This window comes from Orussus abietinus, unplaced genomic scaffold (genome assembly GCF_000612105.2).
Source record: "Orussus abietinus isolate OABI.00-Male unplaced genomic scaffold, Oabi_2.0 scaffold157, whole genome shotgun sequence".
Taxonomy (NCBI): domain Eukaryota; kingdom Metazoa; phylum Arthropoda; class Insecta; order Hymenoptera; family Orussidae; genus Orussus; species Orussus abietinus.
The window spans coordinates 46,138-190,316 of NW_019394318.1; the positions used below are offsets into that span (position 1 = coordinate 46,138).

At 45.9% G+C, this 144,179-nt stretch overlaps 2 protein-coding genes across 5 annotated transcripts; both read right to left on the reverse strand.

Moving 5' to 3' along the window:
• Positions 1-9,412: 9,412 nt before the first annotated feature.
• Positions 9,413-97,694, reverse strand: LOC105702672 (carbonic anhydrase-related protein 10). Of its 4 annotated transcripts, none has more exons than XM_012430398.1 (11): positions 95,598-97,694; positions 52,832-52,879; positions 41,639-41,775; positions 35,262-35,453; positions 21,348-21,443; positions 17,770-17,836; positions 11,190-11,344; positions 10,807-10,932; positions 10,614-10,662; positions 10,432-10,512; positions 9,413-10,346 (listed from the first exon to the last, which is right to left on the reverse strand). In XM_012430398.1, exons 1-10 carry the CDS (start codon positions 95,650-95,652, stop codon positions 10,466-10,468), a joined length of 972 nt encoding a protein of 323 aa, XP_012285821.1. In that variant the 5' UTR covers positions 95,653-97,694; the 3' UTR covers positions 9,413-10,346; positions 10,432-10,465. The 4 variants fall into 4 exon arrangements, with proteins under 4 accessions (XP_012285821.1, XP_012285819.1, XP_012285820.1 ...); XM_012430396.1 differs by having other exon boundaries at positions 10,432-10,530; XM_012430397.1 differs by having other exon boundaries at positions 9,413-10,512.
• Positions 97,695-120,539: 22,845 nt separating this feature from the next.
• Positions 120,540-125,655, reverse strand: LOC105702671. Its single transcript, XM_012430393.1, has 15 exons — positions 125,622-125,655; positions 124,907-124,970; positions 124,714-124,819; positions 124,543-124,641; positions 124,193-124,376; positions 123,623-123,809; positions 123,471-123,559; positions 123,122-123,395; positions 122,941-123,022; positions 122,709-122,861; positions 122,437-122,632; positions 121,722-122,273; positions 120,921-121,552; positions 120,731-120,838; positions 120,540-120,671 (listed from the first exon to the last, which is right to left on the reverse strand). The coding sequence occupies exons 1-15, from the start codon at positions 125,653-125,655 to the stop codon at positions 120,540-120,542; spliced, it is 2,892 nt and encodes a 963-aa protein (XP_012285816.1).
• Between the last annotated feature and the right edge of the window lie 18,524 nt (positions 125,656-144,179).

Here is a 144,179-nt window from a genome sequence, read left to right on the forward strand (position 1 = left end):
TAAAAAGTAAAACCTACCGTATGGTGATGTTCCCCCTATGACGTGTGGGCCCGTAGTGAGGTCCCGGTTGGCAAAGCTCTTTATATACCCCTCGCGAGGCGCGGAGTGGGGGGGTCCCCCACCCTACCCAGATGCACCAATCAGCGCTCGTCTTTCTCTGGGCCTTACTTGACGGCGTACGCATCATTGCAATTCTTAAAATGCATATATTTTCATTACATATATACATATAATTCTACTATATTCCTATTTAAGAGTAAGTAATCATAGTAATTATTGGTCATGATTAGTTTTTAGGTTGTAAAAAATTATTGGAATGTAGTAGCTATATAAGGGGCGAGTATGAATCGAGTGCCCATAAAGTCGGTGCCAAAACTAGGAGGAGTCGATCCTTACCAGAGGGGACGCTCATACGAGTACTTTCCTGGTCGACGTTCCGTGTAATCCCAAAGATCCACGGATGAGTCGTCAAAGGATAATAAGGGCGAGCTGGACCCCCGTTGGAACTGCCAAACGCGCGGGATGCTGCGGTGGGGATAATCCGGGATCATCTCGGAAAGGGAGTCGAAGTCACCAGGGCTTGGCCGTTCATTTCCCTCGGATGGATCCGCCATATCTTACTTCGCAAGGCTAGCGAGTCAAAGAAATGTCGAAAGCCCTGTCGAAGTCTGATAGTGCTCGGCGACGTCTAATCAAAAAGCTATCGGTTTAAAAATTGCTATACTGTTTAAATAATAAAACTTATCAATCCGGCCGTCAGTGTAAATGTAGAATTTATTTTAAAATTGAGATAACTCAGAAAAATGATCGGATCGATTTTATTGTAAATTGAAATTAATAAATCGCGCAGAGTCTCATGGAGGAAATATTGCAAAATGTCATTTCAAGTGCAAAACTTGACTAGCTTCATTCGACATTTTCAGAGATTCCGTGGTATACGATCGACGAGTACTGTGGAAATGTTCCGTTCAGACCTATGTAAATGTTACCATTTTCTCCCGGGTGGAATGACTTTCGTGGGAACTGGTACTGCCGATACAACCGAGTTTGGTGGATTTTCGAAATTTTCACCCCGGAGAGGAACAATGCCGAGTGTGCTCGAGCTAAGAGTACTCGTCAAATATAAAACGTTTACTCTTCGGGTTAGCCTCCGCTCCATTAGGGGAAGTACGTGCGGGAAATATCGCGAATTACTTTGCACCTTGGTCACAGAAATGCAAAAATGCAACCAGTTGCTAGTTACGGGAACGGCTCCGAGTCGCTCCCTGAGTGACGGGGATGCATTACGAAAATGAAAAGGGATTTCGACCTTTTAAGAATATTTTGTGAAAAACAAATCAAACACGAGTCGCAGAAATAATTCCTGTGACATGTGGAAATCAATACCGTATATCAATTACCGATAAAACACCCTCCTGCATCGAAAAATGATTTTCTGTTAAAGGTGTAATTTCCCCTCTTTCGTTTACAATACATTTTCGCGTCACTAATGAGCGCCAATTCAGAGTTATTAGCAACAGGATTGAAAAAGCGGCGTGCAAATGAAAATCCCTGCAATGTATGGAAATCAATACTGTATATCAATTGCCGCTGAAACACCCTCATACATCGAAAAATGATTTTCTGTTACAGGTGTAATTTCCCCTCTTTCGTTTACAATACATTTTTCGCGTCACTAATGAGCGCCAATTCAGGGTTATTAGCAATAGGATTGAAAAAGCGGCGTGCAAATGAAAATCCCTGCAATGTGTGAAAATCAATACCGTATATCAATTACCGATGAAACACCCTCGTGCATCGAAAAATGATTTTCTGTTAAAGGTGTAATTTCCCCTCTTTCGTTTACAATACATTTTTCGCGTCACTAATGAGCGCCAATTCAGAGTTATTGGCAATAGGATTGAAAAAGCGGCGTGCAAATGAAAATCCCTGCAATGTGTGGAAATCAATACCGTATATCAATTACCGATGAAACACCCTCGTCCATCGGAAAATGATTTTGTGTTAAAGGTGTAATTTCCCCTCTTTCGTTTACAATACATTCTCGTGTCACTAATGAGCGCCAATTCAGAGTTATTAGCAACAGGATTGAAAAAGCGGCGTGCAAATGAAAACGATGGCCTTCATTGCCATTTATCGTCGAGGAGGCCCTTCCACGGGATACTTTCGATGTCCGATATTTTCCTCGGTGTAATATACTTTCGATGTCTGCCATTCTCGATGGCACGATAAGCTCTGCTCTTTTCGCATCGACTTTTCCCGGGGGCGGGTCGGCGATCATTTTCGGGAAGATGGCGCATCCTGCGGTGGGGTCGGTACATCGACACACAATAAAATCCTATCGATTTTCACTTAGAGAAAAGCTCCCCGGCCTTGCTTCCTTGCTTTTATATTTATTCGAGTTATCTCGGTTTCTCATTTGGGTTTCCACCCCCTGGTCGTTGCCTAACCTAACATTCGACTTCTCGGCACCTTTATCACTGCCCTCGTCGTGCCCGGTTATTTATGAATGCAGACTCCAAGAGGAGCATTAAATATCCATTACTTAGACATCGACGAGATAACGGATAAGAGACTCCGCAGAAGTGCCGGACGTATCGCCTTTTAAGTAAGTTTCGGTCTAAGTTGTCACTTTGTCGGCTTTTCAACCCCTGGAATTGCGAGGTCCTACCCAGTCCCATATGCGAAACGTTATGCGGGGAATTCTGCAAGCTCGCGTTGTTGGAGAATTATTCTAATTGCGAAAACGAGCGAAAACCTGATAGGCATTGTTAGCCTGGGGTGGGGGGTGGTCACGTGGATTAACCGCTTCGCGTGAAACCGTCAGTCGGCACCCCGCCTCATTCGCTCTTTGACCGTCAAGCACTGCACATCGCGCGCGCCCTCGAAACCCCGCAAATTTGACAACCGATAATTCGTCGTCACACTGTTATAAAGCCATTAATGACAAACCCGTCGCGCCGAATTATTAACATCGGATAAACGCATTTTAATCAGTGCCAATAGACTTATTGACTTAATCCTCCCTCGCCCCGAGAAAAAAATTAATTGAACCAAAGAAATATTTTGTCAATTAAAAGAATTATTAATCTTCGAATAATTATTCTTCGAATTAACCAAACATTTTTTTTGGTAATATTCGAAGAAATATTTCTTTGATTGAATGACATTTCTTCATGTAAATCAAACAAGTCCTCGATAAATGATATTTCGTACCCTTCTCTGCAACTAATGAAACTGATAACCATTCGATCTGTCATTAGTTTACAATTAAGTTTTTTTACAATTTGCAGATATCGGTTTTCCCACCCTCGGCAGGAGTCCAGGAAACGAAAAGATCCGCAGAATGCGAAGTAAAGGGGTCACGCAGGCTTCCGAATTCAGAAATGTCGTGCAAACACGCCCGGGTTGTTCGGGCCGAAGGGGTTGGCGTGCAGCGCCACCCCCGGCGGGAACAAACTGAGTAAATTCAATAGAATTAGAATATTTCTGGTTATTTAGATTGGATCCAGCTTGGCGAGGGCCAGGGGCGAGGGAGACGGTGGGATGGCACGCATTATTTTGTTTTGCTGAAACGGAATATACTCACTTTAACGCGGTTATGCAAATGAGGTCCCCTGGCTTGGCGCGCACCTAGGGAAGGATATAAACCGCCTCTGAGCAGAAGTAAGCGTTTCCCTTTTCCTCGAAACTCGGTTATGCAAATCGACATACGTCCACTGGTACCACCATTTAACATGAAATGAAAAGGGGAAAAATTGCGCCCCTTTTCCCTGACAATGACGGAGAAAGAAAATCACTAAGCAGGGTAAGTTAAGTAAACAAAAATTGAACGATTTAAATCGATTCCTTCTACAATGCAATGCCAACGACGACGAGTGGGGTAAATATCGTTTTGTGGAAGAGGGAAATGATTTCTGTTTTACCAGTGAAAAAACTTATTGCAGCCAACAGTATTTTCCCTAAACTTGTAAAAGATGGCGCGTTTCGCGCGGAAATTACTGTTTCCGTTGCCCCGTGTATAAGGATATATATTTTTTTACGATTCGAAGCGGGCAGTGGACAACTGCGTGTAAACTATGTACCCTCCCCGGAAGTTCTCCGGACGAAAAAGGCCCCGTGGAAATTCGTGCTGGAGGTCGGTCCACCGGAAGCTGCGAAGTGGGATGCGAGATTCTCTCATTTCCTTTTTTTTTTTTACCACCGGGGCCGAATCTGTGATAGCTTTTCACAATGATATACCTTATCCACTGCGGGTACTCGACCGCGAATTGCGCGTTTTGTCGTATACCTTCGCCATAATAATATACTCTCTATCATGGCCCAATAAAGTATGACGAGAAACTGAAAAACATTACTCCGCACATGCAATTGCAGATTATTGAACCTCTTCTTTTCTAAACTCATGAAAAATGTTGAATTTGTCTATACTCTTGAATCTTCCTCCTGTAGCGTACACCGAGGAAAAGAAATATCTAATTGAACGGTACCAAAGAAATATTTCATTAATTCAAAGAATAATTATTTGACTTGAAAAAAAAAACTCACATAAATTGTCACAATTCCGTAGAGATGTTGCATCCGATTTATTCGAGTTCATTCGAGTCGAATAATTGTTCCGTGCATTAAGAAAATATTCCCTCGGTTAAATGAAATTCTTTTCTCAGGGTAGCAGTAGGTGAGAGATTTCGACGGGGTCGGAAAAGGAGAGTGAAAATTTCCCGTACAAGGACACCCCGGGGGTGGACTTTTCGATATTCGGTACGAAAATATTGAGGTCCCAAATCGTTTTCATTCATGGCCGGATCCTCGGTGTCGAGGGAATCGGCTTAAGTCTGACAATGGTCGGAAAGGTTTTCCGAGCTCGTGCTGGGAACTGCCCTTCGATTTTCCCCACCCCCGCCCGTTTGCGACTTACCATATACTGGGCTGGAATCGGGTTTGAATCTTTTATTTGACCCCTCGAATCTGCATCGGCGAACCAGGACTTCCTTTAGGGGTCCTTCCAAAGGGGGTTGAGCAAACTCCTCAAGGGTGGGGGACGAAAAATTACGAAATACCCGGCGAGAGTTAGAGCGGAATGTCCTGAAGGGGTGCAAAAAGAGTACAAACAAAATCCAAGCTCGACTCTCTTCTTCGTTCACTTGCAAGGGTAAGGAAATACTCGGTAAAAAAGTGGGGTGAGGGGGTCCATAATATTCTAATATTTCGAGGAATCTAAATTTCTGACAGCCTGCAGTTGCAGCTGCCGGCCCAGCGGTCTGAAAAGGTCTACAGCGGTCGGAGGGGAGGTGCAAAGTAGAGGGCTGCCAACCCCCTTGTCTGAGGAAAATGAAAACAAATGACGGGCCTACTTCCCGTGGGCAGGGCGCCGGAAGTAACCAGACGGATCCCCGCGAAGTGTTTCCCCCAGACCCGTGAGGCAATATCCCTAAATCGGCCTGGGAGCGGCGCGGTGGCCGAACCCTAGGCCGCGAATTCCCTAGGGAACTCCTCCTTCCATCTCCTAGGGGAAACCGGGAAAGAACGACGCGAACCCCTCGGAAGGCCGGAAAAGATCCCTTTCGGAGGTTTCCGCGGAAAACGAGCAAACGCTTTTCTGGAGAGCTTCTTATGTACAAACATACCTTCTGGTAAAAAACTAATTGTCCAGGCAGGTAATACCGACGCACTAAGAACTCCCCTTAAAAAATAATCCCCCTCGTAACGTTTCATCCCCGCAGTCTGAAAAGGTCCCTACGTTTGCACACAGGGGTGGGTTGCAATTTTCAAGGTTTTAGCACCCTCCTGTAAGAGGTTCTATTCGCGCCGAGGGTGGATAAGGATCCCCGTGGATTACGCGGACAACTGATAAAAACGTTCTCGGTACTTCTTGTTCCATATACGCGACGCTTATTGTTTCAATTTTCACGATATAATGGTATAATTTAATTTTCAGGGGGTGTGGTATTTTAATTAATTCTTATTTGCAATGGATCTAGGGGGAGGAAATCACTTTGGTCATCAGGATGAGGCTATTAAGGGTGGCGGAAAAAGCCGACCCAAAAGTAAGGTCTAGAGGTCTCCCATTTCCGTTCGGCGGAGCAGGGTTGCAGTTTCCGTGGTTTTAGCACCCGCGAATAAGGGGTGGATGCGGGGGTTGCCCGGGGTTCCCTGGGATGAGGTAATAAAAATATTATGAGGACCTCTAATCTTTCTCGTATAATGGTATCCATAATTCCTCGGCGCGTTGTGGAGTCATGATCGGCTCCGCACCAAGTTCATCCCCGTTTCTGATCTCCAGCCCCACCGCCCCCGAGTATAAAGGATGTGACGATAAGTTTTAACGCCTCCGAACTCTCCCCCGGAGATTCCGGGAACGCGCGTCGTCTCTTCGGGAAAATTAAAACTCCCTTTACGACGAATCGATCCGAACGGGTCTGCCAACTTCCCGAACTTGCGCCCCCGTTAAGTCCGCCGAATATCTCGCTCTCCCGACGACTTGGGGGTGGGATTTTCGAAAGCAAAAGGAGAACTCGAAACGGCGGAAGATCCTAGTTTTGCTCATCATCCAAAATCCCCGTTTCCGACCAAAAGTCCCTAAAAGAGCTGCTTGAGTATCTTTCGCCAAGAAAAAATCAGTTTTAATGGGGTGTTCATTGCCAACCGCGGAATTATTTACCTGCGTTTGTAATCAAGGTACTTGAAGATACCGCATCTCGGAAAAAAGAAGAAAAATTCGGTGGAACGAAGATCGGACGTCCATCCCCTAAGTTCGGCCCTAAGTTCCAGACTTGAAGTCCCTCCAAGAGGCGAGCACTAAATAGCGGCCTCATCGGTTAAAAAATGGCCGCCATGAAGGGCCGGAAGTGGGACTCGAAGGGTTCTCGAAGAGAGCTTACGGTGTGAAGGTGAAGGAGGGGGCTCGCACCCCTAAACCCACCCCCTCGAAATCACTTCCTTAATTTCCATAGAGGAGTGCGAGAACCGACTCTCGAGTTAAGGACACTGGGGGGCTTTCGACTCGCGCTCTTTCCGCCCCTTTTCACCCTTTCCGTCCGTTTTTACCCTTTTCCCCCTTTCTTCTCCCCGCCTCCTTTCTATTCTTCCGGTCCTTCATCCCGCGGCGAGCTTTAAGCTTTAAACTTCGGGCTTTAAGCTTCGTAAGCATATCTCCGGCCCCCTTCCTCCTCCCACTTTCGCCACCTCTGCCCCCCACTCTTCTGCTCCCCCTGCTACTCAGCACATGCTTCTCCCGTACGTAAGCACACGTAAGCACACACGTGTAAGCTCTTCACACGGCCTCGGCTCTCTCGTGTGCGTAACGACGAAATTTACAGCTCGCCACCGGCAAGCTTTTCATTATGTCTTTTACGGTTACGATGTTTATAAAAAATTGCTTTACTGCTTATTATCAGGCGAAATCCCTCGACTCAAGCTGGGGATATCCCTAGGAGCTACGACCCCGCGTTGTTACCAGGTTTCGGGATAAAAAGCTCCGGAAGGCTTTTCGTACATGCTTGACTGAGAAGCTTTCCTTGCTCAATCAAATCCAAGCGACGTTAGAAGGCTGGAAACGCCTTCACAAGCTTTTGTCTAAAGAACTAATAGTGAAAAAAAAGAAAGCTTTTTCAAACTTGATTTCGAGGGGAAGAATTTGCAGACATGTTTTTGGCTGATTGTGACATTGTTGAAGCCTCTGTTGCTCCATTAGATGCTCACGTTGGATCCGCTAAACTTTCCACCGGTATTGGCTATTTGGTTTTTGCGGAATTTATATTGAATGTCCTAGGATGACTTTGCTCTTTTTAAGAAATTACTTGGGGGGCTTTTCGGTTTTTTGATGATCCCAGGAAATGAAAAGTTTATTACGAAAAAGGAAGATCGCGCACGATAACTCCTGTGAAGCGTTTTTCTGAAAATTTGATTCGCTTTTTATTACTCGGCATGTCGGTCGTGCCCAACCTTTGGCTGAGCTTTATGAGCTTTCAGATAAATTGCGTTCTTGCTCTTGCATCGATTTTGCGAATTTTATTTGTATACTCTCGTAATTATTTTCGAAATGCCATTGATGTACAAAATTGAAGAGTTTCTCGACACGGGCTTTGTCTGTCGGATTTGGTAACGAAAAATAAATTCGCTGCAGGGTTTTGGACACATTACAGTAATGACGGTATTTTCCAGAACATTTTTTTGAACGGTAAAAATTTTCCTCCGGGTCTTTCCGAATTTTCATTTACCGGAGCTATATGCGCTTCGCGATATCATTGCGCGTCTGTTTTTTTTTTTAGACGCGTAAATACGCAATGATGCTTCCGAATTGTGGCGGGAATTTTGGGACATGCAACGAGAGTGGTTTTGTTACACCCGGATAATTATTTCGTAAAGGTTTTCACGGAATTTTTCTTTGATGTTTATCCCCGACCACGTCTCATTCAACTGCCTGTGAATGAAAAATCTCCGGGAAGCTTTTTACTTACTCATTCGGCGATTTTCTCTTTTTTTTGTAATTATGCAACGTGATTTTTCTGCGTTTTTTACGTATCTCGCGATCATTGAAGCTGTCAAAGGACGCTGCAATTTACAAATCCCAAATAAGACTCTTTGGTCGCACCTTTCCTCTTTGTCTTTTTTCTTTTTCTTTCAAAATTGTTTTCGCGAGGATGGATTTTTCGTCAACGCCGCGGGTCTCGTAGAAGCTCGTATTTTTACTCATCGAGATGTAATTGCGTCACTCTAGTTTGCGACACCTTTGAAAAAATTTAACCAATATTGAAACGAACGCTTCAAAGAGCTTTTTATATGCAAATGAGGAAAGTGAGGTATTTTTACCGCGGCTATGAAAAAAGTATGTACTACTTATTTTCGGGCAAAATCCAGGACGTCAGCCCCGCTAAAGCTTCGACATCGCGTTACACATTTCGAAGTAAAAAGCTCCGTATGACAGCTTTTCGCGCTTTTTTTAGTTGCCGGAACTTTTGACATTTCGGAATATGATTGGGCTGTTTTTTCCCCAGAACGTAACCGCCGTTTCAGCTTTTCCGTTAAAGCTGCGAAATTACGGCGGACTTTTAAACGGAAAAAACCGGAGAAGCATTTTGGCATACCACGCGAAAGATAAAAATCTTTCCTATCCGTGGAAATCCTTCGTTGCACTCCATCGAATAAAACTCCGTCAAATCTCTTTCGTTACGAAATAATATTGCGGAATTTTTCACTTACCTCGGAAACGCTGCTATCCGCTAATTAGGAATCAAGGAAAGGGATCCTCTTCTCAGGGATAAAGCTTGAGCTTTTCTACCGTCCACCATTTCTATAAACTCTTAAATTCCAAATTGAACATCACTAAAAGGAACTAATTAAAATGACATTTCTTAATGTTCTCGGAGAAACTCAAACTTTAACCTGTCATATCTAAAATGAAAGATAGATCTGATAGAATATAACGTGTTGTGTTTATTGTTGTTATTATCATTATTATTCGTTAACCACAATCGCCGTTATTCGCCCCGGCCACTCTTACTTTATACAACGCCGCCATCTTTGCTCCTCTCGTTACATAATAATTCCTTTAGTCTCTATACATGTTCCTCTCTAAGTTTACACGACTATTGGCCGTATATGTATATACAAAAGCGTTGGGTTATTCATCCAATAGCTATAGCTACAGGTCTTTCCAAAACGTAGTCGCTTGGTCTAGGTCCACCCGTGGTGTTGCGAAGTTCCTCGCGAAAAGTCACTAGCCTCGCGCCCGATAAATCCCTAGTCAGGATTCCCTAGTTCTTCGGGCCCCCCGAAGGGGTGCGAAGCTCGTGAGACATTTTCCTGTTTTTTTCGAAAATCGCGCGCTGGGACATTACGTATGTGTCTTGGCTAGAAAATAATTGACAAAAATCTGTGGTGGTCGTTCTTTGAAATTTGCGCGTTTGGATTCCGACCTCGGAGTTCGTTCAATTTGTTTGTTCTGTATCAGCCGCGAAGAACCCTCGCCTCGTATCTCGGAAATTTCAAAATATCAACTGAGTTGAGTTTTGACAAGCTTAAGTACGTATTTTGGAGTTTGGAGGACGAGCCACGAGCTCAGGAGGGCGTGCCGGTCGCGATTCAAAATTCAAAATTCCCGCTCCTTCTCGCGTAAGTCGGACGCAACCTTGTATACATTTCGAAACATGTAAAGCTCTGTCGATTATTGATTTCAGTTATTGTATATATCTCTTCGTTTGGTACAGCTGCTTCTTGTCGATTGTGTCAACTGATTCGCCTGGAGCTAATTCGACGCAACGTCCAAGTCGGATTTTGAACTCTGCATCCGCCATCTTGGAATCGAAGTGTCGCGGACATTTCCCGGCGACTCCGTCCAGGGAAAGCTGAGGCGCACATTTTCGTCTTACAGGATATCCCTTGAACTTCTTCGGTTGGAAGAGAAAATGATAAGAAAAATAAGGAAATTACGTGCGATTTTCTCTCGGCCGCCATCTTGGAAAGCTCACACGACGTTGTGCGACAGGGATCCGTCGTCCCTCCACGTGTTCGCTGGAAAGAAAAAGTCATCTTTTCAGATTCTCACCGAAAAGCCTCCGAATTTGGACGAGGCGTGAATTCTAGGGGGAATTTCGGAAAAGCTCTTGTGTTACCTTTGTAGTGCACGTCGTGCGCCATAGACGGACACTTTGCGTCCGGTCGCTGAAAAATCAAGAAGAAATCGCTATAAGGATTTGTCCATAATTTCTATACATAAATCTCATGTTTTATTAAAAGCACTCAATAAATTTGCATCAATGCTACACCAGGTTCGGCCCAATCGCCTCAAGAGTCAGGGCGGCCTACCTTGCGGAAATCGATGTTCGTCCTGACGGTCCGGTGGTGGAGGCCCTGGAGCGGCCTAGTGTTATTCCCTAGGGGTGCTTTCGGGACGTCCTTCGTTCCCTGCTGCAGCTTCCTCATGACGTAGAGCTTAAACATCAAGAGGAACAGATGAGCGCTCGGCATTTTCTCGGATGCGTAAATAAAACATTTATACCCGTCGGGGGTTTTTTTCGGAGGCTTTAAAGATGGCGGAGTGGGACGCACCCTGCGAGGGACGAAGGGAAATAACAGATCGCTCGACTGTCGAGGGAGGAAGGAAGGAGAGAGAGGAAGACGCGGGGGTAAAAAATGGCGAAGATGGGACCAAAATGGCGGAGGTGGGCACACGATGGCGGGGAACCCACCTCCTGCGCCGTGATGTAGATGGGCTTGTTCAGAATCACCCAGACCGCGGTTTCCCAGCATCCGGGGTGCGTGGTGCTGCCCTCGTAGGTCATGTATCCGGTCGTGTCCGGAAGAAGTGCTTTCAGGGATAAATGTCGAACTTGAGTACTGTTACCTGGAACCAAAGAAGAACGTCCATCAAGAGCGACCCCGTGGGTATAGTCGATTCTACGCGGGATTCAGTGGGGGAGGGTTTTTATCAGTAATGTCATTTTGAAAATCCTTTCGCTAACGACCGTCATCAGACATCTCAGGGTGCCCCACATCTCTGTGCATTATGTAAACGAGAGTATAAGACCGTCTGACAGACTCCAAGGAAGTACACGGGGGTTCCTCTTCTTACGAACGCGTCCCTAAGAGCCGGGAGATTCCACCTGCCGTTTGGAATAATTTTCCTCTCGTTTTTTGCCTGGTTACCACCCCCGAATTCACATGCAAATTCCCAGTAGAATGCGCCATTTCTAGCTCTGATAAATGGGCTCCGAAGTTCTGCCCTAATTCCTGTACAGAGTGAGCAAACCACTTTAAGTGGGTGCTAACTCGACGGGTCTGATAGACCAGGGCGGCGTCGCTGCTGGTTAGCCAAAGCGATTGCCAAATGTGTCTGATAGGTGTCCCAGGAAGAGCCAGGGCTCCCAGAATGTAACCAATTACCCATACGAGCCAAACGTGTCTAATTAACTTTGACTTCTTCCGGGCGCCGACGAACTTCAACCCGTCTTCTATGATTAGTCTAAGCACCCCCTTAACGTGTCAACGATCTCATTAATTTGGCGGCGTTCAGGTGACAACTGGAGATTTAATTCTCGGATTCTGAATCCGATGTGGATTTAAGACTCTTTTGTTCCATCTAACAATTTCAAGGGATTATTCGGCACCCCTAATCAGACCATCAGGGGAGCGTCCATAATCCTAAAATTCGAATAAGCACATTTTCCCCTTTTCCACTTTTCAAGTTATTTCTCACCGATCGTCCTTTTTCACAGCCAGCCTTTTTTTCATAAAAATAATTCTCAGATATAAATTCATTCCGCAAATCCGGCGGTTCCGAGTCGCGATATAAACGCGGAACCTTTGCCGGACATCGAGTTCATTTATTTTTTGTGCGCTTTGCAGGTGATTTCCCCTAGTATGTGGTTATGCGCAGTATTTCAAAACTCATTGGCAGTCCAATCGACCGTCCTGAAAATTTAAAGCACCACCTTGGGGTATAAAAATTACTCTCCCCCTCCGAGCCGCCGCACCCATTGGAAAAGGCAAAAAGACCAGAAACCCGATGATTGGTACTATACAAATACATGTCTGTATATTCCTGCGCGTACATAAGTACCATATATATTCCGGTAGACGGCACAGCAGGTATGTACGTCGGTTTCCCCATACCTGCCACTCCACCAAACGCATATAATCCGCCAATTTCTACATACGTCATGCGTTTATATTAACATTCACGTGGCTAGAGTTTTGAGGCCTTTCTCGGAGATGTTTGTCCGCGGTCCAAAAATACGGGAAGTGAAAAATCACGAGGTGGAAGAGCTTAATATACAAGAGAAATTTAATTCATTGCTTTATTAAGGTGAAGTGACACACGTCGAGGAGCTTGATCGACGTCGATGAAAAAGATTTTTCTAAATATCTACGGTCTCGACGTTCGTTTTTATATCGACAGCTGCGTCAAATTATATTGGGTATTGTACCAAATGGCATCCTCCACCTGTCGTTCCCGTAGAATAATTAGAATGAAATCGAAGTAAAAGTCGAGAAATCCTCTGGATTCATGATTTCTGAGGCCCTAATTGACTGCAGAGGGACCCCCTGCGCCATCTGTGATTTCCGTGTCAACTACATTTTCACGCCGAGACTTCGTATTACCATCGTTGTAGCATAACAAGAAAATATCGGACGGTTCGATCCAATACCCTTAAAAAAAAGTGTTTTATTCGAATCGATTGATTTGAGGGAGGTTTTCACCTTAGTGGTATTGTATATGTGGAAGTATATATTACCACGAATACGTAAAAGAGTATTTTGGTGGTATGTACGCCTCGAGTCGGGTAACAAGCCGAATACTTTAATTACATGTTAGACCCGGCATTGCTCATATTTGCAAGTAGCAGAGTACGTAATCTAGCAACATAACCTCCTCGGTCCTTATGTGCGGAAGTCTTCGCGTTTGTGTGTCTAGTCTGACGCTGTTTGTCGCCTGTACATGGACATATATGTTCGCGTTCTATTTCTCACATTGAGTCCGTGACATTAGGGATACGAATGTGTACGTCTCCGCAAAATGGCGTCGGCACACAGGACGGAGAATTTCCGACCCTCTTCCGGTTTCAGGAGTTTCTCAGGTTGGCACTTCTGCCACCGAACGCGCCAAATAGACGTCGCGAGCGAATGGTTGCATTCATTCGCGTATTTTTCGCATCCATCGATTGTATGCACTTGGAGAGCGTTTAAAGAACGTCGAATTTACTTAACTTGCTGGATCTGCTTGCCGCGGTACTTAGAAAATGCCGGGTTAAGTCATACTTCTAACCTCTAACTCTTAAGGCCATTACGTAAGTGGAAACGAAAAGGTGAAACCTCTCTCCGAATTGGATGTACCGTTTCAAATTTTACCACGTGAATATGGGGACTCTAAGGAAGCTTCCGACACCCATGAGATTTCAATTTTCATTAAAAAAATGTCTATAAAGAAATTTAATAAAGACGAAACTTCGTGCATTTTCTACATCCAGGTCGGAGAAAAGTTTCACAAACGAGACATCTTTGACGCCACTTTCGTATCACCTTAACCTCAGGTTGGCCGGCTGTCTCTAAGGCGAGAGTGTAATTTCGTAATGAAATAACGCTTTCACCGAGTAATCGATAGCCCTGATTCGCGTTACCGCAGAAAGGGGCGAGGGGAGAGAAAGGATTCTGGCTGGCGGAAAATGCCGAAGAGCAGAGTTGGCAGCAATGACAAATAATAACGAGAGCGGGCCGAGGAGAAAAATATCAACGGGGAGGCGCCGAGCGGGAAAGATGGCCGCATGATTAATGAAATGCATTAACTCTTTCGAAAGTGGAAGAAAGGGCCTTGGTAAAAAGGGGTGAGCCCTCGAGGAGGGGACAAAAACTGGGATAAAAAATGCACGGTATCAGACCGAGCGGCTCCGTCGATAATGGAGAGCGCCGAGTGCGTTGTCCTGTTTTTTGGGGAATTCCCCTAGTTTCCCTTTTTTTCCTTACTTCTCTTTTTCTACGGAATCCATTATTTCTGCGGTCCTCCGCCCCGGGTTTCGTTCGCGATGAGATTTGGCCAGGACATTTATATAATCAGGGCGCAACGGTAGCGCGCCAATTTCAAATGCACAATTTGTCAGGATTCCCGCAGGTGATTCCCAGACTCGGGTAAATGCGATTCGATACTCGAAAGTAATGATCGCGAAATCGTGGAATAATCGGCGAAAGGTCTCTGGAAGTAGTCGGGCGAGGGTAAATGTGGATTTTTCTACGCCAAGTTTAAACGAGACGATCCAAGAAATCGTTCCATTTGACGCGGAAGTTCGACGGGAATTATCGTGAACGTATTCCAGCCATAACGGAGGGCGTTTTAGAGGCTCTTAGGGAAATTGATCGAGTGTAATGTCTGAAGCAATGGCGTTAATGGCGATAGTTGTAATTGTAACCGTAACAATCGTAACGAGGTCGCGGAATGACGTAACGACAGCCGAGCGAGGCTGTCGGTGAGGTTATGTTCGAGTCGCTCGCGCCGACGCGAGAATCGAGGGGAATCCTGGGGTGGCTAAATTGAAAGGCGAGACAATCTGGCCCTCCCTTCAAATAATAGATCCATCAGAATTCCGAACCGCCTCGAGGATGACAAAATGACGACTCCAGATAAGCGTAAAATTAACAATTATTTATTTGCAATATTAATCGACGACTTGAGGAACTTTCTCAACAACTTTTCTGTCTATGGTCGAAACAAGCCTAGCGTTCCTCTCGGGGCCACTCAATTGCCTCGTGTATCGCCTATATACGTATTCCTTTATCGATGGAATCGACTCGTCGAAAAAGTCGAGCATGACGAGGATAATTCCCCAGACGCGACGTTGTCAACGGAACATGGTTGGCTTTTTTTCCCTAGTTATTTTTCACGGGGCTTCCGGTGGACGGGGTAGTTACATGGGGCGGGGGCGTTTAGAGTTAGGTATGGATGTATTTTAATCAATACCCTGTTGACACCGAGGCGACCAGAGCACATAAATCATAAGACAATGGAGGAAAATGGCGGCGGGCGTGGAAGGCTGCCACCAAGGAATCCAAGTATTCCATTGTTGCTCACGTTACGTACATAATGCCCGCTTATATGTATATAGACACTCGAGCGTATACACGCGGTGTCTGAATATATGTATTGCCCGCCTATGGGCGCGCCTTGATGGGGAAATTCGAATTTGTATGCGCAGTCATATTGTACCAGGCGAGGCGGTACCAATGGCAGCCATCTTTGTGCAGAAGACAATTAGCGCTTCAAGGGAAAACGTGATTGCCGATGTTCAGGAACAATACACGTATCCGTTTAATATAAATATCTACTGATAATACATGAATACTGGGAAAAGGAAATATTCATGCAAAATTAACAGTTGGCTAGTGTTTGCTTATAGCTCGACGATGTTCGAATAATTCGTAGTTTCTGACATTCCGAAAGGATACTCGGCCGAAATTCCCACAGTAGTAAGATGCAGTTGAGCGAAATGGATCTACTAATATCCAGAAATAATAACAATTCCACTGGCTTTGATTTCGCGCTTTCCAGCCGAAGGGAGAGAAATCGAGCGAGATTTTCGAGAGCGAATCGCCCGAAATTTCGGAAACAGGGGAGGAACGGATATCACGGGTTTCCGAGTGGTTCTGTCATTTTAAGTCCTTCGACAAACAGAAATCCGCCGAACTAATATAGGAATAATTGAAGGTCGGCAAACGCTTCGCGAAAGAGGTCCTACCCGTGATCCGGTGGAAATCTCTGGCCGGATATGCTCCATTCCGAAAACGCGGCGTGTACCTAGGAAAACGTAGATAATAGGTGAAATATTCCCGAGGTATGCGGAGTATTAAACCGACACCCTGGAATTGTATTTTATTGCGCGATCCAGCCGCGTCCCGACAACTTCCGGTAAACTCCAGACGAGGCCGCGAGATGTCAGAATTCCCTGCTGGGATTCCCAGTTTACTTCAGTCCTTCCCAGGACGCTGCCAAGGGAGGACTACTTGTCAAAATAATATCACAAAAATCCAATGAAATTACGATAAGTATCATAAACACACGAAAATAATTTAACTTCCGCTTCATTACTTTCCCAGAATGATCACACCGAAGTTGGATGCTCTCTGTCGAAAATGGAGGCAGAAATATCGAAACAAGGGGAACGAAACCTGTCGACTTTCCTCGCGGTTTATATTTACTTTAGGTCCGTACACCTTGAATTCAGTTGTAGGGAGTTTTCAAAGAACCAGGAAGAACAAAGATGGCGTCCCCGCGTCTTTGAGTTGATTTATCCCGAGGTCCCTCTATCTCGGTTGCAGGGCCGCTACTTAAAAGGTATATCTTCTTTACCATTAATTCCCGACTTGACGGACTTAGACATTCCCCGTCACAAGTCCGGGTCGATTCGTAACGAGATTTTCGCGGCGATGAAAGCGTTTCATTAGCGGCCCTCAAAAACCGTTCGTCCCCGCAAAGTGCTCGGGGCACGGGGTGCATTGACTAAGGAAATAAGAGAAACGCGATAAAAAATCGAGAGGCACCTTTTCAGAAGATTGTAACGAGTGGCTTCGAGCCGCCCTCTACCCCCGCTGATTCTTTTTTCCCACGTTTTTCCCATTCCCAGATACGTCGAGAGAAAATCGAATCACGTCGCGCAGGGGTCGAGGGGTGGCTCTCGGTATAGAGACAGAGGCGACTCGTTACCTTAAAAAAGCATTTTCTTCAACCCTCTCCCGGGGGCGGATACGCCGGGGTTATTTTTCACATGGCGTTTTATTTATTATCCACCCCTCGTTGACACTTCCCGCCGCGGTGGGAAGCCTCCACGAGATATTTGGTGCGTGTACCTCGTATTCATCTAATGCGCCGTTAGGGGCGGTTTCCACCCCTCGGCGAGCTCCGTGAGGTCGCTACTAATTGCTACCAGAGGCCCCTTTCAACCCCCATGGATGTCGCCGCGAGTCACTCCCCGGGGAGGGATTCCGCATTTTCGAAAATTAGATCTCAATTAGACTCCCAGCGCGTCAAATGCTCGCGAGACCCGCCACTCGAAACGTCCCCCTTTTCGAATCGAATTTCTCAAAAATACCGAAGCCTCGCGCACCCTCGAGTGCGCCGCGCGAATTTAACGAGGTGACTGGTTTTTCGCTATTTCACTTTTCAGATATCCGGGGACAAATTTTACCGATCGTTCGAGAGCTCTAGGAAAGAGGGGTGGTCTCTGATTTTCCCGATTTACTTTTCCTCCTGATAAAAGAGATAATGAACAGCTTCCGTCTACTCACCTCGATAGGCTACCTTGTTGAACGCGCTGGTGATTATTCGAAGTTCTGGATTTGGCGTGTCACCCAACTGCAACAAAAGATACGATCTACGTGAATACTTTATGTCTTTGCTTTCGAAGGACTGACAAGGAAGGTATCCCGGGTCGATCTCTCCGATTTCATTTCTTTTATAATATGTTATAGTAGACTAAAAACTAAGCGACGCGTATTTTTATTATCTGCCATTAAACACTTTAAGGGGATGAAACCACGATCCAAAGTAAAGTCTGTGAGGGGTGGCTCATCCCTTAATTTTTTTTTTAATTGAAAAAATTATATTTTTCATTTCTCGTTATGAGAAAGCTTTTCCAGGTGGATTGGTTAGAAAAATATTCTGAAAAATGTTCTTGTGGANCTGTGAGGGGTGGCTCACCCCTTCATTTCTTTTTTTTTAATTGAGAAAATTATATTTTTCATTTCTCGTTATGAGAAAGCTTTTCCAGGTGGATTGGTTAGAAAAATATTCTGAAAAATGTTCTTGTGGATGAAACTGCCAAATCGCCTCTTGACATGTCTTACTGTAGAGGGTGGTTTCACCCCCTTAAAGTGTTTGGCAGATAAAAAAAAATACGTGTCACTTAGTTTTTAGTCTACTATAACATATTATAAAAGATATCAAATCGGAGAGATCGGCCTGGGATACCTTCCTTGTGAGTCATGAGATATGTCGTCATTCAATCCCGAAATTTCGGTTTTCCTCGATTTCCTGCCACTTTAGGAGGCCCTCCGTTGAACGCCTAAGTGCTGGGTGTAAAAGGGGCAAAATCGCTAAGACGTTTCGAAGTTCCGCGCCATCTTCGGTAATGTCCCATCGTAAAAGATAATAACCACGTCATAATGCAGCATTAATAAACAATGCGGTAATAGTAAAGTAACCCGGCCAATGGGGCCGTCTCGATGGGGGAAATTCGTGCGTCTCGAGAGAGCCAATAAAAAGGCTCTCGTCATAAGACGCGCATCTATATCGATTGTACTAACCCATGCCGTATTCACATAACCTCAAAGAGTTCGACACTTCACAGGATTTTATTCTTTCCAAACGATCAAACGGTAATTCGAGACCCGAGGAAATTTAGTCGAAACGAATGAACGTAGAAATTAATATGAACTTTTTCTTTTTTTTTTTTTTCGTTGTAAAATGCGATTAATTACGCATATTTTATACGTTTAAATTAGATTAAGCGGTTCTGGGGGATTTGTGAATTCCGAAATCGGTACGCGTTAACCATACGAGGATTGGCTGCTCGGGGGAATCGAAAAAGTTTCTATGGCCGAGATAGATCGGATCCAGGGGAAACGATGCACCAATGGGAGTACTCGCTCATTTAGTATCTCTCCCTGCCAGACCCCAGGGCATAATGTGTTTGGATTAGAGTCGCAACTCTTGCATCCAATCCGTTGGTCCAGAGATCGAGTATCACTTACATTGCTGCATAGCGAACAAACACTTTAGTGACATCCGTATCACACTTTTTTCTTTCCTAGCGACAGAGATTATGCCCGAGAGAGACTGGGACACGTCGGACGGGTCACGTGGGTTGACCAAAGATGGCCGACCGCTGAAAGTCCACCTCGAGACTTTGAATATTTCTCAGGTCCTTCAGAAGACGTTTTAAGCCGCGGGGAAGGGTTAAAAAGGTGACGGAGGAGTGAACGTTTTATTCTATATCCTTTCCAGTGCTTATATCATGGGACAGAATCGAGGAAGTGGTAACGAAAGGAGTGATATGAAATTATATGGCCACGAGTGTTAATAAATAAAGCCGACAAGTGAATTATTCATTTAGTAAGCCCGAGTTTCGAATTGGAGGCTTCTAAATAGATTCCAAGAGAGGATCTCCTCGTGAATTTCGACGTCTATTCTCGGAAGAGAAACTCTGCTTAGAGCTCTTATTACGGAACAACTTCTAAACAGAAGCACACCCTCTCTCGTCATGCAATATTTCGTCTCCGGGACTTGAAGGAATTTCCGAAACATCCTAAGAAGCTCCTTTATGGAGCTTCGTGATCTTCGTGAAGTTTATCAACATTCTTGGAAGTCTACGGTCGGACTCCTTGCTTCAAACGTTAAAGAAGAATTGCCTGGACTTCTTAGAAAGCCGCTAACCGCGACATTCACAATTTCAGCCTGATTATAAATGTTTGAAAGAAATCTTACGATCTCCCTAGTGAAATATCTATCTCATTAATTTTGTAAAATGTTTCTTATTGTTGAAACTAGTCCTCGTCAAAAATCGCGGTTCCCTATTTGAAGATAGGAATCCCAGAGGAGGGAACGCGGTGGTTCCTTCGGGAAAGTTGAGAATTTATTCGGGTATTCCAGGTCCGGAGGGCAGGGTGGGAAATCCGGCAGTTGTCGGGGGTGGTTTCTGCTTTTCCGAAGTAATTATTCCGTAATAATTGTCTCAGGCGCCGAGGCCCCCGGAATATTCATCTGAGAAATATTCGACACTCGGCTCTTCTCTGTTGCCTTTTCCCTCTTTCCTCGGCCTCCCTTGAATTCCCCTTTCGGCCGATCCTCCTATTCCCGACTCGTCGGAGATTTATTCGACTTCGTCTATCCGCTTGTAAGCGTCTTCTCGCCTCGGGAACTCGAATATAAACAGCCCCTTAAGTACTTTCCAGGGATTTTGAGTCGCGTTACTTCTTCCTCGCTGACCAAGAATTTCAGACTGTCTGATGAGACCGGAAACATCGTCGGGATAAAAAAGGCGAGTTTGATGGAAATTTCAGCATATATTTACTATTTTTTTAACTATTTTCAGCACTTGGTATTCACTCGTAAATTAACTATCCATCTCGTGTAACGTCGTCAAACTTTTCGGGCATAAGGAAGCGAAAGCGTGCCAGTTTTGGGAGAATTTAGGGGCCCCTTTGAAATCCCAACTATCGTTGGAAGCTGCCGGAAGTGTCAACGATTGTTACGAACTCTAGGTGTTTGAAACTCGAGATGACGTCGAGGATCATCAAGGATCGAGGCCGGTGCTTGGGTACCAAGATGGCGGGGCGGGTGAGGTCCTTAACTGCCAACATAATTGACAATTTAGACGCTTCCCAGGACTGATTAAACCCTGAGGTACCAGCCCCCACCTAGATGCGACATCCACAGCTTCCCTGCTACTTGCTGGTCCAGGTGCTCTTCCCGTCCGCGGCCCAGGACTCTCTGGGATCCCGGATATATCCTTGACCCACCCGTGGCCATCTTACCCCTTGTTAATAGCCGTGATTAGATTCGTCTCCATCAGGCTCGGATTCGGATTCAATCTACCGGCTTTATTAATCGTCTTCTTCATTAAGTCCTGCGTATTTTATCTCAATCCCACAATGGCGATTTCTATAGTTTTTCTTACCATTTACATAATTAATCGCTCCGCGTTTCGTTTCCTTCTTGCATTGAGTAGAACAGGTATAGGTATAAAATTTGGTGTAAAGTTCTGAATTTCATATCTAATTTTTCCTGTCTGATTAATATGCTTTTTCTTTAGCTTTCAATTTAAATAGTAGGAAATTATTGTTTTTATTAAAACATAATGACTTGCCTGAACCATCAGCGAAATGGCGACTAGTCCTTGGCTCTTATGTTGCGCTTCACTCATGTTGTGATACAGGTCCGCGTTGAATCCGTAGACTTGTATCTGAAACAATGAAGAAAAAACAGGTTAAAGTTAAAAAGTTTTTGATAAAAATGCGTATTAACTGATTTTCTGTCGTCAAAGTTCCAGGGAACATTATCATACCGGAGGGCGAAGTTATTCTAGGAAGATTAAACCGCCATTATCGAAGCGGCTACCAGGACGCTCAATATTTAATGTACTTGTGATCAAACGATCATTATTAAATATGAAATATTAAATACTAAATGGGCCTCGCCCATGTTACGTCACAACTTCGCCCCGAAACGCGAAGTTATATTCCGAAATAATTTCCCAAAGTGTCCAATTTATCGATCACGACCGGGAATCCATAATCGTTTTTGTTTATCAAATGCCTATTCAACGATTACCGTGCCTGGGAATTGCGTAGTTATTTCGTGGAAATTGGAACGCTACATTCGATTCCGTTTAGTATGTAATACCTATCCTTATGATCCAATGATGAATATTAAATCCCGTCGATTTCCCAGGAAACAATGGGACCGCAGAAATTATTGCTCCGAGAATTAACATTATATATCGCAGAAATAAATACATACTCATATATAGACATTAATAACTTAAGACTTTCCTAGGAACATTCACTATGGGAAGATATTTCGAAACGACCGGAAATGTCCTCGAAATTCGAGGTGAGTAAATGTGGGCGCGAAATATGAACTCCCCAAGAAAGTTTCCCGGATATTAAATATGAATCTTTCAAGGAACTTTTTGATTCACGCTCTCGTAACTTTTTCGATAGACTTGAAAATCAGAAAAGAACGGAGTGAAAAAAAGGAATTATTCTACGCAGGGCTCATGATTTGCAATAACTAAAAACTTGTGTTTCTTTTTAAATTCCTGCCTTTCTCAAAAACTCTTCCGAAAATTGTTCGAGTGAATTCAAACAATGTCGAACAAATTCTCGAGTGATGCTGCCCTTGTTACCTTTGTATCTACGGTCCATTCTCATCCCCCTTGTTTTTTAATTTCCCGCCGCGTTTAACGCTCGAATTTAATTGAAATATGAATGAAGTAGATAATTAAAATTAAATTGGAATACCGCCCTTTCAGCGGCATCAACCGGCCAGACGGTAAAACAGTGGAATAATTCAATGCAGAAACTACGTCTCTCCAGAACATCGAAATAACTACAATTAAAATCCGGGACATCCTGGGTTACACTGTCAAACAGAAAAGGAGGTTTCGATTTTCTAAAATTATCTCCTATTTGATTAGGTTCTTTGTTCCCGGTGAATGTCCCTTCCCCTTCCAGCGATCCATTCCTCGGATGTCCCTGTTTTATATTCGAGTTCGGTCGCAGTGGAAACGGGGAAAGTGGTCGGAATTAATTTGGAATGCCACCGAATACACCATTTCCGGAGCGCGAAACATCCGGGGATGATAAAAGGGAACTATTCGTTGTCAGAGATCGCATTTTTCTGGCATTTCGTCGGAGCTAGGATACCGAGGGTGCGTCGGTGCCCGCTTCAAAGGGGGTGCGCTCTGAGGGTTGGGTGAAGGGGTAAATCCACCGGGTCTGATCAAAGTATGACGAGTACTACTGGGATAGGGGATTTCTCCTGTTCCTTTTTCCCCTAGTCGCCTCCTAGGTCCTTACGCGAGGTTCCTTTTCACTAGTTTTAAAGGGTGGGAATTTCGTACCCCGACGAAATACGGGCAATGTAGGGATGCGGTGGGCGGTGGGAACGGTGGGTGGTGGGTGGCGGTGGGCGGAAAGCCAGCCACGGCTTTCTTCGCCCCCCCAAGACCACCTTTCCCCTAATTTCTGTGTTCCACCCCTCTCGTTGGCTCGTTTTCTCCGTTTCTGAATTTCTGATCAAAGGACATTCCACGGGGGTGGGTCTTTCCCCTGGAGCCAGCGATAATAACGCGATTTTACGGCCAACGGCCGACTGCGATACGGCCAAGGCCATCCCCCTATATCGGGGGAGGGCGGAAACCATCTCTTTTCCGAATTTTCACCCCGGAATGGGATATCGCTGTCCGTCGAGGTTTCCTATTTGCCTGACTTAAGGGCTTTTAAGAAAATATATGCCGTTGATGTTCTCATGACAGTATCGTGGAAAGGGAGGTACCACGGTTCAAAAGATCTTTGTTACGGAAATATGGGTTCCAGCCGGGAAAAAATACTCTCGCGGAGAGTTAGAAATCATCCGGCGAGTCAAAAAGTAGTTCCGAAAGTTCGGAATTTCATATCCCGATGAAATACGAGCACTATCGGTACATAGTGGGAGGCGCCCGCCACCCACTTTTCGCCCTCTGCTCGCCCTCTTTCCGCCCACTTCCACCCCGGCTTTCTTCAACTCCCTAGGACCAACATTCTTCGCTTTTCTATGTTCTAGCCCTCTCAGGAGCTCGGTTTCTCCTTTTCTGAATATTTGATCAAAGGACATCCTACGACGGTGGCTCGGGCTCGCATATTTCTTTTGAAGTCGGCGATAATAATAATTTTACAGCCTGTCGATGACTACGATAAGGCAGGTGATCTTTGCACGACCGATAGGCCAGGTTTATCTTTAATTCATGCCTGGAATAAGAAATACAAAAGTAATATCTATTACCCTTCTAAGTCGTCACTTATTCTCTTCTCTTAAAAGCTGCGACTGGAAATAATAATTTCTTCCTCGTAATTCTTCCGTTCGAAAAATGTCCGTTTAAAGGACTTCCGAACGTCATAAAGTGAACTTGTCTTTCTTTAATCTTCTCTTTTTAGTCAAGTGGGAATTTCGTGGTTAAATTTTGGAGGTCTCCGATGGATCTCAAGTCCAAATACTTCGAGATTCTTTTCGCCCTCTCGCCATCATATTGCCTCCAACTTCCGGTCTTGCAACAGTTCCGGAATTCGTCCTTTATTGAAAACGCTGCCTCCCTTCTACATAACCATCCGTTTCCGCGAAATCGAGTTTCTGTTTGATAATTACGTTTTTACGTTACTACTGAATATCTATTCCTATTTTCCACATTTCTAATTATCCATACAGAAAATAATAATTTAACTGTAGTCAAGCTAAAGGTGGACTAAATTCCAGGTTAGCGGAAACTGTCAAAAGGGAAACGTCGAAATTCGCCGACCCAGAACAAGTTCGACTCTAAATATCTCGGAACCTATTTTCCACACTTAGCCGCCATCTTGGAAACAGGTTCCGGTCTTCCACCTCTTCGGAAACTCCGCTCTTTACTCCGCACTTTGCCGCAGAAACATAATCACTCCCTTCTGGATATAGAAGGGAGTCCATCATTGTACTCTTTCAAGGATTAAGTGTCTAGAAAAGTCGATTCGATCGTCACTTTTTCCATTTGATCTATCTCGTCGAATGAAGTCACCTTTGACCATTTCTTCCCAACCCTATCGAATTTAAGACGATAGTTCTCACGGTAAATAAAATAATTTTAGGTTTTCATTTATACTTCGAGCGCACATTCTTTATCGATTATGACGCTTTAGATATCTCGAAAATAGTTCTTCGTGGTGTCCGCCATCTTGAAGGACGCTCTTGGTCTTTCACCCTCTCCAGTAACAGCCACTTTAGCTTTACTAAAGTATAATCTCTTGACTAAAGTACAGTCTCCAAGTGCAGTTTATCTTCCGCTGATTTATTATTTACTAACACGTGCACTAACGGACGGATCCCCTTTTTATTCATAATTTATTAATGAGACGTCGAACGGCCACATTTCAGCGCGGGGTATTTCCACGTATTTAGGGTGGAATCTGTCGAATTCGGTGACGGACTTCGGGCTCGAAATACCTCGAAAACCGTTTTCTGCCCCCGGCTGCCATCTTGGAGCGAGCTTCCGGTCTTCTACCGCCTCAGGAACCCGGTCTTTACTCGGCACTTTGCCGTCACTGGAGCATAATCACCCCCGTATACTGGAAGAGGGCCCTGCGCAAAAGGTGATACGCTTTCGCCGGAAGCGATTTCGGGCTTAGGGTTGATTCTCCTGCAAGAGGGACCAAAGCCAAAACGGGAAGGGTGTAAGGGAACTTTCAAGTATTCTGGGTCAGCGGTAATTCCCCTCGGGAACCCCTAAACCGAGGGATTCCATACTTGAGGTCTGGCTATCAGCTTTCGGAAAATGCAAATCCACGACCAAACGGGCCCCTCCTTCGCTCGATTCCTTTCGGCCAAAAAAAAAAAGAAGAAAAATGTCAAAAGAACCTCCATCGTCGCACTTCGACAAGTGTTTCTTCTGAAATAAATGAAGGAAGGGTGGAAAAATATCCCTGGATTTTCTATATGCGCAGTGTTCATCTCGAGGCGGGCGTCGCGGCCGATAGTTCGCGGCGGCGCCGCGGTGGCGACACCTCCGCGGTGTTTCCGTTGGCGCCAAATGAAATTTCCCTGTCGCGAATTCCGGGGCGGCCCACTTTCGCGGGGACTAATGAAAATATCGATTGATATTGAGATCTCCCGCTCTCGTTTTGTTTCCTTCCGGCCAAAGCCGGCGGCAATTTTCGAAAGTGGACAATTTTCGGGCCGGCGCATAGCTTGAGAACCACTGGCTCAGATGGATTCGCCGGCTGTCAGAGCCGGTATCGTTTTTCGTCTCGTTGAATATCGACGGCTTGCCACGAGTACGGGCGACCTCGCCATTTTCGAAAGGATCGATACTCGGAGCTTTAACTCACCCGAAGCCAGCCCGCTCCTTCATGCGCCGATCTACCCACCTAATTTTCCCGATGGGGAATTCCCTAGAAATTTCGCAAGGTTTACTGGCTGCGACGACGTGCAGCCCGCCGGATCCAACGGAAAGTACCTAGGTCTTGACGCCACCGCGCAGAGGCTCCGCGCGCTGCGAAACTTCCACATTACGTCTAATCGCAATTCCAAAGACATTCGTGCGCCGTCGAAACCACAAATCATCTCTCGCCCCGCGCGTTACTATCTTCTTTTTCTTTTTTTTTCCCCCCTTTTTTTCAATCCGCGGCTTTCATTCAATCGACGTTTGCTTTTTGGATTCCCCGACCGCGAATATGGAAAAAAGAATTCAGAGGAAACATTTCCGAGCCGTTCAATACCGATGGAGCGTTTCCGCGTCACGCAAAGTGCATCGGTACGTCCTAGGAGTTTGATTTAAAAAATGTCGGCTGGTCGGCGCCATAGAACGGGAGTCCAAGATTGTAGTTTACTGTTCCGCATTGCGGAACGCATGCGGGGCCAACGGCGAGTCCTCTTGGAGCCGGCTAGTCTTTTGGACCGAAATCAAGAGACGCGGCGGAGTTGGCGAAAATTTCGGCAAAATTTCTGCGGCACTCTTCTACTCGAATTATGCATTGGTGAAATGTATATATGTAGTGTATCGTACAGGTACATATTTTCCCCCTTACCCCATTGACTACAAAAGGCGGATATATACGTCCAACATTTGATCCATTATTGTCTGAACGTGGTCATGACTTTCGTCCATACGTCGAAAGGGCTTGTCAGTCAAAGAGTTAATGCCTTATGCTTGTCATTTGACAACTCTTCAAACTGCTCGTAGTAAAAGTCAGTCGACTAACATACGTGGTTCTGTATTTTTAATAGAGTTTAGATGCATAATTCCTATCTTCATCTCTTGGTCACAATATTCTTACCCTTGCTCGAAAATATATATATAGGATAGAGATCCATCGGAAGGACCCCATTAGGCATAATTGGCACGACGGAAGCCTTGCTCATGACGCCCCATAGCGTATGGGCATGCCATCCTCGATTTCTGGCACAATGCACCATTCACCTATGAGAGATGTACGGCCACAATACTACTCCCCTTGTTGGCAGCCAACTATATTATCCCAGAAACGTGTCAGATGTAAACGAACGAATAAGCACGGCTCATAACACGTCTGAAAACAGCTCCAACTAGGTTATGTATCCTTCACCGAAGCACCGGATTTAACCTAGACAAATTCATAAGGTCGATCTAATTAATTGATTAAAACTACGGAGATGATAAATTGTAATCGCAGGAGTTAAATCCACATAACAATATTTACTACGATACTTGACAAACTCCTACAATTGTCCAAGGGGAAGAAGAGTGAAACCATTACTATCCGTCGCAAATATTAATGCCGGGAATTGTGGTTAGCTATTTAAACGATTACGGTTCGGGCCGTAAGGATTGCCGCAAGGCTGGATCCATTCCCCTAGGCGTGAATAATTTCCCCAGACTCCGACCGCCCTCGAGTGAAATTTTCAAATGGCTTCGCCTCGTTTTCCTAACCTCAACCAGAAGTTAGAGGTGCTCGGGACAACAGACAGAGACAGTGCGACAAGGGTCGTTCAACTATAAACGACCACTACAATTACGGGAAGCTGCCATCGGGCTCCTCGACGTTAACGCCGACCTCGAATAATTAAGCAAATTTGCACGAGCGTGTTTCGCGGGTTTTGGGCTTTTTCCCCTAGCGCCATCCTTGGATTGGTGCAAGCGCGGCGCCAGGGGAAATCCCGCTTGATTATTTCCAAGCGAGGCACCTTCGGGACCGCCACGTGAAGAGGAGCACTTCGACATGCATGTCCTCGAATAAATGTTAACAATGCTTTCGATATACGGAAAAAGTCTGCCGTTACGAGGTAAAACTATGCACGTTTAAAATTAAGTACAAATGATAAAACCTCGTGGGTGGGTCGCAAGGCAGAGGTACATGTAATGCCGCATCTCCCGAAGATGCACCCCAGACGATACGTCTCTTTTGACATAATCGAAGCAAATGCGTACCCGACTGCAGCAGATACTCAGCCAGCCCCAACCTTGTCCAAAACTTGTTAGGCAACTCGATCCGAGACGCTGAAATGGGACCGTAGTGAGCCATATTGGGTAAATAATGATCCCTACCTGCAATGTTCAAAGGTGCCTAGCAATTAAGGGAATTTAGCGCGATACCGGTATTGCTCGGTTAACCTCGAAATATCCTTTACGTCCTGCGCAGTTAGAAGGTACTATTTGAATTAAAATTAAGAGGTACCGGATAATTAACCGAGAGTAACATAACCTGACTAAACTAACTTGCCGAGAGTGAAGCGTAAGAAGTTCAGGGAGAAAAGCATGTACTGCATGTATAATACGCAATGTAAGACAGAATTCCCGCCCACGATTTACTCATCGCTATCCTTCTTGAAAATAGGGGCGAAAAGTCCTGTACAATTTTTGTCTACGACTTGTAACCTAACCGTAATAATGAATTAAAAAAGCCAATCAGGCGCGCGTGCGACTAGTCGACGTGCTTAGTTAGCTATTTCTTAATGAATTATTACATGTAAAACTTAAACAACAATTCAACAGGACTTCTCGACTCCATTTTCAACGCTGGTTCATTGTCACGCGATGTGTAAATCATAAACAGGAATTTTCTTACACCGGTTGCTGATGTACATTAAGAGTCGCGGTTGCGTCTCGGACAAGATCATGGCCGAGCGTCTCGACCGAGCGCTGCGTCTCTTTACTACATTGATTCTCCCTCATTGATTCAAACCGTTAAGATCGACGGGGGATAGGCCTATGGTGTTTGGTCTACGAGCCAATAGGAATTCGGTCCAGAGAATGGAACCAAGTGCAATCCCGAGCACCAGGGTCAGCGGCGACAATCCGGGACACACTTAATGGCGTCGCGTGGCTAACATCCCCGTATTTGTCCGGCCGGTGACTACAGGCGACCGCTAATGGTCAAACAACGTCCGTGATACGAGTGTGGCGATTATTATAGCGCGGAGCGTGCCGGGCACAAATTGACAGGCATAATTGGTCCAATTTGCCCGAGTGCCGGGCGAGCCGCGCTTTCATGGTCTTAATCCGCCCGGCGACAAACCGAGCTTCCTCCTGGCCGCTTTTCACCCAAACGCGGTAAGCCCGGCTTCGGCCGGCGGCAGTCTCGACTCCGCTGATTGAATTGCCAATTGGAAAGAAGCCCCTGTCGGTTCCAAACTTGTTGGGCAATGCCCCTTTTAAACGCCGATTCCGGCCCCTTGTTCGCAGCGCGGCCTGGCGGCGCCGCCGCGAACTAAGAGGCCGTTCTCAGACTAGCCGAATTTCGTAACCCTTTCAGACGAGTCGCTCGGTACTCGAATTTTGATGTAAGGTGCAATTAGTTTACGTACCCTCTCGTTACTGGTGTATAGACCAGTTGACTTACAGAAGCCTTGGAAACTAAGGATACGCTTTATATTTTTATGAATTTTTATAGTTTCCTGTTACACTGGGTGGAGTTTATGCAAAGTAGTGACACTCGAACTCCGATGTAAGGTGAAACTAATTTAAGCGGCTCTTGTTCCTGGGGTGTAGGATAGTTGCCACGTAAAAGTTTTGGAAATCAAGGATATGTTTCATACATTTAAGAATGTTTATAGTTTGCCGCTATAGTGGATGAAATTTATGAAAGTAGGGATACTTGAACTTCGATATAGGGTGCAACTAGTTTGCGTTGCCGTCGTCATTACCGATGTATAGGATAGTTGTCTCGTAGAAGCCTTGGAAACAAGGCGTAGGCATCATATTTTTAAGAATTTTTATGGTTTCCTGTTATACCGAGTGGAGTTTATGGGAAATAGTGATATGGCCTTCGATAAAACGATGAAGTGCCGAGAACACCACTAATACACCCGGGGTAAATGCATATCTCAAGATGGCCCGCCACGCATCCCTGGTCCATGGTCGACCTAATCCGTTTCGTGCTTAATTCCTATTGGGTGATCGATCCAGTACCCTATGCATCACGGGATGCATCTACAGAATACCCTACATGACATCATTAGTCGAGCACGTTATGCCTGCGATGTGCGAAACCTAAATAGAAGTCCCCCTGATTTAGGAGTTGCCAGAGATCGAATTTATCCCAAGCTGTTCTATTTCCGATTGGTGCGGGAAAATGAGTTGACTATCTTCCGCATCGGACTCAAAAACCGAAATTTAGATTTTCATGGGATTTGATCTTTATCACTCTCCTCGAGGAATCCCGAACAAAATGATCAGTGTTATGTCTGCACTCCACGGTATCTAAATTTACTTTTCATCCGCAATCGGATGTTGGAACGCGAAGAAGCAACGTCTTCGACGTCCTCGCTAGGGAATTTATCGTAGGGAGGTTCTGGGGAGATCTAGCTACTTTGCATTTCCGCGCCCGGATCTGGGGTCAAAATCGGAAAATTGATTTTCCCTGCAGGGCTCGCCCTCGGACAATGGTGGTTGTATAGGAGGGTCATCGATCCCGAAACCAATGGTTGGATAGTGTCCAGGCAGTCCGAACGAAAGACGAATCGATTGGTGGTCCCGCTCGGATTTCCCTGCGGGAATAAAGCCGATTGTCCACGGGTGATTCCCTAGATGGAACAGCCCAAGTGTCTTTGCGTTTGTCTTGATACCAAGACAAGGATGGATCGCTAGGGCCGCGCCTTTCCCCGCAACTGCGGCTCGAATAAGCAACAGCGTTTCTTTCCGAGCGGTACCCCCCAATACCCTCCAAACTCCCTAAAAATGTCCAAACCTCCAGCTCCATAAACTCGTGAATTACCCGCAACCAGGATAAAGGGTAACATTTGATGCTCCATCATCCGGCGCGTCAACTCCAACTTTTAAAAGGGAGTTCCAAATGTTCCGAAATTGATTACGAGGTTAATTATAAATAATGGAGGTTCGCGAGTACCTACTCTGCAGGAGTCAGCACCAGCTGGAATTATTTCCGACCCTTCTGGTAATAGTCACAGGTTAATAACAATGCCTAACAATATCCAGGAGGTGTCGTCGAAATAGTACGACGCCCATCCGCAATTAAGTCGATCGGAATACTTGGACGGATTTAGAATTCATGTACTTCCCCTCGCTACGACCATGTCTAATTCAAGGAAGCGAAGCTTTGGTTGTAGCGTCCCAGGAGGTCGGTGTTCCTGTATGAATTTATGTATAGGGATAAAGCAGGCTTCCCCTGTATGATTCAATAGGCGGATCGATCGATCGTCCTCCCAGCATCCCAGGTCTACCAAGTGCGGGAGGGCAAGAATGGTCCATCGGAACATCGCACATGGAACGTCATCTCTTTCCTGCAAGTAGACACAAGCCGAGTTCAAGCTTGGCGTGCCGCGTTAAATAAATTGTGGGAATCCTCGCATCGGAAAGTGAAATCGTGCCCGGCATCCTGGCGTCGGGATTCCAAGGTTTCGTTCCGGGATTCCCAGAGATGGAGTCCCATGGGATGTCTTCTCTGAAATACGACTAGTTGTTCTCAGGGCATTCTCGGGTAAAAGCCAGGTTCAGAGACCCGAGGCTACGCTGGATGATCGTCTCCCATCCCTAGTCACTTTCGACGCTGGGAAACGAAGCCTCCACCAGATTTCCCCAGATTTCCACAAATTCCCCGAAATTCTCCCAGATTTGCGGTACCGTTTTGATTTCTCTGCGGGAATGGACCCGACTCTAGAAATCCATGTCTATTCCCATTCTCCATGGTATAGAATAGACATGGACGTGTAGTACCCATCAGGCGACGCTCAACAGTAAAAAGCTCATGCGACTTGTTTAAAGTACCCGCGGAAAAATATTTCCTTGAATGAGTAACATATTTATTGGTTCAACCGTGGTCATTATATGTACAGACAAATACTCGGTTGACGTGACTAACTGGTCAAGTGAAATAAAATTCAGTTCACGCAATTGAAATGAACCGGACGCGACCAAACGATCTGTTTAAATTATTATTTTACCTCTGCGTGTACTTCTGCGATGCAAAGTAAACCGTGTTTGTAGGTTTCGTTGGTGCGTCAAATCAGAGAAGGAGGTTCTTCCCTTAGGAAATCCAGATTGGAAGATTTCAAGCTTCTAATTGTTCGATTTGGTTGGGGTCATGTCCGACACCCGAGGATGGAGCTTCCGTTGAAGTCCCCTAGATTTCTGGTTTTCTTTCCACTTCTGGACGAGAATGAAACTGCTTATCCCCCATTGACTGCCGGTCTGGATCGGGTGATGGGTCCTTGCGTTTGCCTTGGTGCAGGGACAAGCACGGACCCCTGGAGGAGCACTCGTGGTGCTCCATATCACCTGGGCTCGAGTAGGCTCCGGCATCAAAGCGGCCTCTGCTCAAACACTTCAGTAATGGCGCGGATTCTCTCAAGTGTCCCATCCTATGCCTTGCCCTTCACTCCTCCGGCACCAGGTGCTCAAAGCAACGTCGGGGACATCATACAAAATGGATTATCCCGTCTCAAATCCCGGCCGATCCGAACTTTCTGTTTGCCCTGGACCGAATTCCGGCCAGCCTGGACTACTCAAATAGACTTTGCAAATCGGGTCCAACTAAGACAACCCAAGACGGGATGTTCTTCGCTCTCGTTTCTTGGCGATCTGATCGCAATATCCGAAAGGTAATCCTTCCTTCAACGAGGCTTTCGCTTGTTGGATCTCCCGGCTCGCCTCCGACAATAGCGCTCGATTGGGCGGATTGAAAAAGAAAGTATCCGGAATTATCCCGATGCTCAGGACCTCGCGGATCCTTGTTGAGGAACCCGAATGGAAACCAAATACGATCATCGCGACCAGCTCTTTTTGGTTTCGGTTCGGGTTCATCGATACGGAGATCCCTTCCGGCCGGAATAATCCGGGATTTAATCCTTTTTCCCGAATGGCCGGTCAGTGGGTTCATTCTTCCAACTACTGTTCCACGTCGGCGATCAATTCGAGCGTTGTTTTATTTTTATATATTTTTTCAAATTGTTTATCCCGTCTTCAGGGCGGTTAACCATTTGTGTATGTAGGCGGAAGCGTTTATAGATCCTTTCGGTTTGTCTTCCTAAATCCAGACGTGGTTGTGGGTAATTTCCATGAAATTCAGAATAAGCTTCAAAGTGTATCGCGCTACTCTAATGACGCAAATAAAATGATGCTTCAGTATAGTATGTTCTATGGAGTTCATTCTATACCCAATTGTTCCACGGTGGCGATCAATTCGGACGTTGTTATAATGTCATATGTTTTTTTTAAATTGTTTATCCCGTCTTCAGGGCGTCTAACCTATTATAGATTTAGGAGGAAGCGTACATAGGTCCTTTTGGTTCACCCTGTTCGGTTTGTCTTGCTAAATCCAAACGTGGCCGCAGGTAATTTCCATGAAATTCAGGGTGAGCTCCAAGGTGTATCGAGCTATTCTGGTAGGGCAAATAAAATATTGCTCCGATATGGTACGTTCTATATCAGCATGGTATGACCCTGGTTGCGGAGACCGGAATGGACCCCTGAGGATATGGCAAGATTGGTCAAGCTGGTATTTAGGTTGGAAGGGGAGGTGGAATGTGGGTGGTGGTCCATTGGCGACCATCGACTTTGATCCATCCTCGGGTTTGAGTCTCCTCTAGAAGATACCTCGCGTAATTACCGAAACCACCTAAAACTGGTTAACAAGTCTTTCTCGTTATCAAATCCAGTTAATGCCACGTTCTCTTTCTTTTTTTACCCAGAATATTTGCGAAGGCGTGTGTAGATAATTAGACATTTCCTTCACTTCGGGGTTCAATTGGACCTGTTCGTGCAATTATTGGGGATATTTCCTTCTAGTGGATTCTCCTTCTAAGGCAATCTTAAACGTGCAATACTCGGCCATTGCGGTTTATCGAACCACCCCATGTCCACGGAAAATTTGCTGGTGTCTCTGGGCGGCTCGAATATGCAGCCGATTGACTACCAATCGATTTATCGACTGCCAAGGAAATAATATACGTGATCCGTTGTTTGAACTGACGTATTATTCCTGTCCCCGCACAATCAGTTCCCAGTCCAGGGGTGCCAACCGCACAATGGTAAAAGAATACCTTTGTTGGCAGAACGCAATGCAGTCTTCGGAATTACAAAATTCTTTGTATAGCTTTTCATTTGATCTAATGGACATCTGGTTTTTCTAATTAATTAGGCGTCTTTGTATATCTTAAGTCATCCTTCTGGTGTCTGGAGTGCTTGAACGTTTGGACATTTTCTAGACATCTCCTTGTCGAAATGGCCTTCGGCGAACAATGGATGCCATTGGGGTTTATTGGACCACCCGATGTCGGTGCAGAATTTGCGGGATGTCTCACCATGGCTGAGTTCTATAGACGATTGACTGCCAATCGATTAATCGACTGCCAAGGAAATAATAAGCACTATCCATTCAATGAGCCTCGTATTATCCCGACTGCTGCCGAGTGATCCATTTCGTTATTAATAAGCATTTATTAATAATTTCATTCCGACGCTTTTAAGCTCCGCGCTACATTGAAATTTCAGCTTCTCGTAAACGATATCATATTTTATACTCGCTAATTAATGGAGCATTAAAAGAAGCACCAAAATGGCCGCTTTCCGTTTCGCTCACGGTCATATATAATTGTCAGCTTAAACGGAATGCGTAATGAGCGGGAATTGGGGCTAGCATTAATACGTAATTGCAGCTTAATCATTCCATCCTCTTGTCACAGTCTATAATATCGGTAAGCCGCTTAAAACTCAATAAACAGGTCGTAAAAAATTCATTGCCCGATCGGAAGACTCATTTCGTGCCTTCGACCGTAAATCGGAGCGCCGCCATATTGTTATTCCGATGTCCAATAATTTCCAACATTTTCGATGACCCGTTTTACATTAATATAAAATAAAGGCGTACACACTTGCAACTGCCCGAATACTTCGTCTTTTCATCTTGGAAAGAATAGAAATATTTTGACCAGTATTATTTGGGAAATTCTGTGGAAATAATAATAATGTTAATGAAATGTCTGGAAATAATCGGTGATTTTTCAGGTGATCAGTCGCAAGTGTGTCGCTTTCAAGGAAAGTGTTTGAAGAATAGGTACTCACCTCAGCAGGAAAGGCATAATTGTTTATGTGATGTTCAGAGCCGCAACAATTGTCCAAGCCGTAGTGGATATAAATCTCTTCGAACTGATAATGATAAGCGAGTGGACCACCTGTTATATTGACTTGTACCTTGGCCTCTTTATCCGCCCGAAATACCAAAAATTGACCAGTATTGTGCAAATGCCCGGACATCTGAAACAATTAATTAAAATTCTCAGTACCCTCTATGAGCATACATACCGCATCGATTTGACAGGTTTTACATGTCGCTAAATTTAATTAACATTCGCCGTCTCGAAATTCCTGGCGTAGTATGATCAATTAATTTTCAAACATTTTCCCGCCCCAGAATTCGCGTAGATAGGTTCAATATATTATTATAATTAATTTAAATATCTATGAAAGCGCTCGAGAGGGGCGACCTATCGTTAATGTAATTAATTAAATACACGGGGCTTTTGCCTTTAACTATAAACGACTACTTTCCCTGAATGCAACGCAATTACACGTATAATGCACAAACTCCTGAAGTTTGCTATTAATTTATAAACGTTCTCCGAGTACTTTGTTAGTATAACGTAATACTATAGCTGAATTAACGTTGTGATTTAATTGGAGGTAATGATAACTGACGAGGTTTCGAGTTGTTATGGTATACAAATTCTTGGAGAATGGTTGCTAATTTGCGGAGGTTTTTCGGGTATGCGGAGCTCGTCGTCTATTTTCAGGCACTTAGTCGTCTCGGGCAAACTTGTACAGTAAATATCGCGAGTAAATAGAATTTGCCAAAGGCGAGGTTGGGATTTGTTAAGGACAGTCGAACACCTCCCTTCGCGTCGTATCTAACCCGTTCTGTCGTCGTCTCGCACCGGCAAGACAATCGGATTGCCGCAGTTGCAGCTGCACCTGGTTTGGCGCAATACAAGGAGTTCCTCTTAGAGCTCCCCAACGACCTTCCCAGAAATTTAGAAAATCCCTTCGCCTCAAACTTTTCCCTCTCTCGACCCTTCTCCATCTCCGCAGGAGATTCTCCTCGCGGGAATTCCAAATGAAATTTTCAGGGATTTCGAATTTTCTATTTTCCACTCCGCAGCGCTACTCGCCGTGAAAAATCGAATAGAAAATCTCTCTTGCGAAATTTTCTTACGCCAACGGTTGTCGAGATATTTCGAATCTAAGTCGACCATATAGTTAGCGTGACGGAGCCGTCCCCTGATTGGCCGATTCTATTTCTGTACATCTCGGGAATTATTCTCTAAAAAAAGTCGGAGGAGTCCGACATTTTTTTCAGGTAATACTACCTCACGGTATTTTTTATCCTAAATCTCCGGTTAGTCCTTCGTTTCTTGAAAGGGGGTGAGATGTAATCTCTACAAAACATTAGCAGGAAATAAACGTCTCCCCCGCCATCTTTTGTCGGTCAGACGGCAGGCGGTTCGGCTCGGTGACTCCATTTTCTCGTACGTCGGACGAACCTGAAATATGGCGTCATCAGTAAGAAATAATGAGTTGAGCCCGGTGGTAACCAGCCAGAATAAGACGCGTCAGCAAAAGTCGGCTGGGCTAACTTATTATTTCGCAATAGATATCCGTTTCCATTAACTTAGCCGTGCGGCCTAACCTGCGCCATATTTCAATTAGTTCCGGCCGATGAGAGGTTAGCTGAAACCCGGTCGGTCGGCCATATTGAAAATATGCATCAGCTCTTCCGACTGAGTTCTTCCCCGTTTTTTCGCGCGTTTCAATAAAACATATTCCATTTTTTTGCGCAGTGATTTGTATTAAATACGTGAAATCCGTATATCAGCGATGAAATATGAATATATATGAGGTCCACAATATTCAAACAATCGACTATTTCCATATTTCACCTCGGTCTTATCGTTTCAATATTCCATTTTTTGCCCACAAATTTGTATTAAATACGTGAAATCCGTTTATCAGCGATGAAATATGAGTATATATATGAAGTGCACGATTTTCAAACAATGGACTTTTTTCATACCCCACCTCGGTCTTACCAACCGCAGTTCCTCAACCTAACCCAACCTAAACCCGTCCAAACCTAACCTCCAACGAACGGCGGGAAAAGGCGAGGTCCTCCCTGCTTGTACTGAGTTCACCGCTCTTAACTCACCCCTACCCCTTGCCCGATGAAAAGCGCCACCCTGGTACTTTCGAACTCCAGTTTTAGGCACTAGGAACATCCCTTTTCCCCTAGAATCGCCCAGCGAAGTCGGTCGAAGAACAATCGTTCTTCGATCCGCTCGCGTCCCTCCATTTCGCAGGGAACTTGGGCCACGGTCGCGGTGGGCGGAATTTCCACTAAATGTGCCCACGGTTCGGTGAGTACTTCGCAGGGGGCGCCACTAGCGGCTCTAGTTTTCCTCATAAGTCCCTAGAAAAGCCTTTTCATCTGCTTCTCGAGCAACTGAACGAGGTGTTAGTCTAGCGCTCTCTCTCTCTCTCTTATTTTGTCATGAAAACTCTCTTTGTACACCTTAGCTAATTTCCATAATCTTTGTTGCTTGTTTCCGTATGCGTCGTACACGATTTTCCTAGGCGCTCAACATTGCTTAACTTTAGTGACCGAACGAGAACTGGTGTTTTTAACCTGGACTAAGAGTTGGCATGAGCTTTTTAGATTATCCTTGCCAAAACATATTTACCAAAACGTATTTACAAAAGTATATTTACCAAAGCATGTTCACCAAAGATAAAGAGCAAAGTCCAAGTCTGTGCAGATTTCAATTTGTTCGATCTGAGAGGAGCTGCAATCTAATCCGAATGTTAATGAGATATAACCTCCTTCCTCTCATGCGGTACAGTTTTCCCAGAACGGGGAATTACAGAGGTCGCTGCGGGTGCCATTCCCACCTAGGGGAATCCTCTTAAGCGGTCTGATTTCCCCGGAACATCGCTCGATAATTAATACGAATCCGCGGGGTGTCGATACCGAAATCGGAATGCGCATCACGTTTTCAATCCCTGTTCAACCCTTTCCCGCTGGGGCACAATAGGGTGCGCTGGATAACTACTGTAGTAATGGTCGATATTTATGCCCTCCACGGTTGTGCACCGTGGGACAGTTACATTGGCCGAATTACGCGCCGAGGACGGACAGCATTATCAAATGAACGTGTTTACGCGGAAATTAGAGACTTTCCTAAATACGTATTTATTAAAGATTCCGGAATAAGATAAATATAATTTTATTATACATTTTTTAACCCTAAAGATGATACGCCCCCTCTACGTTGTCTCTTTCAACCTAACCTCAACCACAAATTATACGAAAATGTTTGCCAACCACGTAAAGTTAACATGTTGTTACGCAGCGATAAGTGTCCAACTCGTGGAGAGGATGACTTTAGATAATTTCGTTTAACGATTAACTTCGGTATACGAAAACTGATTACGCTTTCAATCCCTCTTCCATGCTTTGCCCGTGAACAATGGAGAGCCCCGGTTAACGACTGCAGTAATGTACGATGTTTGCGCCCCTCTAGTAGTTTACCGTAGAACAGCGGTGTTCCCCGAAATATGGAATTCGAACCGGAAGTGTCGCGCGATTGTCACGCACGTGTCATCTTTAAACCGGAAGGTTAACATATGTCGGCAGCGGGGCATGAAAAGTAGACGTATGAATGCCCGCCGATTGATATTGAAATCGCAACCCGGTCACCTCTTCAGCCCCTAATAAACCGTTATTCCTACAACGATACAGGACCAGCTTCATTGGATCTCAAAAACCGATACCAATCGATTATTTTTCCGCGAGATCGTTAATTAAAGCAAAAATTATACTGCGGTTTTACGTTCAAGTTTCAAACGCGAACGTCGAAGCATGCCGGTATACATTGTTTCGTTTGCGTCGTCTATCCGCCAATAGCCCTGATTTTTAATTATTTTTTTTTCTCCTATCGATTTGTTGACAATTTTTATAAAACTCAAGGGGTGTCAAGAATCAGTCGCGGAAAAGTGCGTCTAGATTGGTTAGGAGGTACGGCGGTAGAGCGCGCCACCATCGGTCGGAAACGGACGGAAACGGGCGGAATCTGCCGAGCCGAGACGTACGTTCGAGGGTGGCGCTCGTTCTATTGTTTAATTCAAGTGCCGAAGTTTTAACCGGGTTAAACGGGGTATAAATTCGCGGCGATTAAGCCCGCGACGTCAGCTTTCCGCAGGCGGTTTCAGCCCCGGCCGGAGGAATTCCGCGGGCTGACGGCGCGCTTCGGAACACTTTTTCAAGCGGCCCGCGCCGCTAAACAATGGCGGCCGCGAAGGTGGCGCCACCGCAGCGGGAAGTGCCGCGGAATGGATACGACGGCATTCATGCCGGGCGAGGCCGACAACGGAAAGCGTGAAGGAAAGAAAGACTTTCTATGCCTTTCATTCCACGACACCTTTCATGCCGCAGAGGCGTTTTCACGGAAACCGCGCTCCTTGTCCCTCGATAAGCGATACGTTTCCCCCACGGATTTGTTAATTGCATGAAACCTGCGCCCCTTGAAGTCTCTGCAGAGGTAATGTGTGAATTCCTTTTCATTAAGATTTTCCGTCCTCGATTTTTTTGGTTAGGTATGTCGGCAGTAGAGGGTGTCGCCATCACGTTCCTTGTTTCTAGGGACTTTCTTCTTTACGCGTATGGCCGCGATGGGGCGCCACTCCCGCCGAGAGAGCCTCTCAATGGCGTCCCCGGTACGCGTGACCTCGAAAACGACGAGAGCGAAGTTTTCTCTTTGTGATTCCGAGCGGGCCGCCCTCTCCTGGGAGCATTCCCGGTGAATGACGTACTTTAGAACTTTTGTTTCGAGATCAGCAATTTGTATCGCGCGTCTCCGGTTCCACGCCGCTCCTCTTGCATACCGTCTTACTCCGCGGCGCTTCCCTCACTGACGCCCCCGACTCTCCTCGAATCAGCTTTCAATCCTCCCTTATGGCCCATGGTTCGCTGCCATTTTATGACACCTTTTCAACGAAAGTCCGAGGAACTTCCGAGCGAGAAGAGGTCGTCGGAAAAACTCGATTTCGCGAGGCTGAAGGAAGCGTGCTCCGGCCGAGAAAAAAAAGTAGATCCCATTCACGGTAAAATCTCCATAACCTTTAAGGCCTTCGGAAAAGCACTGTTTTTAAGTTTCGTGGAAAACACATTTCTTCTTTTCATAAGCATTCGTTTTAGGCATCACCCCTCGATGACTTTTTATATTCCAGGATGTCGGGCTCTTTTACAACTGTCTCGGTAATGTGCAAACCGATGCCACTATTCACCTCTGTATATCTGAGTATTCTATGGCCCAAGCGGTTCCTTTGTTACGTCTCGGACGTGGTCACGTGACCCGTCGCGCATCGAGAGTGGGGGGTGACCGGCTGGGTATAAAAGCCAGCGCAGCGCGCCGGATTAACAGAGCCCAATCGACCGGGCTTGAAGAAAGGTGAGTTAACGTCCTATCTTTTTCCAGGACAACCTGCTTATTCGATGCGACGGAACAGAAGGCGGACCTGGATTAACTGGAAGTAGTTTTATCTTTCTACGTATTTATGTAAACAATTTTGAAATAAATTGTTTTACACGTTTTGACAAAACTTGTTATGTACTTAACCGAAGAACTATTCGAAACGCGAGGAGCACCAGGGAGTCAAAGTTTATATCGGATCTTCTTAAATTCGATTCATTCGCGAGTAACCTAAAGGGGACTTCGGAAACTGAATAATCAACCCCAAAGAGGTATTCCCGTAAAGGGGTGAAACTAGATGAGAGGCGCAAAGGACGAAACTCCCCGAGCTGTCACTCGCGTTAACGAATTTCTAACTTCCTTACGGTAGGTCGGCCATTTTTCACCCCAGAGTTTGTTAATTCGATAATTAAGTTATTAATAACAGAGAGCGGGGCGCCGGCTAACCAAACCGCGGGACGACCGGTTACATTTACAGCTATGTAAAAAGGAAACAATTTGTCAAAACTTTGGACAGGTATTATTCCACTGCCGGAACGGAATCCCCTCCCCCGCGGAGTTCGTGATCTGATATAATTAATAACTGCCCATGAACCATTTTCCCGAAACTTTTGTATCTACGAGTGACGTATGATATGTGGGAAAAATCACCCGCTGAAGTCTTCTGTCTTTTTCCATTCTTTTTTTTCCTTGGCGAAAGAGATTTTCTAAATTTAATCGTGGTCAGTAAAGCGAATAATGGCTTTTTAAACTGCAACGAAGTTCTGGCAAATTTGTCCTCTCCTCGGGGCGCGGTAGGGTGCGTTTGAAAAGGGCGATCAATCTTTTCGAATTTCGATTTTGAACGAGGGTCGATGCTCCCCCTTGTGATGGACGCCGCTATGGTCAAATTAATTAGTCAAAGAACAGCTGATAAATTACCTTGTGCTTGTCCACGTGTACCGGCCTCAAATGGGGGTCGAAAAGCAACTTGTCAGGCTCGACGTTGATGGGACTCTGTCGTCTACCCTTGCTGCAGAGGTACCACTCGGGGTTTATGAGACCCCAGAACGATGGACCTGCAAAAGAGAAATGATGTTTTCTTTCACAACTGCGACTCAGCGGCAATTAAAATTTGTCAAACATTTCCATCGCCAGCGCTTTCACGGTGGACGTGCATTTAATCCGAATACCCGGAGGGAGGTAATATATGCGACGTTACATTCGGCAGGGTTTCCGCATCGATGCGAAATCCGCATTATCGTCAGCATCCTTCCCAACGAGAGAGGGGGGGAAAACTACGGACTTTTCTGTTCTTCGAATTGAAAATTTGTATAATTCCAACTTTTCGCGTCTCACAGGGCCGCCGCTCCGTTGATCCCCGACAAGTTTTACTCGCGAAAAGAATTTTCAACTCGTTCCACGTTTCGGACACAAGGGACGTTCGCCACCCCCGAACTACCTCGACCCGCCTCACATCTCGGGTGCCCAACTCCTTGGAGAAATTTAACTTTTCCTACGTCAGCGGAAATCGATATCGAGAATGCCCGGTTAACGAGGCTGAGTCCTCGCACGGGATATCCATTTTTCCCTCCGAGAGCTGACGAGGAGTCGCGGAGGAATTGTTGGGAAGGCTAGGAGAAACGGAGATCTTGGAAATCCCGTTTAAAGAAATAAAAAGAACGATGTTTTGAGCACCATTGGTTTATCCCAGGAGAGGGGAGAGAGCTGAACGCTGATTGGCTGCGCCACTCCCCCTGAGCGACGCTATTGGTCGTCGATGCGATTCATCAGGGGTACTCATCTTAATTCTATTTTCATTGTGAAATAACAACATTTGATGTCTCTATCGTTAGTTCGATTGCGTATAAAATGGAAAGGACCTCGTGGACCGAAATTCACCCTATTCTAAATAATCACGTCGGCGATATTACGGTTAGAGCCAAACGTTAATTAACCCATTTCGCCGGGATTCGAAAATTGTCGTCAAAGCGACGTTTTTCGATGCTTTTGAAAGGAATGTTCGCTACGCGTCGCGCCGTTAACGAAGTGACGGCCGCGCGGTCGTTAATTTACCTTTTCTTTTTTTTCCGACACCTTCCGCGCCGCGAAGACTCCACTTGGGATAACTATCTTCAATGTCGAGAACCTCGACTTGCGCGCGTGCGTGATATTACGCGTGTCTTCTCCATTTATGCCTCGAGCATGACGGAGGACGCTGGAGTGGCACGCAGGCCTAATTAAAAATTATCGGACGACAAACGGGCACGTAACCTCCGCATCAGCTGGTCAGTCGTTGTCGCTTAATTACCCCGACACGATGGACACGAAATCCATCCTACTGCGGCAAAGCGGAAATCCTTTTCAAGGACTCGGTACGAAGTTTCTTTTGCGAGTCCGTCAAATTGCACGGAGTCGGCCGGTATTTCCATAATGGCGGAAAATAAAACGCATTCCGCCGTTCCCGAGGGCAGGGGCAATTTTAAATCGGACGGAACCTCCAATTTCTGCCGCTAAGTCGCACGTTCGGGCCATTCCGCGACGTTCCGTGATCCTACGTGGTGAAATGACCAGTTGCGACTCCTAACCTCAATCTCGACCGAGTCGGCACGCAACGCGGAGGCGCACGCACGCGCATGATTGGTTCACGCGTGTCTTCCGCGTTTCAGCCAGAAGCGTGACGTAGTAACGCTCGAGTGGCACGCTAGCATAATTAAAAATTACCAGGCGATAAACGTATACCTAGCCGCCATGCACGCCGGTCAATGGCGGGCGTAATATGGCGGCGCAATATGGCAGCCGCTTAATTACCGCAATTCGAATGGAATTAGGTTTGTCCTATTAGCATTTTCATGGGACGGCTCGAGAGCGGCACGACCGGCGCGAAATGGCCGCTTCGCAAACGGACACTAATTGCTTCGCCCTCGTCCTCCGCGATTTCACTTGCCGTCAATCTTTCTCCCTAGGGAGTCACTCTAACGAGGGAGACTTTTTTACTCGACTGCCAATCCTAGGGAATTCCCGCGACGTCGACGCGCCACGTCTCGGTGACTCGAACCCGTCCGACCCATGCAAATGCCTCCTTTTTTTTCGACCAGGGTCCAACTTCAGAATGCAAAACTGCACAAGAAAAAAACTGGCAAATTTGACTACCCGAATCAAAGATATGACATACCCAGATATTTACTATCATTTTGTATGTTTAACGGAAACTTAAATCCGCCCCTCATCCTGATCACTCGATCCCTTTCAGCCCATGTAAATGCTTCCTTTTTTTGGAACAGGGTCCAAATTCAAAATGCAAAATTCTGCCACTGAGTCAACGGGAAGACGACCAGATTATTTATTAATTTAATAATTTCTGCAAAAATGTTCAAAGTAGAATATTTTACGAGCGAATTGAGAATTTCCAATCGGCTCTCAATTTTGACCGATTATACGTTAATTCACCTCCGAGCAACTTTTTAACTCGAATTCTGATGGAAATAGTTGCGCGAGAAGTGACGTCATCAATTTTCCTCCCCGGCCAGGGAGCTCAAACGACTGGATCTTTTTATACGTCTGCCATCGGGGGAAAGAAACTTTGGTCGCCATCTATTTCCCCCGCAGTCCCGAAGAGTCACGGTGATAAACACAACCCCCGGGAATTCCTGTATCAATGTCGCGACATTTTTCGCTGGTTAAAGATCATCCGTGAATTAATGTCAAATCCGTTGTTCAAAGTGTTTGAAATCATTCTAGGGTAACTAGTGCCGAGAAAACGGAGAGGAAGTTTTAAGGGGATTTTTTTAATCCCTCGAGGACTCGATCCATCCGATTGTCACCAGACAGTCAGGAGATTCCAATATTTCCCCAGTTAGAGACTTAATCATCTCGATTTCCAGATTCAAGGCGCTCAAAGCTTCCCGACATCGGGATCCATCTTTAATTAGGTTCCCGACTAATCTAGGAATTACTTTGATGTCAGAATTAACATCCCTGCAGAATCTCTGCAGGAAGGACAACTTTCAAATTAGCAGGATTCCAGCAAAAATTGCTAATTTTACGTTACACCCCGCCGCCGGAATAATCACGGCTAAAGATCTCATCCTAACGAAATGATTAATCACGAGAACTTAATATCGCCAGGCGAGGGAAGGAACGGCCTCCGAGGATGACGTTACAAAAGGTCGTAATAAAAACGCCGGCCAAATTTTCAATTACTAAACCCGTAACCCAGAACATCTACCCTAATTTAATCGGCATCCATCTAATGGCGAGACTTAACGTAACTCGCAAAAGATTTCTAATCTTCGCTTTTGTTTGCCGCCGCCATTTTGAATTTCCCGCCTCGTCCGATGCCGCGACGAGATTTATCCGTTTGGCGAATAATTGCTTAATTAGCGGGTACCGGGGGCAGGAGACGGCGGGAAACGGGAAAACAGCCGGTAGAAGGTGAGATAGGTAATGGAATAATGTGGCCAGATGGAGTGATTACTTTCTTATAACCTAGAGAGGCAGCAAAGCCGTTATAGCATTCATCACGCCTTCCCTTCCCTGCCCCTCGACGCCTCCTGCAGCCTGCAAGGGCCGGAGGCGCCGGCCGGGGGCTGTAACAACCCTATTATTGAAACTTCAAGCGCGGAGCAATCATTCTGCAATTAGCAAAAGTGATTAAGTGTAGAAGCCAACAGCCTCGGCGGCCCACTCGCGCCATAACCTCCGCCTCACGCGCCGCCATTATGTCTGACGTGCGAAGCATCGAGCCCGTCGTTATTTCTTAAACTACGATCATCGTCCATGACTACTTCGGTCAAACGCGTTCGTCGAATGCCCGTTCCATTTGCTTTCTCCTGAATTTCTCCATTTTGTACGTAATCTCGGCTGACTTCCAAATTTTGTACCTTTCGCCCCGACTTCCACATATTTTTTTAAAGAAACTCCTCATTATGCGTATAAATTTGCCTGCTGCAACGGAGGTCCAATTTGTAAAATGAAATGCTTCTTTCTTTATCATATGCAATTACTATTTACATTCGTTACCGTCAATACGCCGTCCTCTCAGTTAATAATTAATATTAAATGTGAAATAACAACAGTACGACAAACAAAAATATCGAAATAGTCACGGCGAAAACAACCGACCCCGACCAGATGAGCTGTCATTTCGCGAATGAATAATTGAGAATAATTAATAATACATAATACATTGTCTTTGACTTAGAAGTTTCACATCCAATGTTTCGTCGTTCCGCCAAGATTTCGACATTGGATGCAAGAAGCAAATAATTAAAATCAAACCGAATTACGTTCAGTCATAATTATCCCCCTTCACCGGGCGTCAAGAAAAGCCCTTCGTGGAACGTCTTCCAGTTTCCCGAAGAGTAGATGGAAAGAAATAGGGAAGAGAGAAATGGGTGGCCGCGATCGGGGTGGTCGTTTCTTTTAGTTAGATGGAAATAAATAAGAAAAACACGGAGAGAGAGAGCGGAGGGGTGCCAAGTCGCAACCACGTGCCCGTGGATTTCCGCGTCTTTGCACCCCGGATGCATTTTACTCGGCGGTTATCGACGACCCCTAACCTCGAAAGCCGGATCGGAGGTAGGGGCGTCTGCGGAACCCGAGTGAAGTTGCTCCGAGGCCCCCGTGGGGGTGTGAAGTCCAATTAAGATGTTTTTCAACGGCGGGGCTTAGCCCGCAGACATCTCCGTATCTAGGTGGCGCTGCGCCCCGGCCTACCGGTGAATTCATATGCATACATGAATACATTTCTCTGTTCTCCAATCAACCCACGGCGTCGCCGCGCTGTTTCCTAGGGAATCTTTTGTCCCCGTCGCTCCGCCCGGATATTTTCGCCCGCGAAAATATACACCCTAATGAAGAACGGCCTCGTCATTACGCCGAGCCTTCTCCGGTCTTCCGGTTTTGTTCGACGCGCCTCCCGTTTTGTCATCCGAAAACCAGCCACTTTTTCACGTATCCTCATCCCATCTTCTCGAGGGGCCATTCACTCAGAAATCAGTGAAAACGATCTCCATCTTTTAGATTGCCTTTGATTTCGTATGACGGACTACAATGCGATGAGGTAACAAGGAACGTTCGGTCTTAACCCTTTCATTACGATTGCCGACTATAACCGGCACACAAACGATGATTTTTGCGGACGAGCTCCGACTTTAGTCGGTAACAATTTCTGCCATATCTGTGGAGTATCTTTTGATTGTATTGGCTCGTATTGGATTGATTATCCTAAACGTACATTTTGAACGTACGTAACACATTTTGCCTGTCGAGACGAGACGAGATGACCGGCTATTGGTATAACTTTTAATTTCTTAAAAATTTAAGGTTAGACTTTCATTTGGATATTTAATACACGTCTCCAGACAATGTCTAAGGTAATAACAGTAATTAAACGGCGATTTTTGTAGTCCGATTGTCGTTAAATGATTGCACAGTTTTTAATTTTTATTTATGATGCCTCTATGTTATTATTTTATTAACGTGGGGTGAGAAAGAGTGGCCTGGCAGGAATGGGATTCCTTGTATGTCCTTTTTGTCCAGGTGATATGTTTGCAATAATTGTTCAATCGATTAACCGGGTCGACCTTTTTGAGTTCAATAAATCGACACCACCAATTTCTCCCCCTCACCTCAGCCCTTCGAATCGGCTGGGGTTATTGCAATCGATTGATTTGTTTCGACAGGGCACCAACCCCTAGACCACTCTAGAACTTTTTCGATGCCGTCCAATTGGGCCAACCTCGAAATTTGGTAACCGGGGATGAAAGGGCGATTTTCCCTCGCCCTTAACGAAGCAATTTCGATCCTAGGCCATTATTCTGCGCCGAGGGGCCAGTTTTTCTTCTGCCCTGACGAAGGAGTTTCCGAAAAAGCCCTTTAATCATTTTCCCGACCATCGGACTTCGATAGTTCCAAGTGAGCTTAGCAAAATCGACGACGCTTTCGAAACTTGCGATATTATAGAAAAAAGAGTGTATTGAAAAAAGGAGACAGCTGATTTTAATGAGATATCGAGATCGGTTAAATTATTCCGAAGGGACAATATTTCCTACTCCTGTACCCTTATCGTCATTATTTTTTAACGCAAAGGGGAATCAAATGAAAGTTTAAACGTCGGCTTCGCAAAGTATCTCTAGCCAGCGAAGGAAAAGAAAAATCAAACAGAAATTCAAATTTCGACGTCGCAAAATGGTGCCAATTGACAAGAAGGGTAGAAATCAACTGAAAGTTCGAATTTGACGTCGCAAAATGGCGCCAGTCGCCAAGGAAGGAATTACATGAAAATTCAAATTACAATCCCACAAAGTATCGTCGGTCGTCGAAAGAAAAAAAAAAATCAAACGGGAGGTCAAATTCCATCATCGCAAAATGGTGCCAATTGACAAGGAGGGTAGAAATCAACCGAAAGTTCGAATTTGACGTCGCAAAATGGCGCCGGTCGGCGAAGAAGTTTTCGCAAGGAGGCGCGCGTCGTTTCGAGCCGATCGCTCGACAAATTTACGGGTGCAATCCGCAAGGCGTCGCCGTTATCGATTGCGATAACGACGTTGTCGACGCCCTCGTCCCAGGTTGCCAACCGTGGGCAATCCGAGCGGATTCGCCGGAACCGCCCTCAGATTTACGCGCGACCAGGCCGGATGTCGCAGTTGTAAATTCGTTAATTAACTAAGGTAATTGCTTCTGTAGTCCAGTAATGCGCTCGACCTCGAATAGCGCAACGCACATCATACGGTTGCACCGCGAGCAACGAAATCGAATCACGTCCAAATGTGAGTAAAATCTCGACGGTGCCGTCGCGACGTCCACCCCGGAAAATAAACATGCCAACCCTGAAACTAGTGACAAAAGTTAGCGAGCCTTGAATCAGTATGCAGCGCCGAATATCTCGAAATTTCCCCCCCGATATCCCTCGCCCGATCAAATTGTTTAATTTGAAAAATTGCATCTGGCCGAGATAATGGGTTTGTAGGCCAGCGTGACGAATAGCGAATACACTTTACGGAATGAAATGGGATCGCGCCTGAACGCGAACAAACTCCGAAATGTCCAGTGACATTTTCAGCAAAATCAAATTTGATATATCTATATCCCTTTTTTTTTCAATTTTCATCACGCGGCAACGAATATTGAAGTACTGGCCGAGGGGCTTTTTCAGGTGGTTTTAAAGAACCTTTCTTTTCGCCGCCACTCACGAATCGTTATTATAAATAATGTTTATTAAAAAGTTATTACACAAATGTTTCGGCACGTTTAAATAATTTCACCAATTGCTCCGTGGAAGGTGGCAGGTTTCCACAGTTGGAAATGCGTTTATCGCAGCGAATAATACAACACGTATTGCCGTGATTCTCTAGGAGCGACGGAAACTAACCGCGCTCGAGCGTGAACAAATCCATAATTATCGCAAATAAAACCCCGCTTGCAAGCGATTACAACTCATCCAAACCAGAGCTACTAATCGGGTAAAATTGAAGAAATTTTAAAAATTCAACGTTATCTCTTTTTTTTTATTCTATCTATCCATTTGTCTACCCTTTGGCGTAAAATATTTCGGACGATTTCAAACGTTACGTTTATTAGTCAAAGACCTGGAACGGGCTAAATCACAACGGTTGGCTGGAATTCGGGAGAAATGTCCATGTTGATTTCCGGGAGTGGGTGTACAGGGAGATTTGGTTGTTTGAGCGGGATTCGGCTTGTTTGCTCGCGGCCATCCGTAGGTGCGTTTGCACGAGTCCGCGGAGGATGGTTTTCCGGAAACATATTCTATGCATACATGCATGTCCGACACCTGGAAAGCACTGACCGTCGCCCGGCCACCGGCAGGCAGGATGTTAAATTACAGCATTTAAATAATTTCATTTAATCTCCGCGCCCCGCGCCCCGACCGACACTCGCCTCTCTTCCTGCGCCCGTTCGCCAATTCTGTTACGGCCCTGTACTAGCTAACCGGACCGTACGGTTATTCTAGGGGAAATAACACGAGACTTGGAATTTCTAGGGGGATTTTTAATGCCCTAACGAAGGCGAAGTACATTCCGCTGGTGCAGCCAACCTGCGTTATTTCTACGCGCGTTATGAGGTTATTTTACGCCCGATTAATCTCCGCGCGAGATAACCCAGACCGCGTTATGTTAACAAGCATAATACATAAAATAAACATTGACATCGAAATATATCATTCCTTTACTATTTAGCCCGTTTTAAACATGAAAAAGATGTAAATTAACGTTGAAAAGTGTTTCACTACTCCCAGGATATATGTAGGAGAGAAAAAAGAGAATGGTAAACTTGGAAATATATGAGTTACGTATGGACAGGTAAAGAAGGGGTTGACTCGGAGTGGAACGGGTGGGGTGGGAGTGGGGGTAAAGGTATAAAAGGAGGCGCCAAATGTCGCGTTGCTCATTTGCCCGCTAGCGGTTCAGCAGTGTGGATCTCCCGGAGGTATCGTATTTTCTTGTATGGTTTATATCGAGAAACTCGGCAGAGTTTCGCGCCAAATACATTAAGGAGTGAACGGCACCGATTGCTTAATATGCATATACGTTCTATATTTGTAATATGCCTTGTACTATCAAATAAATCATATCTCATACCATTTACGTCTTTATTTCCTCAACTCTGAACGCGTTGTAATGGAAATACCGATCGATTTATTCGAATCGATGCTCGGAAGTGGCGCTCCTCGAAAATTGCAATTTTTCAGTTCCCGTTTAATTCCATTTACAGAAGAAATGAGAAGGTATAAATAGAAACAAATTGTACGTTTAACTGAGGAAATACCGTCTGTCCAAAATCAATTCAGCGGTTCTCTGTTGAGCATTGTGCTTGCAACGTTCGTTTAAAATTGATAAGCCGCTATATCGGTTGTCGGATACGATTGGGATTTAATTCCGTACATACGGAAAAAAAAAAAAAAAATTGGAGCGATGAACTCTCGCTGCCCGCCATTTTCCCCACCGCCGGTAAGATAATATTGCTGCCGTCGGTATTATTCGTTATGACAAATAAATTGAAATAAAATGGCTTTCCTTTGCCTCTTTGCGGCCCAATTAATCGGCCATCTTCATCCCCCACATTTCGGGCGTCAAATTCCATTATTAATATCCGATATGAACACCTGTATAAAAGCGAGATAATTGGACGCCTCCCGGCCGCTGCTTTATCAGGGAACCCGCGGACAATATTCCTTCTGTTGTTATTAGCCGCCATGGCAGACAAATTAGAATAACACCAACATGGTTCTAGGCGAGCTCAACAAGTAACCAATATGGCGGATCCTGCGCATCGCCGTGTTTCGATTCATTTCAACTATTTACGAAAATGTAGCTTTTCCCAACGACTACGTAAATTAAAGAGGTTAATTTTAGTAACTGCCTAAAAAATAATTCGACCGCCATTTTCTAACTGTTTACGCAATTCTAGAATTCAATGTCCCGTATAGTCAGAGTTCTTTGGATACTTTCCGGCGTCCATTTTTGCGACGAGCGCTGGGACAATATTCCTTCCGTCCTTATTAGCCGTCGCGGCGGACAAATTAGAATAAAATGGCTGCTCGGCGTCTATTCGTTCAGCAATTTGTCGGGCGCCATTTTCCCCGGAATCTCGAGAGCGCGGCTCTCGGTGAGTTTGGTAATTAGGTCAAGATGGCGACGGGAGTGCCGGGATTCGAAATTGCCCCCCCTCCAACCCTGCCCTCCCCCCTCCGTCCGCGGTCCGAGTGGCGGGACTTAAAAAATCCAGTCGGACCGTTTCAGCTGGGCGCCTTAAGTTGGCACACTTGTATTCAGCGCGAAGTGATAAAGATGGAAAGTGACCCCGGCCATTTGCATGTTTATTCCGCTTCTTTAATTCCGCGGACTTCCCGACGGGTGAGTTTAACTACGGCCGTCCCACTTCACCCTAGTTCCTTCGGGGCTGCCAACCCCCGAGACCGCTAAACCAGGGGAACCATATCCTCCCTGTATTTTTACCACCCTCCGCAATTGCCGAGATATTCTTAATGACGGCTCCCGAAGCCCGTAGTTGAATTAATACGGTCCCTTCGGCGCCCATCTTCATTTTAATCCCGAGCCGTGAGTCACGCTCCTTCGAAATCCCGCGGAATTCCTCAGCGGTGATTCGCCTGGAGTTCGGTAACTTTCCTAGTGACAAACAGTGGAGCCAACGAAATAAAAGTCGGGGAGGTTTCTCCGGCGGAAAAGTTTGCGCCGCCCTCCTGGGGGACTTTTAACGCTAAAGGGGGACGCTCGAAACGGCGTTATCTCCCTCGTCAGTGCTGCCACCTCCCGGATATGTCCCTAGACAATGAACTAACAGGGTCGGCGGGTTATAATCCGGGTTACACGGCAAACTCTCGGACTCGCGCTCAGCCGACAACTTCCCTTTTTCCCCGGGTTCCCGGGGCGATATCCGCTGACAGGCGCGCCAACCTGACCGGGGCGCCGAAAATTCCCTAGGGCCGGCGGAGCGGCAGTTCCCGATACGGCGACCCGATCCTCGAGGACCCGGTTTCGCCGCTTATTGGTTGTAAAACGAATCGGGCCATCTGCCCGCGATATGAAACCCAGCGAACCCTAAAAATCCGACCCTGGCGAAACCTCCCTCGTAATAAGCAGCGACTCCCAATCCCCGGCGAAAAGTCGGTACACGTCGCCCCTTTCGCCCCAAGGCCCGTTCCGAACTATCCGCATTTATTGTCCCTACGAATGAGCGATCGAGAAAATGCCGAGAGCCTCTCCCTCAAAAGTAAGAATTGAGGAACTCCTAAAGGAAATTTGGAGGGCCGGTGAGGCAACTCCGAGAACTAAGCACGAGGGTGTCAGCTGCTTCGCATGGCTCGGCATAACTATACTAAACTTCAAACCTGGAGCCACTCGGGCTCGGGCTTGGATTTTTTTTTTCTTTGTTTAGCGAAAACTACGGAGATACGTAAAATTAAGAAATTCATCTAAGCCAGGCGGCCTCGTAACTTTAGATTAAGGGTATTCGGGGGAAAAGGCGACCTCGATACTTATTCCGGCGTCGACGAATGAGAAGGTTACGTGCATCTCTTATGTGGAAATTATGATTAAAGAAAAAGAAGAAAAAAGAAAGAAAAGAAGAAAGAAAGAACGGTTCATCGCTCACCGGAGATTCCGTCGTAGGTCCACCATTCCTCCCAGCTGGCCTCGGACTCTGCAAGAGAAAAAGCGGGATTATGAATTTTCCGAAAAACGTGGATATTTCTCGAGGGCGGGGGGGGACGTGTCGCATTTCTCGTCGCTTTTCCGGCTGAGTTATTAACTTCTTCCTTGGTGGGAAGGGGAAGTACGCAGTTGCGTCTCGCGGGTCGCTTCGATGGCAAAAACCTTCGGGGCTGCAGCTGCAGCTGCAGCTACCCCGAGTGCAGCTACAGTGCCGGCTTGCGAACGAATAAATCCAGGCGGCGACGTTGCGGTCGTCGAGTGAGCCCGGCAAATGAACGGCCCTTAATAATTTACTCGAGATGCATAATTTAAGGAACGGGACACCACCTGATTCCTAACCGGGAATCTCGGCCCTGGGAATTGCTTCCGGTCCGACCCCTGGTTACTTTTTACAACCCCTTCGCGGAAAATCAAAACGAACTTGCTCTCCGAGCTCAAAGTCGAATTCTTCCCGACTAAAACGCCAACCTCGCTCTTTTTCACCCAAACCCTACATTTTTCCAGCTTCATTTAATTTCCCTCAAGGGGGCTAATCATATATTTAAAAAAGGTCCAAATACCGCAGACAGTAAAATATATAATCATCAAGAGATTGCCAGTTTTTCGGGAAATGCACCCATTCGTTGATCCCCATCCAAAACCCCGCCGAGCCGGGTTTAAGAAAATTTTCCGGGACTTTCCAAGGAAATGGAGTCGTTTACAATTTTTCACCCAAACCCTACATTTTTCCAGCTTCATTTAATTTCCCTCAAGGAGGCTAATCGTATATTTAAAAAAGGTCCAAATGCCGCAGACAATAAAATATATAATCATCAAGAGATTGCCAGTTTTTCGGGAAATGCACCCAAACGAACCTCTTCGTTCGTTGATCCCCATCCAAAACCCCGCCGAGCCGGGTTTAAGAAAATTTTCCGGGACTTTCCAAGGAAATGGAGTCGTTTACAATTGGACGGATAAGCGAGCGTATCCGAGAAATGAAATTCTTCCTGGAGAGATTAACGTTCTCGAGACCTTTTTTCTCCCTACCCTGGGGAAACTGAAAAGCAGTACTCAGAGCCCGGTAATTTTTCTTTTTCTCCACTTCCTTTATTATTTTTTCTTTTTCTTCTTCAATCAAAGCTCACCCGGAGAGATTAGCCCTTCAGAAAGCACAGCCGAAACCCCTTTAAGCTGGATTCGGTAATCGTCTTTCCCTAGGGAATTCAATCGGTTAGAACTAGGGAAAAAGGGTCGGGAATGTGTACCGGGGTGGCGAGAACAGCCCTCTTAACGAATCGTCGACGAGGGTGAGTTCCCGGGCGAGGGGCGGCGGGGTGGTCGGCTGCGGAATAAATTTACGTACATTTTGCGAAAATGACCGGTGCCAGGAACATCTAAATACATATTTATGTATCACCCCATAGCCCCATGTCGGCGGCGACCCTTGACACAGTGTTGGATTCGAAGTCGCGATAGACGGCGTGAATTTCAAAAGAAAAATAAAAAATATGAGAAGATAGGGAAAAAATTCCCCCAGGAAAGCGTTTCCCTCGTTTCCTCGAGATCGCGATAGACATGATTCGTCATGAATAATACATTCGAATTCGCTAAAACCCGACATTTTAAAATAAATGAAAAGAAATAAAAATTCAAATCAAGGTAAAAATTGAAATACATTCTTCTTTTTTTTTTCGTACTACGGTGAAGTACAGTTCTAATGTCACAATTGGGTGTGAAGTTGGAAAGTATATGCCGAAAATTTTCGAACAGCTTAAGACGAGCGCAGTCGAACTTCCGTCCTAGGGACTTTTAGTATGACGACGATTGGCAGCGTGCTTCTTGTCGGCGCGACGCACGTTCCGAATGCGTCCCACGGACAATCCGACGATTCCGATCGATCTATCCACGATACGTCGATATATCGATCGACTGGTCTCCCAGGAATTCGAGTTACCAGCCGCAGGCCGCCTCAGAATCCGAGCGATTCGCGCGTCCCATTCCTAGGGACATTGGTTCCCCCAGACACGCGAGCAACCCCCGCGACCTATTGGCGCCTCTTCGCTTCGACCTGACCTACATAGTCAATTGTGTGTCCGGGGTTCCCAGGAGTTTAAAATTGAAAAATCAAATCGGCGAACTTTGCCCAGACCCAAAATTCCCCTAGGCAACCCTACCGACCCCGCGTCCCGTTTTGATCCGCGGTTCGGCCCTGATCGAATATATCTAATTATTCCCTAAGTAATTAGAAAGTCATCTCGGGAGAATTCACACTTTTTCCCAAAAAACCACACTCCAATTTCAGCCATCCAGCGGTCTTCCTGGAACTTTTAATCCCACGAGTGATATCGAAATTCAGAACTTCGATATATTTAACATCCATCGTCGTCTTTCTCCTACGTCGCGACTTCAATTAATTCTATGGATTTGCGATTTTTAATTAACAATATGTACAATATTCATTTAGTTCGGGATTGAAAAGCGCTTTTCTCGGGGGGGTTTGAAAATGGATCGAAGTCGCTGTGTGTGGGAATTTTCCGAAATTTTTTGATTTTTGGGGGTCGCGCCATGGGGTGTGCGGGAAGGGGCGAGAACTTCCGGGGATCGCGGTGGCAGCCACCGTACCGGAAGTGCGCGCAAGGCCTGCATGTGCAGCGTTCCAAGTGCACCCCGTGACACATCCACCATGGCTGACCTGTTTTTCGCGAACTACTTTGCATTAAGTAGTTGCGCGGAAACAGTCGAAGCGGCGGCCCGCGAATCGCGGAACGAGGGATCCGTATCTCTGGGCTTGCAGCTGCAGCTGCAACGGCAAAGTCGACGGTCGGCTCGACGCAGCTTCGCCTTAGGAGAGACTCTCGCGGTACTTTAACGCGTCGCCGAGTCGCAGCCCAGCTGGGGGCTGCTGCAACTGCGATTGCAGCGGACCTGCAGTCGAGGCTGCAAAAGCTTTCCCTTAGGACTCAAAGACTTAACTAGCGATAATCGAACGATCAAACCCCCAAATAAACGAAATTTAACGAAGAAAATCATCGGTAATTTCGCTTGATACTCTGGAAAAAAAATAAGTTGGTTGACTCAATGAAGTATGTACTACGACAAGAAAATCCTGCAATCAAGTACATCCGAAGAAATGTCAGATTGAGTAAAAAAAAAATGATTACATCGAATCAAATGAAAGGAAAAAAAGAAAAAAGAAAACGGTGGTAGACATTTCGTTCAACGTACCATAGGAAAATGTGATAAGAAATAAATAAGATGTTCCCCACCATGAAATACGCCATTGTTTCAACACCGGCACAGAGAAGAATAGTGAGAAAAACTGAGAAAAAAAAGAAACGTCATTGAGCTGAAGAAATATTTCTTTGAACGACACCAGAGAGATATTCTGTTAATTATTTTACTAAACTGGAATAAATTGGATGTTTCTTCGGAATTGTCACTATCTATTTGAGCTTGCTCGAGTCAAATAATTATTCTCAGAATTGCCAATGTATTTCTTTGGTTCAATGGACTTTTTCTTTTTCAGGGTATAAGTAGAGGTGAAAGGAGGCGTATGTTAACCAGGAAATGCCCGATAGAGAATCTAAATGAGGAATTTAATGAACAATTCTTTAGACTACCAAGTGCTCAACCAGTTCCTAGTTGTATACCACTTCCCGTTTACATGGCGCCCCGGGGAGAGAAAAATGGACGACGCATTTCTCCCTTAAGCTTGTTAGAATCTCTCGACACTTTAAAGCATCGCCGTGTCGCGCCGGACTAAGCTGTCCGCAAGTGCACAGTTGCAACTGGCCCGTAGCCGGGGGATCGCTTCGCTCCAAATGGGGATCGCTTTAACGCCTCGTCGTTTATCGGATCATCGACCGACGACGGAAAGCTTGCAACTGCATTGCCCGACTCTCCGGAGAAAGAAATTAACCGAGCCGCGTTTATACGTGTCATTTGCGATATTAAACCCTCTTAAAAATAAGAATTTCATTTTTAAAAAAAGAAATAGCTAAAAATTTGTAGATTACAGAACGTGACCTGAAGTATTTTCGACGATAAGTTAGATCTACGAGGCAAGCTCCATAGTTAATAGTAACAAGGTAATAGTCACGAGGCGACATCTACAAGTGCCAGGTTGGGTTTCGAGTTCGAGGAGCCTGAAATTTCATTTGCGATATTGAACCCTCTTAAAAATAAGAATTTTATTTAAAAAAAAGGAATAGCTAAAAATTTGTAGATTGCAGAACGTGACATGAAGTAATTTCGACGATAAGTTAGATCTACGAGGCAAGCTCCATAGTTAATAGTCACAAGGTAATAGTCACGAGGCGACATCTACAAGTGCCAGGTTGGGTTTCGAGTTCGAGGAGCCTGAAAGAGGAGTTTGAGTGCTCCTTTTCTTTTTCCTTTTTCCCCTCCTTCTCCGTCCTTAGAGTTCTCCTCGCGTCTCTTTGCAGAAAAAGCTGTTCGCCCAGGCGGAGCCGTATCTATAGAGTTCGAGCTAAGGCCGACGTACTTAAAGAAAGAAAAAGGGATTCCGCCGATGAACAAAGGCTCTTCTCACGGTCGAGCAGACGAAGCTTTTACAGGCGAACGAGCAGACGTCATTGTCGAGGGCTCCGCGGATTGGTCCTCGCGAAATTGTTTACACCCCTCCATAACGATAAATCCGAGCCTCGAGCACTTTGTTCATTTTCAAAAGGCGGATTCCTTCCCCCTTCGATTCCTTTTTTCCATCCCCTCGCGGCTCGTTTCGGGATTTCATGCCCACTTTATCGCTCCCTGAAACGTCGCCCTTATCGGCAAGTTAGATAGCGCGGCCACCGATCGAGTGCGCGGAATTGTTCTCCTCTTTTTATTCACGTAATCTTCATTTCTTGTCTCATTGAAGAGTCGGTAGTTGTAAACATTTCCTCAGGGCTAAAGTAGGATCTGGAAAGGCTTTCCTGCTCGGTATTGCATGTTCCTCGAGGCCCGGAAATTGCGCGAATTATTCCAACATGGCAGACTTGTGTCTGCAGATACAATCTCCCTACAAACAGATCGACTCATGTCGGTCCGACTCCGGCTGGCATCGGGCATTTCATATTCTGGAAGGGGAGCAAGAAAATAATGCGAAGGCGGACGCGAGAAAAGGGCTGCAATCTTCTCACTCGATCCTAGTTTCACCCTTTTCCCCTGAAAATTGTTGCTCTTGTTACGCGAATCGATGTAACCCTATTCCGTATCCCCGAGTATTATCCCGGCTTCCGTGAAAGCCTCCCGCAGGGAGTTCTCCCGCAGCGGCCACTCCACCTCGCGACTTTAACAATGATTTCCGGCACTATGCTCAGTGGCAACCCCGTCAAAACGGTATAGTTCCTTTAAAGGGAATTGAACATTCATGAAAAGTCATGCGAAGAGCTCCGCATTGCCTTGTAAACGGAATTATGACGGCCTGCCAAATTATTGACGCCGCCATTACGAGCGGTCTGCTTCGGACGCCATTTTATGTGTTTACTGTCGCCGTCCGAGACTCCCTATGATTGTTTATTTACCTCCTGCCTTTTATTTTCCCTCTGGTGGAATCCCGTCGGATTCCTCTGGGAGAGTGTAATGCAGAAATTGAAGTGGACTCTGTTATGCCGGAATTGTTGTTTCAACAATGCCGGACACTGATTTAGTTAGAATCGGGGATTGCTCGTTGAACTACCCAAGGCTTCGTGTGTTTTTTCTAGAACCCTTTATCACATCAATGGAACTATTTCTCCGTCCATGGACATACTGTCCGATTCAACAATTTCGAAATAACAACACGTGGTGAATAATGGATCAAGTATCGCAAACAATTTGCCCGATTCTGTCATGTCTCGCAGATAGAAATACTGCGAGGAAACAATTATTCCGCATTTTGTTGTAACTTCATGAATCGCAAAACGCGATTAACTACATTCGTCCACTTCCTCTCATACCGTGAAAGAATTCTATCCGCGGTATGTCTTTCGGAAAATAAAAGAAGTATTGACCTCTTTTTCTTCCCCTTTACGTCACGAATCCCACGGGATTCACCCCTGAAAGCATAGCCCGGAAATTAAATGAGTCCGCCTTATTTCGGGATTTCCATTTGCCATACCCAAAGCGACCGTACAAATTACATTACTTAATTAGATCAACAACTACAATTTTCTAACCTTCAAATCTCCCCGATCTTTAAACAATTTAGCGCACCAATGCCCTACACATAAGCGAAGAAATATGCTCTCCCTTTTTTTCCCTCGCCTATCCCGATTCCCTCAGGATTTTCCCCGTGAAGGTTTAATCCCGAAATTGCACGGAACAGAGCCAGACTATGAATTTTTGTCTGCAGGCCAAATTTCGAATTTCCCACCCAGAAAAGTAAACAAAAAGAAAAAAAAAATAATAAAAATTCAACCTGCCTCAAAATAGATTTTTCTATAAGTAGAATTTTCTAAATACTCTATGTACGATTTAATAAATAAAGGAACCGCCACTTTCGGGCGATATAGAGAAACGTGATATTTATCAAAGTTGAGAGGAAATGTCGAAATTAAAATCCTTTTCCGCTTCGTTCGATATGTGGCTTTTTACTTGGACATTCATGTTCCCAAAGAGGAGCTCTGGCTGATAAATAAAATATCGCCGTAGAATATGTTTATGCAGAGGAAAGTTGGGTCCCTTTTTCCACCGGTAGTGAATAATCCCTCGGGATCCTCGTCGAAAGAGTGTAATCCAGGAATTGAACGGGACTACTTTACGCCGGAATTGTTAAGCGATAAGCCGTGAATCGATCGGGGATGGAATCATTGTGTAACGAATCCGAGGGTTCCATGGGATTAATTTTCGGGTGGGTGCGTTTCCGAAATCCGCCGATTTGGCCACGCAGCGGAAATAAATACCGCGCCAGGAGAAGGTAGAATTAATAAAACCGATCTCCCCCGGGAGATCCTTTCGTCAGATAGTCTCCCGCCCGCAAAGTGAATTCCATTTCGAGCACTTGTCAGATTTTCCGCTGAATGAGTTATTTCCAGTGGAACGGGATCTCCCTCAAAAGAAACGCGTGAGAATCCCGGAACGAAAGGGAGTTAAGAAAAGCGACTCCACTTGGCGGAACCTTCCAGGGATCTAAATTATCAAATTTTCAAATTTCAGCCATATTTACCATCCTTATAAACCCACGCCGCGGGAAAATACGTCACTCGTTCGGGAAACATTTTCGACATACCTTCGTGAAGTGGATATCGAGTACCCCCCGCAAGTGATCCCTATCACTCGAGGAAGTTTCATCCAAGAAGCCAGAAGTGCCGGGCACCAGTTCCCGCGGGAAGAACGCCCGGAATTAATGGGAAAAGATGGATAAGACGTCGTTTCTAGTAAGCGAATCCACCCTTCCCCCACCCCCACGGCGAAGAGAAAGAAAGGGCGGGTTAGAGAGCGGAGATACCGGAAAGAGAGCGAGGGCCGATGGAGAAGAGGGTAAGGGAGAGAAGAAGACAGAGGGAAAGAGAGTGGAGGGTCGCCAAACGAGTGGCCAAATGTAATTTAAAGAAGGAACGAACTTGCCCCCTCCGTTCGCCCGCCGCCCACTTTCCGCCCACTTTCCGCCTCTTCTCACCTTCTCCCGTCCACCCTGTCTTCCTCACTCGGCCAACGACCAGAAAAGAAGGCGGAAAGTTCAGCCGGTTTACAATTCAGCCCGCATAGAACCAACCACCCACTCCCACCCACTCCCACCCCTTTTCTGACTTCCATCTCCCTCCCTTCCTTCTTTCGTTTTCTTCGAAGCTCTTATTTGACTTTCTCGACTTAGAAGTACGCGTCTATTCCCGACCCCCTCCGAACCCCTTCGACTCCCCTTCGACCCGACTTCTTCCACCGTCGACTGCACCCCTCCCCGGGAAGTAAAAAATTCCTCACCTCACGGTTCCTGTGGCCCTAGTGCGCCTGCTAGGGTTTTTTGGTCCCTAGCGTTGCGCCGCCTGCTTCGACTCGGAAGTCGCGGGGAAGATCGATCAGCTATGCAACCGTTCTCTGTTTCAACTCCTGCGTGAAATATCCTCAGAAGGGGGAGATATATCGACGGAAGAGGGGTAACATTTCTTTCCAATATGTTTGAAGGATTAAACGTTTCTAAAATTAGCAGGTAAAATACCGCGATGATAATTCGATTCGTCGATTTTAAAAAAGCATTTGGCATCTCTCGTTTATTGGGTAATTTTAAAAATCCTCGAATAAAATATGTCTTATATTATAATTATTTACACCCGCCGATTGGACGACCGTCTGTGCAGGATTGGTCCTTGCGCCTCTTTTCGCAGAGAAATATTTCTCCCTCCGAATGGAAAGTCTCGATTCGCTTGATTAGTCGATTTTAAAGAAACATTTGGTTCCACTCGTTTATTGGGTAATTTTAACAAACCTTGAATAAGATAGATGTTATATTATAATTATTTATACCCGCCGATTTGACGATCGTCTGTGCAGGATTGGTCCTTACGCCTCTTTTCGCAGAGAAATATTTCTCCTTCTGAATGGAATGCCTCGGTTCGCTCGGCAGGGATTTTTAGTAACCTGCTTTACGTAACACGCTCCGATTCGAGAACTCCTTGCGCAACTAAGATCGATCAGCTATGCAACCGTGTGCGCGCCATTTTGACTCTGAGCTGAAATAACTCCATTTCTCGAATCGGCCCAGCAATGCTCCCAGCACTTCCTTTTCATCCCAGTATATAGGGCGTCTCTTCTTGCGATCGATCTCTACTACTAGCGAGCAGCCTCTACTACTCCATGGCGAACGGATTCATTTTGGAAATCCATTAGATGCATTGAAGGCTTCTCCGAGATGGAGGCAGGGATAGAAGAGGGTGCCTGTAGCTTTAGAGACGATTGGAATTCCCCTTTAATATTCTTTGGCCCGTAATTATGCCGAATTTCGATAATTGAAGCCCCGCGGTTGACCTGCACTCCTGCAAGTCAGACAGATTCATCTAGGAGGCTCACTTTACTTTTTCGATTCCGCATTTCTTCCCTCCCTTTTCCAACCGTCAGGAAAGGCAGGTCGACTAGTCCCACCGCAATTCCGAGATATTTATTTCACACTCCTCCGATGCTCTTTGCGAATCCAATCGATCTCGGTAACGGACATATATATTTCCGGATCAATCCACTGAGAAAACAGATAATTTAACTAAGAAAAATATATACATTGTCGCCCGAATTATACATAATTCCAAGAATGAATTATTATTCTTGAAAAAAGGAATTGACGTTCATTTAAACGAAATTCCTTTACTCAATCTGGAATTTCTTGGGATCTATTTTATCAGAGGATTTGCTTGTCGCGATGCATATTTCTTTGAGTTGACCAATTTTTGCTTTCTTCTTTTCCTTGTTTCCTCGTTTTCAATGAAGTTTTTAGATTTCCAATTCCTCGAAGAACTGCGCGAACTGCTTTCCTGGGCCCTTTTAAATTCTTCCTTGATTTTTGCATCCAATCAAATCGGGGTTGAAAAGAACATTTTCTATTCTTCTACTCCGATCGTCTCGAAAATTGGCACGATTCGTTTTCCGAAAGGGGAAGGGAAACACGCTTTGGTCGGACTCCTTCGTTCATTTCTCCCCGATTATTCCTGAGTTGCGTTTCTCCTGCAAGTGAGGCATTACTATTCTCCCGGGGTCCCTTCAGGCAATTCAAATCGTTCGAAACACACCTAGGGAGAAGTTGAAACCTCTTCCTTGGATTCCACACGTGTTACTCCTCGACGAGTTACGGAACGGTGATCGATCTCTGGTTACCTCCATCCTTTTCCTGGGAGTAGTTTACGAAGACCGACCAATCCCGAAGTCTTATATACCGCTTCGGTGGTTTCGCAACCCCCCCCCCCCTCTTTTTTTTTTCAATTCCGCTCCCGTTTCTCTTTGTGAAGTCGCTAACCAATGATCGATCCCCGCGAACGGTGGCTTCCGACATTTTATTCCCGATACGTGAGCGGGATGGCCGATCGTTCGTTGATACATTCCACTGCGGCTGGGACCACCTATTCGAATTCATTTTCCCTCCTTCTCATCCTGGCGTAATACGACGTTTTATCCATGTCACATTTCCAAAAACGGCAAGTGGAAGATAAATGATTATTACCTCATCCCATACGCGTCGACCCTTCCGGTGTTTTCACACGATCGAAGGGGAGATTTTCACGGCCATTTCAGAAACGATGCCAATGGTTACAGGTTCTTAGGGGTTAATGTGGGATTTAACCATTTGGACATGGAAAATGGACACTTATAAGAGTTTGAAGATTTTATGGCGAATTTTCCTTGACGAGCAAACGTCACGTCAGCCATCAGCAATTCAGATTGCCTACTTATACCGGGAACCCTGATTCGGGAACACTTCCGAAAATATTTTCCTTCCGGGTGGGGCTATCGTCTGTCATTCCGAGGTTCGCCTCCAAGTTCTTCCGTTTCCTCGATTTCACCGCTTTTTACCCTGACCTATCGTTAGCAAGGCAAATGTCTGACCAGCGATCGATGCCTACTACTGCGGCCGCAGGAGTTACTCGCTCCACCTCTACTCTTTTTAAAAGGTGAAGGAAAGTGCGAATGATCCCGTCCAACGATGAAGCCCTTACCCGGTATATTTACACATCCCTAGGGAGGGAATAAATCCAACAAAACACCCTAGGAAGATCGGGAAGGAGATAAAGCTTCCCTCTACAGATTTCTCCCACATAACCGCCTAAATCCATCGAAAAGACTTAACCATTGCATAATTTAAATTCCCTGTTTCCTTAGAGAAGAAGCTCTACACCGTTTATATACTTATACACGGAGGCAAAGGGAAGGGAAAGTGGAAGAGCTCGCGAAAATCGAAAAGGAAATGAGAAGACGCAATCCGATTCGCGGATTAAGCCGAGCCAATCGGGTTGTTCCTCGCGGCGCCATTATCGTCGCCCGCCGGAGTCTAGGAAAACATTTTAAGCTAGGGATCTGGGGATTTTTTCCGGCCCGCTCGGCCGCCACCCCCGACGTCATCAACGTAATTGTGGGGAGGAAATAAACAAAACTATAAAGCTCGCCGACCGGATTACTTTTCCTCAAGTTCTTTACTTCCTTTCTTTCCCGTGGCTTCTTTGCCCCTACTTCGCGGCCGCTTTCCGGCGTGCACCTTCCGCCACCCTATATACCGAGAGTGTACATAGCCTCATGCAACCCTCGACACGAAGCGGCGCCAGATTTTGCATTTCCCTCCCTCCTCACAATTGTCGAATTAAATATCTCAGCGGCACAAGGATGTATAACATAATTAATTAACAGTTTTTAGGAGCTAACTCTCGACTTCCTTCATCCCTCTTGAAAGAAATTCATCCAGGCGTGCGAGTAGAAGTAAGACGAAAAAAAAGGAAGAAAGAAAGAAAGAAAAAGAGTATCTGGTTTTGTTGCTTCAAAATGAAAAATAAAAATCCTTATTTTTATTACCGCGCAGTTCTTGTTTCGAGCGCCACCCCCGTCTCGGCGTCCGAAAATTGTCAACCCTTAGTGTTACGGTCCCTGCGCTATATATATTGGCTGCGAACGTGGGAGGAATTGTGTACACCCTTATATATGTCTGCCCCGTATATACAGGTGTGCGTGTCGTATAGGTGTATGTGAGGTCCCATGCACATACACGCGAGCCTTGAAATCTCACTCCTCGTGGACGATGTCGACTCTTGCACTTTTATTTACTCCATTTCCCCTTTTGTTTACTCGAGGGCTCTCCTAGCCCAGGGGAACTCTGGACCGAGTGTGAGGCTGCGGATGTGGACGACCCCTTTCGGCCGTCCAACGGGGAGCGGAATTAAGGGATGATTGGAGACCTTCGGGGTCGCTCCTAGAATTTCATCAATAGCGAACGCGGAGGGTGGAGAATCTTACCCGAGAATAAAGAGAAAAGCGCTTAAAAATCGCTCCTTCGAAATCCCGAAAACCCCGAAAAAAATTCCCAAGTAAACTTACACCCTAGATCCATGGATCATTGGTTATTTTGATGCCACTATTAATGACGTAAAATGACATTGTCTGGGTAATATCACATTCAGGATCTAAATTTACACAAAGAATGTATTGCAGGCGTACATTTGATATGTAAACATAAAGGGTAATATATACATACAGAGGGTAATTTTACGTGTAAAATGTATAACTGGTCTACATTATATGTGTAAATTTGGGGTGTAATCTTCCAATCGGTGATAATATTGACGGGCCTTATATGATAACCCAGACGAAAACTTATTCAAACATATTCTACATGAAAACGTAATCGCGTGATTGAATTTAGACGATTGGATTGGCTAAGTTTAGATACTAATATGTATTTCTACGCATTTACATACATCTTTCATTTACATACATGGCGAAGGTCTTACATGCCACTAGAAAAATTACAAGGTAATGTTACATTTAATTAAAGTAAAAATTCAGTGATGCAGTAAATGTACAATGTCACGGGCATTTATACATTCGCTGATTTGTAATTTTTCCATTTCACGTTTCTCTATGTAGAACTTCAGTTATGTAGGGTGTAGAAATGTATGTAAATTTCCATCGATTTTTCACAGTGCAACGAAATTTTGGCGGAAAATTCGTCGCGCGTTTTGTCTCTCCTTTTTCCCCCTGAGATCGGCCTCAAAAAGCTCGGATTAAGCGACGCTTTAATTTATTTGCGACTCACATTTTAATCCGCCTCGCCGCTACTGACCTTCCACAATGCACATACAAGCCTCCGCCTTTCGCAGCTGCAGCCCGGGATTTAATTTAATTGGATTACAATCTCATTTTCCGCGGTTTTCCCGCCCTCGAATCTGACCCCGTTCTCGACGACATGATTTGCCCCCTGCGCTCCCTCGAAATCTCCGATTTTCAGGGCGAACCGAGAAAATTTTCTGTCATTTTGTATGATATCCACCCTTTTCCCCTAGATAAGTTGTCGAGAGGGAGCTGGCGGAACATCGAACACAATTCCCTAGACCGCCGGGTCTCCGAGTAGGGAAGTGGGAAAGCAAGGTCGGCCGGCATGTCGAACTACCGCCGGACATGTTGGGGCCAACTAATTAAACTCAGGGCTGACAACATGGAGAGTTGATGTCTAACACCGATCTAACTAGTTTGGGCGTAAAAAGTTCCACGGACACGTCCGAACACCCGTCGCTCCTATGGGAGATCCGAAAAAGATTTTTAACTCGATCTCCCCCAAATTCTGGCGGCCATCTTGAATATCTGGGAATCCTCAGTCGAACGTAAATGTAAGCTAAAGCAAAGTGCAACGAGTTTAACGTAACCAGGGGGTTCACTTGTAAATCCCGTCCATTTAGGGCCGAAATTAAGGGAATTCCTGACGTAAGTGCAGACTAATTACAAGGACTGGACCCATTTCAAATCTCGAATGCGATTATTCCCTAGACGGCCGGTTGCCGGGCAGATACAGTGGGAAAGCAAGGTCGCCAGGCATGTCGAAATACCATCGGACACGTGAGGCCAACTAATTAAACTCAGTGCCGCCAACATGGAGGGTGGATATCTAGCGTGCCACGTCGTTACTGGCCACCTCTAGGCGCCCACCGGAAATCCACTAGCAGATATTCCTGCCATTGGTGTCTGCTAGTTCCAGAAGTACTTTTCATTTCAGCCCCGAACTCCCCGAGGTGCTCCCGCAATTCTCTGTACAGGGTGGCGTAGAACCTAACCTCCCCCGCCGCCCGAGGAAATTACCAAAATGTCGGACCGGCGTTGCGGGGCAAATGCAACGCTGATTAAAAGAACGCGAAAAAGGAAAAAGAGGGGGAACAATCGCGGCGAGAAAATTTATGGACATTGTAGGAATTCCCCCAAATCAAGCTGTCGCGAGCTCGTCTAATGGTTAGAAAATAATATCAGTCTATTTTATGGATTTTTGACTCCCCCATAAATCCTCTCAAAGGTGAAACTATGAAATTCAAAAAAGTTTGTATATTAACCCAAAGAAAGTATATTTGTCGAGGATCCCTGAAATTCAGTGAAATTTGATCAGAGAAATGTATTAAAAGTGATTAGAATTTTGAAAATTCTCTTTTCCTTTCTTAGAAATCTTCACGTTATCCCGGCTGTACGGATAATGTCAAACTAATGGAGAGACGTGCAGTGTTAACAACGCCTCACACGGATGCGCCCGTGTTTACACGTGTTGCATGTGCAAATGCGCAACACCGTTCCTCCGGCCGCCCTAGTTATAATAACTATACTTCCCTGCTTAGGGGGAAGGAGAGATTGAATTTTCGAGTAACTAAGCTACTTAGAATTTGCAAAGCCATTCAACCGTTCCTCGCTAGCGAGCTAATATTTACGAACGCGTGAAAAGCGTGCTTAAGTCCACAAGAGCCCCAATTTTCCGGCGGTAATTAAAAGGCCACTTTCACTTCCTTCCCCGGCCCTCCTTAATTATTTGCGACCCTTTCGCTTTTTCCAATTACCTCCGTCCGAAAAAAGGCGGCGATATCGGACGCCGCGGGTTGGTCGGCGATATTGAAACGAAAAATCCTGAAATCCTCTCTCGAGATATCCTTGAAAACCGAAAATGCTCCCCTCCTCCGGAGATGAAGATCATTAGCGAGCGTTACAACGGAAGGCGAGGAAATAATATAAATTAAAAACGTCGCCGCATTCCCCGAGGGGCGCGAAGAGGAACTGCGCCGACCTCTCGTATAAGGAATTTTGACTGGCACGTTGCTATTTATGGGAGGCATCAGCATATTAAATTGCACAGCGTTAAAACTAACTCCGTCCTGGGGGGGTCGCCGGCCCGTTTCTAAAATGGCAGAAAGCTTTTACTCAATATTAAATTTCGCCCCCCGCCCCGCCGCTGCTGCGGCTCCCATTTGCCAGTATCTTCCTTGTCGACTGGCTTTCTTCTTCTGCCTTCCCCTTTTTACTTTCTTTCCCTTGTTCTCGTCCTCCTTGTCTTCCGTCTCCTCCTTGGGACCAACCGGTTGCCCTCTTGTATCAGCGCGATTCTCGGGAGGAATGAAATTTTTAAGCCGCCGCCATCTTGTCGTTCGCCTCGGCCCATCGAAAACTCGTAAAAACTTCCAATTTTCCGGCTCGACCGGCTAGGGGCTAATCCCCGCAACTGGGTCACCTCGATTATCATAATTCCCGGCAAATAATGCACTTTATTAGCGGGTTACAATTAAATTCGGCCGAGCGCTCGGTGGCACGTGACGGCTCGTGCGCGCGCAGCGTTAGGACGGAACACGTTAGGTTAGGTTAGGTTAGGTCGACGCCGGCGGGTAACCCCGGCAGAAGGAGGGCGTGATTCGATTTGCGTGGGGTAGGTCCGGAGGGTAAGTGTAGCGACTGGAAGCCGGGACAGCAATATGTAATCCACTTTAGCAGCACTATGCTCGCTACCGGTGAGCCGCCATGTTTAGAGACCAATCGCCAGTCAAAAGGACGGATTTCGGCGCTCTCTTGCGGCAGCCGCCCGAACTGCGCCTTCTACCGAGTTTTCCCTCGATGTCGATTCCAGGCCCTTGGGAATTTTTCTCCCAACCCCCCAACCGATCTCAAGGGATCCGATAATAAATTATTCACCCCGTTTACGCAGTTTTTTTTAAATTTCCCTCCATTTATATTACTTAAAACGTAACAGTTTTATTCTCGTGGCCCCTGAAACTCTGTTACGCACATTGCAGTCACCCGCCATTACTCGCAATCCATTTAACACCGTCACAAAATAACCGTTTGAAATGTAGTATACACGTGGTAATAATCTTATCGGGATATCTGGAAATAACACGAATGCGTTCGAGTCTATAGTTCACGTGTACATTAATTCCTCGTCTCACCATTTAGTACAGAATTGTGCCCACTATTCTATGAATTCTCTCGCAGAAGTGGTATATTTCAATCTAGTAATTTTCATTTTAGTATACATTTAAATTCAAAAGTAATCGAAACACCTTTAACGGTGACCGTTACATAGTCACCATGTATTCTACTTTCGTAAACGCGTTATTATCGTAAACTTGCATGACCTTCGACCGTTTCTTTAGAGCGAAACGAATCTTAGGCAAACTCGGTGCAAATTAGGGGGGGAAGAAAAAAAGTCCCTAGGGCTAAGGGCAACGTCTTTGGCCTCGGAATTTCCGTCGATTCCGGGCTCTCGTTGGTCGGCCGAGCACGTCGCACTTCCGAGGTACGTGCGGCAATTCTATAACGCGGTAACCGCCGGTAATTCGGTTCCCATTGGACGGCACTTCGTTCCGTGTGTGGTCGGTGACCATTACCGTGCGGTAATCGTTACCGTGGAAATCATCGACATGCTTCTGAATGCTAGTTAATTTCATCCCGCATGCGCGGGCCGCGCGTCCCGAAAAGGATTATAACGAACGGAATTAGTAATGAAGGCGCGGCCAGGGGGGGGGGGGGTATATTGTTTATTTAAATTTAATAGGTAAATTTCACGGTTGAAATTTCGAGGTACCGGCGCTTCCCCAATATGTTTGCCGGCCGGAGTGGACCGATCATGCCTGCGACCGTTCCTATCGGATGATCGATAACTATTACCATGAACATCATCGCCATGATTCTAAATGGCAGTTAATTTCATCTGGCGCATATTGGGCGCGCAAAGCGGCAATAATTCGGACCTCTTTGGCCGGGAATTAGTTCAGGAAATTACCAATCACCATTGCCCGGTGGCCGCCGTTATTCCCGATATTTCTTGTCACCGAAAATCGACCATCTGCCTCGTCGGGGCCATAACCTAAAAACTGCACTGAAACCCCCTACCGGCATGTTATAAACTCCCCATTAGCATGCCAAGATACTTTCGTGAAACCGATTACTTGTGGGAAAAAAAAAATACATTTATCGCCCTCCTCCGCAGTCACTTATCGGCCGAGTTGGCCCGATAACGGCGAGTAATCGCGGTAATCTCGATAACTCGAGGCACCTAACTCGTGTTTGCTTCCATCGGACCTCGAGATCACGTTGAGATTTTCATCCGCCATAATCCTCGAGTAATCACTTTTCCAATTGTTCACTTATTCCTTCCTAGGGCCGCAATTTCGAGGCCGGTAATCGGCATAAGCCGTGAACCCTTTACAACTGCGGCATTATCGGGTTATCAGGCCTCCCCGCGACACTCTCCGTTTCCGCAAACGATAATCCGCGGACGGGTCGCTCTTCGGAAGCGTAATTTCCTCGTCATGGGGTAATTCATCGTTTAGAAGGCTACGAAAGGGGATGGGCGATATTTCCCAGGGATCTCTGATAAAAATCGGCCATTTTCCCCGTAGAGTACAATTAACGCGATAACGTACCACCTCGCGAAACCGGCGATTTCTCGGCGAGTGTTATCGCCTGGACTTATCATCGGACACGGTGTAATTAATTTCCACAGTCTCGTCTCTTAATCCTCTAAACTGTGCGATGAGTCGGCGGATAACCATAGGGTTAACAAGACTTGTATACAATTAATTCGTTATGATTAATTTTTAATAAGCGCCGCTAATTCTCGGTTACTCGATTTACCCGAGAAAGCCGACGTACGTACGTTGCAATAGTTGCAGTAATTGCAATACCTGCGATAGTAGTAAGGTCGCCGTTGTTGAGCTTTCATAGATAAGTATGCGATGTACAAATTTCGAGTCGAGCTTATGGAATTTACCTCGAGGGGGCGTATCAGTAGACGATTTCCCCCCGAATGTCCCTAGGAAACAGGCAATCCGGTATGAGTGGGAAGCGAACTGGGTCAGGTGATAAGGGTAATCTAAGGGTCCTCCAAACAACGGATAATTTCCCCTCGATTCCCATCTTCCCTCCTGATAAAATGGTAATGGCGAAACTCAGACGCAAACTGTCATGGCCGAAAAACCCCTGGAGGCATTAAGCACCTGTGAGGCGCGAGTCGTTCGCCAAAATGTAACGACGCACCTTATATGCCGATGGGTAAAGACATTTTTCCGCGTTATTCCCGAAGTCAAGGGTCAAGACGCTTTTCCGTGTTATTTGCGACGACAAGGATAAAGATATTTTACCGGGGTGGTTTACGGCGCCGTGTAATTTCTGGAGCCAAGGGTCAAGAAACTTTCCTGGGTAATTTATGACGCTAGGGGTGAAAATATTTCCCAGGGTAATTCGTAGTGCCGGAGGTAAGGACACGTAAAAAAATTCTCAAAATGGATTTCCTTACCCTCTTATTGGCAATTCGTAATTCGTCTTTTATTTTTACCATCTATTCCGTATTTATGAAGGGGTGCAGATCCAAATTAATGATGAATCGTATATTAAGGGATTATATTACAGATTCGCCTAGTATAAACGCAGTGTACTAACCCCGGAAGCGAGTGAAGCTAGTTGCTCTTGAAAATGACTCATGATGTTGAGAAAGAGAAGGGGAAAAACCGAAAGGAAGAAACGTGGAAGTTGTTCCTCCGTGGGTACTTTTTTTTCGCCCCTACATCGAATTCCTTCCTCTAGTTTCTTTCAAGTGCAGGGTCGAGGGGGCAGTAAAGTTTTAAATCGCGACTAGGGGGTAAGTGTCGGGCAGAAGGGGCTGAAAGTCTCCCTCTCCGTTCCCCTTCTGGAGCATCTCCTCGATAAATTCCCTCGGGAATGCCTTGCAGCTCCTCCGCGACGGCTCCATAATAAGGTAGAGAATAATAGCCGAGAAATCAAGAGACCACCTTTTCCCGGCTGCGACTTTATAAATACCCATGCATTACTCCTATTTACACATAAACGGGTACGCCAATGCTATCCTCGTAGATCAATCGTTCCAGAATATAATAAAGCATATCTCCAATATTTAAAATACCAACGAACCCTCATCCAATCTAAATATGGGGCGAAATTTGAAAATGGCGGCCGAGCGAAGTCCGAAGTTGGACGATAGTCCGCAAGGACGTAAAATAGGAGCAGAAATTGTTGTCCAACTATCTCTCAGTTATGGACAAACTATGCCGCACATAAAGCACCCTAGGCCGGCCCCGCGCGCCATGTTGCGCGTGCAGCGCCCCCTTTTCCCCTAGCCTCAAGGACCCGAAGGGGGCACGCAGTGCTGCCAACCCTGGCGAGTAATGCCAGCTACTCGGGGGATTTTCTTTGATCGGCAATTATGCCGTCGGTCTTTCATGGGAAAATTTCTCCTGGAATTCTCAAGACTGACATAAAAGTTCGGAGAGCCGATCGGAGGTGCTGGGAATTTTTAATAATTTATTAAGAGCTTCTACGCCGCCCCGCGACCTCGCGAGTAATCTCTCGAAAAACGCGTCCTGAATGCCGGCTAGAGAAATCCCTAGGAAAGCTGCCTAACACACTGAAAGCTCCTTTAATAGATAACTGACTTTGCAGCTTGTAATTAAACGCGCCACCGAAGAGCCCGAGCAGAAGAAATGCGAAGAATCTAGGGGAATAAAGGGGTGGGGGACTCCGGGAGAGATGCAAAAACGACGCAAAAACGCATATCGGAGCTCGAGAGACAGCAAAATGCTTGTTTCGGTGCGAGTAATCGCGGAATTTCAGGATTTCTCCTCTTCCGGGGAAATTCGTTAAATAACGAAAAGCGCGGAAGCCATCTTACGCACAGGAGGAGGGGAAAAGAGAAAAAGAAAAAAGTAGACGAGCCTCAAAGTGGCTCGAGAGAAGTCGAGTCTCCTTCTTAGAGTCCTATAGTGATTTCTCCAATACGGGGATTTCGCGTCGCCCGAGGAGGCACCGCACACCCGCCTTGAAATTCCCTAGGGAAATGGAAATCCTCGAAAGACGAAGCTGATGGGATCGAAATAAAAATAGCGAAAGAATCGTCGGATCCCTAGAAATAATTCCTCGGGGAACCGGGGCCAGGCTTTCAGGATGAAAAAGGGAAGGATCCGAGAGGAATTTTAAAACAAAGGTTCGCTCAATTTCAGACTCGGTACCTTGTCCCTTGAACCCCACGCTGAGTCGCGACGCGAGATTGTGAATGGACTTATTAATGGCGATTTTTATCAAATTATTTTCCCAAACTGGATCGAAGAAGAAGGGATCCCTAGAGAGGATATCAAGCGAAAGGCCTTATGAATAATTTGTAGGGAAAGGAAAAGGAGGAAGAATTGGAAGCTTGTGGTCGTAATTAGCAACGAGCTCCTCGTTCTAATTGAACCGAATTCGATGATTGCCGGGCGGGAAGTTCGCGAGAACATTCCGTTCTCGCGATGGAGAAACGAGAGACCCCGAAGGGCGGGCCGGAAATGCTCGAAATAAAAATGGCGGAGAGATCCGGCGAAACTCTGGAAATAATTCCTTGGGGATGCCGAGGGAAGCGGAAGTCTCGCTCTAAAGGAGCCGAGGAAATACCGGCACGTTCGGCCACTCCATGAAATATCGATGCCGATACTTTCGATATTCATCTTGGAGGTTGCCGGCACTGCTCCGGCAGCATCTTCCAGCGTCTCCGCGAGTTCAGAGCTGGTTTTAATCTGCTAAGTGAATCGTGAATCGGCAGAGAGCCAAAGCAGGCCCTGCCGGCGGGTAGCGAGGGGCTCGAGGCGCGAGCACAAACAAATTCAAACCTTAATCCCTAAACTCCTTTGAACGACATCAAAACCGGGGCCACCCGAATGTCATCTGGTTAATATGCCTCAGATGAAAGATCTTCGAAAAAAGTAGTTCAGAGAAAAGGAAGGATCCAAGAATAGTACACTGATAACAATGCCCATGTAAATTTACATACTCAATCATTGGTTATTTCGAAGCCACGATAAATTGCAGTCAAATTACATTCTCTATGTAATGTCACATTCAGCATCAAAGTTAAGTCCAAGAGAACTACAATGTAACATTACATCTAATTCAAGTAAGAATGCACTAATACAGTAAATATACAAGGTTATGTGGATTTATACATTTTCAAATTAGTAATTTTTTTCCACTCTACGTTTGTCTATGTAAACCTTCAGTTATGAGGTTTCTAAAAATGTAAATTTCCATCGATTTTGTCAGGGTATTAAAAAAAAGGAACACAGTTCATGACTATGGGAATCGACGCTGCTATATAAAAAATGAAACGCAGAGGGAAAAGATTCCCCACCGGAAATGAGGAGATGAGGAGATGAGATGAATATCCTTAGTACATAATCCTAGGGACTTTTAACGCGAATCGCATAGTCTCTCCCCGTGTTAGTCGTCCGTCGTCAAGATGGCGGCCGACACGTGTAGTCCCGCTTCCCGACTAGGAAGTTGGCACCCCTAGCCGAGCCAGGGGATTTAAAAAAAAAAAGAACTCAACCAATGACTATGGGAATCGACGCTGCTATATTAAAAGATGAAAAGGAGAGGGAAAAGATTCCCCACCGGAAATAGGGAGATGAGATGAAATATCCTTAGTACATAATCCTAGGGACTTTTAACGCGAATCGCGTAGTCTCTCCCCGTGTTAGTCGTCCCCCGTCAAGATGGCAGCCGACGCGTGTAGTCCCGCTTCCCGACTGGGAAGTTGGCACCCCTAGCCGAGCCAGGGGATTTCCTCGGGGTTTCGGGGTGGGCCGAAAGAGGTGAGACCCGGGTGAGCCACGAGCTATCGACTGATGGCATGTAGGAGGATAGGATTAGTCGACCGCAGGCCAAATTGGGTTTCCGTACAGTCGGCTGCAAATACTTCCGGGCGGGAGCGTGGCGCCCCCGACCGCGGGACCGGAAACTACGAAAATCCCCGACGCGAGCTCGAAGGATCGGGCCGGATTTTCACCTGGCGGATTTTGACAATTAAACGCGTTTGAGACACCCAGCCCCCCGTGAAAGCGCACTTTTGTGCGGCCGCCTTTTGCAATTAGGAGGAGTGTACACAGCTTAAATAGTGCAGCGGGACGAACGAAGGGATTCCCGCGGGATGAAAAGCGGGAAGCGCTCCCCTCCCGGAAAAGTGTCTCCGATTTTCGAGGGTACCGCCGCGTGTGCTGAGATTAACAAGGCCGTATTCGTTGAAAAACGTCCATAAAGAAGTGCCGCCCTGGTGGGTTTCCCTGTTGCCCGTGTTTCGGGTCGTCGCTGACTCCTAGTGTTCGCGTTAAATTGTTAATAAAAACGCATCTTTGTTCTTGGCGGAACCTGGAGGACGCTTTCCGAGGTCTCCTTTCGGTGTACTTCCTCCGTTTCGTGGAGCTTACGAGGTCAAAAGGTGTTTATTTAGCAACAATTGACACGATTCCTCGAATCGGACGTGCGTCCTTTTGGACGCGCCCCCCGAAAGTGAGGTTAACTCGTTCTTTGTTTAACGACGCCACGCCGGGAATGCAAAAATCAGAGGGATGGAAGGAACGTGAAAAATGGCGGCGCCCCGACACCCTTTCGCAATTAAACAATTTCGACGGATCGGGGAAAGATCTCCCGAGGAAAAGTGCCGAGGCCGGTTAGGGGCCATCAATAACGATTCCGCGACTCGTACAGCCATTTCCAAACGCTTCGAGTCCTGGGGAAATAATGTTTCCCTTGTCTATAGCGAGCTTCGGGGCCATCAATAACAATTTGCCGGGTTTGAGGAAGCGTCAAGGAAATCTCCGATCTCAAAAATCCCCGAGCTTTCGCCATGGAAGCGTGATATCTCTCCTTCGCCGAAAGGAAACGAAACTTTCTCGCCAGGAATCGCGCATCCCCTTTCGTCAAAAGGACCGGAAAACTTGCCAAAGAGAATCCCTGACGCCATTTCAATCCTTCAATTATTCGAAATCGACATTTTAAGATCAAACGAGGCGGAACATTTGCGCTAGAGATCGTCGAAACGACCCCGTGAAAGGGCTTAATCAGCATGATGTTGCGGGATATGAAGAATTATGTAATTTCTAGTCCGAGCTTTCAGACCGGCTCGTTTTCCAGGAATTCCGTCGATGCCTCTCGCGATGAAATTGCACGTCCTGCCTGAAGCACTCATCTCGACGGACGTTTCCTCTTTTTCATTTCAAATAGAATTTACCCGGCGATAATTACATTATCCGTCTAGAGGAAGTCGAAGCGTTAATTAAACAATTATTATCCGTCTGGTTGTGCAGGGCCATCATGGAGGGGGCGAAAGATAAAAGGCGGGACAACATTGGAATCCTATCGTATTGGAAAATCTGTTTTCCAAAACCAGACTGCAAATGGAATCGAAACGATGAAGGGGAGATTACTTTCGGCTTGAATTTGTATACGAAGGGCGGCGTTTCCAGCCATCGCCGTATTGAATTTCCGTAGGGTCCAAATGATTGGTAGCTTCCATTAGAGCGAGCAACAGCTTTCCGTTCCAGGCCAGAAATGACCAGCGTCTGTGGAAATCCAATATGGCGACGTGGCAATTCTGATTAACGGATATAACCCCGCCGTCCCGGGACGTAACCTCAACCGCCGATTAATACGTGACCCTCTTGAAGGCGTGTACAAGATCTCCGATGGCTCAATATTGGTTAATCGTTAATTAATAACAGTGAATAATTCAAATAAAAATCCCTCCTCGCCGCCATACTGAAATTCGTCCTCGACGCCGCCACCTTTATCCTACGCGCCTATAATAAGGAAAAACGTGCCTTTCCTTTCGAACGAAATCCAATATGGCGACGTGGCAATTCTGATTAACGGATATAACCCCCCCGTCCCGGGACTTAACCTCAACCGTCCCGGGACTTAATACGTGATCCTCTTGAAGGCGTGTACAAGATCTCCGATGACTCAATATTGGTTAATCGTTAATTAATAATAGTGAATAATTCAAATAAAAATCCCTCCTCGCCGCCATATTGAAATTCGTCCTCGACGCCGCCACCTTTGTCCTACGCGCCTACAATAAGGAAAAACGTGCCTTTCCTATAGAACGAGGGATACAGAAATTAATGACGAGCCTGGACTAAAATCGCTGGTAGGAACACGCAACATTGTGTCAAGCTCAGAGGGAGGCCATCATTAATTGCCGCGGCTTCGTTTCCGGTTGCGAAGAGAACCTCCTTCCCAGATCTCGTTTGCCTTAATTCCTGGGCAAGGGGTACCAACACTCGCTTCACGAGGCTCCCCCAGGTTCGTTAGGGGGTGAATTTAGATCCAAATCAGGGTCTCTCCCGAGGAGGTGTTCGACCACCTCGAGAGTCCCGTTCCTTAACGAATTCCGCACTTTCAATCTGGTTTAATAAATCCGGCGCATTGTTTCCGGAAGCCTTCCCTACCTCTCTCGAGACTCGAAACCCACGCGCGTTATTTTATTAATATTTCCCCATTTTCTAATCGGGTATAACAAATGTCCCGAGTCTTAACGGACGCTTCGATGAGATTCGCCGTCCTAAAAGTGTCGACGATTTTAAAATCTCTCGAATCCTTATTTCACGGTAGTCGGCAGATTAAAATATGGCCGACGTTGCAGCGCCGTCTTTCCGCGCGGAGATTTGGCTAATATAAAGTAGGATTTTCCGCCTCAGCGCCGCGGTACGGAAACCTAACCTCTAAAATAAGATCGATGCGGCCCGTGTGGTGTTAATTAATATGTTCCCCGTTTATTCGGCACCGATTTCGGGTTTTTGACAGAATTCGTCATACACGTTGTAAACTGTCGTTCAGGAAATCAACTCGACGATGGCGGATTAATCCATTCCTGGGGATAAGGAAAATAGATTTAAAGGCGTCCGCGTGGGGGAGATTCATCTTAACGAGATCGCGTAATTTGATGGATTCCAAGATGGCCGCCGTTAGATGAAGAGAATTTCCGTTTCCAGCGCCACGTGGCGGAGCTAACTCGACTAACGCGAGAACCTAACCTCCAAAATGAAATCAATGTCACTCGCTGGCGAGTTAATCAAGGCGTTTGAGACTTTCGTCCTTAATCGCCTTGAGCTCGTCCCCTGCACCTCCCAGGGGTCGCTTATCCTTAGACCAAAAAGAATATGGCCGCGCAGGCCAGGAAACTCGTTTAGGCAGGAAATTCCCTTTAGCCGGAAATTTAAATTCAAATATCCGACCGAAACCGACAGCGATCGGACGCGAGGATCGAAAATGATTCTTCGCGTGTTCCCAGGCGTTTATCGAAACCTCGGTCAATCGTAATACCGTTCGAGATAATAAATAAAATCGGCGCTAAACCAATAAAACGCATTTGCCATTCTCACCCCTAATCGTCTTATGCCCATCTCCCTTTCCCGAGTTCTTCGTCCTCGGACTGACAATGGGAAGAACATGGCGGCGGAGCCGAGGAAATCAGTTCCACCGGGAAATTAATTACCTCTTGAAATTTACCTTGGTTATATAAAACGGTTCAGGGGAAAATCCGCGGCAACAATTTCCAATACTCTTTCTTTAACGACAGACATGCGATCATGAACACAGACATGGTCTCAAAGCCACTTCGCAGTTTCTTCGCCATACTCTGAAAATAATATCTAAACAATGACAATTAGGCCATTTAGAAATGGCGTTATGGATACAAAGGGTACAGAGATGTTGCATTATCAAATTTATACAAGAGAAATATGAAGAGAAACGGAATATACAGGTCCAGCCGAGTTTATGGGACCACGTGTCTGTAGTTATACCCTGTTAGAAATATACATAAAATTCATGGACTTTTAGTACATAAGATTGCAGTAAAATTATACATTTAAAGTCCCCAATGTGAAATACATTTATCAGAAATTTCTAAAGAAACTTTCAATTTGATTATTCCAAGTCATACGCCTTGTGAAATTGCGTGAGGAAAATTAATACACTTATATACTTAATTTATGCCAACGTTTGTAAATTCGTTGCAAATACGTTATAAAATGAATATACCACGTCCGAATGAAACTGCCAACAAAAGTATTATAAAATTCTAATTTTCTTTCTTTTTAACAGTGTAGGTTAAAGTCGCAGCGCCAAGATCGAGACGACGAACCTAACCTCGAAAGCGCGATCGACGTCTCAACCGAAGCGTTTGAAATTCTCGGCTTTATAATCATCTTAGGTTAGTTCGCTTCGTCCATTATCGAGATAACGACACGGGCCAAGCTCGTTCCGCGCGGGAATTTCGTTTGGTGGGTAAATTTGTATTCAAATAACCGGCCAAAGTTGTTTAGATGAAATGAGAGGAAAGCTTTGTCGGGGCCTGCTTTGGATTCCGGGGCGACGAGCGCCGCCCCACCTCTCGGCCCTTCCGGGAACTTTTTCGGCACAAAGGGCGACGCCCCGCGGCGGCCGTTCGAAACGGACATTTTCATTTTCGGCCCGGCGAACAGGCAATTTCGAGGTTGCCCGGCAAGTCGGAACTTCCGTAGGACGTCGCGCGACACTTTCCTCGACCTCCGGCGTGTATTCCCGTTTTTTTTTTCTCTCCCTTTTATCCCCCTTTACTTCAGAGACGAGCGACACGCTCAATTCGGCCGGCTTATCGCCGCGCAAGTGATACCCCCACAGGCCGGGTGTGCCAGTTTCACTCTGCAGTTGAAATGCATGCTTAAATTTCGGCCCGAACTTCAGGCCGATTAAAAAATCCCCCGCCGCGCGCACGCGGGAGATTTGAATTTCAAATCGGGTCCCACGACGCCCCACTTATTAATTATAAAAAAATATACCCTTTCGCGATGATAAAGTTGCAATGCGTCTAGTTTGTTTGAAATTCTTATACGAAGAGCGAGAATGATAATTTCGGATGTAATTTCGAAGGAACGGGGGCAGTTCTCACTTTACGCACTATTTCCTTTTAATTGATCGGAGTCATTGTGCGAAAATGCAGATGTGCGGGCGATACGAATTATCGATTTTAATTCGTAAAGACGGGGATTATCTGCGTATTCGGGAATGAAGTATAGGCGTCTCATTTCTCGCGACATTCTATTAACAACTTAGGCATCCCACTTCGGGATAATTTCTCTATCACCGTTGGATTCCGAGACGAGTCCTGTAATTGGCGCGGAAATGGATTCAAATCGGAAATCGAACGTCCTCAGACAATCGGAGGGGTTCGGGAATAAATTAGAGGTGTCGAGCAGGGATGTCGTTTAGGGTCGTTAGGCTCGGTTGCCTAATTAGGCAAGTAACAGCGGGATATTAGCTCCGAATGTCGCAGGGCCGGCGAGCATTCGCTCGGCCCACTGCAGGTGCGAACGTTCGAATTGTTTTCCAATACAGAAACTATACCCTGTATGTGTCTTGCCTCTATGGAACCAGAATAGCGACGTATTCGAGCGGCAACCGGTGCGCTCAAAAATTTCAACAAAACCCCCCTTCAATCCTTCCCCCGAAGAGGGCATTCCTCTCAAGAAGAAAAACAATAAAATATGAAGCTACCAATTAACTACAATTTAGAGCAACGTGAAATAAAGCATATACAGGGGAAAACTCTCGACATGAAAAGTGAAATAATCAAGTCCCTAAATAACAAAAATGAAATCCTAAGGAAGGTCACAAAAAACCTTAACAAAAATGATGAACAGCAATACCAGTTGTTAGTGTCTCTACATGGTATCACAGTCGTAGAAACGCTAAAAAAAAAAACAATGAACATTCAGTTTTTAGAAAGAACAAATTATCTACTACCATGAAGATGTCAAAAAAGAGGAAGATCATTCTTATTCGCTTCTTCCCTGCATATATGAACATGATAGGAGTCACTGAACCGCTCGAATTACTGATATCACGATTTCCTATATAACCCCCTTAGCCAAACCCGTTCACAATGACTTTGTTCGTGCCCTCGAGCGATTCACTTCCGTCACTGGTAGCGGGTGTAGCTAACCCGGCGTCCCTCTCTCTCTCCGGTGAAGGGGTAGCTATTTAGGGGCTTAGCACCTCCGCGGGGGGTCGCCGCGAGGGCGCCAGGGTCTAGCAGGCTTGCAACCACTGTGTCACCTTTATCACCTTTATCACCTGGTGCAAATTGCCGCCATTTGGATGCTAAACCCCGGGGTCTCACCTACTGACGACTATTCGCAGGGGGCGCAAGAGGGCGCGGGCGGTGCGGACGGCCCTGCGGCCCTGCACGTACCGCGCCTGCGCAGACACCGAGCGGGCGGACGGAGCGCCGCGTGCATGCGTACGCGCCTGCACGCTGGGCTTCCCCGGAAACGCCGTAAACGGATTATCCGACAGTTTTAGGGGACGCACGAGTGTCTCGCTCGATTGCGCCATCGAATTTGACTCCAGAGTGGATTTCGAGGAACTCCACCGGTGAAATGTTTACGTGTTGCAGAAAAAAAAAAAAAAACCGGTGGTCGGTGTCACCAGAACCGCAGGGTGCTGGGCGTCCTTATAAGTGTACGTATAATACGTCAGGTGACATACGTGGTATTCTATGTGTATATTACAACGTATAATCCATTTAGAAGTTTGACATTAAACGGGGTTAATGTTGAAAGAATTTTTAATGAAAGCGCCAAATTATTATCTAAATAAGTTTACGTGTTTACATGGGCTGTAAACGACGTTTATGACCTAGAGGATGCAGTAAATCGTATATTTGTCGCATCCTCCATGTTGGAAACGTAATTTACTGGTTTTCTACTATTGGTTGACGTAATATACGGGAGAAACCGCAACAAACGCGAAGGATTTACACGATGAGATTGATTTGTCTCCTTATTTCGTTCATAAAGAGCCTCCGGCGGAATAGCTTTTCAATTTTCCGCGAGAGCTCGTGGCGCCCCATAGAAATTCCCGGAGCTGCGGGGGTGGACCGAGCGAAGTTCCCTAAGTACTCCGAAGGCTGCCATTGTATCGCGTACTTTGAATCTTCCGTTGGCTTCGCCTCGCTTTTCGACTCACTCCCGACACTTTCCATTCTGCCCGTTCCCAGTGGCTGCTCGCCTTCAGTCATTCTGCGAGCCTCGACGACTACGGAGACGCCGGCGGCATGCGCATACGGGAAATCCGCCGCTTCCGGTCGCCATCTAGCGTCCGGTCGTTCAGGCTCGCCAAAGATGGCGCTCCATTCAAGTATCGCACCTATCTGGACGTTACGGCACTTCGCTAAACTTTAAACTACCCCTTTCATGGAAATACGGAGAAGAAGGTATCACTCCGAAGAACTGCAGATAACGCAAAAGTAACCCATGGCCGTAACAATTACTATTACATGGATCTACAAATAACCGAATATAGCAGAAAGTGAGACTTCAGGCAAGGGGACTTCAGCCGCCATCTTATGCTGCCGCGCTCTTAACCTCGCAATCATGTTATTCCCGAATAGCGGCAGTCAAAATGTGCGGCAGAATTGTTTAAACACGACAAGCGCGGGCCAAAAGGTATAAATATCGTTAAGCTATGTTGGATATTGCTATTAAGGACATAAACCCCGAAAACGACAAAGACAGTCACTATGCAGTTGGAACGGTGTACATACCTAATCTCTAGCTCTCTAATAATGAAATATGGCCGCCACTCATTCCTTCCATCTTAATATTCACGATACAGCGTGAGTACCTTCATCCCTTTTCTCATAGATCCATGTGTTAATAAAACCCAGTCCGAGAGTCGTTAGTCGGATCCAAGGGAAACGACCAATCAGCCGTCGAGTCCATCCAAATGGCGCCCGGATATCCCCGACCCCGCGGTGAGAGCGATTCCCCTCGCAAGATGGCCGCCGGGGGAAGAAATCGTAGGAAAACGGAGGTCACGCGAGTGGACGAGCACGAAAGGCGCTCTCGAATTTCCCGTGCACTCGCGGGGAGGCAGGAAAAGTCGGAAGAAGAAGATGTTTCGGATCCGGATGAGGGCGCGCGAGTGGCGCCGCGCAGGGGGAGGACTCCGCACCCGCGCCCGGCGGTTCGGTCGGTAAAGTAGGACGGGGCCCGCTTCCTACGGCGATAAGTTAGGAAGGCAGCCACCTCACGGATGTTCGCGCCATTTGCGCGAGCCGGGCGAGATATGGCCCCGATAGGACGATACGAGTCCCGATACCGACACGTTGCCGCTTCGCTGCCGCTGATGGACATACGCCACTATCGCCCACGCTAGGACGGGCCTTTACGTTCTCATCAACGTCCGAATGATCGACCAGACCCCGAGCGACGGCCATGATCTTCCGAACGATACATCGTTCCCAGGATCGTTACACCGGCCATCTGTTCGCGCCTCGATTGCCGCCACTCTCGTTATCACCCGCCGTTTGAAAGCAATAGAAAACTCGCCCAATCAGACACCTCTCCCTCTAAAACCCGATTTCCTCAAATAACTCATTCCCGCCACCCAAAGCGTTCCACGAAAAACATCACATTCACATAAGGTCATCGGAGTCAGGATACGAATTTCCCCATAAACGTAAGATCTACCGGTTAGTACAACGGTGATAATAATAATTCCCGGACGAAGAACCGATTCCAGAGGATAGGCATAATTAATATCACCATTGTAACGTATAATCCCTATCCGATAGTCCGGAACCGCGACGGAGTTCCGCGCCAAGCGCATAAGCGAGCATACCCGAAGGCTACCGAGTCTCTTTACAGCGGCACCAACACGTTCCCAATTTCGGAAGTTTAATCAAACTCCTAAGCGGAACTATCGATTGAAGATTTTCAAAATGACGAGTCTGACAGACACGCGCCTCCGGCACCATCGAAAGCTCTTTCCGGGGGCCAGTCCAGGGGCACCAGGGGCGTAGCGCGCCCAGTTTCAATTTGCGAGCCGCCTCAAACAGGTTCCTCCGGGGAGAGGTTCTCTATTGCGTTTTTTCCTTTTCTTTTTGGTTCCATCGGTCTATTTTAATTTTCGCATTTCTCCGGAAGGTCCGGCCAGTTCGGCCGGGTTTCCGGCAGCGGTTCTGCCGATCCCCTCGCCCTCCCCTGCCATGCATTACGAGCGATACATTTTGCCCCCGCACCCCTGGCCCTGCTCAGAATTCCACATTGGTCCGTTTCCCCTGGGGGTGCCGCCCTGCGTTTCTTTTTTCTCCCCCCGGGGCCGCGTTTTCGGCTTCTCGTTTTTCCGGCGAGGCGCTCGCCGGGTTTTTTCCCGGCGCCCGTCCTCGCCCCGGCCGGCTTTTATTTTATCTCCCCCACTTTCATTTCATTTTATTCCTTCATTGGCCTTTTTGCTTCTAATGCAGTAACCGAGCTACCCGTTGCACACGGCAAAAGTAAACCGGACCGCGTTTACGGGGGGAGTTTCGTGGCATTTTTACACACTACCGACCAGGAACCTCGACGCGCGTAGAAGCGATGAAGAGGGACGACTCGCGAGTCCGATCAAGAGGGAAACTGTTCGAGTGAAGTGGATTTAAGAAACTACGAAAGGTGCTAAGGAATTTAATCTACGTCGATAAAGTTTAATTCAACTATACCCTTTTTGGGGGTAATGCCGTTGTGAATACTCAAGTGGGAACATAAGCTATCGCGTCCCATTACCGTAATTTATATTTTTGTTGAAGTCTTTTACAGTCTATCTTTTCATCTGTGACATTTAGCTGCAACTAAATTTTTCCTCTAAACACACGTGTTAGCCGCAGGACAAGGCAGCATTCTCTTGCAATCATTGGTAAAATTATTTACCTTCATTTTCGATTCTAAGCCTCCAAGGAGCGTAAAACATCGAAAGCGTGCACGGATCACGCCATGTTGATTCCCGTCCATGATAAGTAAATAAATTTTTGATGAAAAATGAAATTTCACGAGTTTCAGGACCTACTTTAGGGCCTCTATATTCTCGCGGCAAAATATGAAACCAATCGGTACACCCAATTCGAAGAATACTTTCTCCAACGATTTGACTTCTATATATTTTTCTTCAGACTTCAACAAAAAGACTTCAACAATATATATATACACACATGTACATATACATATACATATACATATATAGGCTAACTCTTTCACGTAGAGATGGACGAAACGGCGAAAAATTGATTTGTTCGCCCCGAAGGGTTGTTCGCAACCCTCCCTCCGTCAGGGATGGCCTTTTTGCCTCCGTGAATAATTTCGGCGCGCGATATCCCGCGGATGGGAAATGGCAAAAAGACGGCAAATCTGAAATTCTTTGAATTCCTTACAACGTATCCAGGGGGAGGGAACATCTGCACAAATGCCATTTGAAGTTCTCGAAAAGGTCGGGCTCTAAAGACGACCTCTTTCGGGCCGCAAACTTCGAGCTGGCGCCACGCATATAAACGACGCACATTAAACAGTGGACGAATTATCCAGGTATAAATCCCATTAGAGGCTCCGCAAAGGAGAAGGGCTAGAAAGGAGAACCTCCTTGGTCTAGGGACTTCGCATGCGACTCGGCGTTCCTGTTTCCGGCGAAATACTGGAAAGAGAAGCGCGCCGTTACGGGTCGGAGTTTTGAAAGAAGAGTTACTAGGGGAACGAGAAGCCATCGCGTCAGGAATAAAACCGGGGAGACAGATAGAAAGAACATTTGGAACTATCGTGGATGTAAAGTTCCTATCGGCCGGTGGCAGACAGTCGCGGCTTCGGTTTCTCGGCCACCCCCCGCAGAGAGACAGAGAGAGGGGACCAAGTCGGGATCGAAGAGGAATGTAGGAGGGAACTTCCGAGCCGCCATTGTTTCCCAAACTTTTCGGCGGGAAAACTTCGAGACGCCACCCGACCAAGGGCGGAGGAAGGCCAACCGGCGATAGCTCTTAAAAGTTGAATATTTTAGGACCACCGGAAATCTTTCCGTGTCTTCCGCGATCCATCGACTTCCGGAACCGAAATGGCGACGTTGGGTCTCCCGCTCGAAAATCGAGAGCGCCAGTTTTCCGCCGATTTCGCTTTACCCGCGAGCGTTATCAATGAACATCGTACGTCATTGTATACAGTGATGACAAACATTTGGATTAACTGCAAACGAGACACAAAGAGTGTCTACAAATTACCAATGTTTCTCCCGAATTTCTTTTAAGGGATGTTCACTCAGGAAATCATGGTTTTTAATTCTTGAAATCATGCGGTATCAGCTGTAGATCGTTGGAAATCACCGAATATTTTCACAACTTTAAGGGCGAACGTCCATTGTTACCGAATCGCATTGTGGTTTGTCATATGTCATCATATGAAATCGAAGGCAATCGGCTCTGAAAAAAGGAAACCGTTTTCCCTGATTTCCAGGTGAACAGCCCCTCGTACAATATATATGATAAAAAATTAAAATAGGTGGAAAAAAACATACAGAGAGTGTCTGACAATATCCAGTTTCTCGCGGATCATCTTCACGCGCAATCGCTATTAACAAACGTCGTACGAAGTCAAGACAAGGCTGAGAAAAAATTTAACCGAGTAAAATGAAGTAATACGCATTGATATGATTCGTATCCCACGGAGTAGTAACAGCGCGGATAATCAGACGCGAGATCATATACAAAGGAGATATAAACGGACAGGATGAAAATAGCCGAGCCCTGAATGTAGCCGCAAAGGACCCCTCGATAAATAAGCAAGTATAATGCGAAGCAGGCAACATGGCGGCCGGGGGCGCCACAAGAAGCGGCGAGCAATCCGACCGCCCTAAAATAAGCATCTCGTTTCATTTAATTGGCCGGACCGGGAGCAGAGGGGAATGTAGACCGGCGATAACCGCAAAAACGGCAATATGGCGTCGGATCAAGAGGGGTCCAGAGAGAAGCGGGACCAGGAGAGCCCATTGGTCGGGAATAGACATCTCGTTTCGTCTAATCGGCGCCTCCGGGATTGGTGTCAGGCCGCGCGGCGGGGAAAAAGGACGACGGCGATAACTGCGAAAGACCATAACACGGGGACACCGATAAAACCGTCGCCGTCGAGATGAAACCGGCCGGCAGTAAAACCGGGAATGTCCCGCGATGCATATAAGTTCCCATTTGTTTCAATTTCTTGGGCACATCGCCGTTTCCCTGCCCCAGCCGTCCTAACCCCGCGTCTGATTACTGTTTTACTTGTCCCGAATCCTCCCCGGCCGCAAGAAGAGGGCGCGGATGCTGATGTCCTATATTCTTTACGACTTGGCCGGAACTTCCGGCCGGAAGATTGCGGATAACTTTTAACTTCCCCGTCTCGAAGCTCCCGGGAAGGAATTACACTTTCGACGGGGCTCGAATCCATTTGCGGTGCGGGGTGTTTCCGGTTATCCGATGGCGCAGTATATCTCCCAAAGTGTTAAGATAGAGAAATTTGAATATCGTAAAGGTGGACCTGCGAGCTGCGCGTACCTATTTATTCGTGCATTTATATTTTCCATCCGATAATAAAGAACCTTACGTAATTTGAGAGAGTCTCCAAAGTCTTAATTTTCCATGGGGAAGCGGAGTACTTTTCTTTTTTGATTTTCATCTTAAATCACATCCTTCGAAATTCCGATTGGCGAGGCCGTGAGTCAAAGTGGATCCTATGAAGGGAACTCGATAGCCCAGATCTGATAAGCAATCGGCTGACCGATTTCTCGTTTTTTGGGGGCCGAGCCCCGTACCCCGAGACCCACCTCGGCCCGGAAGTAGGTACTCCGTCGAGCGATTCCTTTTGGGACTCCGTTTGATCCCATTACTTTTATATCTGCTCCTAGAAACGAGCCACTGCTGACGTCACGGGGCCGAGTCGTAGGAGTTGCACATTTTGCAGTTTTCTCGCCCCCTCGGAACCGCCCCTCGGATCGGAAGTCCGCGGCGACTGACTTAGTCCTTCAATTTCTGCCACTAGACCTCCCCCTCTCCTCCTTTTTCTATATCACCGGCTCCTATTTATTTGCTTACACCGCCTTCCGATTTAATCTTTCATCCCCCGAGCGGGAATCTGCCCCACCGATGCATCGTCCCGACCCTTGACCCCTGGCAGCCCTCAAATTGCAGACACCAAGATGGCGGCCAAAACGATTACTCCTTCCTCGGTGTTACTAAACATATCAACGTCCATTGCTAACATCTAACCGACCGACTAAGAGAAGAACGTTAGTTATCTATTTCCATCGAAGAATATCCAGGGAATATTCTAATAACCCCAAGCCATACATCCTACGTCCCCGTTTAAAATGCACACACCAAGATGGCGGCCTAGTCCTTCTTAATCGGTGTTCTTATCACTTATAGATTGGGTTAACTCATCGTTACGAGACGTTGAATCTTGCTTAAAATGCGCATACCAAAATGCCAACCGGAGTGATTACTTTATTAGTCGTCGACGTCAGGTATAGGTTAGGTGAAAATCCAATGGAAGCCTTTGGATTTTCGAAACCTCGATACGTTGGACTACGGAAAAAAAAAAAAGAAAAAAGAAAAACAGTGCCGGCCGTCCCGACAGTGTGTCCGTGCCGTTAACGGATCCATTTGCAAGGCGAGCCGAGGTTTTCGCGCGTGCAGTTGCAGCTGCACTTGACGTCACGTGCACAAGACCGAGGGATTGGCCGGCCTGCTCTCTAGGGCGACCAACCTGGCGAGATAAATAGCGAGCGCACGCGCACCGGCAGCGCCCTTCGTTTCAATTCAGATAGCGTGACGTAGGCCGACAGGGTGGCGGCCCTGGCAGTCGCGTCAGGATGCGGGACGCCGAAGGTTGGCAGCCCTGCACCGGGCGGCTCGGGCAAAAAGCAAACACACGAGGACGCAGGCCAACCCAACGACTAGATAACGCGGTTGAAATGTGCACCGCCGCTACTTTACCCGGTAAACACGAGGCAATAGACATAAAAATACATAAAAACAGGGTTAGATGTTAGGTTAGGGAAACGTAAGAATGAAATAAACTCCAGATGTCGATTCGTTCTATCCATAGAGCTTTCAGAAATTATTAGAAATGGAAATTTTGTTTTTACCGGGTAAACGCGACGTTGGAGACAAAAAAAATATATAGAAACAGGGTTAAAAATTAGGTTAGGGAAACGTAAGAATGAAATAATCTCGAGATGTCGATTTATTCCATCCATAGAGCTTTCAGAAATGATTAGAAATATAAATTTTCTTTTTTACCCGGTAAACGCGAGGCAATAGACATAAAAATACATAAAAACAGGGTTAGATGTTAGGTTAGGGAAACGTAAGAATGAAATAAACTCCAGATGTCGATACGTTCTATCCATAGAGCTTTCAGAAATTATTAGAAATATAAATTTTCTTTTTTACCCGGTAAACGCGACGTTGGAGGCATACAAAATATAGAAACAGGGTTAGAAGTTAGGTTAGAGAAACGTAAGAATGAAATAAACTCGAGATGTCGATTGGTTCCATCAATAGAGCTTTCAGAAATGATTAGAAATGGAAATTGGTTTTGCCCGGTGAACGCGAAAATATACAGCCGTCACACGGTACGACCCCCTTAATAAAACGTCAACGTGGGGCTGCATCTCTGTGTTTAAAAATATAGCGATTCAGGAGCGAGCGTCGTTACCAGACTTAAAGAGTCGGTTCTCTATCTTCCTTTTAATTCGGCGCGACACGTTTGAAAAATGTGACATCGGCAGACATGGCGGCCGCATTCGGGCGCAGGATACCGAAGGTTGGCCACCCTGGCCAGGCGGGGGCTCGACAAAAAGCAAACAGACGAGGACAGAGGGCAACCCAGCGAATAGATAACGCGGGTGAAATGTGCGCCGTCATCATTTTCCCGGGTAAATGTGGCGTAATAGAAAAAAAAAAAAAAAAAAGAAAATCCCCACGGGTTGAGGTTAGGTCGGCGAGGCCCCCTTAAAAAGAATCGCGCACGCATTAAATCGCCGGCCGCTCGGCGCGACGCTCCGCCAGTTGTTAGCGGAGAACCTCTCTTAATGACGTTCATTTTTTACGAACGTGCCGAAACAAAACGAGTGCCGCCACCTTTTCGGGAGAAGCGTCAGTTTTTTGGGACGGAGCGATTGGTACACCTGCCTCGAGTACACTCCTCGCGAGCTCGTTTTGGATCGTTCCTGGTCGAGCGCATATTCTCTCATCGATCGTCTCGATTGCAACATATTTACCGGAAAATCACTAAATCACGATATTAATCGTGAAAGAAAAATCCTAACCCGTCGCTGTTAAAAACCTCTTGCGCTTCAATTTAATTATGAACTATTTTGCAATAAAGCACCATTTAGTCGAGCGCATATTCCCTCGTCGATCGTCTCGATTGCAACATATTAACCGTAAAATCACTGAATCGCGACATTAATCACGAAAGAAAAATCCTAACCCGTTGCTGTCATAAACCTCTTGCGCATCGATTTAATGATGAACTATTTTGCAATAAAGCACCATTTAGTTGCATCGCTTCGGATCGTTCCTGGTCGAGTGCATATTCCCTCGTCGATCGTCTCGATTGCAACATATTAACCGTAAAATCACTGAATCGCGATATTCATCATGAAAGAAAAATCCTAACCCGTCGCTGTTAAAAACTTCTTGCGCTTCGATTTAATGATGAACTATTTTGCAATAAAGAACCATTTAGTTGCATCGCTTCGGATCGTTTCTGCTTGAGCGCAGATTCCCTCGTCGATCGTCTCGATTGCAACATATTAACCGGAAAATCACTAAATCACGATATTAATCACGAAAGAAAAATCCTAACCAAATTATCATTAAAAACCCGGGAGAAAAGACCGCAACCAACCCATTGCCACGATTAATTTATCTCCATTCGCTGCGAGAAACGCCAATTAGTGAATTCGTTCACTTAGCAATAGTTATCTTACCTGCGACTAATGTTAATGAATATACACGGTAACTTAATACGGGATAATTTTAGTAGGGAAAGTGATTAACTAATAAGATCCGATAAATCTACCACCCTTCTTTTCCAACGGCTGGAAAGCAATTCCCTAGAACTCCGGAACCCCCTTTCGGAAAAAGTACCCAGTAGAGGGAATGTTGGTTCTTCGCGGAATCGGTGCAAAAGGTAAATGTCTGGGAGGGGTGGGAATAAAAAAAAAAGGAAAGAAAGGTTTAAAGAAAAAGAAAATCCGCGAGCAAGCCCGTCGAAGAAGGGCGTCAAAGAAACTCGAAAGTTGGACAAAGAAACGGCGAATTCCCAGGGAGGGAAAACTTCCGTGCAATTTTCATGGCTGCCAACCTGATGGCGCGTCTATCAGACGGTTGCGCCATCACCAGGAAGTTTGTCGAAGTAATTCGGACTTCCGGCCCTATTCTAGTCACGTACTCATCCGCCCTGGTCCTTTCTCCTCTCCCCTTATTATCCTAGACCGTCTGTAATTCCCGTTTTTTTTTCCTCCCCACCCCATCCCCCCACCCACCGATGACAAAAGTCCCGAAATTAAAACGGCCAGGGCAAAGTTTCACTTCAATTGCCATAATTAGTCAACTCGCACCTCCCCTTCCGGGCGATATGTCTCCCCCGCAAATCTAGTAACTTTCCGCGCGGAAAGTTCGGCGAAGGACTTTATTGCGCGAGTGGAGGGAAAAGGAAAATCAGGAGGATTCCGTAAACCCGCGAGAAGGTTCGAGGGACGAGGAATTACGCGGTATCCGGAGAACCGGCGAGGAAAGTAAGACGAGGAAGTATCACCTCGCGCCGCGGAAGCGACGCTCCCGGGACTTTATTAACCGCGGCACATCCGGCGCGGAATTTCCGCGTCGAGGAGCGAATGAAATTTAACTATGGCCACATATGGGCCCTTCTAACGTCCTCCCCGCCACTTTTCCTGGGGACTTATGATACTCGTAAGATTCCGCAAGGCACGCAGCCCCGAGGTGCCATGCTGCGGAAAATTTCCGCGCGGTTTGAGCGATTTCCGCGTTCCGGCGCTCACCCTGCCGTGGAAACCACCCCGAGAGAGGGTGTCCGACTCGGCGCTTCGATTTCCCGCTGCCCGGGAAAGTATTTCCCTTTCTTTTCCCGCAGAACGACCGATCTCCCGGCGCCATATTGCCAGACTGGATCTAACTCGCTTCTATATACTCCCCGTAGAAAATCGGATGGAAATTTTCGGCAAACTTCCGACAGCTGACGAAGTTCGCCGGTGGTTTAGCTTGCAGTCGCTCGAGAGAACGATTTGTGAAACTAATACGCCTCATCGAGTCGGTTTCCACAAATTGGCTAAGATCATTAAGGGGTCATATGCAGTTAACTGAAATGCATTTTTTTTTTAATCCTAAAACAGAGAGTGATTTCATGGTACAGTTATCGAACTTGATATATGATTTTTCTTACGCTCCGTTTTCGAGTAAAAAATGCATTTTAGTTACGAAAAGAAGATTCTTGAATTTCGCCAATGACAACTGCATATCACCCCTTAATTAATATTAATCCCAATTCGGTAACAGTCTCCCACGCGCAGAGAATCCCTGGGGAACTTCTCGACGATGGCCGGCTTTCCCCAGAGCCGATAGCGTAGACTTTGCTCTTTGATTACAATTAATCAGCAGCTCGGTCGAAAACAGTCCATCGATCCCACTCCTGCGCTCTGCGATAACGATAACGACTTGACGCAAAACGGTGCCACTTGACTTTCCTTGCTCTTATATATTACTTGTCCATAATTTGTTTACCAGCTTCTGTTTATTGTTTACGACGATGCTGGAGGTTCCAGAATGGAGCCGACCATTTTAGACAATTTGTTATTACCCATTTCATCTTGGACAGGCAATGGCTACGATTTTCACAATTTCATTTACCCTCTGAAATATTTACTTGCGAGGAACGAACGCTTGGAGGACCTCAAAATCCTGTCAAACCGTCGACCGAGAGCGAGGATGCTGGAAGCATTTATCCCGATTCATTATCGTCGAGAGCGGGTGGTACGACTGCCAGTCATTTCCAGTAAATTGTTATTCGGCACAATTCGAGCCTTCAATTTGGCCTGATTGACGAGTGCCATCGAGGCGATACACTTGTGCAGTGCAGACCCACGTGGACAAATTATACATAAACAAGGGCCGTGGGTTATTATTTAAACACTTCGCCCTGTCGGTTGTCCAGCACACTCCGTCGCTAATGGTATACCCTTGAATTCCTACAATGCCATTAATTTGCCTAATAATTTAATAATTGTCCAGCAATTTTTACGTGAGTAAACTCTTTTTCGGAAACACCTTTCAAACATCGAACACGATCGGAACGGGAATAACGTCCAATCCATGAAATACACCATTAAATTCCGATACATACTCGGCGTACCTTCGGGTTCCCGCAAGTGATAAATTTCTGATAAGTTAATAATTTTTCGGCAATTCTTTTTTCTTTGCAAGCTTTTTTTTCCACGACTAATTTTCAAACATTGGGCATGCGAATGACGTCCAATCCATGAAACAGAACGTTAAATTCCGATATATACTCGGCGTACCTTCGAATTCCCGCAAGTACTACAATTTCTGATAAGCTAATATTTTCTTGGTAATTTTTATGTTCGCGAGCTTTTTCTCCCACGTCCAATTTTTAAACATTGACCCTGCAAACGACGTCCAATCCATGAAATATACCATTAAATTCCAATACATACTCGGCGTACTTTCGGATTCCCGCAAATAATAAAATTTCTGATAAGCTAATAATTTTTTGGCAACTTTTTTTTCTTTGCAAGCTTCTTTTTCCACGACTAATTTTCAAACATTGGGCACGCGAACGATGTCCAATCCATGAAACAGAACGTTAAATTCCGATATATATTGGGCGTACTTTCGAATTCCCGCCCTGGCACTAAAGTTTCTGATAAACTAATAATTTCTCGGCAGTTTTTATGTTCGCGAGCTTTTTTTCTCCGCGACTACTTTTCACACATTGAGCACGCGAACGACGTCCAATCAATGAAATATACCGTCAAATTCCGACATACCTCGACGTACATTCCTACAATGGCGCTTAAATTTCTGATAATCAAATAACTTTTCGAACAATTTCTACTTTTGCAAGCTCCCGCGCCGGAGAGCAATTCTTCCGAAACTCTGGCTGACCGCAAACAGTAACAAACATCGAGCACGGCCGAAACGCGAATAATACGCGAATCCATGGAATAGGGCATTAAATTCCGACAAGGACGCCTCGATTCGAATAATCGTAATCTAAATACGCGGCGGCCGCGGTAACCTCAAAATTCTGCCAAAATGGCCGCGCCGTCCGGGGACGTTCGGAACATTTGTCCGGGTTCATTATCGTCGAGAGCCGAGTGCTACCACTGTCAGTCATTTCCAGTAAATTGTTCCTCGGTTCGAGCCTTCAATTCGCGCTGATTGACGTGCACCGGCCAAGCGATACACCCCCATAACCTTTCCTATCTGGACTCGAAACGTTAGAGGTTAGGTTACGACGAGGTTAGGTCCCCGAACATAACCTAACCGTAATGATGGCCCGTCGATGCGCCCGAGCGCAAGGTAGCACCTCGGCGTCGTATACGTTATTAACGTTGCAAATTCAGTCGTGTTTCTATTATTATTATTTTTTTTTTCGTTAATTGCACATTTGCCTTAACGAGCGTTCTTTTCGGCCGACAATCCGCCTATTTCCCGATTTCGTATTACAGTTAATCACGGTTCCGATAATTTACATTCAGCGCATTAATAAAATATTTACACACGGTTAAATATTAAACCGGGGAATTATAAAACAAATCGGAGATCTCGTCCTCTCCCTCCGCTGCGGTGCAAACACGGCGTTCAAAATTAATGCGGCGAGCGAAACGTAAAAGTATCAAAGGATTTGTTAAACGAAATTATGCCCGATGAGTGCCTGATTAAACGAGTGCCAACTCTGAATTTCGAAGTCTTGTATTAATTCATATACGTAATTGCATTACTTGACAATGTAGTAGGGTCAATTTAAATTCTGGTGCAGAAAATCTACGAAAGGAATGACCAACGGGCGAAGACTCGATTTATGGTGTGAAGGTTAATGCTTAAGTAATCACCGTTTTTAGAAAATTAATTATTCCCTAGCGGCCGTCTATAAATGCGGGAATTGCAGAATTCGCCGCGGATAGTTCAATATGGAAATTCCAACCCAAACGATTCGTGAACTGTTTATATTTGGCGCGAGACTTTGCAAGCCTCCCCATTGCAGAAGAGGATAAAACCGATAATAAAACGCCTCAAGGATTAGGAAAAGGAATGTTGTGATTGTCATGAAATTCCATAATTATAATTAACCTCGAATTATTGAAACTTCGCGTTGGAAAAATGATTCAAACCGACAATTCAAAATCCCTATCTAGGTACACGAAGGAAAAAATAAAGAGAAAAAAAAAGTCGGTTGATTCAAAGAAACATGCATCGCGACGACAAAATCCCGATTTATGGTGTGAACGTTAATGCTCAAGTAATCGCCGTTTTTAGAAAATTAATTATTCCCTTCCCTATACGAAGGAAAAAAAAAACAGTCGGTTGATTAAAAGAAACATGCATCGCGACGACAAAATCCCGCGATCAAGAACATCCAAGGAAACCCCAGACTGAGTAAACAAAAGTCGTTTAAATCGATATCCATTTTTGTTCTCGAGAAAATAATTGTAATGGCACGGGGCAATAATGAAGCGAATTAATTAATCCTTGATAATCGTTTTAACTCGAATATTGCTCTCGATCACATTAGGGGGGGATAGGAGGACGTCATCTGCAAGGTGTTTGAAATAGGAGGATTGAGGCTTGAAAAAAGGACTTCCGGCCACCTTGCAACAAAAGATGGAAGGTCGCGACTCCCGCGAATTCTGTCCGCTTCCGCAACGAGGAAGCGTAAAGGGGAAAAAAAAAAAGAGCAAAGGGAAACAAAGCAGCGCAGCCGAACACGCTTGGGCGTCGTGTCGTCGGGCGAGCTTTTTATTATGGGCTTTTATTATACTTCGGAATACACGCGACGAGGCGGCCTCTGGCCGCGCCGTAAAAAGCCGCACGTAAGACCGTTTCGAGCGCCAATAGGAAAAGACTCGTATAGGAAACTTACCATTTATGACCGCGAAAATGCCCAGCGCGAAGAGCAGCAGCGAGCGCACGCACATCTTCCTTGCTTTCTCAGAGTCTGTCTCGGTCTGGTTGGTTGTCTCGTTCCTCACACCCCTTCCCGGCAGTCCATGATGATTCACGCCCGTCGTCCGATCTTATAGCCGTTCAACACCGAGCCTCGTCGAGATAAACCGAGCAAAAGGAACTCCGCTTATCGGCAAGTCCATTCTCCGTCGGTGGCTCCTGAGATTTGGGCACCTGGGACCACCAGGACCCGCGAAGGTCCCCCGTACAGTATCCGAACAACGACAAAGTGTTGGAGTATATCCTAGAATTTCGGCTTGCCTACCTCGAGGGTAAACATTCACGACCCCACTCTTCCTCTTCTCCAAAACAATAATATGTACGTGTCGAACGGTCGAGTGCTGGTCGACCGATCACCGATGATGACGTTGATGCGTACTTGGTTTCCCTTGTTCTTCGGTCGCCTTCAAATTAAGGGGTAAAAAGCTTCCAGGTTCGTTGTTTCCGTCGGGGGTTACTAGCGATATAAAACAATCGCAGTGGTAACGACTTTCGCGTAAGCTCCTTTGGCTTAACCGAATCGGCTTTGTTCCCGAGGAGTGACCAACGACGAGTGCCCAAGAAGAGGAGCTATTCCGTGGCTCTAGCGTTCCTCTTTTTGGGAGAATCGAGCTACGCCGAGACAGAATTTCGGGTGTCGATAGAAGGTTAACATCGTTTGTTGTCGGAGCTTTTTTATTGGGTCGGGTTAACAGCACGATACGATGACTAGGCGACGCTACTTCTGCATGGTTCCAGACCCGTGGCGAATCTTGGGGGGGTTGTTCCCTTTCTTTTCGCGTGGTCCCCGAGAACCAGCGGATGCAGCGAGCTGATCCCTCTCTGTCAGATCTCGTTCATTGTTGCTGCTCCGGGGAGGAATCGCCAATAGGTGGTGCTCCGTTTTGTCCCCGGCCACGAACCGACCGCGCATCAGTCAACTCGGAGTCCCGGAGTGTTTTATCAACAGCCGGGTCGCTCGTTGAATCTCCGGATCGGGAGAGGAAAGAAGAGACTGCGATTGGTCCAGGACTCGAGCCGAGTCACAAGTGGGCAATCGCGTCTCTCAGTTGGCCGCGTCCCGCCGTCATGGCGCCGCCGACGGCCTACTTCCGTTGGGGCGGTGATTTTTAATTGGCGCGACGAAGAGCCAATCCCCCTTGGAGACTGCGTAATTAATTGTTAATTAGAGCCAATTGGTAATTAGTTAATCGAGTTTCGGTGTCGCGATCCGCTTTCACGGGATGCCGTTCATCCCCCTCCACTCGCCGTTTCTTTTTTAGGGGAACTTGATGCGCCGATCTTCCTTCTCCTTCTTCCTTCTTGTTTGTTTTTCTTCCTTCCTTTCGTCCGCTTCTCCCGGCTGATCCCTCCCTCACTCCCCCCCTCCCCCCTTATCCTCCTCGGCTGTGTGCTCTTCCAATGGGAAACGTCTTTCGGGACCCTTCGCTGACGTCAGCAATTTGCTCGGGCGATCCTCTTCCTTTCTCCCGTTTCGTTTCTCCTCCTCTATATCCTCCTAGCTGACCGCGCGGAGCTCTCGCGAGGTGATCACTCCGTCGGCTCTCGATTCTCCGCAACTTTGGCAGCTTTTCTTTTAGGTGTAATTACGGGGATTCGAGAGTTCTCCCGGTTTCTCTCGAGATTACCTCGAAGAACCCGCTCGGAGGCGGCTTTCCGAGCCTCGCGTCGACGCCGGCCACCGAAACAATCGACCCCCTCCACTAGGGGATCCAACTTCGTAAATCTCAACTTCGTAATCCCTCGTCGAGTCCAAGCCTCTCCGGGAAACCAATCGCGACCCAGACCGGAAGCTCACCTTTTCTAGGGAGAAAACTCAGAGATCGATGTACGATTACTGACCCTTGAGCTTGCAATTAATTCCAAACAAGGATAAACCTACAATAGTGCTCTTTTCTACGAGTTTCCTTTCGCGGTTAACGGTCCGTTATGCGGAGACTTTTCGCGCGCGCTTTCCCGCTCGGGTCTCGAAGCTCCGTGAGGCTCGAAAGCACGAGCGTCCAGCCGCGGCGAGCTTGTAGCGCGCACTGAACTTGGGTAACGTGCCGCGCTAACACGTTTTGTACCCCCACTCCCGGCCGGCGCCTCCCACCAGTCCTGCGCAGTCGGCGACGCGCACGGTTTGGCGGCGCGACGCGGGTATATAAGTCCGCGCACGCTTGGCCGGTGGTCTCTCCGCGGCTCGGGGTGGTGACGTCAAGGGTGGTAAGCGCAAAGCGGGGTATGGGGAGAATGTTGCCGCTACATCGGCAGAGCTTGCGGCAGAAGTTATGACCTCAAAGGGGTCGTCAGCGAGGCCGTCCTCAAATTAGTATAATGTCGACCGACCGAGCAAGAGCCTACCTTGAGTTTCAACCGGAGCTTGCGGAACGCACGCGGATTGTTCCCGTCCTCTACCCTTGCCTTCCCACCACTCCAAGTTACCTACATGAGTGCACCTCTTAGAAAGCTCAAGGATTAATGAATTTATGCTTAACTTGTACTCGAGTACGTGTCGATGGCGTACATCGCATAGAGACTGTAATTTCCACCTGATAAGGTGGATACGATGATTAAATCGAATTTAAGGACGCTAGTAATCTCATGGATCGTACTACCTTACTTCATCTCCTTCTGTTAATGGTAATCTTTTAATTATTATTAAATTAATGAAGGACTATTTTACGGAAATATCTAATATTTACTAAAAGTTGGAAGTTTTTTTTACGGTGGAGATCATTGAGAGTGCTTTGATCCAGGGCCGTCTGTTGCTGTTGCTAAATGATACGCATCAGCCACCTTCATCATTTAAGCGACTCGCGGTTTATCCTGCTCGCAAATCCCGAAGAGAAACAGATTATCGACTGAGCAAACAGGCAGACGCAAGCGAGCGATTTGTGGGAGCTATCGTGGCTCTTTCCCTCTTCGTCCCTCTGCATATCTCGCCTGTCCTTCCCACTCGCTCCCTCCTACTCTCCCTCTTTCGGTATCCCTCCGTACCACGCTCCATTTCTGTTTATTTGCACCTATATGGAGATTTCGGCGAGCGTGACCGCTGCAGACATATGTGTAACACACCTGGCCAGAACGCACTGCTTTGCATATGTATGTACATCCTCACATGCGAACGGCAGTAGATGGCTAAACACATATCTGGTCGGTATAAACGTGCTCGTTTATACCGCCGCAATTCCTTCTTTGAAAGCGCGGGTTTGTGCAAATGCACACATTTACTGCGGTTCTACTTTTGTGTGTAGTCGAGTCTTGATACGTGTATACAAACTTTCGTGTGCGGCTTTACGTGAATACAGGGGTTTACACAGGTAGAAGCTTTACTATCAATTTTTAAACTCTTATCGCGAAGTATTCTTTACTGATTAACTACGGTAAAACATGGAATTGAAATCAATACTTCCCGCGGAGAGCACTTCATTACATAATCATTTTACTGCCTAACTTTGAGGTTATGCTGCCCTCCTTCGCGCCGACTCCGCTCCAGCTTTGTGAATATTTACATCGACATGATTCCAGATTGTATACGTTGGATCTGCGGCAATTGCGTGCAATCCACACGGACTCATGCAAATAGACATGCGGTGTATATTTGCAGCTTATCCACTGCGGGGTATACCTATGCCTCGGAATGATTATCGCAACGATTTCATTATACGCGTTAGGTCCTGGAATGATCGGGCGACGACAATGGGACTGCCGCCATTTTCCCCAGATTTCCCTATCGCACCTGGGAGTTTTCTGCCAGTATTCTATCAACGACCTGACGACGCTTTTTGTTTTGTTGTTCTTTTTTCATACTCCCGTATAGGGTCGTTGTAACTCGAGCCCTCAAAGTCCGGGGACCGAGTAGCCGCGGTATTAATCCCTAGCGCTTCTGCGGAAGGGCTAACCAAGGACCGTGAGCTTTCGTCGCCCTGAGGGGGCGTCACATTTCATCCCGAGTCGAACCACTCCTGGATCGCGAAGAACAGTTTTAGTTTACGTTGAACTGACCGCCGATAGCGTCAACAAAAATTGAGTTCCTTTTGATCCCGATCTGGGAACCGAAGACTGCAAAAAGGGCAGAACTAAAGCGGACCAGAATAACGGGCCGCTAGTTTCTTTTAACCCTTTCGTTACCTTGGATGAGATATCTCGCGACCCAATACTGGCCGATCAACGCTTTTGACGAGATATCTCGCGATCCGGTAGTAACGGATTAACGCTTTTGACGATAATCTAGCTTTCTAGCACCAATATTTTGACATTATAGATGAATATAATTTATAACTAATTCTATTCGTATAGCTAAAAGGAAGAAATAAATACAGCTACTACCGGATCGCGAGATATCTCGTCAAAAGCGTTGATCGGCCAGTATCGGGTCGCGAGATATCTCGTCAAAAGCGTTAATCGGCCAGTATTGGGTCGCGAGATATCTCGTCCAAGGTAACGAAAGGGTTAATCGGCCAGTACTGGGTCGCGAGATATCTCGTCCAAGGTAACGAAAGGGTTAATGATTTCTCCCGACCGGGATCCATATCCTTACCGATCTGACCCGCAGGCGTACCTTTATGTTCGTTGGAAATAAATCCTGTATGAGTGATCTCGTCTTCTGCTTATTGGTGAATCCCGTCGCAAATTTATCGCATGAACATTTCAGACTTACTACTTCATGACCTATCCTTCTCGCTGTTTCTTGCTTTTCGGATGCAAGGGTTTGCGGGCAGGTTGTGTCGGTGCAAATTACATCACGGAGACAAATATGGCACCGACAGGACTCGTCAGCAAGGACAGGTGATTGCGGGGCGCATCCTAAGTAAACGTTTACTAACGCGCCCTGATAGATCGTGCTGATCGAGAGGACAAGGGGAATCGACTGGCGACTCCGAGCTAGCTTCGGGGCGCACAATGGCCAACCTCGAGCGCCTAAGTCACCGAAGATGTACCATAAATCTAGGGTGCTTTCCTTATCGGGCTCGTTTCTACCCCTTCGCCATTTGTGCCGGCGTGTAAATACGCGAACACGAACGAACGGAGCCACTTGCACGTGTCCATCGTCCCAGCCAGGGGGCCAACCCTAGGACCTTCCCCATTTCCCCGTTATCCCACACTCCTTGGCCATATGGCTTGGGTGGCCACCCTGTGTGTGAGTGGTGCCCCCACACCCCCACTGATATAAATGATTATGGCTCGGACCACGTCCGTGCACAATTCCGGGAATTTTCTATGGAACACTCCACCACCACACACACAGAAATAAGTATTTACTTGTTTTAATGTGGCACCACTGTGATGCGCTCGCATTCACGCAGGGGTTCGTCTTAAGGTGATATGAAAGTATGATATGTACGTACCAAGAACGTGAAAATGTTTATGAAACTTTCCTCCAAACTCGGCGCACAGATTTATCTGAAACATTAACACGTGATTATGGAGGCTCTAAGGACGAATGCGCTGCTCGTGAAGTTTCATTTTTCGAAAAAAAATCTTCCATTCATTTCGACAATAACCAAAAGAAGATATTTTTTTTTAAACATGAAATTTCGCGGGCAGCGCGTTCTTCCTCCGAACCCCCATAATCACGTGTTAAAGTTTCAGATAATTCGGTGCACCCAGTTTGGAGAAAAGTTTTATACATAGGTTAACTTTTTGGTACGTACATGTCGCACTTTCATATCACTTTAACGACGCATCCCTCGTGAAACACCGAGCCAAGGGACCGTTAACAAAATATAAAACGTATGTAAGGGCATATTTGGCGCAAAACTCTACCGAGTTTCCTTATGGCGGAAGACGGATCTCGACAACCACTGCGGGAACAATCTGCTCGCCATGCACAACGCCCTTAATGACGGAATTATCGTTGTATATAATCAGTTTGTTAATAAACGTTGATCGTTAACTCGGCTGTTTCGTTATTGCTTAATTGACCCTTGGGAACGCTAAAGAAACACTCGCGGTGGATTAGCTGCGGTTTTATGGGGTTTCTTTAAGGCCTTGTAAATCCTCCCCATTTTACGGAGTACGGGTATATTTATGCTTGCCGCCATTTTCTACGCAGATACGGTATTTTCGTCCTGTGTGGATTGGTCGGTATTAATGTCTTACCGTCGTAGATTTCCTCCGTGACGGTGTGGGTGGATGTGTGTCAAGTGTGTGCGCTGTGTCTCCTTAGCGTATGACGCCATTTCAGGTGCTTCGGTATGTGTATCGATATGCGCCTGTGGCGCCACGACTCGTGTGTGGAGATTAGGTGAGGCGGCCCTTTATGGCGCAGCCCGTGAATGCTGCGGTTTATTCTCGAATTTCGAGAGGAGAGACTCTACACTTGGGTACTCTTCAGGGCACACGATAGCCGAGTGTTCGAACCACCTCCTCGGGTGAACAAGACACTTTCTCCCTCGTATTTACCTCCTTTAATATTGAGTCCCGAAAGGAGGTTAACCCTTTCGATGCCGCCATCTTGGAAAGCTCTTAACCCAGCGACTAATCAGCAATTAAGGCGATGTGAATTTGGCATCCGAGATATGAATCGTTCATGAAAGCTTTTCTCCGAATTGGGTGCACCGAGTCGTTTCAAACTGTACTACGTGAACGTGGAGGCTATGAAATCTCATTTTTTTATAACAAATTTTTTAAGTAACTATGTATAAATGTTCAAAAATTGAAATTTTAAGAGAATATAAAAGGCGGTAAAAAATTTAATCGACGTCGATATAGGGAAATTCATCTGCACCCTTTTTGGGGGTAATGCCGTTTTGAATACTCAAGTGCATACGTAAGCTGGCGCGTCCCATTACCGACATTTATATTTATGTTGGTCTTTTACAGTCTACGTTGAGAATTATACGAACTGAAGGGTTCTATATGTCATTTCGGTAAAGTAATGACAAAAAGATCGATGTAAAACTACCGAAATACCATGAATTCATGACTGTTTATATTTTGTCGAAACAACGTCACCATCTGTGACGTTCAGCTGCAACTAAACTTTGCCTCTAAAAACACGTGTTAGCCGCAGGATAAGTCAGCGTTCTCTTGCAATCGTTGGTAAAATTATTTACCACATTTTCCCATCTAACTCTGTAATATTGCATATCTGCGGTATTCTACATTTTTCGAGCTAGGTCCTGAAACTCTTCATTTTCGATTCTAAGCCACCAAAAAGCGTAAAACATCAAACGCGTGCACGGATCACGCCATGTTGGTTCTAGTCCATGATGAGTAAATAAATTTTTGATGAAAAATGAAATTTCATGCGTTTCAGGACCTACTTTAGGGCCTCTATATTCCCGTGGTAAAATATGAGACGATTCGGTACACCCAGTTCGGAGAAAAATTTAGAGAAAAAAAACGAGACCTATTTGACGCCATTTTTACATCTCCTTAAGCGACAAGGACTATCGGATTAGTTACTCGATATACTCGCAGATATTATTGACAATTGTTTACGCGAAAGAGGAGCGCAATTTTTAACGTACGTTCGAAAGTAAGAAATTAAATTTAAAGATCTTATTGGATAGGAAATGCTTAGAACGGTGCCGGGAAGGTTTTAAAAAATTATCCGACGTAAGCAGGTTAACGCAAAGATGGGGACGGACTTTTACGGAACGTTAACTCCGACTTCTCTCGTTTATAATTCACTATACGATGACATCTCGAGGCTCCTAGGGATTTTCCCTATTACATCTCTCCGCTCGCAACGGTCGATTCGAGAGTGGTGTACGTTACCACTTAAGGGAGTGTTAGGTTAGGAACGCGGTCCGCTGTCAGCAATAGCGGACCATACAACAAACTTTTCACTTAGATCGCCAAGGAAGAAGCTCCCCTCGGAAGTACACCATCCGAATTACCTACTCTTCCCGAACAACCCGTCAAGGGTCGGCCATATTTGTCGCCAGGAGAAATTCGGAGCTCCGAATAAGAAGTAAACGCGAAGGCGAGATTAAAATGGATGCCATTAAGGGGTTACACCACTATGACCCACCCAAAAATTACGGTTTTTCAAGAATTCTTTTTTAAGAATTAAAACGTTTTTATCCAAATTAAAGTACAGTAAAGTATTATACTACTATTAAACAACAACATTTTTTTTTATATTTTTTTTATTTACAAAAATGGCGGCTTGAAAGGCGATTTACCGAAGAGCTGCGAAAATCGATGATCGTGCGGTGGGCACGATAACTCATTTCAGGTTTAAACTAGATCAATGAGCGAAAAAGAATTAGTTTCAGTAGCCTAAAAGCTAGCGAAATACGTAGGCGTTTTCAAAAATATGCATTTTTCACAAAATGGCATCGATTTGAAAGGAAAGATACATATTTTGCCCTAAATTTCGTTAATTAATGTTGCATGAAAAACGCGAATATCAATACATTGAAAAAACCATGCGTATTTCGCTAGATAAACTTATCACGAATAAAATAAAAAAGACTCAAGACGATTGATTGAAAATTAGCGGAGCTAGAGTGCCCACCGATTTTTAAAATGCAGTTTTAAGAAAAACGTGTTTAAAGTATAAACGCGTAAAATTTTTTTTGATTTTTTGAATATTTCAAAGTGGACAACCCCTTAAGAAAACGAACGGAGAGATTAACGAAAGTTCCTGTATTAGAACACGAAGCAACTCCTTGATGCATCTAGAATTATGGACGGCGCTAACCTGAAAATTAAAATGGAAAAATTAAAATGGCGGCGTTGAAGAACCAGGAACGGAGGTTAATCGGCGAAGCCGTTCGGTGGAAAACCACCCTCGGAAAAATCGAAGCACGCTTAGGTGTACATCTGAAAATGAAAAGAAAACGACTGTCATTAGAGACTCGCATTTTTAAGATTCCTTTTCTCTCAAACCAGCCGCGGGAATAAAAAATGGATGTTCGAAGCGGGAGAGCGGAAATAACGTCACGCGTGAACCGGTAGATGGCGGCCATTCACGCTTGCTTATCCGGAAATAATTTTTTTCTCTTTCCCGCGAAGCCAATACCCTGCGTCTGCCTTTCCGAAGCGTCGTTCGGCGAAGTCGAAGATGGCCGACTTTCCGGGTAACTCGACTTACTCGACTTTAACGAGCACCCAGGCCGCCTCGAGAATAATAAAATCCCTTTCCCGGAAAATTCCCACCTGTGCGCACAAAAGCGCCACGACAATGCGGCGATACGCATCCGCCCTCGAATCGAATGAAAAAGAGCATTAAACGCTATTAAACGTTGTTTAACAAACCCTTAATGACATTAGAAACGAAAAAAGGAAGCTTAACAATTTACGTAGCGATTTATATTCCGAATAAAGGGTGAAAAAATTATGAGGAATTTCTCGCGCCAGTGCATTTAACGGTAGAAACAGGAAGAGTTTCAACATTTGTCTCTGGTGAGGTCGGAACACCGAATTCCGGAAAAGCGTTTCTTTTCTTTTTTTTTTTTCGCCTTCCTTCCAACGGAGCGAAATTCCCTAGCTGCCCCCGACTCTGCGGGCGAAATTCCTCACACAGGCTCTCATCCCTATCGCACCGTAGGGAAGAATAATCTTGGATAGAGGATGCCACGGCCCAATGGCGACATTTTAGCAGTTTTCATCCTACCGGATGTTGCATATCCCCTGGCTCTGCGTAAGCACCGATGCGGCTACGCGTGGTCTCCGTATGCGAAAAATGGTGTTAAATCTACATTTACCCAGTCTTGCTCTTCATAATTTCGGGAACACGAAGTTAAATAACGTTAATAAACCAGTTTGCCCAAATATGGTACAATTGAGAATGTCCTTCGGCAACATCACCCGCTTCCTCGAGATGCTGTGCTGGGTGAAGTCCTCTTTGAGTAACTTAAACTTCACCAGCAAGACCCCACGACGGATTCTATCCGTGATGGGTTCGCCAGTGATGATCCTTTACCAAAAAAAAATCGATTAAAAATGATCCCAGGATTTATGATTTTTAACCGATGATACCACTAATAAGCCAAAACAGAGTGCAGTCCATGTGCGATAAATTCGACAGCGCCAATTGTCGATGCTACCTTTTTTCAATAAAAAGCGTTTAAAAATGAGGCCAGGATTTATAATTTCCGACACGGGAATGATATCCCTAATAAATGCAAGCAATCTCATTAACGCAGCACTTTTGCCAGCATCCTAACCCCAAGAGAGGGCGATAGTGTCCTTGCAGCATCTCAACCCCTCGACACGACTCCCCACCACGCGGGATGCGTGAATGGCGCCCCCACTCCTCCTTCAGTAACTCTTCTTTCAGCCGCAGTACACTCGGCCGTAATGCAGTCTATTCGCGATGGGTTTAAAGGACGAAATAAAGTCTTTATGGTGGTGTTGCGGGGTCGGATCGTGCGCGCGCGGCCCTCGGCATCCCCCAGTACCGGGGCGTGCGTCTACGCCGGGTGATGGAGCAATAGAAAATGATATTACGTCCGCGGAAACGAGGCGTGTGTCCTGGCATACTCAGCCCCGGATGCCCCGGATGGGCCGGATGGCGGAGTTCTCTCTCTCTCTCTCTCTTCGGTCCATTTTAAATTGAATCACTACCGCAGCCAGTATCGCCCTCCCGCCGGGCGGTTCTCCCGTTCCCACTTCCTTCCCTCGTTGCCCCACCCCGGGGCTGCTCCCTCGACGAGCCGTTCGATGTGCTCTCAACACGATAATACCCATTTATTAATACGAATTGACTTTGCCACTTTCTGCGCGGATAAGGACTCTCCGGAGTTCAAGAGATCGATGGGATACCAGGAATTGAGCGGCTTCGATTCCAGGAATTTAAAGGCCTCGACAAATTCGGTCTTCACGTACTCGATTCAGAGCTTTCTTCTTGCATATATATTTTCTGTTTAATGGAGTCTTAACGACGCGTACGCATTAGCGGATTAAATATGAATTATTGCAGTCTAATTCCTGTGTTAATGGCGATCTAATCACGCGATTACTGGTCGATACCTTTTGTTCCGAGGAGTCCGAGGAAGCGACGCCACCCATCCTTCGTTGTTGTGTGGCCCTGCACGTAAGCGCCCCATTACGAATCATTCAGGCGCACCTTCCTTTCCTGAATGAAGTTCCAATTCCCGGGGGAAACCAACCCCTAAACACGGCGAATGACGAATGCTACCGGGTCGCGCAGGTCGGACGGGAAGTGACCCATATAACACCTCTTGAACTACTCAGAGCCTACTTAGTAGTCCGTGACCATCGGGCACCCTCTTGCTCTTGCCTCGGTCCGTTTGTCCGCCACTGGCTGGCGGGTGCGATTCCACCGCAGAAAGGGACTGCCATTTGACGTTATTGGCGGATCCAGCGGAAAGCGACGTGCCCCATTGGTAGTCAGCTCGCATAGACGGACCACCACTTCGGACTGATCAGGCTCCTCTACGCGTTCCGTCCCTCGACCCCAGACCTACCTTCTTCCTCTTCTTGCAGCTCCTGGCCGAACTCCAGCTCCTCCAAATCGGAAATTAGCCACGTAGCCTCTTCTAATCGCTGGAAAGTCAGCTGGGACCCACCGACCATCATCCGATCGGCCTCCGCATCTCGATTCCTAGGGTCCCCGACTTTCTGATTCTTACAGTACCTGGCCAGTATCCAAATGATCAGAAATTAGCCTCGGCGTTCCTGGAACTCCTCGAACCGAAATTATAGACCTCGGTTGAATCTCTAAATTCTTCGTTCTCTGAATCATCTGATTTACTTTGCCGATAGAAATGTCACTCTCGTTAGAACCTCGAAAAAAGTATCTCTTGGTAGTTCAATCCTAAAATGTGATTTCAATCCTAAACGTTTAGGCAACCAAAACGGAAGTATCCAAATGCCAAGTTCGGATCGCTTCCTTTCTCTCCTTGACGATGGTACGAGGAACATTGCGACCTTGCAATTCCTAGGGAAATTTCGGAGTTGGGAATCGAAACCCTGAAGGTTCCTTGCTAGTCCCTATGTGACAGCTCGTCAACGTTTAGGCAATCGAAACGGAAGTATCCAAATCCGGGTGGCTTCCGTTCTCTCCTTGACGATGGTACGAGGAACATCGCAATCTTGCAATTCCTGGGGAAATTTATCCACGCCAGTTGTTCGCGGAGTTGGGGGTCGAAACCCTGAAAGTTCCTTGCTGGTCCCTATGTGACAGCTCGTCAAGGTTTAGGCAGCCAATCGGAAGTATCCAAATGCCAAGTCCGGGTCGCTTCCTTTCTCTCCTTGACGATGGTACGAGGAACATCGCGACCTTGCAATTCCTGGGGAAATCTTTCCACGCCAGTTATTCGCGGAGTTGGGGGTCGAAACCCTGAAGGTTCCTTGCTGCAGGGGTGAGGCCCCTGCAGTTGGTCGGCGCTGCCGCCGTAGAATTGAGTTTCGGATGCGAAATAATTAATGCGGCTTTACGAGTGAAACAGACGTTATGTGTTGCCACATTAGCCGGCCGGCTCTCTCCTGCCTTTCCGCCATTTTGCACCCCTCGCGGCGGAGCCACGACCCGGTCTGCTTCCGGCCATAACTCAAAATCCCTCAGGTGTGCCAACCGCGTGCAGTGCTGCTCGTGTCGGAATTCTAGACTCGAGCATCCCGGTTATTAATACCCCCCTCCAACGCCGCCATCTTGGACAACTTCTTCGAATTCTCAAAAAGCGCCTGCCATCTTGAACCGGTGGATTCGTCCTTTATCCGCGGAATAGTTTCGAAAATCGAGGACGAGGTGGCTTTAACTCGGTCGTTTTTGTCAAGGGGGCAGACGACCCTTGGGCACGGTTCCCGGTATCGCTCTTTAGGGCTCGGGGTTGGTTTTAGGGATGATCCCGGGTACTGGAACATCCAAGATCCCCAGGTGGGTCGAGGATGGAAGTGGACCTCGGTTCTCCACTTCGCCGGGACAAATAGACGTTTCAGAAGTTGTCCGACAGCCGTAATCCTTCGCACGTTACGACGTCCGGTACTCCGAAGCACGTATCCACCCTCTACGTCATCCCCGACCAACCCCTTTGGAAGCTGTGCTAAAGCATCGCCCGAGGATGTGTCTCCTCCGCCGCGAAAAAGTCCTGGATGTACTCGCTCATCTTGAAATATGTTTTCATAAATCGGGGGTCACTTATTGGACATCAATTTTGAGGAACTTCTTTAGGATCTCAGAGATTCACCATCCCCCGTAAAATACCAACATTGGAAGTCAATTTTGACGAATCTGTTTAGGATCTTAGAAATTCGCTATCTTTATTGGATATTCGCATTATTTATTGGATGTCAATTTTTCTAAGATCTTCTTTAGGATCTTAGAAATCCACCATCCGCCGTAAAATTGTAATATTTATTAGAGATAAATTCTAAAGAGATTGTTTAGGATCTTGGAAATTCAGCATCATCAAAGAATGTTAATACGCGTCTCGCATTTCGGAGATAACGAAAAGGTGTTCTCTCGCGGGGTGAGAAAATGAGGAAAAAGCACGGGGAACTCTTATCTCTCGCATTCGCCGGTTTGTAAGGGAATCTTTATGTGGTTCGGTAGGAATAGCATTGATAAAAGGGTCGGGGCGGATCACCCTCGGCTCCCGAATGGCACCGCCAGGAAGGACGACTTCCTGTGGGAGCTGCAGGTGGAGATATAAAGAAATTTGCAGCTGCAGTTGAAAAGTTTGCGTTTCATCCCTTTCAGAGAGCTTCTGGCTTTCATTCGCTGCTCTCGAATCAATTCGAATCGCCCACCCCTTGGGCGGCCATTTCGCCCCCTCAGCCCTCCTCCGAGGGGTGGGAAAACTTTTTCCCCCGACCGTGTCTGTGTTTTTAATTTTATTTCTTACTACTTTATTAATAAGTTCGAAACGGCCTAGGCTGAAGCCACAACCAAAGCTCGAGGAATCGTTAATTATCGGAGACGAGACACTTTCCCGGGAATTAAGGAAGATTCACCGAGCCAGGTATCGCCGGATTAAACCCCCTCGAATTTAAAAGAATCCCTTGATTGGCTTACTTTCCTCGGGGTCGTCGGTTCTCGTCCGTAATTTCTGCCGGAAGTGGCGGCAGCTTTCGGGAGATTTTTTACGGCCGATGTAAAACCGGCGAGCGCGGGAGAAAGGAAAATCAATAAAAACAACCCTCCAAAAATTGCCGCATCATCCCTTATGAATTACGGGCCTTAATTTTCCTCCGTTTCCTTTTATTGCCCCCCCGAAATTCTAATGAGGAACTTCCCCTCGTTAAATTTCGAACACGCGATGCAGGCCGAAAGTGTAAAGAGGAGAGAAATAGTGACGGGATGTCGAAACTCCCACGTTTTCCAAAGTCATCCCCCATGGACGATTAGAAACACCCTTTCCACGATTCCCATACACCGACTAGCCTTAATTCCCTAAAAATGAATAATACAAACCTCTAATTCTGCCAGTAATTATTCAGACGTTCTAAATGAAAAAACTAAAATGAATTTCTCCCACATTTGCGTTACATAGGCCTAAATTACGACATTGTGAAATTAGTTTCGCGAGAAATAAGAAATTATTTAGGTGACTTTCATATGCATCAATAATCATAGGTGAAATTCATAATCCTTGGATTTAATCTCCCTTATTTCCCTAATTTCCTTTTTATGCTTCCTTATTGACGATTCGTTCCCAAAATAGTGACAAAACGTTACCTTTTCTCGTGAGAAATAAAAAATGATTTAGGCCACTTTCATATTCATCAATAATCATAGATGGAATTCATAATCCTCGGATTTAATCTCCCTTATTTCCCTAATTTCCCTTTTATGATTCCTTGTTGGCGATTCATTCCCAAAATAGTGACAAGACGCTTCCCCTCGTTACCGTTCGGTCACGTGACGCACCCCCAAAGTGGCTGGCGAGTAGAATGCAGGTGAAGCGTGAAAGGGTGGCGTGCCCCGGGAAAGGGTGAGAAGTCAGAGAATTGTAGTAAGTAGCGAGTTGACACAGTACAGTTCGGAATGTCTTCACGAATAAAGGGTGTGTGCCGGAAGGCAGTTGGTGGAGGTGAGGTTAGGGTGGCACGGGGGACGGGGTGCAGGAGGCCAGGGGTAGTGCGAATTGAATCATGGGGGCGTTTTAGCGTCGACGTGCACCGCGTTCCAAATACGAGCCCAAGACTCCATCCCCGCCTACCTCGGCCACCCCCTCGCACCCCTCTTCCCGAAACCACCCCTGCTAAAAGGATCCCTTTACCAGACCGCCTCATGCGCCACCCACAACCCCTCGTCAGGAGACCGTGCAGTCTCTTTCCCCCAAACTCGCAGAATGGGAGAGACGAGGAGGCCTGCAGGGGTCTTAAATCAACCCCCTGTCCTATGTGCCACGTTATTTCGATTAAGCAGTCTTATTTCCCCGGGATAATTCCCGGGACGAAGAAAAAGACTTCGATTGAACGCTTCTCTCACTCGGTATAATTACGGTATACGTGCACTGAGAACAAAACTAAATTGTACCAAAGAAATATTTTGCCAAGGAATATTTTGTTCATTCGGAGATTATTTGACTCGAGTACCCTCAAACAAATTCCCACAGCTCCGAGGAAACTTTGCATCTAATTTATTTGACCCAAGTGATTATTCTCGGAATAAAGAAAATATTTCTTCGGCTCAGTGAACCTCTCCCTCGGGGTATAGACCGGTAGGTACAGCGAGATGGTATTTACGGGGAAATTAAATATACGCTTAATTTAATTAATTAAACAAGTCGGAAATGCGTGAAACTGGGAATTTAGAAACCTCCTATCTCCTTCGTATTCTGCCCTGTCGAAAAGAATGCTGGAACTTTGTGACAGATTTTTCGGGGGTTTAGTTGCAAACACGGTGCACGAGTTTTGTGACATTGCGTTTATACATTCTAAATGTGGTACGGTATTCATTTTCCAAGACAATTTAACCAGACTATATCGAGTTATGAGATTCTAAATATTGTTAGCGTAGTCGTTCACTCTTAAGTCGCGAGATTTGTAAGTTTAGTACGTCGATATCAAAGGTGTACAAACTGGGGGGATATTTTTAACGGTGTGGCCGTTGGTGCGAGGTGCACACGAGTGTACAAGATGTCTATACGAGTCTCCCGAGTTCCCTCCACTTTTCCTACTTTTCGGACCGAACGAGCATCCATGTAAACCGATCTCGTAGAAGATCAAACTCGCCGTTCCCCTTCCGAACCGCAGCGGTCCCTGAAGCGATTCCCCCACCGGCGCCTCGGTCCACCTCGGGCTCTCCCCGCCGAGAGACCATGGTCTCTCTCGCTCTTCCCACCTCGATAACGAGTGCGAGAAGGACGCACTTATGCCGCGAAGTGCAGATACCTCCCCACCGCTATTCCTCGCATCCGTCCTGCTAGTCCAATAAGCCATCTTACGGATAAACCGATCCTGGGTGCCGTTTGAATACTCCTGCGGGGCCTCCAAGACTCCCCCCTAACCCACTCGGTTCCCTCGCAGGGGGTCGTGCCCCCGACTCGACCCCCCACGCTCCTCGCATCGATTTTTAAAGTTCTTCCTGCCCGAACGAGCGAAGACCGCCTTTCAGAATTTGCCCGATTGAAAATTTATCTGATGCGCTCCGGGTACCAAGCAGCCCCCCCTCCGACCCCCTCGGCCGACACTCTCTCGTTTATTTCGCGCCCTGCTCCTCCGAATTTTCCTAATTCTTTTCAGAACTGCCGACATTGTGGCGAGCTGGTCTATTTCGGGGGACATAATGCCGATGGACGGGAAAGGCGAAAAGACCGAATACGTGGTGTTCCGGTGTCTCGTCCTTACCGGGGAGCGTTATCATTTTTAACGTGATTTTTCAATGTTTGCGAATATTTTTTATTAGACATCTTGTCGGTCACTGTGTAAGAGCCTGTCCTGTTCGATCACTCCAGTGGTACACGGAAAAGAACGAAACAGACTTATCGCGTTAACGCGGTATCCTCTTGTATCATCGAAATCCGATAACAGCGTTAATGCTTTGGACACAATTCTAAATTGTATAAAAATATTTCTTCTAATCTAACGCAATTCTACATTGTATAAAAATATTTCTTATCAGACATAATGTGCAGAAATCTATTCTGTTCGATCGTCCTACTTTGACTCATGGAAAAGAGCGATGTGGTCTTATCGCGTTAATGCGGTATTTTCTCGTATCATCTTCGAAATCTGGTGATAGCGTTAACGCTTCTAACGCGATTCTAAAGTGTATACAAATATTTCTTATGAGACATAACGTGCAGATGCCTATTTCACTCGATCGTCCTACTTTGACCCGTGGAAAAGAGCGATGCAGTCTTATCGCGTTAACGCGGTATCCTCTCGTAATATCTTCAAAATCCGATAACAGCGTTAATGCTATGGACACGATTCTAAATTGTTTAAAAATATTTCTTATCAGACATAATGTGCAGAAACCTATTCTGCTCGATCATCCTACTTTGACTCGTGGAAAAGAGCGATGCAGTCTTATCGCGTTAACACGGTATCTTCTCGTATTATCTTCAAAATCCGATAACAGCGTAAATGCTTTGGACACGATTCTAAATTGTTTAAAAATATTTCTTATCAGACATAAGTGCAGAAACCTATTCTGCTCGATCGTCCTACTTTGACTCATGGAAAAGAGCGAAGCGGTTTTATCGCGTTAACGCGGTATCCTCTCGTATCATCTTCGAAATCCGGTGATAGCGTTAACGCTTCTAACGCGATTCTAAAGTGTATAAAAATATTTCTTATCAGACATAACGTGCAGATGCCTATTTCACTCGATCGTCCTACTTTGACCCGTGGAAAAGAGCGAAACGGTTTTATCGCGTTAACGCAGTATCCTCTCGTGTCATCTTCGAAATCCGGTGATAACGTTAACGCTTCTAACGTGATTCTAAGTTGTATAAAAATACTTCTTATCAGACATAACGTGCAAATGTCTATTTCACTCGATCGTCCTACTTTGACCCGTGGAAAAGAGCGAAGCGGTTTTATCGCGTTAACGCAGTATCCCCTCGTGTCATCTTCGAAATCCAGTGATAGCGACCCTTTGATCCGGATGGAGATGCGACTCGTCACTGGGAGGTCCATCAGTCAGTGCCGTGGCAAACACGTCCGGGGCCCGACGCAAACTCGTCTAAATTTAACGGTCGGCACTTACGGTCAATTTCATTTATCGTCTCTCTCGCTCTCACGGGGGGTGGAGGGCGGAAATGTAGAGAAGGATCGATACATCGAATCGCGTGCGATGCGTAAGTCAGACGGGCGTGATACACTTGAATCCAGCTGCGGATAAAGTGGATTGCCGATGGGGTCTAGATGTGTACATCACGTTCGTATGGGTACTCTGCAATAATACCATGGGGTTGCCATTGTTGAATCGGGGTGGAGGTTTTTGGGGGAAGCCGAGGTGCGTTCAGGACTTGGGATTGTGAGTTGCTCAGTTGCTGATGTGATTGATATGGTTGGACAGCCGTGTTGCACATTGGACGATGATACCCCAAAGTAGCGATGGAGTCGAACCGACCGTGAATACACTCTTGTTCCCGTGATTATACAACCCGCGAAAAAACAACAGCCGATGACGTTTTACGCGTGAATTTTCGACTATATGATAGAATCGTTGATATCTCCCCCTAAGTGATTTTTACACAATTTACGTTGCATTATCTCATCACGTGAGCGTTTTTCATTTCGCCAGTTCCCAAACATCATAAGATGAATTCGCGTTATCCGCTATTTTCCCTTCGACGAAGTCCTCTCAAGCGTTTCTTCCTTCTTGTTATCTCCACTTTTCCTCAACTTTTTCCACGTTTTTTATTACTGTAAAATAATTATCCCGCCCTGCATACGACAAGCAGAAAAGTATGCAGACAAAGCAGCGATAATGAACCGTCAGGAATGTAATTATCGAAAAGCGCCGATTCGTGGTATTTTCTAATTGAGATCACGTTATTCTGACAATCGACCTTTTTTATGTTGTTTGAACCAGTGGCAGGTGGAATTCGAGTTTAAATGGCACTCGCCGGTGCCCTGTAAAATTCCTCGCGCACAAAGCGTAATGAAAATTGAACAAAAAAGCGCCCTGGCTTTGCTTTTCCTCTCAGGGTTGAAAAAGTGCCGCGAAAGGGGAAAACATTGAACTGTTAGAGGACAAAATCAACGGATCGTTCAATTCTTGACAAATCCTGGAATTTATTTTCTGCTGTAATGGAATCTTAATGGGGGGGAGGTTTCCGCGCAGCTAGAAATATTCTTCGGAAACGGGGATTCTATTTTTTTCCACCTCGACTTTACGAGAAATGGAAGAGTAATTTATTACATATGTATTATGTGTTGGGGGCACAGATGGCTGAACATGGCGGAAAATTTCGTCGTGATATTCAAAATTCCCGAGACTTCTCGCCGCGCCGGCCCGTAGGTTGGCACCCCTTCTTAATCTAATTTAATTTGAGTTATTAAACTTACCATCTGTCGGTATGCTCCCACCAGGGGGTTATCCTGATTAATTTATGAGTTAGTTAAACTCCCGTGTCGTGTAACGGTATTCTAATTAAACGCCATCTTGCCCAGTCCTTGCCAGCTGATTTTCGTATTAAGGGGTTATATGCAATTGTCATAGGTGAAATTTTAGAATTTTGTTTCTTAACTAAAATGCACTTTTTAATCGAAAGCAGAGCATGATTTCATAGTACAATCATTGAATATATCATTTAATATATCATTCTTTTTTAATATATTAAAAAATTGGCGAGGTACAGCAATTCTCCGAAAAAGTATTTTTTTTGCCATGACCACGATATCTCAAAAAGTATTTCACCGATCGGCTTCAAATTTTTAGGGCTCATTCTACACATGGGATTTTTCGAATTTTCGATTTTTACCAAAATCGCAGTGGTTTTACCGAAAAGTCACTTTTTTCGTCTTATAAGATTTTCGTTTTTGCTTAATACTACAGCAAGTTTTCATAGAAAAAAAAAAAAAAAGAATCCTTCGTTCATTAAGCAGTCCTCCGTGTGTAGAATGAGCCCTAAAAATTCGAAGCCGATCGGTGAAATACTTTTTGAGATATCGTGGTCACCGCAAAAAAAAAGGAACTGTTTCAGAGAATTGCTGTACTTCGCCAATTTTTAAATATATCTTAAGAAAGAAAAATTACATATTAAGTTCAATAATTGTATTATGAAATCACGCTCTGTTTTCGATTAAAAAATGCATTTTAGTTATGAAAAAGAATTCTTGAATTTCCCGTACAACTGCATATAGCCCCTTAACAATAGCAACGATCGCGCTGTTATCTGCGAAGATCAGAATTTCTTATCTCTGAATATATTTCAGGATATTCATAAACTTAGAAAAAAATTCGACAGGTTGAAGTTGGCAACAACGAGGAGGGAGGTGAGGGTTGTTTCTGAACGTAAAGCGTCCAAACTAGAGATCCTACCCTCGTCTAATTACCAATTAGTTAATGAACAAAGTGATTCGTTAATTAATTTTCCTGAGCCTTGCCAGGCTCGTCTGACTTCATAGCCGTTGGCCATACGCGAAATATATTGCTCCATTAAACCTAAACGTTTTTATCGCATCGCCCGACAGACAGAGCTAATTTCGCAAAAACAGGGTCAATGACACAAAATATCCAACCTGACCATCTAGTAACTTCAAATACACAAAAGACTGCAGACCCAGGTCTTTATTAACAAACGATGTTTGATATCGTCAATGATAAAGCGAGATGTCATCGAAAGAAATTCTCGCGCTAATAGTTTTAGTCAACGTTCATTTTTAACTGCGCCCGATTACTTTTTTATTATAATTTTACGATTTTCCCGAATTATTCAAGATTTTGTACGGCTACTTAACGAAGTAAAAATTACCAAAGACATTAAAGTGAATACACGAAATACGTTCATTAACGAATGAGGTTAGATTATTCTAGGCAGTGATAAAACGTATATATCATTGAGAGAAACTCTCGGGTTAATAGTTTTAATTAAAGTTCGCTTTTAACTGCGCTCGATTTTTTCAGGTATTTTACGACTTTACTGAATTTTTCAGGAGTTTTACGATTACTAAACGAAGTAAAAATTCTGGACGTAAAATTACAAAAGCCGTCAAAATTAATACATGAGATATGTTTATTAACGAATGAGGTTAGATCATGCCAGGTAGTGATAAAACGAGACGGAGATATCGGTATGAGAAATTCTCGGGTTAACAGTTTCACTTAATCTTCGGTTTTAACTGCGCTCAATTTTTTCAGTTATTATACAACTTTACTGAATTTTTCAGGAATTTTACGACTCCCAAACGAAGTAAAAATTCTGGACGTAAAATTACAAAAGCCGTCAAAGTTAATACACAAGAGATGTTTATTGACGAATGAAATTAGATTATGCTAGGCAGTGATAAAACGAGACGTAGATATTATTCAGAGAAATTCTCTGGTTAACAGTTTAAGTTAAAGTTCGCTTTTAACTGCGCTTGATTTTTTTAGGAGCAGCACGGTAACTTGGCGAAATAAAAATCCTAAACCCAAAGTGGCCGCTCACGTCTAGGGACGTTTTAAAGTACAGTAATCAGTATTCACTTGACGCCGGCAGAGAATTCAATTCCATCTTGAGGTTATACATTTTTTTCGCCCGCCTCGTAAAGACGATCCCGGCAAGGAATCGCCGTGATGTACCGGGTGTCTTCTACAAGGACTCGCGTCGAATCGCCTAAGGGATGCAATTTCGTTCCCCCGCGATTTCTCCTCGCAAGGAATTCCCCGCTCCAAATAGTGTTTCAATTTCTTCGCCGAGGAATTTCTGTAACTTAAAGGAACCAGGGAAATGCATCGTCGTATTTTTTTGTTTAATGGGGGAGCACGGTAATTAGTCGCCCATTCTTCTGCTCAATGTTAATTCAAAGAGAAGGGTCGGTAGGGAATTTTTTTCCTTGGGTTAAGAGAGGCTTTTATTAAACCACCCGTTAGCTGGGGTAGTCGTTACGATTACAAGAGGAGCATGTAGAGTCGGGCCTAGTAAAACCAGGGATGTTCGCGCCAAGTGGTAGCTGATGTACCAGGCCGACCTGGGGGAAAATCAGAGCTGCGAATTTCCTGGGAAACAGTTAGCTTCGTCAGGAGGAAAAACGCTTTTCCGGGTTCGGACGGCAAGAAACTGTACGGTCAGCTGAACGCGCTGCCGAATCGCGGAAGAAGCGGTCGCTGGATTGGAGGAAATGGAAATCAAGATGGCCACCGAGACTCCCTGCCTAATAGCCGAACCGTTACCAAGAAGCTCCAGCCTTTAAGCGAATTTCAGTGCCAAATCCCGAGGCAAATATGAGATTCCCCTCGAAAAATGTGAAAAAACAGACCGAAGTTGGACGGCGCGGCGGCCATTTTGAAACTACCCTTTCCAGCCAGTAGCCATGACGACGTTACAGCCTCTATTTATTTATTTCCAACGAAAATGTTCGACCATTTGCGAAGCAAAAAAATATAAAAAAAAAACAGGAAAAAGTAGCAAAGTACCCTCGAGTACCCAAAAGTGCGGTGATTTATCGACGTGGCGTACATTTCCTGCCGGCAGGTAACATCGCCTAGGGGAAAAATTGAATGCCGGACCCGGCATCCATCTTGACCACTCGATAGCTCGCTGTCACGGGGGACGGCAACCGCGCCTTAACCCTAGTCGACAAAACTAGCAACACTGTCGCACGCACGGCTAAATATCGCCGACCACCTACGTCATTCGATGGCCGATCGTCCTTCGCGTTCCTTCTATTATATTTCCCTTTCTCGAGCATCTGGAAGATTCGCACTGTCCACATAAAACACTTAATAATGCGTGCCATATGTGTGTAAATGTATAAATATGGCTGACGAACTACGTCATTCAATGGCCGATCGTTCTTCGTGTTCCTTCTATTTTCCCTTCCCGAGCATATAGAAGATTCCCACTTATTTCCACATGAAACAATAATGCCTGACATGTGTGTGTAAATATATAAAAATATATAAATGTACTTCGTGGTTTTTTAAGCATCTACTTCGTGTACAGTTCGTTGCATGCGAGTTTGGCGTGCTGATTAGCGCATTAAAAATGGAACCAAATTAAGTCGGAGAGTTAAATGAAAAGATTTTCATTTAACGCTTCACACTTAGTTTCTGGTTGATAAGAGGATTCCGCAAGAGTGGAATACCGCGAAAGGAAATAACCGTGGAAGGTGGAGGATTACGATTCTCGTCCTTTGAGTCGCCCTCGATGGCATTGTTCCCGAGATGTGCCGCCCTCTGGCGGCGTTCCCCTAAGTAGATGTCGCCCTCGGCGGGTGGATACATTTTGTAAATAATTCGATGCAAAGCAGAGGCAACCGAGAGCTCGGCTAAGGGTGGATGGGATTGGGGAGGGAGGGGGCGGAAAGAAGTACAGGAAAGGGGCGAGAGATTCGTCCTGGCGGGAATAACTCCGAGAAGGCGAAACCCGCCTTCTCGGTTTTCACGGATAATCCAAGGAAGAAGAAGTGCGAAGAGGCTTTTAACTCGGGATAATTTATTTAAAACCCGCCGCCATCGCCCGTCGCTTTTTACACCGCCTGGAGGCTGTCTTAATTTCACGACCTGCCTGCGATCTATAAATAAGTCCTGTCCTGTAAACGACGAGTTTATAAATAATGATTCTGCACTCCTCCAGGAGCCGAGGGTCGCCGAGGAAAAAGCAAGATGGCGGCTCGAAGACGCGCCAAAAAAGAACGCTCCTTCTGGTTTACGCGAGTTCACTCAAGTTTTGAAGAAAATCAGACATCGAGGCGATGGGTTCGTATGTATACAAATTTATTAGTCCATTCGTTATACATCTCGAATACCTCCGAAAGAAACATTATTCTCTTTTACGAGGGAACGACAGAAATCATGTCCCAGATAAATTTCTCGACGCTTCCCGATATCGGATCCATCAATGTCCCTCCTTCTCCGCCCGTTTACCTCTTTCGGGTAGCCCGAGGCGGCAAAACTTCGGAAATAAGGAAAAAGAAATTTCGACAACATCCAAAAAGAGCCGCGTCTCTCGCATCGACTGGTTATCGATCAATTCCCGATTCGGCGGATTCGAAGGCGAGTTCCTCTTTTCCGGGGAGGAGGTACCTCGAATTATCCCCTTAGAAATTCAACCCTCGTGCAGTCCCATTTCGCAAATTCGATCTCCCCAGTGGAACGCAAGAAGAGGCACCTCTGGCTTTCACCCCTCTCACTCCTTTGCTCCCTCTCTCGCTCCTCTCTTCTTCCCTCCCAGACACACTCGCAACGTTCCATCGGCCATTCCTCATTCCGTCTTTCTCTCCTTCTCCCGCCGCGCAAAAATCTTCCGCGACACCTTTTGTTTCGCCCCCAGAAGAGGCCGACCTAACCTAACCTAACGCGGCCCAACCTAATTCGAGGAAGCCGGGAAGGGAGAGGAAGGGACATCTATACTCGAGAGTGCGAGTCAATACGACAAACATTTCCAGTTTTGCGATCGATGCCGATTTAATAAATTCCCCATCTCCCTCTCGAGACCCTCCGCGTCTTCGAGGAACTCGATTCAGAGAACAGGCGAGGGAAACTAATTCCAGCCTTTGTACAATTGTCGAAATGGGAAATGAGGGAATGTTTACTTGAAACCGATACTAAGCGGGCGCGAGGACGTCTTGTTATCACGCGAGCTTTTCGAAATGGTAATTTCTCCTGGTTACGATTTCTCCTAGCATGTCCTACTCGGAAAAGAACGACGCTTAAAGTCTTGCTTGCGAAACGCGTAATGGCGGAAATAAGGAACGCGTTTCACTTTGAAAATGCATTTAAGTTTGGAAATCCAATCGAAAACGTACACGTAGACAAGTAGGCACTCCTCGTTCACTCCATGCGTTTCTCTCCTCTTCTCGAAAGTGGCAGAAATTAAAGCTAAGGTAATTGGTGTAAAAAAAAAAGTCTTCAGTCCAAATCCGGGAGCCCGGTCATGACGAAATCGCTGTCTTTGTGGGACCTCTGGAAATTCCCGGGACTCGTGTGTCGGTCGGTTAACCGATTACCGAAATTCAGGAAGTCCTGCTCCGGACTGCACGCCTAAAGAAAATACCGCTTTAGTATAGCTGATAGTAAATGTCGCGAGGCTCTTCCTTTACTTGGAGTAAAAAGTCCCGACTGGCGCGCTCGGAGTTCGATCTTTCTTCCTCGGACGATTCGTGAACGACCGTCTCGCAGGAATTTCGAGAATCACTCCCAGGAGTCGTCTGAAAAAGGTGGCGCCGCGTTTTGAAATTAATTCGACAGACTATGAAAATTTGGGGTGTATAAAAAAAAATTCTTGCTTACCAGTTTCTTTATTTCGTCGAATACCTTCACGACGTTGCCGTCGTCGGTGGAGAGAATTGCAGTTTCCAGTTTCTTCCCCAGAATTTTCACCTCTTTCCTTGTCTCGCCACCTCCGGAGTTGACGAACCCATTGTGTCCGGTGTTTCGCAAAAACTGCTCGTAATTTCCCAAAAACTTGAGGTCCTGGTACTGCGGCGTCATCTCAGAATTCTTCGGGCCGAGTATCTTCACTTCTCCGATCTCGAGGAAGGACTTTTGCTGGTTCTTTTCGTTGCTTCCCAGTATCTTGAAGTTCTTATTCCAAGACCCTAAAATTTTGACCTCCGATTGGCTGATAGGGATTAGTCCGGTGTCGCATTCGCCGTCGTCGAACTCGGTTAACTTCATCCTCGACTCGTAATCTACTACTGATTGCTGGTCCATTGGACACCCGACATCCGCGAGGATGTTCATGTCCTCGCTCAAAATGTGGCTGTTCTTGAAGAAGGGTAAACTCTCGTTCAAAATCGAAATCGAGGACTGACTTTTGCTCAGTAAAGAAGTCATGGTCGTGGGAGCGTTCGCAGCCATGTTCGGCATTTCCGGTCTGTGGTTCAAGATGTTGGCCAAATTCTGGTGGCAGGGTCCAATTCCTGGGGTATAATGATCATGTTATTTAATTAATCTTCTAATTTGATATCATTTTAAATTTTACTATAAAAGGAAGATCTTAAAGAACACTGCTAGGACATCCAAATGTACTTTCAATCATTCTGAATCTTGTAGAAAACTTAACATTTAAGCTATAAGCGTGGGACCCACCAACATCGTCATCATGTTCCATCACGGAAACCCCAGGATCCATGCCGAGGGATTTGGGACCCAGGATGAGGTCATCGATCTTGGACTGGGAGAGATACGTGATCCCGTCCACGTAGCGATCATCCAAAGTCTTGGAGTCCAGGATCCTAATGTCCTTGTCTTCCAAAATCTCAATCCTATCCATGGCGATCGACTTCTGATTCGACTCAGAATCCAAAACCATGATCTCGTTGCCGGTGTTCCCCATGACTTCGTCATGAACATTCCCACGAATTCCGACGACGTTGATGGCGTTGGCCTCTTCGCTGTTCAAAATCGTGACATCGTGGGAGTTCTGCGCCATCAAGTCTCTGGCTTCGCTGTTGGTCATCACCTCGTAGCGACCATCTTCCGTCGCTCTGACAAATTGGATCCCACCTTGAGCTGCCAGTTCCAAAAGCTCGTTGCAGTCTTCCGGAGCCGGGGTCTGGATCGACTGGTTGAGTCTCTCAGGATCACTTCTTATGGGTTCCTCGAAGGGGAATTGCGGATCCAGAGGCGCTACCAGACTCTCTGGAAAAACGTGGAAGCTCGTTAAACGATATCAACATCAGAGCATTGAATAATAATGGAATTCCTGGAAAATACATCAACAGTGGTCGCAGATCAATCCAGGCGAAATCGGATAGGACTGGAGATTCGCTTTTGGACCGACCAAGAATTTAAGGATGTTCACCTTGCTCCTGATCGGGTCCAGGAGCCTCCACGAGGAAGCTGACTTTTCCATCAGGCTCAATCTTCTGGGTCACCGTTGCCACCACTGGGACCTTAATTTGCACTGCCTTCATTCCATCCCCGTCCCCATTCAAAGTTGGACTCAAAGTCATTTTCCCAGCAATCCTGAGATCCTCTGCCGTCGCGGGCGTCAAGACCTGCATAGAAGGATCTCGTTAGCGAGGAGGCGGACACAAAGATCCGAAATCCAAGTCCGAGGGAAATCGTTATCACGTGTTTCTGGCCTGCGGTCGGCGACACCTTCACCAGCACCGGAATCCCCTTAGCTGGCTTGAAAAGGGCAAACGGGGTGTGGCCCTGAAGAATCGCGTTTTCCAGCGCCTTCGTCTCAATCCTGTCCACCAAAACGCTTTCCATGTAGTCTCCCTTCAATTAGAAAACACCATAAAGACTGCACGGCATTTCGAAACGTGCGTTTTCTACATCTCCATTCTAATCCACTCACCGATCCCATGGGATCCTTATCACTGACCTCGGTCATCGTTTCCTGTTCTCCGTCTGGTAAATGAACGATCCTGACGTTTTTGCTGCTGGGAATAAGCATTGTTATGGTCCAGAATTTCGACGGCTTCTTTAGTTACGGCATTTCGATACTAGGGATATCCGTGGAGAGAACTATCACTAACTTCCGCATGATCGTTGGCTCGTTCAACGTCGACTGCGCGCCTGCAGTTTGGCGATACTTGATCCCGTGCTTGTACTCCTCGTGAGACCTTAAGGAAAACCTTCGGGGAAATTCTTTTCCGCAGATTCCACACACGTATTGCATCTTCTCTGCGTGAGCATGTGCCTTCACCTTGTGACACACCAAATTCGACATCTGGTTAAACCCCTTGCCACACAATTCACATTTGTAGGGCCTTTCGTTGGTGTGCGTGAAGACGTGGTTCCGCAGGTTCCCTGGAATGAGATGGACTTCCTTTTGTAAACTCTTAATAGTAAAACTGCACTTTAATACGTTTTGGTGATTCGTACCTTTCTGGTGAAATCCCTTGCCACACAGGTGACACTTGTGAGGTTTGTGCTCCGAATGCGTTTTACGATGCGATATCAATGTGGATACCCTGAAATTTAAGCTTTTAAGAGGCTTTTTAGAGGAAGTTGATAATTAGGAATTAGCTGCTAACCGGTTGAATGTTTTCTTGCAAAACTCGCACACGTAAGGCCGAGCATCACTGTGGATCGCTTTGTGTTGGCTTAGCGTTGAGAGTTGTCTGAAAGCTTTGCCGCAAGCTTCGCATTTGAAATTCCTTTCGTCGGTATGGGTCGGCAGGTGCCTCATCAAGGTGTACTGATGTCTGAATTCCTTTGAGCCTGATCGAAGAAGGAAAAGTAATGGTTTAATAAACGTTTCAATCGAGATATATGAAACCCTTGAAAATTGTCATGCAATCCCATACCATTAATACTAATTATTCTATACATGCATTGAGATAAAAAAAATGTACAGTTAAAAATTTTCCATTCCCCTTAATTTCATGAAAGTGCAAACATTCGGGTATATTCAAAAACTTACATATTTCATTCTGAGTATGAATTCTGAAAATGAAATATATTCTGTACTTACACGTGGAAATATTAATCGAAATAGAAGCATTGTCTAATTGTCATATCCAACATTTCTTTCTGTGTACGACTGGAAGACTAGTGGAATATTAAATGAAAAACGATGTTTGGAGAAATTTTGGGGAACTCACAGATGCCACATTCCCATATTTTCAAAGTCTTGCCATCCCGCTTCAAGTACTTCACGAAGTGAAGTCTTGATCTAGGATCATCCTTGTCTATTAAACGAGGAGTTGTTGAAGAAGGTCCTTCAGCTACAGGATGAGAGTAAACGACCACGCTATCATCAGGGGTAGTAACGCTTTGCTCTAAAATCTTTAGAAAAAAGAAAAGGTCTTATTTCTCGTTAAATAAAATGCAAATACGGTAATACGTTGCATAGGCATATTGATATTGAAATGAGATCGTTAATAAATTCATAAAATAAAAATATATGCATTTAAACGAAGATCCTTCGGAACAGTTATAGTATAAAATTAACCTTATATTTCAAGGAATCTTTCCCAAGAAGTTTTGTTACCGTGCCGTCGATATTGATCACTTCGGAATCGATTGCAGCGTCTAAATCCAGACAATCCGCCTGCGGCATAATAATTTATTAACACATTTGTAAGTTTGAAATTATTTCCGCACAAATGCATTCGTTAGTCACCTGTATTAACTGGTGCTCATTAGATCCAGGTATTCCGGAAACCACGGACACCTCGCTCCTTCCATCTGGTCCAATGGTCTCTTCTTTAACGTACACCTCGTAAACGCTAATTAAAGAAATCCCAGATATTGAGAAATACCTGTACTCCAATATTTGGCATCTGGAAAATATCCGAAGCTTGAAAATTTCTCACCTAATCACCTCATCCTGAATGGACCTGGGCAACTGTGCCTGCGAATCCTCGTACTGAGTTTCCCCTAAAAAGAAATATATCATTGTAAAAATATATTAATGACTTCTTCTGATATTCACGTGTATTCCAAATCGTGGCACAAAAAGAAAAACCTGATAAAAAGGAATACACGAAATGATCTGAATTTTTGAAGTTCCAAGTTTAACCCTGATTTTAACATTTGTTACTTGTTATAAACATTTTCCATCATTTACCTCGAAATCAAGCATCCCGCGAACTTGGTCTCATCCACCCCATTACTGATTTTAAGTGGATCAACATGTTTTGCAAATTCCTCGAACGTCAAAACGTTCTCCACTACGCATCCTCAGACGTCAAAACGAAGTGGACGGTTTGCCGAAAATTCTCTAGATTTTCCGCGGCCATTACGGAGAACCGATAGTTGCGGCCGCGAGGGTCCGGAAATCGCGGGGTTAAAGAAACGCCGGGGGCCAGAATTTTGGGGTTTCCTTGTCAGAGGAAACTCTCGCCCCTTTCCCGCAAACAAACCACGAGGGCAATATTCAGCTCTCGGATTTTTTCCCTTTCCTTGTCGAATAAATAAACGAAAGCCGCCATATTCAGAGTTCATTTTACCGGAAAGACTGCCAGCGGAGCGGCCGGTAAAGCTGACCGAAAGTGCGCCGCCAATTTTCGGGGCAAAAAAGTCACTTACAGCTGTATCCTTGCAGTAGATTGTTCTGCGCCATGGCAGATTTTCGAGAAACCCCCGAAGCCGGTCCCAATGGCTCTTCGGAGTTATTTGCAAAGACCGCCACTGGGCGCCTCGCCTGGAGAAGATTGCCCGTGATGACGCTGTCTTGCGGCGAACGCGCGAACTACTCCCCGTATGCGCCAGGAATGGCGCTAGGGACGCGAGTCCCACCGGTCTTCCCATCTCGCAACTTTAACGACCGATTGCGTCAGAATGGCCGATCGAAAAGACTTTATTTTCACGTTTATCGACGGGTCGTCCATGAAGAATACGCTTACTTAAAATACGGTACAACTTAACTCAAATTAACACTAATCCAGGTGTAACATTTTTATTAAAACTCCGGCTTCCATCACCATTCCATTCAAATGTACTCTTAAAGTTAGAACTACGAAAAATCTAGATATTCGCGTTCCTAGATCATTACATGCAAATCTGAAATTCTCCTTGATGTCGCCAGAATTTATTTAAAACTCTTGGTCAAGAATATCAATTGATCACTGCTGGAAATATTACTGTTGAATAATGCATGATATTGTATAATGCAAAACGCTGTTTACCCGCTGGTGTTTCCCACCGAATTTATTACAATTCATTAAAATTTGCTTTTTTATAACCGGAACCCTGAAGGAATCAATTGACATTTTTTGTATACACGGTCCTGAATCTCTTCGAGAGCAAATATAATGTTGCGGGTCTGAAGAGTATTTCAGAGGCTGCAAATCAAGATTAGGTGCGATCTTAATTTCAAATTTCTGGGCCGAAAACCATTGCAACAAAAAAAAGGTAAGATAACAATAACTTGCTAAATTTATACATTTGCCATTATATGCTTCCAAGTGATATAAATCAGAATAAGTAACGTAATGAAATCTTAAACATTAAAGCGGAACTTTTCTCGCGAACATTCCTTCGCTAAAGAATGTCGACTCGTGCAGAATAAACGTTCCATGTGCACCTTATTAACATATATCGTTGGAATTATCTTTGATATCGAATAATTAATCAATATTAGCTAATACCGATGAAATTTTGCACATCGATTGGCTTTGTTACATTTAATAATACCGGCACGCGTTACAGCCCGAATTTTGTAATACGTGAATTATTCCGTTTAATTTATCGAACAATGTCGGGCGATTCAAAAAAATGTCATGTCATTCCCAATTATCAGGATGAATTTCATCGGGGAAAGTCAGAAAATCATTGCAGAAAGTTATTAGCAATTTTATCTTAAAGAAATCAGATCGTAACCCACCAAACACGGTTACGTAACAATAATATAACAGTTTCATAACGTTTGTAACATGTAATGTAACATACATATAATGTATAAGTAAGATTTGCATTACTGTTTCCTCCGCAGCCATATAACACTGTTATAAAATGAATAATATAACATTTGCATAACATATCGGTAACATCTTACATGTTATGTTGATATTATATAACTACAATGCTAAAAAGTTTGTAACGATGTTACTGAACGGTAATAATTCAGAGTTATATAATATTCATGTATCGTTTGAATAATATTTGTTATACGTCATGTTATTCTAGTGCCATGTAACTAACATAGGGTGCTTGGTGGTAATTAACCGCGGATTTTTTTCATACATCTTTTTTTCGGAAATCGCAGCATCCGTGATGTAGCAACGAGCAAAGATCGGTCGAGGTCTAGATGGACGCACTACTCGCGAATTCGAGTCATGCGCTCCAGAACTAGCGAGCTCTACCTTACCGACGGAGAGGGTCGGTCCGAGGCATACTTGCTTGACTCAATTATACGTACTAGTACTAGTTAGCCAGTGTTTAAGTTGGGCTTCCCTTCCGTTCATTCCGCCCTCTGCGGGATCCGCCGATGTCTGGGAAGCGAGGGAAAGGATACCCTAACCTCTCAAGTCCAATCGGGGAAGAGCAAGATATGTGACAATTCGATTTCCGAGCTAAAGAAAGCCTTCCACCCCATAATTCAACCACAACTTTTCCGCTGGCCCAGAAACCCCTAAAAGGCGTGCAGAAAATTTAACTTTTCCTCCATACCTTAGATGGATTTAATAATTCCTAAATATGGCAGTAAGAAGTATGGACCAATGGGGTGCAATTCCTACGGCGAAGAATTCCGATTTATTTGGATAGTTTTAGATTCTCGGAGGTTTAACAATCGTGGAGTCATTTTAAGAAGAATCGCCATCACTGTTAGGCCGCTCATGATCGTCTCTTGTCTGATTTGTGAGAAGTGCATATCTCGATTTTTAGGAACCGGGGATGATCTAGTTCCATTCTTGGCTCGTCGCCTCTCGTCTTATTTATAAAATCTGTCTTGATACCAAGAAGTACAAAATAATCTTTAAGGTCTATTCCTTATTAATCGTTTTTCGTATTATTTGTGAGATTCATCTTGATACTCGGCGGCAAGGAATAATTTAGGTCCATTCGTTGATGCAGACCTTTTGGGAACAGCATCCGGTCACTAAGATCGGCCGAGAGGTAGGAAGGCGAAAACAAAATGGTAACTTGATAAAAGCGTCATCTCGCGTCACAAACTCGCGGTGACAAGTTGTCTGGAAGTCTAGGCTCGGAAGGCGAGAAGATAGGAGGAGGCGCAAGTGGGTGGTATGTCACCCACCTCCGGTTCGCCAGTGCCGCCAACTGTCCAACTGTCAAAGAGTCCATTTTCGTCTTCATGGTTCCCTATCTGGAATAATATCACGGGATGGCTAGGGACACATCGGCCCCTGACAAATAACATTTTCGCACATTTTCCCCATTTCCTTCGAATTTTGCCACGAAAGAACGATAATTAAGATCGGTCTGCCTGCCAACGTAACTTCACTTCCCATAACTATTTCATTCGACAAGATCCTGAGCTTCTCCCCGCCCTTCGATAACTATCTGCGATTTTTTTCCTGTGAATTTATTAGCCCCTCCAGGTTGTCCAACTGCCCCGAATAATTCCCCCCTTCCCGGGGGAACATCGGCAAATTTCTCGTGTCCCGGTAGCCCTGATTTCCCAACGAGCTTTTTACGAAGAGATTACGACCTGATACCGCCCCGCGTTTTTTTCAAGACGATGGCCACACTCCATTAACGAGATGAGATTTGCAATTCAAATCTCCCGCCCTTATCGCCACTTTTCTGAGCCGCTATTGTCAAGTATAGATCTCCACTTAGGGAGCGAAACTTAAGGAGAAGGAGCGCGGAATTTATTTCGAAGGGTCGCAGAAAGGACATCCATCATGGCGTCGGTCTTTCCCCGAGTGGTCAGCAAGGACCTATTCGAAAATACTTTACAGCCCCAGACCCTTCAAAGTTGTCCAAAGCGGATCACCGTGTCGGTCTCTGCTCCCCAATACGTCATTCAGGAGAAGAAACGAGCGATCCTTCAAATCGATCAAATAACGCATAGAAAGAACTTCTTCCCGAGGAATTTAAAAGAATCGCTCCAACGGCTGACAAGCCGATACGATGGCCCCCAATTTCCCTGTTTAACCCCCGCTCCGCGACATTAAATTCATCCAATAAAAGCATTCGCGAAATTCCCGTCGAATTAGCGGTAACGGCCGTTTCCCCTGTATCGGCCAATCCCGATGCGACATTGAATCGGGGCCACCAATTATCGAGCGGAGCGATTCAATATGGCGGCCCCCGACAGGGTTCCAATTGAAGCCATTAGTCGCGATCCTAAACGGCGGATTTCGAAGCCGCGGCAAAACCGATCCGTCGCGACGCCATAACTCTTCCTCCGGGCCGGTAAAGAAGACGCGATTCGTCTATCGCGTCCAATATGGCGGAGGTTTTCGGGGCAATCTCGCGTCCTGTAACCGTTACAGCGGCTACCGCGATTCCGGGGCTGGCTATAGGGCGGCGTAAATTGTTAAGGCGAGTCTCGCCTAGTTATAAATTAGGAAAGAGGCAATCTTGCCGGCTCGGATGCTCGCCCCCGCCCCCGCGGTCGCTGCCGACTGTCCCCGCTCTGTTTTACCGACCGGGCCGGCCAAAGGCCTTAACGCTGGTCCCATAAAAAAGTCTAACAACCCTACAAGATTACCCCGAAATCTACGCCCGCCAGTGCCCTTGTCGGGATCTAGGGACTTTCGTCCCAGCTTGGTACCGAGCCTGCCGGCGTCGCTTCCGGAACTCCAGACTTTGATCTCCTTTACGACTGATCAAGCCTACCTCCGAATTGGCCGGCCGAGAAACAATTCCCTGGGTCTAAAACCCCAGATTTCGAAAATTACCCCGTGGAGACGCCCCTAGTTCCCCGAAACTGCCGGGTTTTATCTCCTCCTCCTTCTTCTTCTTCTTCAGGCTCTTCGAACAGGGAGATAGTGCATCAGTGCTGATGAGGCATCGGACCTCATTATGGGAACGGATCCGAGGTTTTACGGCGTAAACAGATCCTGATGATCTCGGCGTCGGGGCTCTTCGGCTATTTCTAAGCCTGGGGAATTTCACGTAGAACGACCTGGGGATCCAGTTCGCCAACCGGGTCAATGTCGGCACGGCAATGCGCGAATAACAATGCAACTTCGTTCTCGAATGCGCCATGTCTGATCGTTCCGTTAAACGAGGTCAATCGAGGCCATTACGCGTAGTTATTAGACCTAGTTATGAATGACGTGAAATGAAATTCACCTCAACTGCTCCGTACTCACCTCGTGTAATAAGTACAACTAGAACTTGTAACGCAGGTACTTAGGTTAATATTTAGTTATTTTCTGTATGAAATATCTTCAGCCGAGGTACGATAGTCGTGGCAGGGATGCACCTGTGACACATCTATATTCAATAAATTTAACATAATAATTGACAATGATCCGACTGTATCGATTACGGATCAGGAACAACATTTGATGCAGTGGAGGCAAAGCAAGAGATTTAGATGGATTTCAATCAAGCATTTCTCTATCTTATCGTGGTTGTTATGAACTTACAATTTCAGTATTAGATCGCGATGAAATGAACGTGTCCAAATATAGTATTTTTATATATCGATTATCGGAGTTCACCAAAATATCCTTTTTATTTTCTGATGGAAGAATTTCACGTTTGAAGGGGGGGAATTATGCGTAATTTTGTTCTCTTTTTTCTTTCCCTTTTTGTAAAAGTTTCTTTGGAATCGTTAGAATTTCGTTCTTGAGTGGAAAGCCCGGTACATAATTTATGGATGGGCCCTATCGAATCAGAAGCGAGGTCTCTTCGGGGGGGGGGGGGGGGGGCAGAGTTATCGACAGGGCTGTTATCAGGGGTGGCGCACTTAAACTGTACTTAGGAGCGAGGGAGTCAGACCCCCCGGAGTGGGGCGGCCGCATCCGGTTTCACGTCGGACAGGTGATGGATCGCGGATAAATGGGGAATATTGACTGGAAATATTAGAGATATTAAAAAGGGCGCTCCAACCCGCCCCGCCGCTCGTCGACGTAACCCCAAGAGGGTGGAACCTAACCTCTCCACAGATTGAAACGCGATACCCCACTCTCGGCGCGCCGCATGAACACAGGCTGCACGTGTCAATATTTCTGTTTCTGCCTATCGGCCGTACAACCTAACCCCAGCTCCGCTCCATTGGTACGACAACGTGGTAAAATCCTAGGGGATTATCGGCTCGGTTATCCGGGGGAAGGAAATCACTCCGGGAATCGTCAGCGGCGTTAAACATCGCCTCTTTCCTCGGGAAAATGATGATGTGATGAAATCCCGACCACGATCGAAAGCGGGTCGAGAAAATGTCCCTAGACCTGAGGACTTTCAAACATCGAGACTTCCTTTTCCAAGTGGGATGTCCGAGGTAGTAGGGGTTTTTTGTTCTGGGTCTAGGGGCCTGGAACCGTTTGATGGGTTCGATGATGAGATGGAAGATAATTCCCTAGATGGGGGCAAATTGTTGCCAACCTTGAGATTTCTTAACGAAGAGGTGTACACCTCCGTTTAATCACATTAACTCGGGGAATTCGACCAAACGGTGCTTCTAACCTAGGGAATGTCCCCGGATCCGAGCCAAACGTCCCTCCATTATTTCGATGCCTCCTTTTGAAACCATTTCGACGTTTCATTGAATGCGAGGGGTTTCAACATCGGCGACGATTCTCGGGGTGATTCTTTTTCCCACCTCGCGGTAATCCCCTGAGGTTTCCAATCGTACCAACTGCAGCATTTTACGCGGCCTGCGTTCGGAATAGTTCCGCAGTGCCAACACGGGTATAAATGGGGGAAGCTCACCCCCGGTTTCCAGCTCGTCGAAGATTACTTATTCGAAAAGTACTAAGAGAACGTGCCCGATCAATCATTCTTCACCGGTGTCGACTTTTCAGAAGATTTATACCCAGATTACGCCCAGTGATGGACTTCGAATCCATTGCGCCTCCACTCGGTCGGAGATTAATTCCCCCAGAGATTAATGTTTCTTCGCAAAGCCCACGATTATCAAATATTCAGTGGCGCCAACTGCCGAAGAGATCCCCTAAATTTTGACAATCTCTAAAACATGAGAGGGACATCGCATGCACTTCGACATACACTAAGAAAAATATTGTTAAATAGGCACCAGTCTTTACAAGGAATATGATACACCTATGAAAACGAGGACGCAATTGTAGAAAAGAAAAAAGTATACAATTTGTAAAATTATTCTTTTTTACCGTAGTTGTATATCATCCCACTTGTAGAGACTAGTCCCTATTTTACAACCGTGGTGGAAACGTACACCGCTATTTTTTTTTTTCTCAGTTTAACTTCGGATAAAAGTGAAATCCTTGTGAAAAACTATGTTTAATTGGCTAACATTTAAATAATCGGAATATTCAAGTTAACAAAACGGTGATTTAAGGAGACTAAGACCATTTTAAGGATAGGAATTAAGAATAGCGACCCCTAAAACTTGGCTTTGTTTCCTTTCTAATGGAGCTTGCATCGATCTTCATCGGCATGAACTTGATTAATCTTCTTTGACGCGCATTTTTGGGGAGTTAGCGGTAACTATTTTTCGAAATCTACCAACTGATAAGAGGTATTATCGTGGAAGTTCGGGAGAGCGTCGCCATTTCTTGCGTACCCACCAGGTAGACCGCAGATGGGAGAGGAGCGTCCTCGAGGTGAAGACCAGCTCGTATCTGGTCCTGATTTACGGTAGACCGTAAGGATAATTTCGCTCACGTTTCGAGGACGAACTTGACCGGAATATCCCTTGCAGCCACTTCCGGTCTAGAGAGGCCATAAAAAGCTTCCCGGCCTGAAATCGAGATTCCAGGATCCGGGATCTCTCGATTCCAGTGGAGCCGAGTTACGCCCAGATCTGGTCATCTCGAAAGGTGGGTTGGCCCGATCAGGGTAACCTGGGGTCACTATCGGCCCCCCGACCGCCGAGGTTATCATCGACCCCCCCAAATGGCGGACGTCGACTCCTACCTCGAAAAAAAATTGGACACTCTCTTAGAGGCCTTTTATCACGGACTGCTTTATCCGATTCCCCTTCCCACTCTTCGTGACCAGCCTGCCGGACATCGGAGTAATTAGAGGAAAACCACGGTTCCCGATTTTGATCACTTCAGCATTTTTGGCCCCCCTCTACGACCGCAACTACGACAAAAGCTAAGGCGATTAGTTGCGACACGATCCGGAATCTCGATTCCAATGGGGTCCAGATCGATTGATCCCAAACGTTGTCCCGACCGGGCTGACCTGGGGTCACCACCGGTCTTCAAAACGAGGGACGTGGGCGGCAAAAAAAAAGATGGACGACTTTAAGGTGGCCGTCAGACCCTAACACGTGTTACGATCCATCTATCACCGGCGTGAATGTCTCGATCCTACCGGGAAATGAATGAAACGCGAGAGAGTGGTCCTTTGTTTATTGATTGTAACAATAATTCTCATATATAAGCTCTTTATGTTCCGGGGAAATTAAGAAGGAACCGGTGGGGGAACCGAAAGTCGGGAGATCCCAGCCGGAAGCGAAATTCCGCAAGTCGCAGGGGGAATCCTTTATTGCAGCCGGCGATCCATTGGAAGAAGCTTTCCGGCGAAACGGCCGCGCCATTTGTTTTCCCTGACAGCCAATCGAAGGCTTCCGTCGAGATGTGGGCCGCTTCCGGTCCCAGGAAATCCACTCGAAGCGATTGCCGGATTATGATGACGCCAGTAATGGACTGGATGCGTCGGGGCTCTCAAAATGGCGGCAATCGGACTAATTAAGCACACCTCGACTTCTGGCCGCGGTTCGACGAACTCATTGGCCAATCACGCGGAACCCAATGGCTCCGAGACACGCGTGCGTGTCTCAGTTTCCTAAATGCTTTCCTGATTACTTTCGTGGATAGGGCGCATTTTACCTACCGAAGATTTCAGGTTAGGTTCGCCGATGATGGACACGCGTCCTGCCGGCGTCATCTGCCGTTCGGCGCTCGTCTGCATTCAATTCTCTTACCTTGATTTGAACACGGCGTGCCTACTAAATAAAAACCTGGGAGGAATGAACATTTCTCGAAAGTCCAACGGACGCGAAAAGTCTGGATATGATTTTTTACTTACTTGGTTTTATTATTTAAATTTATTAATTTAAATTATTTTAGGTCCTTCTAACCTAAAAAGAAGGTTATCAGTCCTCAACTATACCCCGATAATTCGTTGGAACATAATACGCGTATTACGCTCTTGTCTTTCATCCTGTGGCCAAGATCAAGCCCCGTTCACAAATCCCATTTAATATACGCTTTACCTTCAATCCCTTCGAAAGCGTATCATCGGGGTTTTGCTGTAATTGAATACGCGATAATTCCCTACATCATATAATCAGATCAGTAGTTAATCCCCAGATCCAAATTTTCAATAATTAAGCTAAATAAACGAGGGAACAACTCTTGCGTAAATTTTACACCGACCAAATTTTCGTAAGGTATATTCGGGGGTTAGGTGGGATATTTTCAAGATTCTTAGGAATAACTGTTCGGATGTTTAGACGAGTGGTTTAATGCTGCGAGCGACGCCATGACAGTTTGGACTCGAGCAGATTCGACCAATCGGCGCGAGATCACGTGGGTCTTTCTTGGGACTCTTAGAAATTCCCCGAAAGGAACGGCCGGTCAACCTAACCTCACAAATTCACCGTCAGATAAGGCCTCCCGGTGTGCTAATGAGTGGAAAGTTTCCAAACTCCAATTACGGCTCGACGGGCCGAGTTCGCGGCTTGGGTTTGAGGTTAGGAAGAGGAGGGAAGATAGGAAGAGCGTAGGGAAAAAGGAAGGGCGATAGCACGTGGATCGATTTTCAGCGACGCGATACCGCAATTTCACCGCGGAATCGCGCCGAAACGCCGGAAGGACCAATCGCGGAGAGAGATGGAGGGGAAAAATAAAGAGGGAGGCATTGAGGAAATAGGCAGAGAGAGGGAGGAGGAGGTGGGCCGCCGGGATTCCGATCGGTCGGGTGCGCGATAGCGCCCTTAATCTCGCGGTGGTTTTTGCGGATCAGTCGGTAAAACAGGCACGATCCACTCGGCGGCCCCGCTTTCCGGCTCGCCGGCCAAGCGAATTCCAACGAGCGAGCGCCTGGACGAACCTCGAATCTACTTTACCGGCGGGGAACTCCGAGTGGACGCGGGATCCTCCTATCCGATGATCTTTCCAGGGTTCTGCCTTCAAATTGCGCGGAATGACGGGAACTCAATGGGAGGACGCCTTAAAGTTGGGAATTGGCGAGGGCTGCAGCAGCTAGGACCCTTCGGGCGTCCGACTGCTCCACCTCGAATCTTTAACGTCGGGTTTTTGCCGATCCCTTCGGTGAAAAGGTTCGGTATAATCTTATCCTCTATCAGAGCGAGTGAATGAAATCGAATCAGTCGGAGATAATTAAAAAGGGTAATCAGAAGTTCTGTAAAAAGCTGTCCTAAAGGTCCAGGTCCTATCTTCAAGGTGAACTCCTTGTCCCACCTCGAGTTTTTGACGTTGCCTCCTGTCAATACTGCTAATCTTAAAGACTTCGGATAACTTTTAGGTTTATCCTGACAAGTGAACGATGCGGAATATTCGTGCGATGTTGTCGATAGTTACTCGAACGTGCAGCAATGTAGTGTTTATAGGTACCGATTACATTGTAGAGTAATTAGCCGGTCAAGTAGGGGGTGATAAACGAGGAAAGCAATCTCGGATAGAGGATGTGTATAAAAAGATATAGGGAGTTCTTTCCGAGAGGCACGTTGTAGCCGGGCTCGTTTCCAGGGAGAAATGGAGAGGGCGGTAGTGTCGCTACAGAGCGGTTCATAAGACCCGTTATTGACACCTTCTTGGATGTATTGCGTCTCGTGCGTGGCACACTCTGCCCCGAAGGTGGCACAGTTAAATCCGACGTAAAATAAAACTAGCTTCGCCGTGCTATAGTGGAATGCTTCGGTTTTATACACCGCGGCCTGAAGCTGCCGTCTTATACAGTCCGCCCTGCACTTAACTCTCTACGAGCCAATGAAGTGGTTAAATCACTTTACGCTGGACGTTTACAGCGCTATCGGCCCTTATTTATTTATCGGCGGCTACTTTTCCTCGGTCGTCGATTGTAAGCAGCCTTGAGCTCTGCTAAAGTGACCCAACATCTGTTAAAAAAGACCCAACCCCTTACTCGCCATTTCCGAGGACCCTTATAACCCGTCGATGTAAACTTATTTTTCTTCTTAACATTTTACAGATAAGTTCACTCCGCACTTAATATGCATCACTTCTCGATGTCAATGACTAAGTTTCCACCGTCGGTATTTATTCAATATCGGATTAAAGAAATCCGACAGCGAATACGTCTCCACCGCCTAGTTAGTTCGGTACTAAATAAAACTAGATGGTGGAGACGCACCCAAAGTCGGATTTATCCAATCTAGTAGTAAATACCGAGGCTGGAGACTTAGTACATGAGTGATCGGTACTATATGGGCACATATCAGTGACGGCGTTTATTTGCTTGATCGATAATCTGTCAATATAACCGACTAATTAACGTGGCCTATAATACTATGAATTCAGGGCCCCGAAGAGCACCCTTAATCCCCAATCGACCCACCTCCGAGCCCTTAATCAATCTAAATAAACCGTAATCAGTGATTACTTGTTTAATTATTAGTCAATCAACGACGCGCTGCCAATCCCACTTTGAATGTCACTAACGAGGGGCTCTCGATTACAATAATTAATTCCGATTTGACAGAACGTTCCATTAGTGGGCGGCTAATTAATAATGCATTCGCCTCGGCGCGACGAGTGGCGTTAGTATCGAAAATCGATCGGCAAACGGAATCGGGCAGTACATCGGGGAGGTTAAGAAAAACGCAACATGGCGGCGGGCGCGCTGTCTTCGCAATCCTGGCGATCTTCCTTCCCTGTCGCCGCGTTAATTAATGCATTCCGCTCGGTGGCGCCCGAGAAATCAATGTCTCAAGAGAGCGGCGAGTTTACTGAATTCATTATGATTCAATTAATGCCATACATATTCATATTATGACGTCTGGGCGGAAATCAATTCTTGCGGAATTGCGGCCGGCCCGCGGTGGATCTAAATAAAGGGGTCTGATTGGCTGAGCCGCGGACCACGTGATCACCGCACTCCCCGGCCATGTGGCCGCGCCGCCCGCCTAGCATATTCGATAAAAAGTAAAAAGACAACCGTGTATAAAAACAGAACGTAAATAAAATTAAATTTCATGAGTGTCGGGACCTTCCTAAGAGTCTCCATATTCATGGGATGAAATTTCAAACGAATCGGTACACCCGGCTCGGAGAAAAGTCTCACAAACGATCGACCCCTGAGCCGCGCACTTTCAGACCGCCTTAACGTTACAGTTCGTCGAGAAATATTGCTAAAGCGCTTAAACTTATTTCGTGCGAGCCTTTCTCCGCCGAAGGTGTTTTTCGGGGTGGATTTAATTTTATCGAAAGGAGGGGCCCCTTGAAGCGGCCCCTAATAATTCAGCCCTTAATTATTGCTTTTTGTCTAAAGAAGGCTGGTCGTTAAGGGTGCGCAGCGAGGGCGAGCGCTTTCCTAGGGGAAATAAAGCCCGACTTACACGAGGCGTTACGTATGGTTTTTACGAGCTTAAGTCGTCTAAATCACACACGTAGTGCCAACCCCCTCTAAAAAAGACGACCCGGAGCTCCCCTCGACCTTTCTCCGCCAGCGTACCCAAACTGCACATAAACTCTCTATATTTGTGTCCGATTTTTATGTGCGCCGTCGTTTCGTCCCGACGTCCAAGACTGCCCTAACCTTACTTTCACCGGTCGAACTTTCACGGCCGCTGCGCATTTCGCCGAGCCGAAAAGAGCTGGTCCCGCAGTTCTACCTCCGTATCGCCATTTTCCTGGTTTAACAGAGATCTCATCTCCCAGTCTCGTTAATCTAATACTAATTAGTACGCCCTTAATAAGAGTTACTTATTTTTAGTTTATCTAGATGGAAAAGAGAATTTTGATCCGTCAGATGGCGTATTGGCAGACACTTACGAGCTTCTTTAAGGCGTTTTGATAACATCAGGGTGGAGAAAGTGGAGGAGGAGGGGGGAAGTCGTCATCTCCCAGCCTCGTTAATCTAATACTCATTAGTACGCCCTTAATAAGAGTTACTTATTTTTAGTTTATCTGGATGGGAAAGAGAATTTTGATCCGTCAGATGGCGTATTGGCAGACACTTACGAGCTTCTTTAAGGCGTTTTGATAACATCAGGGTGGAGAAGGTGGAGGAGGAGGGGGGAAGTCGGATTTTCGAGACGCGAGAAGTCGTTACGCCGGCATACGGTTCTTAGTAGGGGCAGACATATGGACTCAAGTGCGGCAACTCCGTATTCGAGTAGCTCACAGCGCTCGTAGCGGCCGCTACTCGAGTTGATGGCGTCAGCTGTTATGTACTGTTGTGGACAGTCCCTTTACGAATAGGAAAAAGGAAGGAGAGGGCGTAATATTAAATTCACTCCGTCCCCGGCGCCGCGTCCCAAAAAACGCCGCCATCTTTTCCCCCCCTGAGAAGAGCCACTTCGCGATCTCGCCACGAGAGGTCTCCACCTTCTATCGGGCGGTCCGAAATCTCATCAAACCTTCTATTACCGAAGATGGCGGCGCCTCTTGCACTCTGGCGGCCGGGACGCGAATTACGATTCGATTTCGCCTCACGTAGTGGCCAACCTGCTCGAAGAGGGTCGCAATAACTCCTGGGCTCCTTCGATTTGCGAAAACGCGGATCCTCGACGCCCCGCGACCAAGGCTTAGTTTACACCGATCACTTGGTACCACTGATTTCTATAGATAAACCTAGGTCGCTAGCTGTTGCTGTATGGACTGGAGAAAAATGTGTCAGGGCTTCCTTCCGCTTTACCTCATTTAGGGTTCCATCAGGTACCGTTTAGGGGCGCTGACGCGTACATTTTATAGGGATATTCTAGTCGAGTCGCGCTTCCCGCCCCCCATGGTAGGGTGGAGAGGACACAGAGGCGGCATTCTGTATATACGTCAATTTGACAGCTGTCAGTGTCATTGACCTATTGAAAGTACATGGTTAACGATATCGAGAGCTTCGGAATTGCCGCACAGAATCCTGCTACAAGCCAGTCGAAATACTCCAGGCCTGTTTTTTTTTTTTTTCTTCAATTCTCGAGAATTTAATTTCCAGTAATATAACCGAGAGTGTTAGGTAATCTGAAGATCCTCAGAGAATTTAACAAAATTTAAGAGAATTCTGAGAATTTCTATTTAAACCGATATATTACTTTCAACGCGTAAGATTCATTCAATCGAAGATACTTATTAACCGAAAATAGTGTCCCATTAACTTGCGATTCCTTTCTTGCTTGCGATGGTTTTCTATTTATGCAGTTTGTGTTGCCACTGTTATTAATCTCAAGATACACAAAAGGTTAAGATGTTAGGTTAGCCGATCAACTGTGCCGTGGCCAATTATTGGAAGTTCAGAAATATTCTGGTATTGAAAGTTTATCTTTACAATTTAATGTACAACGCTGTTGCGGCATTTTCTTTGTTTAACTCGTGAAAGCAATAAATGTTAAATGTCATCGTGTAAACCGGAAAAGGCCTTGAACACATTTGGACTCCCACTGTTAGCGATCTAGGTCTATGTATGGAAATCTATGCTTGGTACGCATACTAAAGGCGTGGTTTTATTAAACCTCCGGTGTAAACGATGGTGGGTCAAGATGATACCATACGCACTTTTCGGACGGGCAGTCCTATGAAGAGACTTGCTCGTTTATTCCGAGGGTTTGATAAAACCATGCCTTTAGCCCGCGTACCGAATAATCTGTGCAACCTGAGCCAAGGGACTCGGGAGAGTTCCGCGCCAAATACACACATGAACGCGAACTGTTCCCCTAGTCATTATCTGTGCAGGTTTAGCACGGCCCGTCAGATTGGACGGGAAATATATAGTTCTTCTAAATTTATTGTGCATTTCATCGCCCCCCCCCCCCCCGGTAATGGAAAGCGTGGAAATAGATGTCCACGCACGCCTACCAATCGGCGTGCAGGGATGTAACCCCGAGGGAACGGTTTTATTTGATCGGAAATACCGGGCGGAAACGGGCACGCGTCGACCGGTTTACATTCGGCCGGGCCGAAATTATCACGGCCAATCACCGCGTAATTCAAAACGCAATCAGCGCTCCGTAATCTAGCCCTATAAATATTCCCGGGCGGCGTTTCTAAAGCGCGAATTAGGAATCCCTAGGAAATGGTAAAAGGGGAAAAAAGAAAAAAAGGAGAAAGTTGGATTACGGCCGTATCTCGTGATTAGGCCGTTTGTAATTGGCCGAAATTATCACGGCGAGGCAGGCCGTGTTTCAAAATGCAATTAGCGCCGGCTGATATTACCCGAGAGGGGGTCACGCGGTAAAAAGTATCGGGAGCTAATTAAAAGTCCTTAGAGGGTTTAACTTCGGACTAATCGGGCCGCTCGTTCGGGTTAATTGGCTGACTCGGAGCGTGAATCTCACAGGTTGATCCGGCAGCCAATCATGTCTCCGTCGACATGACCAATGGTGGCTGAGTTCGGATGTCACCCGTCAGTGAGGACAACATAATTTCCTTCCTATTTATCCCCGGCCATTTGACGAAGATTTAACGATTGTTACCGCGGACACTCCGAACCGGAATGGATTGCAAATGTTAGATACAAATTGGACCGCGATGGAGTCGTTGCACCATGGAATAACAAGGAAACGGATGGAGCATGATGTGAAATTTTCCGTAAGAGACCGTAGCGGCCATCTTACGTTGCTACACCCACACAAACGCACTCTCATTCGTAAACAGGGGCAACTAAAGTCTAGCTGTGACATCTCTAGTCTTATAAAAATGAATGGCATGCTTATAAAGAAATTTATTGAAATTTCATGGGGGTCAAAACCTTCCTTAAGGTGATATGAAAGTGTGATGTATACATATGAATAAGTCAACATATTCATAAAACTTTTCTTCAAACTGGGTGCGTCGAATTATCGGAAGCTTTAACACGTGATTATGGAGGCCCTAAGGTGAAGTGAAACCCTCTTCAAATCAGTCGATTCGAATACAACACTTTTTTTTAAGGGTACTAGACCAAACTGCCCGAAACTTTGACAAATTACTCCTGATCATCTAAGAATTGTCCTGACACATTCAAAATTTGGATTTTTAGAAAAAATTTTTTAACTTAGCCCAGACCAGAAGCAAAATGGCGTCGAACTCTCATATTTCGATCAATATACAATTATCGAAGGCTCTTATATGAGAAACGAAAGGGTCAGGACAATTTTACGGCAATTTAGAACACCCTGGTAATCGATAAACTCGCATTTGAACGGGATAAAGGCAAAAAAGGTGTTGTATGCGCTTCTATGCTAAAACGATAGGAATATGAGGTCTCGGAGCGAAAATTTAATTGACCTGGAAATCACAGATGGCGCAGGGGGTTCCTCTACAGTCAATTAGAGCCCCAGAAAGCATGAATCCAGAGGATTTCTGGAGTTTTACTTCGATTTCTTGATATTTATTGTACGAAAACGACAGATGGAGTATGCCATTTGGTACAATACCCAATATAATTCGACACAGCTGTCAATATAAAAACGAACGTAGGCATTTAGAAAACTCTTCTTTATCAACGTCGATCAAGTTCCACGACGTGTTTCACTTTACCCTAAGGAATAACGCGCTGCTCATGAAATTTCTCCTTTCGAATGAAACTTTGTACTTATCTCGGACAAGAACCAGAAAAAGAGATTATCTTTTTGTTTTTTCGAATACTGAAATCTCACGGGCAGCGGGTTTTTCCTTAGAGCCTCCATAATCACGAGTTAAAGTTTTAGATAATTGGGTGCACCCAGTTCGGAGGAAGGTTTTATCAGTATTTCGATTTTTTGGTATGTATATATCATACTTTCATATCTCCTTAAGTCTCAGGCGAAAAAGCTTGAAGCTCTTAAATTTCAATCAGTCTGGAGAAAAGTGTCATTAACGACTGACCCCTCAGACGCCACTTTGATATCGCCTTAAGACCTTCCTCAAAGCTCAGAATCCGCGCGGCCTTTCTTCCCTGCAGTACTCTTTGGCGAACCCTTTCCGTGAAATCCCCTAGAAAGGGTGGTCGCAAAGGCCGCGGGAAGGGCAAAAACCCGGAAACCGGGATGGAAGTGCTTTAACTCGAGTTCCGCATCTTCGGGAAGTCGCAAAAAACGCGGCCCCGGGCGTTTTCCGTTCCGCAATTCGATTTGGGCGCGATCGGTTGCCGCGCCGAACGCGGTTGGTAGCCCTGTCCGGCCTTGCCGACGGGTGCGAAAAAAAAAAAGGGCGAGACAAAGGGCGCTCGTGTTTCAATTCGACACCACGTGTAACGGGGGTGTAACCGTACACGTGGACACACGTGGGAGGGGGGCGCGTTTAACCGGAGTTTAACAGACTCGCGGGACAGTCGCGAAAACGGTCGATCAATGTCGACAATTTCGCGGCGAACGGATAGGCCGGCGTCGCGTCGCCCGATGTAAACGGCGGGCGAAAAAAAAAGTTCGTCGACCAAAAAGGGGTGGCCGAACACGAGGGGGGGACCACCAGAGGGCAACTCGGGGGTCGAGGGACTATCGTCGATGCGTAGACCAATAAATTTTACCTCGCACCGCCGACAGCCGACGAAATCGCCCGAAAGCGATATTAGACCGATGAAACGTGTTTTTGTTGCATTCGAGAATTTATGTATCATATATGTATATAGTTTCTCTTTTTTTGGCCCTTTTCTCAATTTTCGCGTCGCCCGAAGATAATGGGCCTATACAGAAGCGCTAACTCCGAAATCATCCTTCGATGGCAAACGTGGATTACCCTAATTCACTTCAACTATTTATTCATGAAAGGTTAGTTTAAAATGAGGATGTGGATTGTACGGATTTGACTATGGAGGCTTAAGGCGATGTGAAAGTGACGTCGAAGAGGTTTCGTTTTATAAAACTTCTCCCAACTCGGTTTACCGAATAGTTTGAAACTTTACAACGTGAATAGGGAGACTGGTAAGGAAGGTCCTGAAACTCATGAAATTTCAGTTCTTTTCGAATTTGTTTATAGGTATTTTAAAAATAGTTTATGAAAAAAGAAATTCCGCGAGTTTCAGGACCTACCTTTGGGTCTCCGTATTCACGTTTTAAAGTTTGAAACAATTTCAGACACCCAGTTCGGAGAAAAGTTTTATGAACGATCGAGCTTTCGGATGCCACTTTCTCATCCCCTTAATAAAGAATACATCTCTCTCTTTTTACGTGAACCGGTTGCACAACGCAATATGGCGACTGTGTAACCAACAGCAAGAGAGAGGGAGGGAGAAAGGATGGCTTTTTTTTTCTTATCATTACCTTCATAAACCTTATAAGAGGAAATCTTCGGGTTTGCGGGCTTCACCCACCAAACACACTATGTTACAGTTACAAAATACTGGATTAACATGATATATAAGGAGTGTTATTCAAAAGATACATTAATATCATGTAACGTCGAATCATCACCGTTCGATAACATTATTATGAATTTGTAAGCATTGCAATTATATAATATTAATATAACATATAACATGTTACCACTACGTTATGTGTACTTTACATTACATGTTACAAACGTTATGTGACAGTTTTATTATTGTTACGTAACCGTGTTTGGTGGGCATGTACCAAAGTCCGTCACATTATCGAATACTGCAGCTCTCCAAGAAAATGATTTGTCTTCGACAAACAAAAAGAAAAAAAGAAACCGAAATCCAATTGAACGATTTTTCATTAATGCTGAATTATCAAGTGACCGTTTCGGTATGTTAAACTCTGGCGAGATTTATTAACAAAGGAAAAAAGTTTCGCATGCATGTATCGGGATGTTTTCCCCTTCCGCGGATGTCTGTATGGCGAAAAATCTCGAAACTCACGTTTGCCATAATTCTGTCGATGATAACACCGGGAAAGCCGTCCGAAGGATCGGCCGCGATATCAGCCTGTCCAAAAATGACCGAGCATACCCGACGAGGGTTGGT

Coding starts and splice junctions, on each gene's coding strand:
- LOC105702672 (XM_012430396.1), bottom strand. CDS start 95,652: ATGTGCGTGCGCTCGCTGCTGCTCTTCGCGCTGGGCATTTTCGCGGTC. Junction 52,880..95,597: donor CATTTTCGCGGTCATAAATG/GTAAGTTTCCTA, acceptor TTTCTCTTGCAG/AGTCCGAGGCCAGCTGGGAG. Junction 35,454..41,638: donor TACACGTGGACAAGCACAAG/GTAATTTATCAG, acceptor TAATTGTTTCAG/ATGTCCGGGCATTTGCACAA.
- LOC105702671 (XM_012430393.1), bottom strand. CDS start 125,655: ATGGCGCAGAACAATCTACTGCAAGGATACAGCT. Junction 124,820..124,906: donor ATTCAGGATGAGGTGATTAG/GTGAGAAATTTT, acceptor TTCTTTAATTAG/CGTTTACGAGGTGTACGTTA. Junction 121,553..121,721: donor GGAACATGATGACGATGTTG/GTGGGTCCCACG, acceptor ATTATACCCCAG/GAATTGGACCCTGCCACCAG.